Source organism: Miscanthus floridulus, chromosome 4 (genome assembly GCF_019320115.1).
Source record: "Miscanthus floridulus cultivar M001 chromosome 4, ASM1932011v1, whole genome shotgun sequence".
Lineage (NCBI taxonomy): Eukaryota > Viridiplantae > Streptophyta > Magnoliopsida > Poales > Poaceae > Miscanthus > Miscanthus floridulus.
The window spans coordinates 16,836,555-16,971,402 of NC_089583.1; the positions used below are offsets into that span (position 1 = coordinate 16,836,555).

Genomic DNA, 134,848 nt, shown 5'->3' on the forward strand with positions numbered 1-134,848 from the left:
ATCGTCACACTGCTTGCAACTTGAGAATTTTGCTAAGTCTTGATCGGATTCGCATCAAATTCGATTTCCAAGCTATTAAAACAGTTAGCTAGTGAATTCATTTTTAGACCGCAAGTATTTCATCGTCATCTACACAGTTTGTACTTCGAACTTTATTAAAGTTCCGTATATGCGTTTTATAGCATTTTCGCTCAATAAAAATTGGTTTTAAACCCTAATGATATTACGTGACATTGGATGTAACTTCCGTTTCGCGTTTCCGTTCATCGTTTCGAGTTACGAAAATCAATCTACACACTATATCACATGCATTATCACATAAACATGATGCTCATGACATGTTTTAGCAAAAGATTTTCAGTGTAACACCGAGGGTGTTACATAAGGGCAAAAGTCACAATCAAAAGCCCAACCAAACAGGGCCTTAGTATGCTCACAAATTGGTCATCGTTAAAGGCTATACATATATTTTGTTGGAAGACTGAAAATCTGGATTGACTAAACGTTGCAATAAAAGAATACCAGTCAAAGCTAAATTATCGACGAGTTTAATAAGTGATGTTTTTAGATTATGCCAATATTCAAAATGTAACTTATTTATGACTTGATTAGTTGAAAAAAATAATGTTAATTAACATATCTACAAATTGGTCGTTTTCAAATGTTGTAATAATTGTTGAAAACTTTGTTACCATCTGTTGACTACTCATATTAAAAGTCTACATCGAATTTGCAGCCTCATGTACGTGGTTGTCCGTATCCGTATTTTTCTTCTTTGTTTGACATGTTAACTGCTCCGTATGTATCAATTGCTTGGCCATTTTAAAAACGGGTGACTTTGTTCAAATATTTGCTATTATTTGGCATTTTGGCTCCATTTGAAATAGCTTATAGCTCCCACAATAATAATGAAACTAGCTCCACATTTGTGCAGATACATCTATAATATATCCTTGTTTATCCCTATCTGAAATTTATAGTTGCCTTATCGAACATTTAGCTAAACTGGCTACGTTGAGAAGTGTGGACGTTTTCCCCAACGATAATCAAAGTTGAGTCCTCTTCAACTCAAACTGAGATGCCTATTTTCTTTATGTTAACAAAAACGACTAGTTTTTATAAAGATTGGACCGCATTATTTTTTCTATTATTCGTGTGCCATCTAACCTAAATATGGATATGTGTCCACAAATTGGTCATTGCTAACCGTCGTAGCTTTTGGAAAACTTTGTTAAAATTTGTTTACTACTGTTGCAATAAAATAGTATTAAAACCTATATTTTGCAAACATGTCGATGTTTAGAATGTCACTTAAGGTTGTACTTTCTTTAAAGATTTTGTAGCGCTTACATTGTCCATTATATTTTTTAGGGCAAAATTGGCCCCTAGATACTGAAAGTGACCACGCTTTGCTGCTGTACATCCAAAATGGAGCAATTTGCTGGAGAACACTCTGGTTCTTGCCAATTTTGCTGGTGGACACTCCGCCCAATAATATATTAATTTCTGGCTTTTGAGGAGAGAGAAGGGCGGCGAAATGACATTTTTGCCCTGCCCCTTTCTTCTACCCTGGTCTGGCTATTTCTTTTCTTTCTCGTCCGCGGCGGTGCCTTCTTCCTCCCTAGACCAACCGCATTTGTGCACGCACGGCAGGTCAACTTCCACTCAGGCAGCCTGTGAGAGACCCTGGTAGCGGCGGCGGCGGCGGTAGTGGCTCCTCCCTCCACTAGGCGGCCACAGGGCCCTATGGCGTTCCTCCCCCAAACGGCGAGCAGGTGGCAGGTCGAGTTGGAGCAGGCGCCGCCGCCCTGCTCTCCCCACGCGTCGGCAGCCCTCCCCCACCCCTTGTAACAGAATCGCCCAATTTATACAAGATCAAGTACGGCTGTCCCCGCTAACACGTTGACACACACATACTTTCTCTCATATAAACCCGGTAGTCCGCCAAGTGTCCCGAAAGACCTCGGTAAATCAACATCACAACCAAGATCGCGTGATTAAGCAAATACACATCACATACACAGGGTTGCAGCGGAAATAATATTACAAATGGGTTCACAATTAAAAGTATAAGTTTGGGTTTCAAAATCGATTAGTGAAAACCACATAGCTTTCAAAAGATTACATTAATATATGTTCCAAATACATTGCTAGCATAAGTGACATCATCCGACAAAAGCATATAGATGAGAAGTAACTATAGAATCACCGAGCCCACCGGCGGTTAGCCACCATCATCAACAGGTCGAGAACTCCACCTGCAACATGGTGGGATAAACCCTGAGTACGAGAATGTACTCAGCTAGACTTACCCGTCAAAACCAGAAATAAAGGACACCAAGGGTCATGCAAGGCTTATAAGGTGGGCTAGCTTGACATAGTTGCATAAAAGAGCTTATGAATATAGTGACCAATTTAAACTTAGCATCAAGTTTATCATCATTTACCTATCCACTAGATTAGCACCTGTACTAGAGCACTCACTTATTAAGAGCAAACAATATTAACCATAGCAGGTATAATAAGGCTGTCATCATCATATCATCATTTCTGAACCATTATGTTATTTAGTGTATCTACTTTGGAGATAAGCCCGTCAAGTTCTCACTAACCGGGAGAGACGGCGACTTGAATCGAATTACAACTCAGCTGAGGGGGTATTCCTAACTCTCACCCTAGCATACTTTGCAAGGGTAGCCGTGGGTCACCTTTGGGACAACTCAGGAACCAAATTCGCAGGTTTGATCAGCGCCAGCACTCTTAGGGATTACCCTTCTGCAAGGACGATCAGGACTTTTAAATCACCTGCCCTTGGAATCATGCCTACGGCTCCCTTCTGAGGCGCACTTTATACTTATCGACTCCCGGCCTGAGGTGAGCTACTCGGCTTCGCGGTCGGTCTTCGGACACGGCCAACTAAGAGAGAGGCATGCGTTCAACATGAACAGGAAAGGCTCTAAGATTCAGTCCTTAAGCGACACAGACAGAGTCACTACAAACCAGCAAGCCTCCGCCCGGTCTTCATTTCAAATTAAGACAGGTTCTTTTCCACGATAGCAAATATAGCCAACTGTGCCATATGTATGTCCCTATATCTCGCAGGTGACAGGAAATCACCTGACTTCTACCGCGTTTAAGCAGGGCTAAGCACTACACGAACCTGAGCTACATAGGATTCAGGGTATCAATATCTGGACAAGGATTGGATAACCAATGTAGCAAGTGTTTGCATCCAACACCTAAACTTAATGCAACAATATATATGTAACAATAATACTTTAACTGCATTTTGGGAATTAGGAGGCTTAATATGCTCCGGGGCTTGCCTGGGATCCGACACAAGTCAGTTCAATTAGGTTACACCGTCCTGGTGACATCTCAGGTCCTAGCACTTGTTTAGTCCTTCCATCTTCGGGATAGATCCATCAAACGTTGTCTTCGGGTTTGGCTCCAACATCGCATCCTTCATGTGGTGCATCTAGCGTACCTAGATGAGATGCAATATGCAAGTGTATGAATACATGGAAGTGCAATAGACAATGCATCGCAGGCAGTAAGTAAGACAAGCACAAGGTTATATTAACATGCACAAGCACTTCGCATTGCCTACTTTAAATATCGCACAATTTATCATCCCACGATAGCAAAGAAGAGGACATCACCAAGCATGACACAAGTTTCCCAAGATCTCAGGTACTCTAACTCAACCATCACCAAAGGTATGAGCCACACTTAGCAATATACAAGCAAACAACTATAATTGGGATCTGTCAATTTCTGGACATGCAAACAGCAGCTACAAGATTTAGCTATAACTGGAGTTACACAAATCCAAATGACTTACAAGAAGACATTCTGGAAAGCTTATGGAATTTTCTACAACTTTGTTATTATCACCAAAAGCTCATTCAAATCATAACTAGATCAAACACTAGCATCTTTCAGATCTGCTCAGAATACAATTAAAACTTGACCAAATACTTAAAAGTCATGTAACTCCTACACTATCTGACCTATGACCTCACAATTTGAACACATGCAAGATCATGAAATTTGCTACAACTTTTGTATTCACTACAACCACAGCAAACATCATTTACATCACGAATATAATTGCACAAGCAAAACTGCAATTGCAACCCAATAGCAGTGGTACAGAAAACTGATAGGAACTTCAGAGAAGCATAACTGGAGTTCTAGACCTCCAACAAACATGAACCATAACTTTTTGAAAAGCTTAGGAAGTTACCTACAACTTTATTATTCTCATATTAAGATGATTCTACAGTTAGAAGGGTCAATTAATTCAATAATTGCATCTCTGTCCAAAACATAGACAGAAACTGACATGCCACTTTAAACAGCTATAACTGGAGTTATACATGTCCAATAAATATGGTTCTAGACTTTTTAGAAAGCTTATCAAGTTCTAAACAACTTTGTTGTAAACACCTAAAGCTAATTCTACTATTAAGAAGGCCCCATAATACCAACAATGTAACCCTGTCAGAGTTTGGGCAGAAACAGCCACTGATATTTAAGCAAGTATAACTCAAGATCTACTTAACCAAAAATCATGATATTTAGCTTTTTGAAAAGCTTAATAAAAGTAATACAACTCATGTATTATCATAAAGTCATGATTCATAACTTAACTAAGCCAATTAATTTAATCTTGCAGACCTATTCAGAATAGGGGTAAGGCAATACAGGTAATTTGTTATTTTTATAGATCTGAAACTATCAAGCCTAAAATACTGAAATTTTTACCAGACATCACTAATCACATCAGTAACACTCCATAAACATTTCACATTTATTTGAGTAAAATAAATGCAGTTATCAAAAAGACAAGACATGACTAGCATTAAGAACCTAACTGCCTAAATCTATTTTTACAGCTAAACCTTTAAACTAAAACATGTAATATTATAGATCTAGTGCACAGAGAATTTCATAAGGATTCCAAAAAGTCCTCATTTACTATTTTACGAGTTTTCTACAAATTACTACGAATTTTCAAAGTGTAGCATTCAAATCTGTAAAAACCAGAGAAAAGGAAATTGAAATCTTGCATCGGAGTCCCTACGGAAAATATAAATCAAACGTCAGCGAAGAGGTCCTCCTGAGCACTATTCATATGAGTCTATGGTTCACAGTTAGACCCTTCCCTTATGTCGAATTGCTGCGCGCGGTCCTTGACGAGGATTTGAACAGGGAGGTCGCGGGATCGCGCTTTCCGGCGGAGGGAGGTCACCGGCAGTGGTGGGGAAGAGCCGGGGAGCATCCCAGGAACCACGCTCACCCGTGGGGCTACTCAGTTGAGCCAAGGACGGCCCAAGGTGGCCCGGCCACGCACTGCCTGCGGCTGCTGAAACGGCCGCGCCGGTGGCAGGCGAACTGCAGTGGCGGAGTTGATGATATGAGGGACAGTAGGAGGTGCGGCGAGAGCTGAGGGATGTGGTGCTGCGCTTAGTTGAGATAGAGGAAGAGCAGCAGCAGCTGCAGCGGCAAGGAGCTCCGCCCGGCCATGGCGGCCATGGCAAGCACGGCCGTGCTCAGCGCGAGCAGGCTCCAGAAGGCAAGTGAGGAACTATGAATGGAGAGGTCAAGAACAGGGCTCGAGCTCGGCTACTAAAGCGACACGCGATGGCAAGGTGGCGAACGGACAGCGAGCTAGGACGCCACACTGGCATCAAGCTTCAGAACAATCGGCCATAGTACAAAACTGACGAACTGAATGAACTTGATCAAATACCACCACGGAAAGTACGACTGAAACTCTGAATTTCCCGTCCTATAACTCCCTGATCCGGTGGTCCTATGATCAAGGAACAAGAGGCAAAGTTGTACATCTATGTGAGGTGAACAATATTGCCTTAAGGATCAAGAGCTAAGTCGGCCTAGATTTGGAGATATGGATCTTCAAAGGACGGTACCTCAAAACCGAATTCTGCAGTTCAGTTACGGGCTGACTGAAACCGCATTCTTCTCCCTCTTCTACTCCCTAGTACATCCAGTTTCAGCAAAAACGTCAGTAATACAAGTTGTATATCTATGGGAGTACTACAACTTATATTAAAGGTTCATGAATTGGTTCGGCCTGGTTTGGGAGATACAGAGCACCAAATAAGCTAACCTGAAACTGAAATTCCCGTTCCCAGACTTAGAAAAATTTCAAGTGCTGAAAACAGCTGCTGATTCAAAGTTTGAGCCTCGGTTTGACTTGCTTACAAGCTGATCTAGCTCTTGGTCCAAAAATAAAGTTTGTTGTACATAATATGGACTCCAACGTTTATTTAGGTTCCACTACCATGCAAAGACTCCAAGCCACAGTTCAAACCAAGTCAAAGTAGCCTCACGGTAAAGCTTAAATCTGAGTTTTAGACCGATTGATGCATTTTCTTGATCTCTGCTCAACACGAACCCTTCATGACTTTTATTGTGGAGTTCAATTAGAATCATTTGGGCAAGGTTGCAAGGTTTGGTTGATGACCTACATTTCCATTCACTTCATAGTGCAATTCAAGCACTTAGTAAAGTCATTCCAATAAGGATATAACTTATCATTTCATGTGACTTTTTGATTCCAAACTTCATGAAACTTTTCCAGTGATCCATATAGATGGGTATTGATGTGAGACACATGAAGATATCTCAATCACACCACCCAAGCATATATCTTGAAAAGGGGTCTATAGGCGAGCAAAGGTGCAATATCCAAGTTTAGGTTGGGGCTCGTTTCTATAGGTTTGACCTTGACATCTTCATCATCACTTAATATGCCATGTTTGAGCTCAAACCCATTGCTTAACTGGTGACAAACACCTAGGGTGTTACAGCCCTCCCCCCTTAAAGGAATCGCGTCCCGAGATTCGATGCGAAAGACTTTTAAGGGAAGAGAAACTTGTCATCCAGTTTCCAGCATCAGTGATAGCATTAGGCTACTTAACTTTAGAGTATCAGAGAGACTAATTTGGTCACGACACTTTCTGATACTTGCTCTTCGTCATAAGATGTTGTCTGAAGAATTTCCTTCGTTGGCATCCATAAAGCATTGTTACATTGGAAGGAATCCAAGATAGCACTGTCCTACGTACTTCGTCCTCGATGTACGAAGAGTGATTCAATGTAGACTAAATACTTGTAACATTTACTTCCCTAGTGGATATAGCACAAAACTTATGGACTTTGCACTAGATCGTAGTCGGTTGATGGATATTCCTTGCAACGGTGTTATATTCGCTCCCAAGGTTTGAAAAGCAGTTCTCTACTAAAGTGGCTTGAGCACAACTTCTCATAAAGGATGTGATCATAGATGGGGTAAACATCCTTTGAGGGTATGAGAAGCTAGTTAACCAATATCCAAACTGGCTGTAGCGGTGCAATACTCAGATGTCAACTGATGGAAAGCTACATAATGTTCCTTGTGTGCAGTGCACTTTCTCTGATAACAACACTGTATTACCTAAGTCTGTTGAGTGAGCGGTGAATGTGATAGCTGACTCTATTGACTCAGCGTTTTCAACGACCATTATTTAAGGGAATTCTCGTATCCCAGCGGCAACAGTTATCTGAGTTGTATCTGAGGCAACCCCTTGGGTAAAACATATAGAAGACACCTTAGGCATGTCAGCATTAGAGAACCATTGATGCATAAGGATGTTAGTGAGGCTTGGAGGGCAACACAAGTTGTAAGTAATCATAAAACTAGGGACTAGTTCACTACCAAGCAGGTTAAGTACAATTTGCCTTCGTGGTGCAGTTGCACAGCAAGTTGGGTTGACTTGCATCGTAGCAAAACCAGCTTTCTTCAACTATATTTGACGTCGTGGCTTCCATTCTTAGGCCAATCAATACCTCAAAAACCATAATCCAAAAATCTATGGTTTGACACCTTTCCAATTACTTTCGAATTGCAAGGGCACAATTTGACTTCTAGAACACCTTGACTGCTCACGCATTGCTGATCTAAGAGGGCAAAAGCAAGGCACATAGGGGTGCAATTAGTCTCCTCAAGGGTATGGAGGGTTGCCTAACAACAATACACCTACAAGTTGTAATTTCTTGGCATTAATTACAAACACAACCATCTAATGCAAAGGATGATCGCAGTCACAGCGAAATTGCAGATTCTGTACCCTTTTGTTTTCTATGCATATCTCATAAACTACTGCTCCAATATGCACAAATTTTGGTGGGCATGTAGATCCATGGGTCTTCTAACTACTCACCAAAATTCAACTCAACCGGACACCGTTTGACCATCCAAACAATTCATCTACCAAAACTGCTCTTGTTCTGAAATAGCAGCAAACCAAGCCGACAAGATATCTCTCAAATCCAATATTTTACTCAACCAATACTCAAACTAACTTAAGACATTGAAGGGTCCTAAGCAAGGAATGAGATCACCAAGTTTGGAGTAAATCCAACTTCGTTCGAGTCACTAATCGCCGGCTTGAAGATAACCGGTTTAGTGCCACAAAATCTGGATAGATTTCGTGTTCTCCCTTTTCTTTGCTTCACACGTTGAGGTGTGTGTTTTGCACTCTCTAACCTTTCTCATAGCAGCAGCAGCCTTTCTCTAGCTAAGATGGAGGCTATAGTCTTCCTGACATGTTTCTTAGGTAACAATTTCCGCCGTTGATCTAGATACCAACTTGACGATGCACAAGCATTGGACTTGTGGGCTGTTTTCGCAGGGCACAAAGCATTATTCCACATGTAGGGCATTCCTATAGAGACAAGGAACTGTTTCTAAATGTTCTCTAGCACTTGGTCCAATAGAACCTTGAACAAATTCGTTTGTGGTACCTAGGGGCACAATGATGCTGATCAAAACTAGGCACATGCTTTAGCTAGCTCCTTACGTAGCCGATACAACGTCTTGTACTATCTACTGTGGTTGTCCAAGATGGAATTGATGTGATAGCACAGGTTTTGGAAAACAAAGCAGTAGTTGCATTGCTAAACGTCCTTGTTGTTTCTTTGCTTAACATCGTCCTATGAGACATAGCCTTCATAGCTACCAATAAGTCGCTACCTAGCTGGAGATTAACCTTACTATGGGTAACTAATTAGTTGGCTCTCAACACTAAAAAGGTCATAAATCTTCACTCTTGACAACAATAGTTGTGATTGACTCATAACAGATGGTCGCCATCGAAGTCAGCAGACAAGGGTTCACACTAGAGATTGTTGATCTCGACCGTGCGATCAACATGCACATAATAATCAAGACTTGGATAGCCTAGGTCATAATCATAATGTGATGTTCGATTCTTATCTAACTAACAACTTGTCCAACATTAAGTGTTGTGTGCCTTTCTGATCCAACAATGATGACATAAGTTGCTCACTAGGTGACGGACGTCAATACTGGGACAACTAAGTGGAGTCACTTGTCTACCACCTCTTGTAGTCTGTTAATGTTTATGTTAGTGACCAGTTCTTCAAGGGATATCCTTTTTGTGACTTCAAAAGGAAGCTCTACTACTTTCGGTCTGATATATGGATCTTTGATAAGATATAGAGAGATAACCAAGGAAGAGCTCATGTGAAAATAACACATCGGTGCAGTTCGGCAATGGATCATGACTAGAAACCTCGATACCAGCGCGCACCCAGCAGCACAACCATGCGTCGGCCGCCCACAAGGAGGCCCTAGGTTCCATCGCGGCACCGTAGATCGCTAATTGTGGCACCATTACTGAACATACAACCCACCAGAATTCTCACGTGGCACAAATTTGGTTGCATAGGAGCAAGCACAATGAGAAGGAGGGATAGCAAACAAAGGTAGCCACAAGGTTAGGACTCAACAAGGAGGCGATCAAAAGATCAAAACACAGCGCAAAAGAACATAGCCTAATTGCCGAAGGCAACTAAGCAGGAGACTCTTGCTTAATTTCCATTTATGCCTCGTGTCCACCAAAGTGATTACCAGATAAAGATTAACATGAGATTTGGTCTTGTCGAGCAGCAACATGAGATCAAGACTGATAAACATCCTAGAGACTTGAAAGAGTTGGAGACAAAATACACTGAGATTCGAGGGACAGAGCCATTGCACTGACTAGGGACTCAGTTGATAAAGCAATGACATGATCTGCAGGAAAATGTTCCAAAGCCAGGGCAGATAGCGATTAGCGTTGCACTAGCTCATCCGTAGGAGAAAGAGCAATAAGGTCCAACAAGGATTTTTGAGCAGGGTCCTCCCACATAGGAGCAGGGACAACCACGAAACATGCAAGCATTCTAGGGAACTAAGCTTGGACCTAAGGTCAAGCAAAGGCATAGATAAAGTCTTCGTAGCACAACGTTCAAGGCTAGCAACCACGTATACAGGCTTAGGTTCCTAAGAGAGAACTTAATTGGAGACGACAACCATGAGATTATCAAAACTTGGACTGCTGCTCTAGGATAGCGCTATTCAACACTCATATGCTTACCGAGGACAAAAGGGTGACAACTACTGCACTACCTAGATAATGAGCATCCACGCCTACATCATGGTCTTAAGCGAGCATTTCGAAACACTCAATCCAATTAGCTTAAGCGACTATTACTAAGCACAAAGCTCATACATAATAAGCAGTCACCTACAGTAACACCACTACACATAAACATGCGAACCTGGTGGTAAGGTACTGTTATCTTTTATTTCCTTTCTACTGAGTAGGTGGATATCTCTACAAAACAAGTTTTACTTACATTTAGCAATTTAGTTTTCGAAGGGGTGAGTTTTTGCCAATTAATAACTTGTCATCTATTTTCTTTGGAAGCAAACATACAAGACAAAACTAATCACACACTACCTTCAAGCATAGCTATTCAAGCAGCATGGGACAAGGCATTTTGTCTAGCTTCACACAGGGAAGATAGTAACCTCACATTGATCACAAGTTACTTAGTATTAGAACAAGGTGAGGGAAGCATATTTATGCACAAGCACAATCATGATGCATGCTCGTCCTATTCGTCCTCACGAAATTGCCAGCCTAAGGTGGCAATCACAGTTCTATGTCGGTGGCATAACACGTACTCTCTCGATATATAGCTAGTCGTCAGCTATATTCAATCTACTGCATTCGTGGTTAGCATACCTACAGGCAAATTCATTGTAGCCCATCCCCATAAGAGATAAATAAGCACACAATGAAAGCAGTAAACTAAGATACTCTCCATATATACATCTCCAGATGTATATACTTCGATATCCATAGCTACCCGATAAATATACCCGCTAATTAAGTACCTTCATATATACATGGGTGTAACATGTAAATATTCTAGTAACCACAGCTAACTCTCCCCTAGACCGAATAGTTGGACGGTCATGCTCTCACAACTCCCACTTACCTGGGCGTAGAGGCAATTGATCCATACATTACCATTCAAGTGAATGGTATCCATAAAATAGCACGCCGTATGGACAACGAAAGTAAAAACCCCCATGTTAGTACTTAGATAGCCACCTAATAGTCCTTAACTGGGCATAAAGGAGGATGTCATTAGCATAGTTTTGCAAATTAGTTTTGACAAATCTGCCTGTAGCTAAAGTTTTAGTCAAAATAGGCTTTTTAAAACCAAAACTTTGTTTTTTAAAATGACGTACATGACAGTATTATGCTTAATCTTGCTCTGATACCAGCTGTAACAGAACCGCCCAATTTATACAAGATCAAGTACGGCTGTCCCCGCTAACACGTTGACACACACATACTTTCTCTCATATAAACCCGGTAGTCCGCCGAGTGTCCCGAAAGACCTCGGTAAATCAACATCACAACCAAGATCGCGTGATTAAGCAAATACACATCACATACACAGGGTTGCAGCGGAAATAATATTACAAATGGGTTCACAATTAAAAGTATAAGTTTGGGTTTCAAAATCGATTAGTGAAAACCACATAGCTTTCAAAAGATTACATTAATATATGTTCCAAATACATTGCTAGCATAAGTGACATCATCCGACAAAAGCATATAGATGAGAAGTAACTATAGAATCACCGAGCCCACCGGCGGTTAGCCACCATCATCAACAGGTCGAGAACTCCACCTGCAACATGGTGGGATAAACCCTGAGTACGAGAATGTACTCAGCTAGACTTACCCGTCAAAACTAGAAATAAAGGACACCAAGGGTCATGCAAGGCTTATAAGGTGGGCTAGCTTGACACAGTTGCATAAAAGAGCTTATGAATATAGTGACCAATTTAAACTTAGCATCAAGTTTATCATCATTTACCTATCCACTAGATTAGCACCTGTACTAGAGCACTCACTTATTAAGAGCAAACAATATTAACCATAGCAGGTATAATAAGGTTGTCATCATCATATCATCATTTCTGAACTATTATGTTATTTAGTGTATCTACTTTGGAGATAAGCCCGTCAAGTTCTCACTAACCGGGAGAGACGGCGACTTGAATCGAATTACAACTCAGCTGAGGGGGTATTCCTAACTCTCACCCTAGCATACTTTGCAAGGGTAGCCGTGGGTCACCTTTGGGACAACTCAGGAACCAAATTCGCAGGGTTTGATCAACGCCAGCACTCTTAGGGATTACCCTTCTGCCAGGACGATCATGACTTTTAAATCACCTGCCCTTGGACTCACGCCTATGGCTCCCTTCCGAGGCGCACTTTATACTTATCGACTCCCGGCCTGAGGTGAGCTACTCGGCTTCGCGGTCGGTCTTCGGACACGGCCAACTAAGAGAGAGGCATGCGTTCAACATGAACAGGAAAGGCTCTAAGATTCAGTCCTTAAGCGACACAGACGGAGTCACTACAAACCAGCAAGCCTTCCGCCCGGTCTTCATTTCAAATTAAGACAGGTTCTTTTCCACTGATAGCAAATATAGCCAACCGTGCCATATGTATGTCCCTATATCTCGCAGGTGACAGGAAATCACCTGACTTCTACCGCGTTTAAGCAGGGCTAAGCACTACACGAACCTGAGCTACATAGGATTCAGGGTATCAATATCTGGACAAGGATTGGATAACCAATGCAGCAAGTGTTTGCATCCAACACCTAAACTTAATGCAACAATATATATATATGTAACAATAATACTTGAACTGCATTTCAGGAATTAGGAGGCTTAATATACTCCAGGGCTTGCCTGGGATCCGACACAAGTCAGTTCAATTAGGTTACACCATCCTGGTGACATCTCAGGTCCTAGCACTTGTTTAGTCCTTCCATCTTCGGGATAGATCCATCAAACGTTGTCTTCGGGTTTGGCTCCAACATCGCATCCTTCATGTGGTGCATCTAGCGTACCTAGATGAGATGCAATATGCAAGTGTATGAATACATGGAAGTGCAATAGACAATGCATCGCAGGCAGTAAGTAAGACAAGCACAAGGTTATATTAACATGCACAAGCACTTCGCATTGCCTACTTTAAATATCGCACAATTTATCATCCCACGATAGCAAAGAAGACGACATCACCAAGCATGACACAAGTTTCCCAAGATCTCAGGTACTCTAACTCAACCATCACCAAAGGTATGAGCCACACATAGCAATATACAAGCAAACAACTATAATTGGGATCTGTCAATTTCTGGACATGCAAACAGCAGCTACAAGATTTAGCTATAACTGGAGTTACACAAATCCAAATGACTTACAAGAAGACATTCTGGAAAGCTTATGGAATTTTCTACAACTTTGTTATTATCACCAAAAGCTCATTCAAATCATAACTAGATCAAACACTAGCATCTTTCAGATCTGCTCAGAATACAATTAAAACTTGACCAAATACTTAAAAGTCATGTAACTCCTACACTATCTGACCTATGACCTCACAATTTGAACACATGCAAGATCATGAAATTTGCTACAACTTTTGTATTCACTACAACCACAGCAAACATCATTTACATCACGAATATAATTGCACAAGCAAAACTGCAATTGCAACCCAACAGCAGTGGTACAGAAAACTGATAGGAACTTCAGAGAAGCATAACTGGAGTTCTAGACCTCCAACAAACATGAACCATAACTTTTTGAAAAGCTTAGGAAGTTACCTACAACTTTATTATTCTCATATTAAGATGATTCTACAGTTAGAAGGGTCAATTAATTCAATAATTGCATCTCTGTCCAAAACATAGACAGAAACTGACATGCCACTTTAAACAGCTATAACTGGAGTTATACATGTCCAATAAATGTGGTTCTAGACTTTTTAGAAAGCTTATCAAATTCTAAACAACTTTTTTGTAAACACCTAAAGCTAATTCTACTATTAATAAGGCCCCATAATACCAACAATGTAACCCTGTCAGAGTTTGGGCAGAAACAGCCACTGATATTTAAGCAAGTATAACTCAAGATCTACTTAACCAAAAATCATGATATTTAGCTTTTTGAAAAGCTTAATAAAAGTAATACAACTCATGTATTATCATAAAGTCATGATTCATAACTTAACTAAGCCAATTAATTTAATCTTGCAGACCTATTCAGAATAGGGGTAAGGCAATATAGGTAATTTGTTATTTTTATAGATCTGAAACTATCAAGCCTAAAATACTGAAATTTTTACCAGACATCACTAATCACATCAGTAACACTCCATAAAAATTTCACATTTATTTGAGTAAAATAAATGCAGTTATCAAAAAGACAATACATGACTAGCATTAAGAACCTAACTGCCTAAATCTATTTTTACAGCTAAACCTTTAAACTAAAAAATGTAATATTATAGATCTAGTGCATAGAGAATTTCATAAGGATTCCAAACAGTCCTCATTTACTATTTTACGAGTTTTCTACAAATTACTACGAATTTTCAAAGTGTAGCATTCAAATCTGTAAAAACCAGAGAAAAAGGAAATTGAAATCTTGCATCGGAGTCCCTACGGAAAATATAAATCAAACGTCAGCGAAGAGGTCCTCCTGAGCACTATTCATATGAGTCTATGGTTCACAGTTAGACTCTTCCCTTATGTCGAATTGCTGCGCGCGGTCCTTGACGAGGATTTGAACAGGGAGGTCGTCAGGGATCGCTGCTTTCCGACGGAGGGAGGTCACCGGCAGTGGTGGGGAAGAGCCGGGGAGCATCCCAGGAACCGCGCTCACCCAGTGGAGCTGCTCAGTTGAGCCAAGGACGGCCCAAGGTGGCCCGTCCACGCACGCCTGCGGCTGCTGAAACGGCCGCGCCAGTGGCGGCGAACTGCAGTGGCGGAGTTGATGATACGAGGGACAGTGGAGGTGCGGCGAGAGCTGAGGGATGTGGTGCTGCGCTTAGTTGAGACAGAGGAAGAGCGCAGCAGCTGCAGCGGCAAGGAGCTCCACCCGGCCATGGTGGCCATGGCAAGCACGGCCGTGCTCAGCGCGAGCAGGCTCCAGAAGGCAAGTGAGGGAACTATGAATGGAGAGGTCAGGAACAGGGCTCGAGCTCGGCTACTAAAGCGACACGCGATGGCAAGGTGGCGAACGGACAGCGAGCTAGGACACCACACGGCATCAAGCTTCAGAACAATCGACCACGTACAAAACTGACGAACTGAATGAACTTGATCAAATACCACCGCGAAAGTATGACTGAAACTCTGAATTTCCCGTCCTATAACTCCCGATCCGGTGGTCCTATGATCAAGGAACAAAGAGGCAAAGTTATACATCTATGTGAGGTGAACAACATTGCCTTAAGGATCAAGAGCTAAGTCGGCCTATATTTGGAGATATGGATCTTCAAAGGATGGTACCTCAAAACCGAATTCTGCAGTTCAGTTATGGGCTGACTGAAACCGCATTCTTCTCCCTCTTCTACTCCCTAGTACATCCAGTTTCAGCAAAAATGTCAGTAATACAAGGTGTATATCTATGGGAGTACTACAACTTATATTAAAGGTTCATGAATTGGTTCGGCCTGGTTTGGGAGATACAGAGCACCAAATAAGCTAACCTGAAACTGAAATTCCCGTTCCCAGACTTAGAAAAATTTCAAGTGCTGAAAATAGCTGCTGATTCAAAGTTTGAGCCTCGGTTTGACTTGCTTACAAGCTGATCTAGCTCTTGGTCCAAAAATAAAGTTTGTTGTACATAATATGGACTCCAACTTTTATATAGGTTCCACTACCATGCAAAGACTCCAAGCCACAGTTCAAACAAAGTCAAAGTAGCCTCACGGTAAAGCTTAAATCTGAGTTTTAGACCGATTGATGCATTTTCTTGATCTCTGCTCAACACGAACCCTTCATGACTTTTATTGTGGAGTTCAATTAGAGTCATTTGGGCAAGGTTGCAAGGTTTGGTTGATGCCCTACATTTCCATTCACTTAATAGTGCAATTCAAGCACTTAGTAAAGTCATTCCAATAAGGATATAACTTATCATTTCATGTGATTTTTTGATTCCAAACTGCATGAAACTTTTCCAGTGATCCATATAGATGGGTATTGATGTGAGACACATGAAGATATCTCAATCACACCACCCAAGCATATATCTTGAAAAGGGGTCTATAGGCGAGCAAAGGTGCAATATCCTAGTTTAGGTTGGGGCTCGTTTCTGTAGGTTTGACCTTGACATCTTCATCATCACTTAATATGCCATGTTTGAGCTCAAACCCATTGCTTAACTGGTGACAAACACCTAGGGTGTTACAGCCCTAGCTCCCCACCCCTGGATACATGGAGGAAGCCCATCCCCCACCCCAAGCTCCCACCTCTAGATCCATGGAGGCGGCCAATCCCCCACCCTAAGCTCCCCACCCCTTCCTTGACCCAGCAGGGAGGCGCGTAGGCTAGGCAGCTAGACCAGCCCGCTATGGTGTCCTAGCACGATCGGCCGAGAGCACCACGGCCTGCTCGCTCGACTAGTGTCGACCTTTGACGTCACGCGGCGGGAGCTCGCAGGTTGGCCTACAGCGTGATGCCACCATGGCCCAGGCTCCACGTGCGACGTGGCCAAGGCACACCTACTCTGCTGTGCCGACAAGGCCACCCTATGCGCCCGCTCTAAATGCGACGTGCACGCCGCCAACCTCCTCACCGGCAAGCTCAGATTCCTCCTCACCTGGTGCCTAGGTCAGCCTACAGTCCGACGCCGACGAGGCCTAGGACCCGCACCCACCCACTACTGCCCCTGCACGTGCCCACCACTAGTTCGCCGTCTCCGCAAGCCAGAGAGGACAGCCGCCCCACCCCGGCAGCAGCAGACCCCTGCCTGGCGCTTCCCCCTCTAGCAGTCGAGCTACTCGGTACTGAAGAGTGGCCAAAAAGAGGGTGAGGAAGAAGAAAGAGGTAAGGGCATAAAGGTCATTTTACCACTCTTCTCTCTCATCAGAAGCCAGAAATTAATATTTTTTTTGGCGGAGTGTCCACCAGCAAATTTGTCCAAAACCAGAGTGTCCTCAAGCAAATTGCTCCATTTAGGATGTCCAGCAGCAAAGCGTGGTCACTTTTAGTGTCCAGAGCCAATTTTGCCATTTTTTATTGTAATGTATGTGTAACCACTAGATCTATGTTGTATTTGTAGATTTTGCTGGTATTCATAATGTCACTTGTTTAATTATGACTTGATGAGCAAAATGCTATTATATCTACAAATTGGCCATTTTTCAGTGTTGTACTTATCTATAGTTGAATGACTTTAGTGAACATGTATTGACTCGAATGAAACGTCTACATCGAATTTGCAGCACAAGTGGTTCTCTATATTTTTGTTTGTTTGACATCTTGACTTTTTATATATTAACCCTATTAATGATCTTCACCGGAAAAGAAACTATATTGTAGATCTGTAAAAGTTTCATTTGAAAATGTGTCACTTAGTTTAATTATTTGCTAATTTGTAACCGCTCCAACAATGAAATCCATGGAGACAAATCTATGATCCTTACTGTGGAAACCATCATCTAGGCCGGCTCCTACCTCTCATTGGTAATGATTACAACTGTACTGTGGAAGAAGCATGGATGAGGCCAAGTGTCCGCACCGGATGAAATAGCCATCAAGGATAGTAGATTATCATTGTCAGATATACTTACAAGCGACAAGGATAAGCTATCCAAGGAGGACCTTGTTTCCTTGCGATAACGATATTAGCGCAGTTCAGCCAACATTAATAGCACATTGATAGGCAATAAAACTTGCTTATCCCAATTTCGGCTCTTGGACAAGGTAGAATATCCCATTTAATTTTCTTGCAAATGTTTGATTTAGGGACACCTATGCCCATTTGTTTGTTTAGACTAGGGCCGCCCGTGTGAATGGCCATGGTGAGGTCGGCATGGAGTAGGTCGATGGGGTGCAACTACTCTTGCTAGGCTCTTGTAGCACACTAGTAAAGATTCTAAGTGAATCTTAACCCTCTCCATCCTTCTCTCACTCTTTACCCATGTCCTCTATTCCTCACACTAAGCTAGATTCATACTTCGCCACTTCTCATCCCCCATGGATTCGATATGTTGGAATACTCCTAGGTGAAAGTAACATAGGTATCCGTACGCTTAGGACTTCATATGTTAGACTAAGTACTACCAACAAGCTTACTTGCATCGTTGTTGGGGAATGTTAGTTATTCTAGCATCGAATCGATTTCATCCATGATTACCACTTGGATCACACTCCTATCCGTTAGTTCTCAGCAACAAAAGATGGTAAAGTTAGTCTATTATTACCACCAGATGGCTCCTACTCTTATCTACTGAAGATGCTCAAGTTCATGAGAAGTAACAACTTCAACGTAGGAGTGAAAGGATCTAGCAAGTGGACTAGAGGAGGGTGAATAGGCCTTTTCTAAAATGTAATCAACTTCACAAAACTAGTTAGAACGCGGAACCTCTGGGCCTGAGCATGGAGGATTCGAGGCGCGGAGGTTCCTGGACTAAGCGTGGAACCTCTGGGGATCAGAGTATGAAATTGATCTATTATGGAATTTAGTGAATGAAAAATAGATCCAATGTGATACCAGTCTTCCTAGGAAGTTTGTTGAGCTATCCAATTGGTTGGTTGCACCTAGAAGATGAGGAACTTGTAGATCAGATGCAAACCCTAAAATCAATTCAAATCACAAGTAATAGCAACAACAATCACAATCACAAGAGACACGAGGATTTAGCCCGTGGTTCAACTCGCCACAAAGGCTTATCTACATCCACGTTGTTGAGGTTAGCCACAAAGGCCATGGAGTCTCTTTGAACTCACTCCTCGTCTCCAACATATAACCAAGGCAATAGATTAGAGGGTTCCACTAAGTCACAGAGGGTAACACAAGTGTCCCGGTGCTCAGCCACAAGATTGGGAGCTCCTGGGTGACCGCTTGCCGTCTAGGAGCCAGGCTCTAAGAGTAATGAACACACCAAGCGGATAGGGCTTCACCAAGTTCACAAGAACAGAGGAGAAGGATCTTCTCAAGCTTTCTCACACTCTCTAGAGCCAAATCCCTCAAGGAATCATGGAGATCTGGAGCAAGAGAGTTGGGAGCATTAAGCTTGGAGAGAGAGAGCTTTAGTTTGAGTCTGAGAGAGTGAGGTTGAAGATAACTATTGGGGTTAAAGGGGTGAGGTATAAATACCCCCCACGTCATCCACAAAATGGTCTGATCAGACTTACTCTGGAGCCTCTACATCGCGCCGTGGAGGTTCCACGCAGGCCAGAGCGGATAAGAATTCAGCTCGGCTGGCTGTTGTGGCTCGGATTATTTGAGTTGTAGATAGAGTTTTGAGCACTTGGTTCCACCCAGCACACCATTAGTATCCTCCTTGATTGGACAACTTGTCCTATAACTCAATTTCAAAATATAAAATGAAGTAAACTAGCTCTTTGAGCCTTTGCAAACCATCCATTTGAGTTGGGGGTCTCCTCCTTTGTTTCTTTGCACCCACGATTAATCATACACCGTCAAACACTTAGAGAAGCCATTAGTCCTTTAATTATGTCGTCAACATCACCAAAACCCACTTAGGGCTTGATAGCACTTACAATCTCTCCCTTTTGGGTAAATGTTGACAACACAATTAAAGCTTACATTTAATTTAAATATTGAGCTTATGATAGCATGAATATAAGGGCTCCCCCTTACTATATGCAAGGTTCATTTTTGTATTTAAGCAAATGTCACCTCAAGACATGCTTTGCATATATTAAGAGCAAATGTGAATGAAACATTGTATTCATGCCATCGTGGGGTGCAACAGATCTATGTCAAATAATAATTGTGATGCGTATGACAACTTATGCATAGAAAGAAAATACTCTAACTCTACAGACCACAGAGCCTCCGCACAGGAGTGTGGAACCTCCAGGCCACGGAGCCTCCATGTTCTGCACACTCAGAATATTTTCAACAGAAAGTAAGGCATCACAAAATCATAAACAATCACCACACAGATCTAAACATGCTAGTAATAGATAAATATGAGCAGTTCTAGCAACCTATTACAAGCATTCGAGGTTCACATCCATGTCCATGACCACACATCGCCACACAAAGGTGAATCAAAGTGTTATTACAGACCACTAAGATAAAAAAGAGTTCGAAAACGACATCGACTCATCAACTCTCACAACTCACAACTAAGCGTCTCAACTACTACCATGACTGACACAATGGCGAGGCAAAGGCAAAGCTATCCATCCATGAACAAGGTGAAGGCAAAGCTATCCATCCGTCAGTACAAAAGATCATCTCAATCTTGCCTCTCTCCCCCTTTGTCAATAAGTGCCCAATAGGGAAAAAGAACAAGAGAGGTAAGACACTAGCTCACTCACCCCTGCTCCAATCACTGCCACTGTCACTACCACTATCATCTGTAGGATCGGTCTACCTCTTGCCACTAGAAACTATCCTCTCACCAGACTCATCATCACTGTCACTCACAACAGCCCTACCAGCCCTGTGAGTAGTCGTTGTGTGCCTCTGTGGCCTAGACTGTCCTCTATCATGTCTGACGGTGCTCATCCTCTCTACAAGTGTCTCTCGATCATATGGAAGTTCCATCTATTCCTCATCTTCACTAGTGTCATCATAGGGTGGAAAGACTAGAGGTGGACAAATTTATCTAACCTCGAGTCTTAGCTGACTCTTCATGTCATTTATATCTTTTCTTCCCTCATAGGCAGCATCCACAGCATACTGACACATGCAAAACAAGTTCTTGAGCAACTCCTTGATCTTGCTCCCCCTTGACCTATGATGGGAAGAGTCTAAGGAAAATGGACCCTAGGCCCATTTACTTTGGATTTTGGTGTTTGATGACCAACACAACTAAATTGGACTAATGAATTTGCAAGTAGTTATTTTGTAGTTCAATAGGGTGCAAGACATGACTTGGACGAAGGTGACATGATGATCCAATGATCAACACCATAAGCAAGACCCTATAAGCACAACAGAAGACCCAAGATATCAAGTAAAGTCCAAGCACAAAGATGGAAACCAAGCCATATGCAAGGATCACGAAGAAACAAATGAAGAAGGGTCTCGACAGAGACGATCGGACGCTACCACGAAAGCTCCGAACACGTCCGATCATTGCCTGTGCAACCGTAGTGTTAGCACTCACTAGAATCTAAATGCATATACAATGAATTAGAACATCTAGTGGCACTTTGATAACCGCATTTCGATATGAGTTTGACCCCTCTTAATAGTACGGCTATCTATCCTAAATGTGATCAGACTCGCTAAGTGTCTTGATCACCAAAACAAAGAGCTCATATGGTTATCACCTTTGCCTTGAGCCTTTTGTTTTTCCCTTTCTTCTTTTCCAAGCCCAAGCACTTGATCACCATGGCCATCACCACCATCATGATCTTCACCATTAGCTCCACCACTAGTAATGTGCTACCCTATCTCATGATCACTTAGAGTAGTAGGGTTAGCACTTAGGGATTCATCAATTCACCAAAACCTAACTAGAGCTTTAAAAGGCCTACTGCTACTAGCTCTGTGTGTGGGTCTAGCCTCTGCTGCAGCTGATGTGCCTGCAGCCCCAACTAGTGCCTCCCATCCTATATGCTACCACTGAGTCAACTTGTACGGCTTATGCTCCACATCCTTCTTGAATCCAATGCCAGACATGATGTCAACAAGCTAGTGACATGATTACATATGTACTCGTTTGATATAAATGAATGAGAGTATGATTAATGTGCCCATTTGTATATGTCATTCAAAATCTGTACAATATAATTTTAATATTGTCTTGGTCCTGAATGTTTGGTCCAATTTACATAGTTAAATACATCTAGTTTAATTTTTTTACCTATTTAATTGAGCTTGATGGACTGTTAGTCGCTAAAAGTTCTTTATTGTGATGAACAGTCGGTCGCTAAAAGCTCTAACAAGTTGTCGGTCACTAAAAGTTGGATCGTCGAACTATCCGTTGCTCAAGATGAGGTTCGTCGCTATTTACATATAACGACAGCTTCATTAGCAACTGTAGGGATCCGTCGCTATAACCTTTAGCAACTGACTATCCATCGTTGCACTCCCCTTTCAGCAACTCCAAGTCAGTCGTTATTTAAAGGTTGTGGTGTAGTGCACCCTCTCAATGATATACATGATATAAGGAGCATATGGAAGGTCATTCCTAGCATCATCTAGAGAGTCACTCAACTTAGCCCAAATGAACCTACTAACAGAGAAAGCATAACTACCTGGAGCCATCCTTTCAAGCAAATTCTTTGCATATTTCCTCAGTGAAGTTGAGTCACCTCCCTTTTGATTGATAGTCTCTCTGAATAGATTGTTCATGGCATAGTAGAAAGACTTCAAACCCATTGTCTTCCCATCAGCTAGATTACTCCTCTCACATGCAAACACAATGTCCTCAGCCTTCATGACATTCTCTATCTGGATGGTGTCTGCATACCTATCACCACTCCCAAAACCAAGAAGGCGAGCAAATGTGGTGAAGTCCACCTTGTAGTGAACTCCTTCCATCATCCTAGTGGAAGGTTTCATTTGCCACTTCAAGAAAGAAAGTGGCATAAAATTGAGCCAATATCTCTTGATTCCAATCATATTAGAAACCCATGATGTCCTTCAGCCCATGCTTAGTCACAGTCTCTATCACTCTCCTGGAATCTAGAGTGTTCATGCTCTCAATGTGATCCCAATCTATGTATTTCATCTGCACAATCTTCTTCTCCTAGACAAGAATCATAGTCTTGTAGAAGTCAAACTGAAATAGGGACCAAAACCTATAGTCAATCCCTCTGTCATTCAGCCATGCCTAGGGATTTGCTACCCTAGATTTCTTAACCTACAATCCCAAGTTGTAGTAGTTATTGTGTTGCCTCTGGACAGCATGATCATAAATCACTGGCTCTCTCCTCACTTGGGCACCCTGATGCAGAACCATATAGGACTGATCAAACTCTAGGAACTGAGGGGGTGTGTCTGGCACACCAATAGCAGGAATGGTCTTCCCCTCTCTTCCTCTGTCATCAACAGGTCCTTCTCCATGTCCAGCAGCACCACAGCCAACACCTCCATGACCAGCACCACTGGCACTTCCTAGCCCACTACCTCTCGTAGGTGGAGCCTTGCGGCTACCTCTTCCTCTGCCTTGTTGCCCACTGCCTTGACTAGTATCCTCACTGCCACCAACAAGCTCTTGAATAACTATTCCTCTTATCTGGCGGTCAATAGGATCATTGGACCGCTTGGACCTCTTCTCACTTCTTCGGCCCGGATCGCCTTCCATCTAAAGAAAAACTGTGTAGGAATGGATAAGAAACCAATGCCAAACATAACAGCAAGCATTACACAAGATTTGAGTAGAGTTTTGATTCCATCCAAGGTTGTCGATCCTTCAAGACCACGGAGCCTCTACGCTCTGGCGCAGAACCTCCGGGGCTCGGAGTCTCCGCGTAGAGGCCCGGAGCCTCTGTGCTCTGGCGGATCACACCCTAATGTTTGATTCAACCTTCTACTCGAATCTTGATGCAATGTACTATTAGATCTAGCACTAGAAGGCTAAAACAAACTCATCTACATAGGAAATCGATGGAATAGATTACCCAAATTTGAATCCATGGTGGAATTAGAGTTTCACCTTGGATGAGAGAAATTGAAGAAGAAGAAGAAGACGATGACTGATCGTGGATGGCCTCAAGGAGTGCTCCTCAGCTACTGGTCGCAGCAAAGAGCCCAACGGTTTTGCCAACGGCGACAACTCCATTCAAAAGATGACGATGGTGGCTCCTTCTTCCTTCATTGCGGACTCCCCTGAATCCTAGCCTCCGGCACCACCACCACGACCACCCGCATGACACAGAGAAGCTGGGGCAACGGCGTGGCGGTGGCGGAGCTTGGGGCCTATGCGCTCGCCGGCAGATGGGGCTGCGCGGGGCAGACCATGGCAGCCAGAGTAGGGCACGCGCGGCGGCAGAGATGACGAAAGACTGTCGCGAATCGAGTCGGATAGGAGAAATGAAGAAATGAAAAACGAACCGGTATCTCATAATCAGTGGCAGGTGGGTACTAGGGAAAAGGTTGCTTTTGGGCAAAAGCACCTAAAACTTTTGGGCCCATTGGTTAAGCTTTTGGCTTTTAAGGGCAAAAGCCACAGCCAAAAGGCCAACCAAAGAGGGCTTTAGTATGCTCACAAATTGGTCATCGTTAAAGGCTATATTATCGACGAGTTTAATAAGTGATGTTTTTAGATTATGTCAATATTCAAAATGTAACTTATTTATGACTTGATGAGTCAAAAAAATTAATGTTAATTAACATATCTACAAATTGGTCGTTTTCAAATGTTGTAATAATTGTTGAAAACTTTGTTACCATCTGTTGACTACTCAGCCCTTGTTTAGTTCAGCGAAATTTGGAATTTGGGGCTACTGTAACACCTTCGTTTTTATTTGCCAAATAGTAGTCCAAACATTGACTAATTAGGCTTAAAACATTCGTCTCGCAATTTCCCACCAAACTGTGCAATTAGTTTTTCTTTTCGTCTACATTTAATGCTCCATGCACGGACCGCAAACATTCGATGTGACAAGGTACTGTAGCAACTTTTTGGACTTTAGGGGTCCAACTAAACAAGGGCTCATATTAAAAGTCTACATCGAATTTGCAGCCCCATGTACGTGGTTGTCCGTATCAGTATTTTTCTTCTTTGTTTGACATGTTAACTGCTCCGTATGTATCAATTGCTTGGCCATTTTAAAAACGGGTGACTTTGTTCAAATATTTGCTATTATTTGGCATTTTGGCTCCATTTGAAATAGCTTATAGCTCCCACAATAATAATGAAACTAGCTCCACATTTGTGCAGATACATCTATAATATATCCTTGTTTATCCCTATCTGAAATTTGTAGTTGCCTTATCGAACATTTAGCTAAACTGGCTACGTTGAGAAGTGTGGACGTTTTCCCCAACGATAATCAAAGTTGAGTCCTCTTCAACTCAAACTGAGATGTCTATTTTCTTTATGTTAACAAAAACGACTAGTTTTTATAAAGATTGGACCGCATTATTTTTTCTATTATTCGTGTGCCATCTAACCTAAATATGGATATGTGTCCACAAATTGGTCATTGCTAACCGTCGTAGTTTTTGGAAACTTTGTTAAAATTTGTTTACTACTGTTGCAATAAAATAGTATTAAAACCTATATTTTGCAAACATGTCGATGTTTAGAATGTCACTTAAGGTTGTACTTTCTTTAAAGATTTTGTAGCGCGTACATTGTCCATTATAGTTTTTAGGCAAAATTGGCTCCTAGACACCGGAAAGTGACCACGTTTTGCTACTCGACATCTAAAATAGAGCAATTTGCTAGAGAACACTCTGGTTCTTGCCAATTTTGCTGGTTGACATTCTGCCCAATAATATATTAATTTCTGGCTTTTGAGGAGAGAGAAGGACGGTGAAATGACCTTTTTGCCCTGGTCCGGCCGTTTCTTTTCTTTGTCATCCGCGGCGGTGCCTTCTTCCTCCCTGGTCCAACCTCATTTGGGCACGCACGGTAGGTCAACTTCCACTCGGCGGCCTGTGAGAGACCCTGGCAGCGGTGGCGGTGTTGGCTCCTCCCTCCACTCGGCGGCCGCGGGGCCCTGTGGCGTCCCTCCCCCAAACGGCGAGCAAGTGGCAGATTGAGTTTGAGCAGGCACAGCTGCCTGGCTCCCACGCGGCTCCAGTTGGAGCAGGCTCCCGCCGCCCCGCTCTCCTCACGCGCCGGCAGCCCTCCCCCACTCCGAGCTTCCCACCCCAGGATACATGGAGGCAGGCCCGTCACCCACCCCGAGCTCCAACCTCTAGATCCATGGAGGCAGGCCAATCCCCCACCCCTGAGCTCCCCACCCCTTCCTCGACCCAGCAGGGAGCCCGTCATGGTGTCCTAGCACGGTCGCCCGAGAGCACCACGGCCTGCTCGCTCGACCTGCGCCTGACCTTTGACGTCACGCGGCGGGAGCTCGTAGGTCGGCCTGCCGCGTGATGCCGCCGCGGCCCAGGCTCCACGTGCGACGCGGCCGAGGCACACCTAGTCTGCTGCGCCGACAAGGCCACCCTATGCGCCCGCTCTAAACGCGACGTGCACGCCGCCAACCGCCTCACCGGCAAACTCAGATTCCTCCTCACCGGTGCCTAGATCGGCCTGCAGTCCGACGCCGACGAGGCCCAGGACCCGCACCCGCCCACTACAGCCCCTGCACGTGCCCACCGCTGGTCCGCCGTCTCCACAAGCCAGAGAGGGTGGCCGCCCCACCCAGGCAGCAGCAGACCCCGCCTGACGCTTTGCCCTCTAGCGTCAGCTGCTCGGTACTGAAGAGTGGCCAAAAAGAGGGTGAGGAAGAAGGGGGTAAGGGCATAAAGGTCATTTTACCGCTCTTCTTAATATTTTATTGGGCGGAGTGTCCACCATCAAATATGTGTCCTCAAGCAAATCGCTCTATTTAGGATGTCCAGCGGCAAAGCGTGGTCATTTTCAAGTGTCCAGAGCCAATTTTGCCATTTTTTTTAATGTATGTGTAACCACTAGATCTATGTTGTATTTGTAGATTTTGCTGGTATTCGTAATGTCACTTGTTTAATTATGACTTGATGAGCAAAATCCTATTATATCTACAAATTGGCCATTTTTCGGTGTTGTACTTATCTATAGTTGAATGACTTTACTGAACATGTATTGACTGAAACGTCTGCATCGAATTTGCAGCACAAGTGGTTCTCTATATTTTTGTTTGTTTGACATCTTAACTTTTTATATATCAACCCTATTAATGATCTTCACCGGAAAAGAAACTATATATTGTAGATCTGCAAAAGTTTCATTTGAAAATGTGTCACTTAGTTTAATTATTTGCTAATTTGTAACCGCTTCAACAATGAAATCCATGGAGACAAATCTATGATCCTTACTGTGGAAACCATCATCTAGGCCGGCTCCTACCTCTCATTGGTACTGATTATAACTGTACTGTGGAAGAAGCATGGGTGAGGCCAAGTGTCCGCACTGGATGAAATAGCCATCAAGGATAGTAGATTATCATTGTCAGATATACTTACAAGCGACAAGGATAAGCTATCCAAGGAGGACCTTGTTTCCTTGCGATAGCGATATTAGCGCAGTTCAGCCAACATTAATAGCACATTGATAGGCAATAAAACTTGCTTATCCCAATTTCGGCTCTTGGACAAGGTAGAATATCCCATTTAATTTTCTTGCAAATGTTTGATTTAGGGACACCTATGCCCATTTGTTTGTTTGGACTAGGGCCGCCCGTGTGAATGGCCATGGTGAGGTCGGCATGGAGTAGGTTGATGGGGTGCAACTACTCTTGCTAGGCTCTTGTAGCACACTAGTAAAGATTCTAAGTGAATCTTAACCCTCTCCATCCTTCTCTCACTCTTTACCCATGTCCTCTATTCCTCACACTAAGCTAGATTCATAGTTCGCCACTTCTCATCCCCCATGGAATTCGATATGTTGGAATACTCCTGGGTGAAAGTAACATAGGTATCCGTACACTTAGGATTTCATATGTTAGACTAAGTACTACCAACAAGCTTACTTGCATCATTGTTGGGGAATGTTAGTTATTCTAGCATCGAATCGACTTCATCCATGATTACCACTTGGATCACACTCCTATCCATCAGTTGTCAGCAACAAAAGATGGTAAAGTTAGTCTATGATTACCACCAGATGGCTCCTACTCTTATCTACTAAAGATGCTCAAGTTCATGAGAAGTAACAACTTCAACGTAGGAGTGAAAGGATCTAGCAAGTGGCCTAGAGGAGGGTGAATAGGCCTTTTTCTAAATGTAATCAACTTCACGAAACCAGTCAGAACGCAGGAACCTCTAGGCCTGAGCATGGAGGTTTCGAGGGGCGGAGGTTCCTGGACTAAGCATGGAACCTCTGGGGATCAGAGTATGAAATTGATCTATTGCGGAATTTAGTGAATGAAAAATAGATCCAGTGAAATACCAGTCTTCCTTTGAAGTTTGTTGAGCTATCCAATCGGTCGGTTGCACCTAGAAGATGAGGAACTTGTAGATCGGATGCAAACCCTAAAATCAATTCAAATCACAAGTAATAGCAACAACAATCACAATCACAAGAGACACGAGGATTTAGCCCGTGGTTCAACTCGCCACAAAGGCTTGTCTATGTCCACGTTGTTGAGGTTAGCCACAAAGGCTATGGAGTCTCTTTGAACTCACTCCTCTTCTCCAACCCTATAACCAAGGCAATAGATTGGAGGGTTCCACTAAGTCACAGAGGGTAACAGAAATGTCCCGGTGCTCAGCCACAAAGGATTGGGAGCTCCCAGGGCGACCGCTAGCCATCTAGGAGCCAGGCTCTAAGAGTAACGAACACGCCAAGCGGATAGGGCTTCACCAAGTTCACAAGAACAGAGGAGAAGGATCTTCTCAAGCTTTCTCACACTCTCTAGAGCCAAATCCCTCAAGGAATCATGGAGATTTGGAGCAAGAGAGTTGGGAGCATTAAGCTTGGACAGAGAGAGCTTTAGTTTGAGTCTGAGAGAGTGAGGTTGAAGATAACTATTGGGGTTAAAGGGGTGAGGTATAAATACCCCCCACGTCACCCACAAAATGGTCTGATCAGACTGACTCCGGAGCCTCCGCATCGCGCCGTGGAGGTTCCACACAGGCCAGAGCAGGATAAGAATTCAGCTCGGCTGGCTTTTGTGGCTAGGATTATTTGAGTTGTAGATGGAGTTTTGAGCACTTGGTTCCACCCAGCACACCATTAGTATCCCCCTTATTGGATGACTTGTCCTATAACTCAAGTTCAAAATATAAAATGAAGTAAACTAGCTCTTTGAGCCTTTGCAAACCATCCATTTGAGTTGGGGGGTCTCCTCCTTTGTTTCTTTGCACCCATGATTAATCATACACCGCCAAACACTTAGAGAAGCCATTAGTCCTTTAATTATGTCGTCAACATCACCAAAACCCACTTAGGGCTTGATAGCACTTACAATCTCTCCCTTTTGGGTAAATGTTGACAACACAATTAAAGCTTACATTTAATTTAAATATTGAGCTTATGATAGCATGAATATAAGGGCTCCCCCTTACTATATGCAAGGTTCATTTTTGTATTTAAGCAAATGTCCCCTCAAGACATGCTTTGCATATATTAAGAGCAAATGTGAATGAAACATTGTATTCATGCCATCGTGGGGTGCAATAGATCTATGTCAAATAATAATTGTGATGCGTATGACAATTTATGCATAGAAAGATAATACTCTAACTCTACAGACCGTAGAGCCTCCGCACTAGGAGTGTGGAACCTCTGGGTCATGGAGCCTCCATGTTCTGCACACTCAGAATATTTTCAACAGAAAGTAAGGCATCACAAAATCATAAACAATCACCACACAGATCTAAACATGCTAGTAATAGATAAATATGAGTAGTTCTAGCAACCTATTACAAGCATTCGAGGTTCACATCCATGTCCATGACCACACATCGCCACACAAAGGTGAATCAAAGTGTTATTACACACCACTAAGATAAAAAAGAGTTCGAAAACGACATCGACTCATCAACTCTCACAACTCACAACTAAGCTGTCTCAACTACTACCACTGACTGACACAAGTGGCGAGGCAAAGGCAAAGCTATCCATCCATGTACAAGGCGAAGGCAAAGCTATCCATCCATCTATACAAAAGATCATCTCAATCTTGCCTCTCTCCCCCTTTGTCAATAAGTGCCAAATAGGGAAAAAGAACAAGAGAGGTAAGACACTAGCTCACTCACCCCTGCTCCAATCACTTCCAATGTCACTACCACTCTCATCTATAGGATCGGTCTACCTCTTGCCACTAGAAACTATCCCCTCACCAGACTCATCATCACTGTCACTCACAACAGCCCCACTAGCCCTGTGAGTAGTCGTTGTGTGCCTCTGTGGCCTAGACTGTCCTCTCTCATGTCTGACGGTGCTCATCCTCTCTCCAAGTGTCTCTCGGTCATATGGAAGTTCCATCTATTCCTCATCTTCACTAGTGTCATCATAGGGTGGAAAGACTGGAGGTGGACAAATTTCTCTAACCTCGAGTTTTAGCTGCCTCTTCATGTCATTTATATCTTTTCATTCCCTCATAGGCAGCATCCACAGCATACTGACACATGCAAAACAAGTTCTTGAGCAACTCCTTGATCTTGCTTCCCCTTGACCTATGATGGGAAGAGTCTAAGAAAAATGGACCCTAGGCCCATTTACTTTAGGATTTTGGTGTTTGATGACCAACACAACTAAATTGGACTAATGAATTTGCAAGTAGTTATTTTGTAGTTCAATAGGGTGCAAGACATGACTTGGACGAAGGCGACATGATGATCTGACGATCAACACCATAAGCAAGACCCTATAATCACAAGAGAAGACCCAAGATATCAAGCAAAGTCCAAGCACAAAGATGGAAACCAAGCCAGATCGCAAGGATCACGAAGAAACAAATGAAGAAGGGGCTCAACAGAGACGACCGGACGCTACCACGAAAGCTCCTGGACACTGTCCGATCATTGCCCGTGCAACCGTAGTGTTAGCACTCACTAGAATCTAAATGCATATACAATGAGTTAGAACTTCTAGTGGCACTTTGATAACCGCATTTCGATATGAGTTTGACCCCTCTTAATTGTACGGCTATCTATCCTAAATGTGATCTGACTAGCTAAGTGTCTTGATCACCAAAACAAAGAGCTCCTATGGTTATCACCTTTGCCTTGAGCCTTTTGTTTTTCCCTTTCTTCTTTTCCAAGCCCAAGCACTTGATCACCATGGCCATCACCACCATCATGATCTTCACCATTAGCTCCACCACTAGTAATGTGCTACCCTATCTCATGATCACTTAGAGCAGTAGGGTTAGCACTTAGGGATTCATCAATTCACCAAAACCTAACTAGAGCTTTAAAAGGCCTGCTGCTACTAGCTCTATGTGTGGGTCTAGCCTCTGCTGCAGCTGACGTGCCTGCTGCCCCAACTAGTGCCTCCCATCCTGTATGCTGCCACTGAGTCAACTTGTACGGCCTATGCTCCACATCCTTCTTGAATCCAATGCCAGACATGATGTCAACAAGCTAGTGACATGATTACATATGTACTCGTTTGATATAAATGAATGAGAGTATGATTAATGTGCCCATTTGTATATGTCATTCAAAATCTATACAATATAATTTTAATATTGTATTGGTCCTGAATGTTTAGGTCCAATTTACACAGTTAAATACATCTGGTTTAATTTTTTACCTATTTAATTGAGCTTGATGGACTGTTAGTCGCTAAAAGTTCTTTATTGCGATGAACAGTCGGTCGCTAAAAGCTCTAACAAGTTGTCGGTCGCTAAAAGTTGGATCGTTGAACTATCCAGTTGCTCAAGATGATGTCCGTCGCTATTTACATATAATGACAGCTTCATTAGCAACTATAGGGATCCGTCGCTATAACCTTTAGCAACTGACTATCCATCGTTGCACACCCCTTTCAACAACTCCAAGTCAGTCATTATTTAAAGGTTGTGGTGTAGTGCACCCTCTCAATGATATACATTGACTATAAGGAGCATATGGAAGGTCCTTCCTAGCATCATCTAGAGAGTCACTCAACTCAGCCCAAATGAACCTACTAACAGAGAAAGCATCACTACCTGGAGCCATCCTTTCAAGCAAATTCTTTGCACATTTCCTCAGTGAAGTTGAGTCACCTCCCTTTTGATTGATAGTCTCTCTGAACAGATTGTTCATGGCATAGTAGAAAGACTTCAAACCCATTGTCTTCCCATTAGCTAGATTACTCCTCTCACATGCAAACACAATGTCCTCAGCCTTCATGACATTCTCTATCTGGATGGTGTCTGCATACCTATCTCCACTCCCAAAACCAAGAAGGCGAGCAAATGTGGTGAAGTCCACCTTGTAGTGAACTCCTTCCATCATCTAGTGGAAGGATTCATTTGCCACTTCATGAAAGAAAGTGTCGTGAAACTGAGCCAATATCTCTCGATTCCAATCATATTAGAAACCCATGATGTCCTTCAGCCCATGCTTAGTCACAGTCTCTATCACTCTCCTAGAGTCTAGAGTGTTCATGCTCTCAATGTGATCCCAATCTATGTATTTCATCTGCACAATCTTCTTCTCCTAGACAAGAATCATAGTCTTGTAGAAGTCAAACTGAAATAGGGACCAAAACCTATAGTCAATCCCTCTGTCATTCAGCCATGCATAGGGATTTGCTGCCCTAGATTTGTTAACCTACACTCCCAAGTTGTAGTAGTTATTGTGTTGCCTCTAGGACAGCATGATCATAAATCACTAGCTCTCTCCTCACTTGGGCACCCTAATGTAGAACCATATAGGACTGATCAAACTCTAGGAACTGAGGGGGTGTGTCTGGCACACCAATAGCAGGAATGGTCTTCCCCTCTCTTCCTCTAGTCATCAATAGGTCCTTCTCCATGTCCAGCAGCACCACAGCCAACACCTCCATGACCAGCACCACTGGCACTTCCTAGCCCACTACCTCTCGTCGGTGGAGCCTTGCGGCTGCCTCTTCCTCTGCCTTGTTACCCACTGCCTTGACCTAGTATCCTCACTGCCACCAACAAGCTCTTGAATAACTATTCCTCTGATCTGGCGATCAACAGGATCATTGGACCGCTTGGACCTCTTCTCACTTCTCCGGCCCGGATCGCCTTCCATCTAAATAAAAACGTGTAGGAATGGATAAGAAACCAATGCCAAACATAACAGCAGCATTACACAAGATTTGAGTAGAGTTTTGATTCCATCCAAGGTTGTCGATCCTTCTATACCACGGAGCCCCTGTGTTCTGGCGCAGGAACCTCCGGGGCTCGGAGTCTCCGCGTAGAGGCCCGGAGCCTTTGTGCTCTGGCGGATCACACCCTAATCTTTGATTCAACCTTCTACTCGAATCTTGATGCAATGTACTATCAGATCTAGCACTAGAAGGCGAAAACAAACTCATCTACATAGGAAATCGATGGAATAGATTACCCAAATTTGAATCCATGGTGGAATTTGAGTTTCACCTTGGATGAGAGAAATTGAAGAAGAAGAAGACGATGATGATCGTGGATGGCCTCAAGGAGTGCTCCTCAGCTACGGTCGCAGCAAAGAGCCCAATGGTTTTGCCGACGGCGACAACTCCTTCAAAAGATGACGATGGTGGCTCCTTCTTCCTTCATTGCGTACTCCCCTGAGTCCTAGCCTCCGGCACCACCACCACGACCACCCACATGACACAGAGAAGCGGAGCAACGATGTGGCGGTGGTGGAGCTTGGGGCCGATGCGCTCGCCGGCAGATGGGGCTGCGCGGGGCAGGCCACGGTAGCCGGAGTAGGGCACACGCGGCGGCAGAGATGCCGAAAGACTGTCGTGAATCGAGTCAGGATAGGAGAAAAGAAGAAATGAAAAACGAACCGGTATCTCATAATCAGTGGCAGGTGGGTACTAGGGAAAAGGCTGCTTTTAGGCAAAGCACCTAAAACTTTTGGGCCCATTGGTTAAGCTTTTGGCTTTTAAGGGCAAAAGCCACAGCCAAAAACACCAACCAAACAGGGCCTTAGTATGCTCACAAATTGGTCATCGTTAAAGGCTATATTATCGACGAGTTTAATAAGTGATGCTTTCAGATTATGTCAATATTCAAAATGTAACTTATTTATGACTTGATGAGTCGATAAAAATTAATGTTAATTAACATATCTACAAATTGGTCGTTTTCAAATGTTGTAATAATTGTTGAAAACTTTGTTACCATCTGTTGACTAGTCATATTAAAAGTCTACATCGAATTTGCAGCCCCATGTACGTGGTTGTCCGTATCCGTATTTTTCTTCTTTGTTTGACATGTTAACTGCTCCGTATGTATCAATTGCTTGGCCATTTTAAAAACGGGTGACTTTGTTCAAATATTTGCTATTATTTGGCATTTTGGCTCCATTTGAAATAGCTTATAGCTCCCACAATAATAATGAAACTAGCTCCACATTTGTGCAGATACATCTATAATATATCCTTGTTTATCCCTATCTGAAATTTGTAGTTGCCTTATCGAACATTTAGCTAAACTGGCTACGTTGAGAAGTGTGGACGTTTTCCCCAACGATAATCAAAGTTGAGTCCTCTTCAACTCAAACTGAGATGTCTATTTTCTTTATGTTAACAAAAACGACTAGTTTTTATAAAGATTGGACCGCATTATTTTTTCTATTATTCGTGTGCCATCTAACCTAAATATGGATATGTGTCCACAAATTGGTCCATTGCTCCTAGACACCGAAAGTGACCACAGTTTTTAGGCAAAATTGGCTCCTAGACACCGAAAGTGACCACGTTTTGCTGCTCGACATCCAAAATAGAGCAATTTGCTAGAGAACACTCTGGTTCTTGCCAATTTTGCTTGGTGGACATTCCGCCCAATAATATATTAATTTCTGGCTTTTGAGGAGAGAGAAGGACGGTGAAATGAACCTTTTTGCCCTGGTTCGGTCCGTTTCTTTTCTTTGTCATCCAGCGGCGGTGCCTTCTTCCTCCCTGGTCCAACCTCATTTGGGCACGCACGGTAGGTCAACTTCCACTCGGCGGCCTGTGAGAGACCCTGGCAGCTGGCGGCAGTGGTGGCTCCTCCCTCCACTCGGCGGCCGCAGGGCCCTGTGGCGTCCCTCCCCCAAACGGCGAGCAGGTGGCAGATCGAGTTTGAGCAGGCGCAGCTGCCTGGCTCCCACGCGGCTCCAGTTGGAGCAGGCGCCGCCGCCCTGCTCTCCTCACACGCCGGCAGCCCTCCCCCACCCCGAGCTTCCCACCCCGAGCTCCAACCTCTAGATCCATGGAGGCGGCCAATCCCCCACCCCGAGCTCCCCACCCCTTCCTCGACCCAGCAGGGAGCCCGTCGTGGTTTCCTAGCACGGTCGCCCGAGAGCACCACGGCTTGCTCGCTCGACCAGCGCCGACCTTTGACGTCACGCGGCGGGAGCTCGCAGGTCGGCCTGCCGCGTGATGCCGCCGCGGCCCAAGCTCCACGTGCGACGCGGCCGAGGCACACCTAGTCTGCTGCGCTGACAAGGCCATCCTATGCGCCCGCTCTAAACGTGACGTGCACGCCGCCAACCGCCTCACCGGCAAGCTCAGATTCCTCCTCACCGGTGCCTAGATCGGTCTGCAGTCCGACGCCTGACGAGGCCCAGGACCCGCACCCGCCCACTACTGCCCCTGCACGTGCCCACCACTGGTCCGCCGTCTCCGCAAGCCAGAGAGGCCTGGCCGCCCCATCCCCGGCAGTAGCAGACCCCGTCGGGCGCTTCCCCCTCTAGCGTCGAGCTGCTCGGTACCGAAGAGTGGCCAAAAAGAGGGTGTAGGAAGGAGGTAAGGGCATAAAGGTCATTTTACCGCTCTTCTTAATATTTTATTGGGCGGAGTGTCCACCATCAAATATGTGTCCTCAAGCAAATCGTTCTATTTAGGATGTCCAGCAGCAAAGCGTGGTCATTTTCAGTGTCTAGAGCCAATTTTGCCATTTTTTTAATGTGTGTGTAACCACTTGATCTATGTTGTACTAGTACCAACTGCGCGCCATCGCGCGCGCCGGCGAGTAAGCACACTTAAATATACATTTAAGTTTTGTATGTCACATATGGTGCGCGTCATTGAGTGCGTGGGTGAGCAAATTGTGGGCAGTACAGATTGAGATTATGTAAGAACGATGCATACATATATTCATAGATATACGGTTTTTATTACATATATAGTACAATTGCTGCTTGAAGGATACCACAGGTAGATATACAGGTTTTTATTACATATATAGTACAATTGCTGCTTGAAGGATACCACAGGACGACGTAGGCAGTTGCATGACCAAGAACAAAATTAGGTAGTGTTTAACTATACTGGACGTAATTAGACAATACATAAACATCAAACCTACTAAATTAGAACAGTCTTCTTGTTTGTTGTCATGGCGTGGTCTGGACAGCGTTCAGAGCAAAAGCAACCGTAAACCTTTCCATCTTGCAAAAACATGAGCCGGCTATCCTGTTCTGCGTCCGTAAGATCTGAGAAAGAAGTCAGGGGCTTGACGATCCCAAGATGCAGGTATAAAAGGTATTTGTAGATCATGAAGTAAGGCATGGCAAGCAGCGTGAGCTGTTTTGGTGAGTGGTGTCTGATCAAGGTTAAATTCCGGTGGAGGTATCGACAGATGGAATGAAAAGAAGACTGTCAGTGTCTAATTATTTGTTGCAGATGAGCTAAATGTAGAAGCGCTAACAGACAGATACACACAAATAGAGGAGACTAAATCGACGTACCGAAACATGAACATGCCTGATGGTATTAGTGGTAGGCTGGTGCACCTGCTGAGCTGGCAGAAATATGTTTTTTTTAATAGAAAGAGGTATTGGTATAGAAGTCTGCTGATCAAACCTGGGTACATGGAGCTAACGAGGTATGTTGACGCCACATAGCAGAACGAATCTTCAGTTAGGCCAATGGCAAATGTGAACTTTTTATGAGATAGCAGCCTTGAGTGTTGGAGGGAAACCAGTCGGTTTTCCGAGTGGATTGATTAGCGCTTCACAATTTCGGCAAACAATCTGTCGAGCTATTTCATCATAACAGAAGAAGTTGGCTTGAGCTGTGTCATCTGCTGCAGTAGAAGGAAGCTTGTATCTACATATTGAGAAATAGGCACTAGGTAGCAGTGTCCATTGTTAATAATGATTATATAGTAGGCTGTGCATATCGATTCACAGACGGTGAGTGATACCTAGGCATAGTTCCTGTCTAGTTACATTTGGTGCACACGTATGGGCCGGAATTTTTTGCTTCGTTTTTTGTTGCACTTTTTTGCACAAAATATATCACTGCTTGTCATCTTGGGGAATCTGTTTAACTATGACAGTGCATTTACTGGCCTTCTTCCTGTAAAGAGTAGAAGACCAAATTTTGAACAACGTATCAATAGCATAGTTGTATATGTGGAACAAAAAGCTGCAGAATTTCATACTTTTTTAAACAAATGAAAAATAAAAAAAGGATATGGTAAGAAAACGTATGACATTGAATCTGAATATACGCGATTAAACTGACAACATTAGGTCAGTGTAGGTGGCTAAAGTGTCGATCGAAGTCGTTAAAGAGCAGCACGACAATATTGGGAACCTATATTGGGATTAGTATAAAAATATGCAATATGCAAGGACATTTCAGAGATGATGATCTTAACTCATGGTAGACCAGTGACAGGAGCTTGGGAGACTAATTAATGAGAAGGCAAAGAAGAATTTGTAAAAACGCTACCGAATTAGCTACTCATGTTGAGGGTGGTGTGGCAGGGAAAAAATGAATTCAAATTAGGGGACAAAACCAGCATATGAACATCTAATATAGTTGCAAAGAAGTAACTAAATATTGTTATAGATAGCAATGTTATGAAGCAGCAGTTTATTGCAACATTCTAGGAAGATGTGTCATCCAATAAAGATAAAATTAAAAAAGGGGATGAACTGGTGGAACTCTGTGTTTTGCGACAAGAGGAGGATCCAGTGCAGACTAGTTTCATTGTGCAGGCTGTGTTGTAATTCTCTTAAATTATCATGGACGAAGATCTAGGAAAACACAAAATGGAGGCAAAACAGTTAGTGCTACAGCAGGTAGACCTAAGCTTTTGTTTGAACAAATTTTGCATATTTCTAAGAATAATTTACAGTTTCATTGCTTAACCAGTCACGACCTATGGTTAGAAGGCAGTCAGTAAAATATTGAAGGGTCAAATTAGATGGAGACGGAGTAAAATGAATGGATAGATATTTAACCTGCCTTGATCATGAATCCATGGCAGGGCACATGGTAAAAATAGTTTGACAACTAACAAGCTGCCACCAAATAGAGAGCAGCCATGATTACAAGCTAAATTAACTACAAGGCAACTGGGAAAATTGATCTATATGAAAAAATAGTAAAATACATTAATAAAGCACTAATGCGATGAAGCATTGAACTGTCAATTAGAATGTGAAAAATAAAGGACAAGGACTGTGGATTATATTTTGCATTGTCCTTTCTATCCGAGGTAGGAGATGGTCAATACATTGTAAAAAATAGTATCATCAGGCGTAGGATATCTTCCAACAATATAGTGACTAAATTTAAGTATCACATGAGACTGGATTATCTGAACCTAGCAATTTGCACAGTATGCAGTGGAAAAATTGTTATCACAAATGAGGCACGAAGCAAGTTACGAACCTACAAATCAAGGACCTTGTGATAATTACTCCTCACTCAGTTTTCTCCTAGGCCATCAAACGGATTGTGTAGCTACGTGGAGAAGTGAAACCACATATAGGGATGTAGGAGAAAAGATCACCAGCCCACTACACATAGCAACAGTTCTGAAATCTGAGTCAAAAATAGCTGTCAAAGAAAAGAACAAATTAACCTCCCCATAAGGCAGTAACTTAATGGTAGCGAGAGAGACATGAAAAGGCAGCGCTGACTGAAGTAGGGAATTAAGAAAGCGAAACCAAACTGTTTGAATGCAAAATAGTAGATCTTATTATCCAAAGAAGAAAAAAGCTGACAGAGATGAAGAAATACAAACACGACAGCTTACTGCATCTGGCTTACTTTAATAGGAACAATGCAGGAAGCACATATGGGAAAATATAAAGGCATGTAGGTGTGTAAGCCAAAAAGAGTGGATCATGTGGAAGCTTTTTTGAAGAAGAGATAATTAAGCATATGGCAGGCCACATTGGCTCACGACAGGTTGTAGCAATTTAATGTAGGACGTTCCAACAAGGATCATGATATTAGAAACCAAAAGTAGCACATTAAAATGTGAAAAAGCAAGAATGAGAAAGCAGGCAGATCTTGTGGAGACGGGGAGGGCTCGCGCTGGATCCGGCTGCTCGCCACAGATCCACCTCCTCCATTGGCTACGCGAGGTGTACGGCGTGCTCCAGCCTTAGATCGGTCAGGTGGGAGGGGCTCCGCGAGTGGCCACTCCAGATCCACCGCCGAGGCTGCTGACGTGACCTCCCCATTGTCATGCACGGCCACCACGGAGGTTCCTCCGCCGCCAGAGGCCTCTGGAGCCTCAGGGCGTCCGCTGGCTGGCTGCAGCAAGCGTGGGAACGACCAGCGACGGAGGGGCAAACCCTAGGGCACGCGACCCACCGTGTTGCATCGCGAGGAGGAAGTGGTGTGGTGGTGGCGGTGGTGGTGGATGAGGAGGAGGAGAAGGAGGAGGGAGGCCGGCGCCGCGCGCAGGGTGGGCCACCGCCGAGGCCATCCCACTCCATCGCCTGAGGCGCGCTGCGAGTGGGGAGCAAGGGACGGAGAGAGAGAGAGAGAGAGAGAGAGCGTGGAGAGGAGGAGAGCGTGGGGGTCGGGGAGATCCGCCGAGGGTTTCGTAGCGGGCAGGGCGCGTACTGTACCGAGTGGCGGACCCAACACGGGCCGTGGATCGGAGAATCGGATGGCCAGCGGAAATTCAGGCAACGTGGCCACCCTAGCTGGCAGCCAAACCTCCCTGCTTTGATAAGAAGAAATTTGTAGATTTTGCTGGTATTCATAATGTCACTTGTTTAATTATGACTTGATGAGCAAAATCCTATTATATCTACAAATTGGCCATTTTTCGGTGTTGTACTTATCTATAGTTGAATGACTTTAGTGAACATGTATTGACTGAAACGTCTGCATCGAATTTTCAGCACAAGTGGTTCTCTATATTTTTGTTTGTTTGACATCTTAACTTTTTATATATTAACCCTATTAATGATCTTCACCGGAAAAGAAACTATATATTGTAGATCTGCAAAAGTTTCATTTGAAAATGTGTCACTTAGTTTAATTATTTGCTAATTTGTAACCGCTCCAACAATGAAATCCATGGAGACAAATCTATGATCCTTACTGTGGAAACCATCATCTACGCCGGCTCCTACCTCTCATTGGTACTGATTATAACTGTACTGTGGAAGAAGCATGGGTGAGGCCAAGTGTCCGCACTGGATGAAATAGCCATCAAGGATAGTAGATTATCATTGTCAGATATACTTACAAGCGACAAGGATAAGCTATCCAAGGAGGACCTTGTTTCCTTGCGATAGCGATATTAGCGCAGTTCAGCCAACATTAATAGCACATTGATAGGCAATAAAACTTGCTTATCCCAATTTCGGCTCTTGGACAAGGTAGAATATCCCATTTAATTTTCTTGCAAATGTTTGATTTAGGGACACCTATGCCCATTTGTTTGTTTGGACTAGGGCCGCCCGTGTGAATGGCCATGGTGAGGTCGGCATGGAGTAGGTTGATGGGGTGGAACTACTCTTGCTAGGCTCTTGTAGCACACTAGTAAAGATTCTAAGTGAATCTTAACCCTCACCATCCTTCTCTCACTCTTTACCCATGTCCTCTATTCCTCACACTAAGCTAGATTCATAGTTCGCCACTTCTCATCCCCCATGGATTCGATATGTTGGAATACTCCTGGGTGAAAGTAACATAGGTATTCATACGCTTAGGATTTCATATGTTAGACTAAGTACTACCAACAAGCTTACTTGCATCGTTGTTGGGGAATGTTAGTTACTCTAACATCGAATCGACTTCATCCATGATTACCACTTGGATCACACTCCTATCCATTAGTTCTTAGCAACAAAAGATGGTAAAGTTAGTCTATGATTACCACCAGATGGCTCCTACTCTTATCTACCGAAGATGCTCAAGTTCATGAGAAGTAACAACTTCAACGTAGGAGTGAAAGGATCTAGCAAGTGGCCTAGAGGAGGGTGAATAGGCCTTTTTTCTGAAATGTAATCAACTTCATGAAACCTAGTCAGAACGCAGAACCTCTAGGCCTGAGCATGGAGGTTTCGGGGCGTGGAGGTTCCTGGACTAATGCATGGAACCTCTAGGGATCAGATTATGAAATTGATCTATTGCGGAATTTAGTGAATGAAAAATAGATCGAATGTGATACCAGTCTTCCTAGAAGTTTGTTGAGCTATTCAATCGGTTGGTTGCACCTAGAAGATGAGGAACTTGTAGATCAGATGCAAACCCTAAAATCAATTCAAATCACAAGTAATAGCAACAACAATCACAATCAAAAGAGACACGAGGATTTAGCCCTGTGGTTCAACTCGCCACAAAGGCTTGTCTACGTCCACAGTTGTTGAGGTTAACCACAAAGGCTATGGAGTCTCTTTGAACTCACTCCTCTTCTCCAACCTATAACCAAGGCAATAGATTGGAGGGTTCGACTAAGTCACAGAGGGTAACACAAATGTCCTAGTGCTCAGCCACAAAGGATTGGGAGCTCTCGGGCGACCGCTAGCCATTTAGGAGCCAGGCTCTAAGAGTAACAAACACACCAAGCCGATAGGGCTTCACCAAGTTCACAAGAACAGAGGAGAAGGATCTTCTCAAGCTTTCTCACACTCTCTAGACCCAAATCCCTCAAGGAATCATGGAGATCTAGAGCAAGAGAGTTGGTAGCATTAAGCTTGGAAAGAGAGAGCTTTAGTTTGAGTCTGAGAGAGTGAGGTTGAAGATAACTATTGGGGTTAAAGGGGTGAGGTATAAATACCCCCCACGTCACCCACAAAACGGTCTGATCAGACTGACTCTAGAGCCTCCGCATCGCACCGTGGAGGTTCCACGCAGGCCAGAGTGGATAAGAATTCAGCTCGACATGGCTCTTGTGGCTAGGATTATTTGAGTTGTAGATGGAGTTTTGAGCACTTAGGTTCCACCCAGCACACCATTAGTATCCCCCTTGATTGGATGACTTGTCCTATAACTCAATTTCAAAATCTAAAATGAAGTAAACTAGCTCTTTGAGCCTTTGCAAACCATCCATTTGAGTTAGGGGGTCCCCTCCTTTGTTTCTTTGCACCCACGATTAATCATACACCGTCAAACACTTAGAGAAGCCATTAGTCCTTTAATTATGTCATCAACATCACCAAAACCCACTTACGGCTTGATAGCACTTACAATCTCTCCCTTTTGGGTAAATGTTGACAACACAACTAAAGCTTACATTTAATTTAAATATTGAGCTTATGATAGCATGAATATAAGGGCTCCCCCTTACTATATGCATGGTTCATTTTTGTATTTAAGCAAATGTCCCCTCAAGACATGCTTTGCATATATTAACAGCAAATGTGAATGAAACATTGTATTCATGCCATCGTGGGGTGCAACAGATCTATGTCAAATAATAATTGTGATGCGTATGACAATTTATGCATAGAAAGAAAATACTCTAACTCTATAGACCACGGAGCCTCCGCATAGGAATGTGGAACCTCCAGGCCATGGAGCCTCCATGTTCTACACACTCAGAATATTTTCAACAGAAAGTAAGGCATCACAAAATCATAAACAATCACCACACAGATCTAAACATGCTAGTAATAGATAAATATGAGCAGTTCTAGCAACCTATTACAAGCATTCGAGGTTCACATCCATGTCCATGACCACACATCGCCACACAAAGGTGAATCAAAGTGTTATTACACACCACTAAGATAAAAAAAGAGTTCGAAAACGACATCGACTCATCAACTCTCACAACTCACAACTAAGCGTCTCAACTACTACCACGATGACACAGTGGCAAGGCAAAGGCAAAGCTATCCCTCCATGTACAAGGCGAAGGCAAAGCTATCCATCCATCAGTACAAAAGATCATCTCAATCTTGCCTCTCTCCCCCTTTGTCAATAAGTGCCAAATAGGGAAAAAGAACAAGAGAGGTAAGACACTAGCTCACTCACCCCTGCTTCGATCACTGCCTAATGTCACTACCACTATCATCTGTAGGATCGGTCTACCTCTTGCCACTAGAAATTGTCCTCTCACTGGACTCATCATCACTGTCACTCACAATAGCCCTACCAGCCCTATGAGTAGTCGTTGTGTGCCTCTGTGGCCTAGACTGTCCTCTCTCATGTCTGACGGTGCTCATCCTCTCTCCAAGTGTCTCTCGGTCATATGGAAGTTCCATCTATTCCTCATCTTCACTAGTGTCACCCTAGGGTGGAAAGACTCGAGGTGGACGAATTTCTCTAACCTCGAGTCCTAGCTGCCTCTTCATGTCATTTATATCTTTTCTTCCCTCATAGGCAGCATCCACAGCTTACTGACACATGCAAAACAAGTTCTTGAGCAACTCCTTGATCTTGCTCCCCCTTGACCTATGATGGGAAAAGTCTAAGGAAAATGGACCCTAGGCCCATTTACTTTGGATTTTGGTGTTTGATGACCAACACAACTAAATTGGACTAATGAATTTGCAAATAGTTATTTTGTAGTTCAATAGGGTGCATGACATGACTTGGACGAAGGCGACATGATGATCCGACTGATCAACACCATAAGCAAGACCCTATAAGCACAAGAGAAGACCTAAGATATCAAGCAAAGTCCAAGCACAAAGATGGAAGCCAAGCCAGATGCAAGGATCACGAAGAAACAAATGAAGAAGGGGCTCAGCAGAGACGATCGGACGCTGCCACAAAAGCTCCTGAACACGTCCGATCATTGCCCGTGCAACCATAGTGACCGACGCAATGACCGAACACTGAGCAAAGCTATGACCAGGTGCATAGGTGACATTGTTCATCATCACGACAATGTTCTTAGCAGTGACCGGACACGATGGCAGGACTGATCGGACGCTCCAAGAAGTTGCGTCCAATCATGTCCAGAAAGGTTCCAGAGCGGTGCCAGCGTGACCAGACACGTTCGATCGAGTGAGACCGGACTCAGCCCAGAGTCCTGATCAACATGCGTGCTCCAACGGTTGGGAGGACTGGATGCATCCAATCAAGGCAGTGACCCACGTTCCGGTCACTAGCTGAAAGCTGGGTTTTTGCCCCCAATGGCTAGTTTTCGACTTGGAGCTTATAAATAGACCTCCCAACCGGCCATTTGAGGAGTGAATAGCTACGGAAACATACTATTGGGTATCAGTATCAAGGACACCCAAAAGAAGGAAGCTACTTGGCCACAAATAATAACTCCCTTGGATGGTCAAGAGTGTATCTTAGTCTTGCCCGATCCTGAGGGTATGGGCTCCTACCTCACCCGACCCCTCGGGCAGGAGCCCCATCACGACCGACTCCAAGGGCGTGGACTCTACCTCACCCGACCTCAAGAGCATGGGCCCCTGCCTCGCCCGACCCTCGAGGGCATGGGCTTTGCCTCGCTCGACCCTGAGGGCATGGGCTCTACCTTGCCCGACCTCAAGGGCATGGGCTTCGCCTCGCTCGACCCTAAGGGCACGGGCTCTGCCTTGCCCGACCCCGAGGGTGCGGGCTCCACCTCGCCCGATGGAGGTCCGTACCGCCCCCAACCACTATGGGTCTAAAAGTACGAGTCTAGGGTCAAACTTCTAATGCCAAAATGGGAGCATGCACATCTTGATGTGACCCACAACCACGATGGGCCACGTCTGAGGACACATGTCGCCCGCAGCATCGGGCGTGCCGGCGCTGTGCTACCTACTTCCCATACAGCCTCCAGCGGAGGCGTCAGCTAGCCATACCGTCCGTTGGGATGGGATGGAGTGCCATGACTAGCTAACGACGCCCACATACAGCACCAGTGATGAATAGGGCCATGATGTGGAGTAGTCCCCGTCATCATCTATAGGGCCAGTGGGACCTACGTAAAGGGGATGGAGGATGCCTCAACCCTAGAAGCATTCTTTTCTCCATCGCCCCTCTCTCTCTCTCTGATCTAACCTATGTCTTCCTCTTCATCTATGAAAGGGGAAGCAGGGGCACCCTATGGAGGGAGGTCGGCATTTTCTACACATCTTACACGCCTAAGCGGCATAAGGCTCAGGCGCTCAATGGGGAGAGAGCGAAACCAGGACTCACACTTTTCACCAGAGACTTGGGACCTTCTCCCTCTCTCACCTATTTGTAACCCCTACTACAAACCAAGTGCTGGTAACATGAGCAGGAGCAAACTAGACATAGGGGCATTCCATCCGAACTAGTATAAACCCTTGTATCCTCTGAGCACAGCCATCCAGATCAGACGCGCAAACTAGAAATTTACTAGCTAGTGATTTGAAACACCGACACATACCAAGGGTGTTGATACATCATTTTAGTGATCTCCTCTTCCATAGTGCTTAGTGATTCATTAGGTAATTAGCGTAGGTGCTTCGCGAAGTGCTTAGGTTGATTAGACCATCGCTTATGCACTTGCTCTAAGTTTAGGCCTAGTGTTTAGTGAGGTTTGCACACCTCTTATCACTCGTGCTTAAGCGCACCATTGTTGTACATTAGAGGGACTTGTAGTCTTTTGAGATCACACCAACCATATTTGTGGTGTGGCTACCACCTGTGTACCGAAGGGAACAAGGCCCACAGCTATTCGACCGGAAGCTTGATAGTGAAGATGGTGAGGAGCGGTCCGAGAGAGGCTTGCCGGAAGACACACTGGAGACCCACTTGCGCGTGGGGAAGGCCCAGGGCTATCCACGAAGTTACCCAACTGGGAGCTTGGCCCTTGCGACGGATTCCTTGTGAGGGGCTCCAACAAGGACTAGGGGAAAGCTTGAGCACTTCTCGATACCTCAGTAAAAATACCAGAGTCATCGATGGGAGTTTGCATCTCTAGCTCATCTTTACCTTCCATACTTACATTGTTACCTAGGTTGTGTGCTTTACTTTTCTAGCTTAGTTGATAGGCTAGTTGATAGGGTTGGAACCTAGGTTGCAAGACTCTTTTGCGGTAGAGATAGCAACAAATTAGCAAAACCGTTGTTGCACATTTAGATACATTACTTTTTTGCATAGGTTTTGCTATGGTGGAATTAGAGGTCATAGTTTAGAGTAGATTTTTAAGTTGCCTAATTCACCCCCCCCCTCAGGCCTCATGGTCCCTTATAAGTGGTATCAAAGCCGGTTGGCTCAATTTTGACCTTTGGCTTTACCGCCGTTGAACCAACACTATTTAGAGTGGTTGGGATAAATACCTTTAGGCCTCCGCACTTTGACAGCACTAACTTCCCCTACTATAAAGCTAGAATGGCTTGTCACCTTGAGGTAGTAGATTTGGGTGTTTGGAGAGTCACTCATGACAGGATGAAACCCATTAAGAATCCCTGATAAACCCACAAAGAGAAGAAAAAGAAATTTATTTCAATGCTAGAGCTAAAAATATCTTGTTTGAATCTTTTAGCATGGATGTGTTTAACCAAGTGTTCACTTTAAATATGGCACATGAAGTTTGGTTAAAATTACAAGAGCTCCATGATGGCACAAGTAATGTCCATGAGCAAAAACATTGCCTAGCTCAACAAAGTTATGATTCTTTTGAAATGAATGATGATGAGCTTGTTCGTGATATGTATTCTCGTTTGAATCTAATTATCAATGAGCTCAATTCTATAGGATTAACAAAGCTAGGTGATGCGAACATCATGAGGAAGATCATCTCCGTGCTACCATAAAAGAAATATGCAAGCATCATAACCATCCTTCACAACATGGAGGACTTGAGCACCATGACCCCGGCCATAGTCATTGGCAAGGTAGTGGAATTTAAGATGTCATGTAAGATGGGTCACGAAGAAGCATCTTCATCAAGCAAAGGCAAAGCTCTCGCTTGTAGTGAGCACAACAAGATGAAGGGCAGGCAAGTTGAGACAAGCTTAAGCCCAAGCTCCTCAAGTGAAGAAGAAGAAGATGATGATGAGGATGGTAATGATGAAGAATCAAGTGATGATGATCAATCTTCCTCCTCCATCTCTGACCTTGATGAAGAATCAATCAAACTTATCAACAAGGTGGAGAAGATGATCCAAATGCTCAATGTCATGGGTGTGCCCATCCAAATTCAAGATTTAATTTTCACCAATCAAAGAAATGAGCAAAGGAAGAAAGGATGCTATGGATGCAGAGAATTGGGGCACTTTAGTGGAAGTTTGTCCAAACAAGCCCACACTCAAGACAAAGAAGAAGGCATGCAAGGACAAAGCCCTCACATGAATAAGGTCATGGGATGATTCTTCAAGTGAAGAAGACCATAAGAGGCGAGGGTACAAGCACTCATCATCAAGCACTTCACGAGTGTGCCTTATGGCACGAGGTAACAAAAAGTCTATCCCTAGTGATAGTGACAATAATAGTGATAGTGATGATGAGCTACCTTCTTATGAGCAACTTGTGCAAGAAAATCTTAAATATGCTAAAAGTTACACTAGTCAACAAAAGAAGCTAAAAATATTGCAAGGAAAGCTAGATAGTTCACAAGAAGCATATAAAACCTTGCTTGAATAATATAAGATATTTGCTAATCTCAATATTGAACTATCTACTAAAATTGAGCAACTTGATGCTAGTGCAACAACAAATGCATTCATAATCAATAATGAGCAACTTGTAAAGAAAAATAAAAAATTAAAATAAAAGTTAGCTAGCTCACAAGATGCCTATAAAAGTTTGCTTGCTAAAATGGAAACCATGTGCAAACATTGTGATGAGCTAACTAATAAAGTTGCTAAGTTTGAAGCCATCCATACTACCCCCACTGAGGCACCTAAAAAGAAAATTTTAATTTTTGACATGACTAAAAAGGATGCCTCTACTTCTTGTAATTATTTATGTTTAGACTCACCCTTGTGCAACCAAGTTTGTGTTGAAAAAGTTGTTGTAGATACATATACACAAGAGGTCGCAATGGAGAATGAGCAACTCAAGCAAGAAGTGGCTCGCCTTACCAAGGACTTGACTCAAGTAAAAGGCAAAATAGAGTAAGCCCAACTTCATCAAGATTACACCATCAAGGGAGTGAAGAAGCTTGATGAAGGACAAACCGTGGTTTGCTATGTATGCCACAAGTCCTATGAGTGCAAGGTGAAGAACGGGGGAGGAGCTAAGAAGAAAGAGAAAAACAAAAATGAAACAAGCAAGCTCTCCAACACCTACACCAACAAGGTGGACAAAAAGGCCTCCACACCTTATCTCTTGAAGAAGAAGAAAAATGATAAGGTGGTGGCCATCAAGGTGAATAAGCAAGCCAACAATGGGGCCAAACGCATTTGGGTGCCAAAGGAGATCATTTCCAACATGAAGAGCACTAGGAAGGTTTGGATCCCGAAGGGTAAGTGAGAAGTCCAATGGACTTCTGGGAAATTTGAAGACTTGGCATAATTTGGGTGCATTTCATGGGGTGCATCATGATGGTCAAGGTAATTGCCAAGTGGGTTAGTGAATACTATGGATCCCAAATTCCCCTCCCCATATTAGGTAACTAGATTTAATTTCTTGCAATCTCAATTAGCATCTAGTTTCTTTTTGTGCCTAGGTTTGCATTTGCATGTTTAATCTTTTATCATGCATACACTAGGTATATCTTATGGTAGGCTTGCTCGGTATCACTCTTACCCTTGAAGCAAACCTACATCGTTTAAAATTGCTTAGGAGCATGGCACATAGCTTGTTTTATAATTGTTTATCTAATATGTGCCAAATTCCAAATTGTAGAGAATTTCCCCCTGATTATCACTTTTGAAAATGATTCTCACAATCATGTGATATCATCTTTCAAGTGGTATCTTTGATTCTAAAATCAATGTGCATGTCTCCTACAAGTATTCCATGCTTGTATGCATAAATTTAAGGGGAGATTACTCTACAAGTTGGATGCTTTTAGACTAACACTATTTCAAGCTTACCATGTGTGTAGTAGTCTCATTGTAAGAAAAATGGAGTCCCTAGAGATAAGCATCATACTTCAAATATCCATCACCTATTTCAAGTGGTGTCAATCAAATTGGTTTCTACATGTAGGTATTCCTAAACCAATATCATCATGTTGATTTCTTTTTGGCTCTTATATGCTTTCTCCATGCATTATATAGATAAAACTCCCTTGTGTATTAATTTGCCAATTATACATATACTTCGCCCTCCACCATATGTATGCATATATTTAAGAGGAGCTTAGTCTATGTAATGTGAGAGTCAAGTTTTGTGATATATTCCTCTCCACATATAAAGGATCACAAAATTTAACCCTCCCTTGTGCTACTAATATCTTCCTTTTCGGTGTTTGATTCCAAAGGGGGAGAATTTGTAGGACCAAAAGCAAGATCATAATAATTTACAAGTAGTAATGGTCTAAGAAAGGGAGGATAGTGGATTATGGAGTTAGAGGGAGGCTTAAATCCACAATGCCACATGGGTACATTTGCAAGGGCAAGATAAGTTTCCAAAGATGTTTACCTGTGGTATCTTTTAACATGATATAACCTTGCCCTTTGCATTGCATCCTAGCAAGTAGATAGTTTTTAAATTTCAAAATTTTATTATTTGTTTGCTTTGGTCGTGTTGTCATCAATCACCAAAAAGTGGGAGATTGTAAAGAAAATGGACCCTAGGCCCATTTACTTTGGATTTTGGTGTTTGATGACCAACATAACCAAATGGGACTAATGAATTTGCAAGTAGTTGTTTTGTAGTTCAATAGGGTGCAAGACATGACTTGAACGAAGGTGACATGATGATCCGACGATCAACACCATAAGCAAGATCCTAGAAGCACAAGAGAAGACCCAAGATATCAAGCAAAGTCCAAGCACGAAGATGGGAACCAAGCCGGACGCAAGGATCGTGAAGAAATGAATGAAGAAGGCGCTCGGCAAAGATGACCGGACGCTGCCACTGAAGGCACCGAACGTGTCTGATCGTTGCTCATGCAACCGTAGTGACCGATGCGTTGATCGAACGCTGAGCAAAGTAGTGACCGGATGCATAGGTGACATTGTTCATCGTCATGGCAATGTTCTTAGTGGGGCCAGACGCGACGGTAGGACAATCGAACCCACTAAGAAGTAACATCTGATCATGTCCAAAAAGGTTCCAGAGCAACGCCAGCGCAACTGGATGCATCCGATCGAGTGAGACCGAACTCGACCTAGAGTCCGATCAACGCGTGCGATCCAATGGTCGAGAGGTCCAGGACACGTTCGATCAAGGCATGACCCATGTCCGGATCGCTAGCTGAAAGCTAGGTTTTTGCCCCAAACAGCTAGTTTCGACTTGGAGCTTATAAATAGACCTCTCTACTGGCCATTTGAGGAGTGGAGAGCTGACAAAACATACCAAGGGTGTTGATACACCATTTTAGTGATCTCTACTTACATAGTGCTTAGTGATTCATTAGGTGATTAGCATAGGTGCTTTGCGAAGTGCCTAGGTTGATTAGACCATCGCTTATGCGCTTGCTCTAGGTTTAGGCCTAGTGTTTAGTGAGGTTTGCACACCTCTTATCACTCATGCTTGCCCACCATTGTTGTATATTGGAGGGGCTTGTAGTCTTGCCAGATCACACCAACCGCATTTGTGGTGTGGCCGCCACCATGTACCGAAGAGAATAAGGCCCTACGGCGGTTCGACCTAGAAGCTTGGTAGCGAAGACGGTGGGGAGCGGTCCGAGAGAGGCTTGCTAGAAGGCACACCAGACACCCACTTGCACGTGGGGAAGGCCTAGGCTATCCATGGAGTTACTCAACCGAGAGCTTAGCCCTTGCGATGGATTCCTTGTGAGGGGCTCCAATGAGGACTAGGGGGAAGCTTGAGCGCTTCTCGATACCTCGGTAAAAATACTAGAGTCATCGATAGGAGTTTGCATCTCTACATCATCTTTACCTTCCTCATTTACATTGTTTCCTAGGTTGTGTGCTTTACTTTTCTAGTTTAGTTGATAGGCTAGTTGATAGGGTTGGAACCTAGGTTGCAAGACTCTTTTGCGGTAGAGATAGCAACACATTAGCAAAACCGTAGTTGCACATTTAGATAGATTACTTTCTTGCATAGGTTTTGATAGGTGGAATTAAAGGCCATAGTTTAGAGTAGATTTTTAAGTTGCCTAATTCACCCCTCAGCTTAGGCGTCATGGTCCCTTACAAAGAGGAAGGCTAAAAGATCCTAATGTCCTAGAGGGGTGAATAGCCTACAAAAATTTCTGCAACACTTAAGCCAAGTGGTTAGACAATTATGAAGCGAAGCTGAGTGTTAGCACTAGCCTACTCAAAATGCAAGCCTCCTATCCATAATTCTAGTCACTATGATCTCTAAATCACACAAGGAAGCTAAGTCACTACAACTAAGTAGTGAGCTCTCAAAGACTAACTAAAGAGCCTCACTAACCACTAAACAAGACACAAGCTAGCTCTCAAAACTAATTACACTAAAGAGCTTAGCTACACTAGGAATAGTAAGTACAAGGATGAGGTAGCGAAGACATACTGACATGGCAAGCGATGATCAATAAATCACAATGAATACCAATAAAATCCTCAGGACAAGATGACACAATAATTTTTTACCAAGGTTCACTTGCTTGTCGTCAAGCTAGTCCCCGTTGTGGCGATTCACTCACTTGGAGGTTCATGCTCTAATAGGCATCACATGCCTAACCTACAATCAGGTGCCGCACAACCAACACAAGACGAGGATCCACAAGCCACAAGCAATCCACTAGAGTACCTTTTGGCTCTCCAACGGGGAAAGGTCAAGAACCCCTCACAATCACCATGATCAGATCTAGGTGACAAACACCTTCCTCCACTTGATGATCCTCACTACACCAAGCCATCTAGGCGGTGGCAACCACCAAGAGTAACAAGCGAATCCCATAGCGAAATATGAACACCAAGTACCTCTAGATGCAATCACTCAAGCAATGTGCTTGGATTCACTCCCAATCTCACAAAGATGATGAATCAAAGATGGAGATAAGTGGGAGGGCTTTGGCTTAGCTCACTAGGTTGCTATGTCAATGAAAATGGCTAAGAGAATGAGCTAGAGCCTAGCCATGGGGCTTAAATAGAAGCCCCTATGAAATAGAGCCATTGGGTCACATAAGTGACCGTTGGACTCACTGGTCTCAGGCCCATCAGACCATCTGATGCTCGGTCCGATGCCTTGCCACATCCACTCACGCACTGCCACGTGTCCCATTTGAATCAAAGTGACCATTGCCATGCAATGGCCACTGACACGCAGCTGATTTTCCATCGTTGAACTCACCGTCGGACCGACGGAAGCTCAAGGTCTGATGCCCTCCAAATTCATGCAGAGAGGGTCCAAAATGTGTTTTTCGATCGGACCTCGGTCCTGATGCCTCCATGTGTCAGGCCAACACGAGCCGCTCCACTTCCCGCAGTAGAGGAACAGTGCGCGTGTGCCAGTCTGACGGCACCACACTGCAGGGTCCAATGCCCCCATGCTCGAGCCCCTACACTAGGGTTACCTATTGGACCTAGCTAGAGGTCTGGTCCAATGCTCCAATGATCAGGGTCCGACACCCCTAGATCAACTCCAACTCAAGCATGACACTTCACCCTTGCTCCAATGTGCTAACCACCAAGTGTAACACCTTGTGCACGTGTGTTAGCATCTTTTCACAAACATTTTCAAGGGATGTTAGTACTCACTAGAATCTAAATGCATATGCAATGAGTTAGAACATCTAGTGGCACTTTGATAACCGCATTTCGATACGAGTTTCACCCCTCTTAATAGTACGAATATCTATCCTAAATATGATCACACTCGCTAAGTGTCTTGATCACCAAAACAAAGAGCTCCTATGGTTATCACCTTTGCCTTGAGCTTTTTTGTTTTTCTCTTTATTCTTTTCCAAGCCCGAGCACTTGATCACCATGGCCATCACCACCACCATGATCTTCACCATTAGCTCCACCACTTGGAATGTGCTATCCCTATCTCATGATCACTTAGAGTGGTAGGGTTAGCACTTAGAGTTTCATCAATTCACCAAAACCTAACTAGAGCTTTCAAAGGCCTGCTGCTACTAGCTCTATGTGTGGGTCTAGCCTCTGCTATAGCTGACGTGCCTACTGCCTCAACTAGTACCTCCCATCCTGTATGCCGCCACTGAGTCAACTTGTACGGCCTATGCTCCACATCCTTCTTAAAGTCAATGCCAGACATGATGTCAACAAGCTAGTGACATGATTACATATGTACCCGTTTGATATAAATGAATGCGAGTATGATTAATGTGCCCATTTGTATATGTCATTCAAAATCTATACAATATAATTTTAATATTGTATTGGTCCTGAATGTTTGGTCTAATTTACACAGTTAAATACATCTGGTTTAATTTTTTTACCTATTTAATTGAGCATGATGGACTGTTAGTCGCTAAAAGTTCTTTATTGCGATGAACAGTCGGTCACTAAAAGTTGGACCATCGAACTATCTGTTGCTCAAGATGATGTACATCGCTATTTACATACAATGACAACTTCATTAGCAACTGTAGGGGTCCATCGCTATAACCTTTAGCAACTAACTTTCCATCGCTATACACCCCTTTCAACAACTCCAAGTCAGTCGCTATTTAAAGGTTGTGGTGTAGTGCACCCTCTCAATGATATACATGATATAAGGAGCATATGGAAGGTCATTCCTAGCATCATCTAGAGAGTCACTCAACTCAGCCCAAATGAACCTACTAACAGAGAAAGCATCACTAGCTGGAGCCATCCTTGCAAGCAAGTTCTTTGCATATTTCCTCAGTGAAGTTGAGTCACCTCCCATTGGGTTGATAGTCTCTCTGAATAGATTGTTCATGGCATAGTAGAAAGACTTCAAACCCACTGTCTTCTCATCAGCTAGATTACTCCTCTCACATGCAAACACAATGTCCTTAGCCTTCATGACATTCTCTATCTAGATGGTGTTTGCATACCTATCTCCACTCCCAAAACCAAGAAGGTGAGCAAATGTGGTGAAGTCCACCTTGTAGTGAACTCCTTCCATCATCCTAGTGGAAGGTTTCACTTGCCACTTCATGAATGGAAGTGGCGTGAAACTGAGCCAATATCTCTCGGTTCCAATCATATTGAAAATACTGTGGTGTCCTTTAGCCCATGCTCAGTCACGGTCTCTATCACTCTACTAGAGTATGGATTGTTCATGCTCTCAATGTGATCCCAATCTATGTATTTCATTTGCACAATCTTCTTCTCCTTGGCAAGAATCACAGTCTTGTAGAAGTCAAACTAAAATAGGGACCAAAACCTATAGTCAATCCCTCTGATCTGGCGGTCAATAGGATCATTGGACCGCTTGTACTTCTTCTCACTTCTCTAGCCCTGGATCGCCTTCCATCTAAGGAAAAACACATAGAAATGGATAAGAAACCAATGCCAAACATAACAGCAGCATTACACAAGATTTGAGTAGAGCTTTTGAATCAAACCAAGGCTATCGATCCATCTAGACCAGTGGAGCCTCTGCGCTCCTGCGTAGAACCTCTGGGGTTCGGAGCCTCCACATAGAGGCTCAGAGGCTCTGTGCTCTAGCGGATCACACCCTAATGTTTGATTCAACCTTCTACTTGAATCTTGATGCAATGTACTATCAGATCTAGCACTAGAAGGTGAAAACAAACTCATCTACAGAGGAAATCGATGGAATAGATGACCCAAATTTGAATCCATGGTGTAATTAGGGTTTCACCTTGGATGAGAGAAATTGAAGAAGAAGAAGAAGACGATGATGATCATGGATGGCCTCAAGGAGTCCTCCTCAGCTACGGTCGCAACTAAGAGCCCAAGGGTTTTGCCGATGGCTGATAGCTCCTTAAAAATATGACGATGGTGGCTCCTTCTTCCTTCATTGCGGACTCCCCTAAGTCCTGGCCTCATGCACCACCACCACCACCACCCACATGACATAGAGAAGTGGGGCAATGGTGCAGCAATAGTGGAAACAGCGGCACAACAACGATGATGGTGAGGGTGAGCGTGCATGCAAGAGAGCAAGAGAGAGTGAGGCGTGGTGCGATCGAGTGGGCCCCCAGTAACTCAGGATAGTTACTGGGAGGGATAAAAAGGGAAAGATGAAAAATGTTTTGATTTTTACCCAAACCCTAACCATCTATTAGGGCGTGGAGCCTCCGTGCTAAGCCACGGAGCCTCTAGGCCATGGAACCTCCACGTGAAAACGCGAAGCCTCCGTGAATTGACACTGAGCTAAGACTAGGTCTATATTTCAAGGCATTTTTCTAAGTGTTTTGATTATGGTCATGGACTTCTTGTCTCTTGTAGCTAGCCAGCAAATCATCAATACATTACCATAGCCACTAGAGACAAGATTGGACATAAGAATCAACATTTTGAAACACTTATAAATATTTTGCAAACCTAACTAGTTTAAATACGAAATAACAATTAGAGGCATGCATAAATTCAAACCATGTTACAAGAGTCAAATATATTTAGTTCACTCCTCAAAGCACTAGAACCTTGACTCGTCAGAGAGGTTTTGTGAAGATATCGGCTAGTTGCTTTTCAGTGCTCACATGGTGAATTGCGATATCTCCTTTGGTTTCATGGTCTCTCAAGAAATAATGACAGATGTCTATGTGCTTAGTTCTTGAGTGGCTTACAAGATTGTTTGCAAGCTTTATGGCACTTTTATTGTCATACAAAAGTGGGTTTTGGTAAAGTGATATCCGTAATCATTGAGGGTTTGCTTCATACAAAGCAGTTGGGCACAGCATGCACCGGCTGCCACATACTCGGCTTTAGCAATGGAAAGGGCTACAGAGTTTTGCTTCTTAGAACTCCAAGACACTAGGGACCATCCAAGGAACTAACATGTCCCCGATATACTTTTTCTTTCTACTTTGCAACTGGCATAATCGGAATCTGAATACTCAAGTAGATTGAAATTGGAGCCCTTAAGATACCACAAGCCAAAATTAGGAGTATGTACTAAATATCTCAAGAATGTCTTAATAGCCATAAGATGGCATTTTTTTGGGTTAGCTTGAAATCTAGCACACATACACACGCTAAGCATAATATCTAGCCTAGATGCACATAAGTAAAGTAGGGAGCCAATCATGGAACGATATACCTTTTGGTCAACGGCTTTCCCATCTTTATCTAAGTCCAAGTGCCCATTTGTTGGCATAGGTGTCTTGATGGGTTTGGCATTTGTAATGTCAAACTTCTTGAGTATATCTCTGGTGTACTTTGTTTGACATATGAATGTCCCTTCCTTCAATTGCTTGATTTAAAACCCTGAGGAAGAACTGTCAATTCACCTATCGTAGACATCTCAAACCTCTTTGTCATAATCCTACTAAATTTTTCACAAAAAAATTATTAGTACTACCAAATATTATGTTATCAACATATATTTGGCACTACAAATATATCATTCTTAATCTTTCTTATGAAGAGAGTAGTGTCGGCTTTGCCTATTTTAAAACCTTGCTTTAGCAAGAAGTTCTTAAGGCATTCATACCATGCTCTTGGTGCTTGCTTAAGCCCATAGAGCAGCCTTATGGAGTTTGTAGACATGGTGAGGATACTTAGGATCCTCGAATCCTGGTGGTTGCTCCACATAGACTAGCTCAGGAGAGTGGGCCATTGAGAAAAGCACTACTGGCATCCATTTGATATAGCTTGAAATCATGATGGATAGCGAAGGCTAGAAGCATTCAGATGGCTTCAAGTCTTTCCACCGATGCAAATGTCTCTTCAAAGTCTAGCCCTTCAACTTGAGTGAAACCTTGAGCAACCAATCTTGCCTTGTTCCTTGTCACCACACCATGTTCATCTTGCTTAGTTTTGGAAGACCCACTTGGTGCCAATCACATTAGTCTTGGGTCTTTCTACCAACTCTCATACTTGGTTTCTCTCAAAGTTGTTCAACTACTCTTGCATAGCCATCACCCAATCTGGATCCTTAAGAACTTCATCTACCTTAAGAGGTTCTAAGGAGGAAACAAACGAGTAAAATTGGCAAAAAATTGATAGATGAGATTGAGTTGTTGCCCCCTTTCTTATGCTCCAAAGAATGTTATCAATAGGATGGTCCCAGTTGTACACTTTGATGTACTCTTGGATGAGATGGCCTACCTGAAGGTTGATGTATAGGTTGGTTGTTATCACTATCATTAGCTTGAGGCTCAATGTCATGAATTGATTCAACCTCTTGCTAATGGTTGTCCTAGTCCTTGAAACCTCCACGTCCTGGTGCGGAGCCACCGCATCCTATAAGTTCACATGTGCTGAGGCAGCAATTGGCCCTTGGAGTGGTGTTGAAGCTTGGAGTTGAGAATCATCTTCTTTAGTAGCTTCAACTGGTCTTACATCACCTATGGTCAATTGCTTGATTGCTTCACAAGGCAGCTCTTCTTTACCTACAACATTTAGATCAACTTGCTCCACTTGAGAGCTATTAGATTCATCAAACGTAACGTCTATCATGATTTTAGTTCTTCTAGTGGAATAATTGAAAACCCGATAGGCATGCTCATTTGGACCATAGCTAAGAAGAAAGCCTTCATCAATCTTAGGTGTAAACTTAGAGCTTCAGAGCTTCTTGTTAAGAATGAAATATTTGCACCCAAATACTCTAAAGTATGACACCTTGGGTTTGTTACCGGTTAGAAGCTCATATGAAGTCTTCCTATTGTACTTGTGAAGATAGAGGCGGTTGATACCATGGCAAGCGGTGTTGATTGCTTCAGTCCCAATAGTTGTCCTAGAGTCTTATATTCATCAAGCATTGTTCTTGCCATGTCAATGAGAGTCCTGATTCTTCCTTTCAACCACCCCATTTTGTTGAGGGGTATATGGAGCCAAGAACTCATGCTTGATGCCCTCATCATCAAGAAACTCTTCAATGTTGGGGTTGCAGAATTCGGAACCATTGTCACTTTGCACCTTCTTAATAGGTAGCCCAAATTCCCTTTGTGCTCTTCTAATGAAGGCCATCACCTTCCCTTGTACTTCACTCCTTGCCATACACAAAGAACACCCATGTGAAGCGAGAATAATCATCAACAATAACAAGACCATATTTGTTACCACCGATGCTAACGTAGGTGATCGGTCCAAAGAGATCCATATGAATAAGCTCCAATGGGCTTTGTTGTTGTGACAATGTTCTTTGGTGGGTGTGGTACGCCTACTTTTTTTTGGCTTGACATGCTTCCAACATCACTTTTACAACATGATGATCATCCAAGTCATCCCCACCCAAGCCTTCAATCTTGCCAACTATCACCATCAATCTATCAAACATCTCTTAAGGGCCTTCTCCATCCTTGATAACAAACCTATTGAGTTGAGCCATCAATCGGTCAATCTTGGACTTCTTTACCTTACTAACCCCTTCATGTGCAAGGTGAAGAGTGTCCCAAATCTCCTTAGCAATCTCCAAACCAATCACTTTGTTGTACTCTTCCAGGCTTAATGCACTTAGAAGAGCACTAGTAGCTTGAGCATTGTGATGTATCATACGAATCTCCCTTGGTGTAGGATTTTTGGGATCAACAAGATCTTCAAAACCTACACACACTATATTCCACATCTCCGGATGGAGTCCAATAAGATAAACCTTCATCATATGCTTCCACTTGGCAAAGTTAGTCCCATCAAATTGGGGTAACTTGCCCACGAGTATGTTGGTGTGAGTGTTAGTAGGCAAATTTATGGAATCTACACTCGAATATGATCTCTTGGTTTGGACTTGAGTATTCTTTTTAGTAGCCTTTAAGCATAGTACTCATCATCATCATCTCCATTCTCCGACTCGCTGCTTGGTTGTGGACTTGATTCCACTTTTTTTCTTGCTTTTGTTTCTTCTTCTCCTTGTCCTTATTCTTTTCCCTTTGCTTGTCTCCCTTGGAGGATCCCTTCCCACCAAGCTTGAGCTTTGGAAGTCGCTCAAGTGCTGCTATGGGATCATCCTCAGGAGCTTCTAGTTCTTCTCCACTTGGAACGTCTTCATAGCGTTCCTTTCAATCGTTCTCCAGTTCCCTTTCTCTAGGACTTGCCATTTCCTCACACGGTTAAGTGCTATCATGAGGAAACCTGCTCTGATACCAATTGAAAGGATCTAGCAAGTGGCCTAGAGGGGGGTAATAGACCTTTTTCTAAAATTTAATCAACTTTATGAAACTAATCAGAACGCGGAACCTCTAGGCTTGAGCATGGAGGTTCTGGGGCGCGAAGGTTCCTGGACTAAGCATGGAACCTCTAGGGATCAGAGTATGAAATTGATCTACTACAGAATTTAGTGAATGAAAAATAGATCGAATGTGATACCAGTCTTCCTAGGAAGTTTGTTGAGCTATCCAATCGATTGGTTGCACCTAGAAGATGAGAAACTTGTAGATCAGATGCAAACCCTAAAATCAATTCAAATCACAGGTAATAGCAACAACAATCACAAGAGACACGAGGATTAATCCTGTGGTTCAACTCGCCACAAAGGCTTGTCTACGTCCACGTTGTTGAGGCTAGCCACAAAGGCTATGGAGTCTCTTTCAACTCGCTCCTCTTCTCTAGCCTATCGCCAAGGCAATAGATTGGAGGGTTCCACTAAGTTTCCTCCTTTGTTTCTTTGCACCCGCGATTAATCATACACTGTCAAACACTTAGAGAAGCCATTAGTCCTTTAATTATGTCGTCAACATCACCAAAACCCATTTAAGGCTTGATTGCACTTACAAGGAGCAGTAATTTAGAACGCTACCAGAACCCACTCCTATCTAGTGAAAATGTTAAACATGGATCCTATTCCTATCTAGTGAAGATGCTAAACATGCTAGAAATTAATTCAAGTCTCATGGTTGGCACCACTATCACCCAGGACAGTCATGGTGTTGGATCACAAATCAAAAGAGGTGTGAGTCACTAATTCTCACTTCCAAATTTTCACATGTTCTACCGGTCGCCATGGTGTTGTGTCCACTATGGAGTTTCTCCACCGAGGGAAGGAGTATCCTCGTTCCCTACACACCAATACGGCATTGCTTCATATCATCCTTGAAGGGTCACTGCCAACTTGAGACCACTGTCTTCGTTCTCCGAAGGATCGCATGTGAGTTAGTCGTGTCACTGACCATGGACGCTTGGGAGGTAGGGACCCACCGGGGTAATTTACCTAAACCTAGTGTCTAATTTAAATAAATTAACATCTATGATCCTCGTGAGATGCCACCTACATCTCCACTACACCAATACCCATGATCCAGGTTGCATACATACACATATAGTCACCACAAATCAAGATTACATCTTAATAAAAGATAGCATAAATCAGTGAAAACATGTATTATAAATCTTGTCAAATTAACAAGTTGATTGTACAACATTAGTCAAGACACATAACCTAGCTGTAGTGAGAACCGAATGGCTATCCTACCATGTTTTGCCTATGTTGAGAGCCCTACACTATGAATTAAATCTAACTAATAACTAGTTGCCACCTTGGCCATGGGCATCACCACCATAGCATGGATGGTAAAAGGATCTAGATGACTAGAGAGGGGTGAATAGCCTATAAAATTTTTCTCTACAAACTCACAAACACTAGGGTAAAAATGGCATAGTGAAAGTAGTTAGTATAACAACAAAGCCTAATAGACTACTTTGCCTAACTCTATCTCACCCAATGCAAGCCTCTACACAATTACAGTAGCAATTATTGTATTATTCTACTACTAGAGGACTTCACCACACAAGGCTAGCAACTAACAAACTACACTAGAGAGCTAACTAGAGAAGTAACTAACACTAGTTACTCTACTACTAATAAAGCTACAACTACACTAGTGAGCTAATCTACCGACCACTACCACGCACAAACAATATCGTTGTCCCCAAGTTTAATTACCGCCACAAGCGCTCATCTTTTCACCGTACCATGTATTCGCCTGTGTTGATTGTAGGTGGTCCCCAAATTCCCCCTAGCTGGCAAGCAGGAAGTGAATGCCAAATGGGCATTCGACGGAAGGGGAGCAAAATGCCAAGCGACAAAATTAGGGTGACACTAGGAAGGCTTGCTATGAAGGGGGCATGGGCGAAAGGATAGGCCCCCTGGTGCGAAAGGTTAGTGATGACGTCGATGAGGGGCCTGACCCGGTGGCCCCCACGTGATGGGGTAGTTAGACACCAACTAGGGCTGGTGTAACTAGGACTGCCCTCATGCCCGGAGAACATGCTTCAGATTTGGGGCAGGTGCGAGGGCAATATGGACTCATGTAATGTCCATGGATGCTTATAAATAGAGCTCTCAGCAGATGTTGCAAAGGGATGATGAGTAGTGATTCTAGCAATACAAAAAGAGATTCGCTTTTCCCTCTTCGATCGGCTTTTTGCCACATTTCGTTGGTCTTGTTAGTCTAATGGTCCCCCTAGCTCGAAGACTTCGATCGAAAGCAACACTAGGGTTAGTGGCTATGCTAGTGTTGGATGCCTAGGTGAATGGTGCAGCTAGTGACTATGCGTGGAAGGGGAACTGATGGTTCGATTGTTTGGTCATAGGGGTCGTTTCATCCATTGTCTCTTTAATGTGTACATAGGCCAAACAAAAAATTAATGGATTGGACTACTGAAAGTCATGATAGTGTTATGGGGAACAAATGTTAAGATGGATTACAAATAAGGCATGATTAAACTTTTAGTGGCATGGAGGGAATTGAGCTACCTTGTGGTGTCATAGAGGGAATTCTCTCAAAATGAACAACATGACTGGACCGCTAAGGTGGTGAGCATATCAAAGGTCAAGATGTAAGGTTAGCATCGGTGGCCACCAATTGACCATGATGTTGTTGTTGTTGAGTATTTTGTTACTCCCTCTGTCCCATTATATGTGTCGCGCAAGTAGTGCTTTTGGTTGTCCAAGTTCACAGCATGTTGCATGTATCTAGACGCAAGGTATGTCTAGATTGAGGAAATCTAGCATGTAGCTGGTAGAAAGATAGGACGACATTTAAAGCGAGACAGAGGGAATAAAGACTCGGGAAGGCCTTTGACTAAGGCTAGAGACCACAACGTCATTGACTTCATTAAATTTGTGTCATGGACACGCAGCCATAGACTTGCCAATAGGGACACAGGCCCCGAGCCAAGAAAGAGATACCCCTCCACATGGCCTGCTTAACCCGTTACACCCCATGCAATCTGAACCATTGAGACATATCCAATGTCTGAGAAAAACAATTGTACACAATAAAACTATGTTGTAGCTGTCTCCCCAAACCCTAAATTCATTTCCCCTTCTTTCCATATGCAGTAGCGGCGGCGCAAACATGAGCGATACAAGCGACAGCGATTGGCGCGCATCACCACAAAGAGAAGGTAACACCATCAAAATCCCCTTATAGGGCCAAGCCTACACCTTCAGCTTGCACACGGCTCCATCGAGTGACTTCTTACAGTGCCGATTTGTCTCTTGCTTTAGTTTCACTAAGAAGTATAGGTCGTTGAGCGACATCAGCCATGGCTCCAGCAACCATGGAATTGAGCCGGTGCGAAGGAGCAGAAGGATGAGATCTGCGCGTGAGTGGCGGCATCTCCGATGAGCTAGGCCCAAAGGTTGCATGCCTATGTGGCATCCCTATTGCAGGTGATTTTCTTTTCTCAATTTTGCTTTTCAGATTTTTTGTTTAACGTGGACCCAGAAAAGTCAGGCATCAAATTGGGTTTTCCGAGGTTGAAGTTAGGTCTACACCTGCCAAGGCCACTATTCTAGTTATGGTAGAAGATCGAAGCAATGATGAGGAGTGGCTATGGCAGCCGATTAAGTGCATTAGGGCAGTCCCAATGGTGTATTGATGATGGTTTCTATCCTCATTAAATGACTTGCCATGTAGGCAAAACGCTGACATGGCAACGTAATTAATGAAGAAAGAGAGCAAAAATCCTAGAAATGGTTTCCTCATGAAGAAATCAGGTCTTCTCTTGACCCAATGCACCAAGAAACCATGAAATCGCCATTGGGGAGAAACCACCAGTTTCTAGGGGGCTCGTGCCGCACTCCCATTGGAGGAAGAAGATAGAGTTAGGAGAGAGAAAGAGAAAATAATTATTACTCATAGAAACTATGGGTTGGAAAATAGTACCTTTTTTTTGTACGGTATCCTATGTTATAGAAACTACTAGTTTCTTTCATTGAGACTGCCCTTATGTCACTATTATAGGAGAAGTGAGCGATTAAAATAGGGGGTTTATAAGAGTTGCACATGCGTGGACGGTGTGACCGCACTACGAACTTACAGAATCAAGGTAGAGTTATATAGAGAAGAATACCAAGTTTTCTTTGGAATGCAGAAATATAATAGAAATTATATAAAAACATTATAAAAATCATTTTATTTTCTTAAGAAAATACAAACAAATTCCACAATCCATAAAGGCCTACTCCAGTAGCAATGAATCTTGAAATTACGTGTCATAATACCATCCCCCGATTAAATAGTAGGCACTCGGTGTCTAAGGGCACGTACAATGGTGGTTTATTTGCTGTCTGTATTGTGCTCCGTTAGTGCTTCCGTCCTAATTTAATGAGGTGAGAGGGTGTTGCCTGTCGTCTAGTGAAGAGACTAGCCAGGGCTCGTGCTTCGAAGTGAAATTGTTTGTCAGTCACTCATTTTAATGATCCGTCGTGAGTCTTCGATGGTATCCTTTGATCTGTTGCGTACGGATGCCCTGCATTCCTGCCCCTACCTCAAATCAAATGATGAGATATAGGGAGAGACTTACGTGATTTATAAGATATATTATATTACGTTAGATATATTACATTATATATATAATATATATGATTTATTCTGAAGGATTTGTTTTGTATCAATTAGTAACATAATGGTACACAGTGATATATAGAAATGATATTCATGATTGATCATGGCTACATACAAGCATTAAACAATTTATAAATAGCTAAATAGACAACAACTATCTGTAGGTTATATGAGCTGTCTGTTTAGCCATATATGATATAACGTGCCCTAGGCCTTGTTTAGATTATGGTTAGGAATCAGTATTTGGCACTGTAGCACTTTTGTTTGTATTTAATAATTATTGTCCAATCATAACATAACTAGGCTCAAAAATTCATATCGTAATTTATAATCAAGCTGTCTAAACAAGGCTCCTCCGCTACGGCGTAAGTAGGGCCCTAGCCGACTAGCCGGCTACCCCCTATCCCGGCTATCCGTCGTCCACTCGTGCCGCCCCGTACAAAGCGCAATCAGCCTCCACTTCCAGATCCGTTTCGGACCATCCAGAACCAGAAGGCGAAGCGCCTCCTCTTTCCTTAGCCACCCAACCAATGGACACCATGCACCCTACGGTTCATCCAACGGCCGATCTCGCTCCCACCCTGCCGCTCAGTTTCACCTGCGCGCTCATTCACCGCGCGCCAGCCGTCAGCTAGATAGCTTTTACTGCTCCCACACTCCCATCAAAGCCGTGCACGAGAGAAGCGCGCGGCGAAGGGAGGCGGTAAAAAAAGCAGCAGCATCGCGAGTGAGCGGCGACCGCGAGCGCCTCCGCATTTCGAACCAAAGGGGGAAAGGAAAACAGACAGAGAGAGATCGAGAAAAATAAAAAAATCCAATCCACCACTGTCTTCTTGTGGTCTCCTCGCCAAACCCTAGCGCCCGTCCTCCGCCCCCACCTTCGCCGTCGCGGTCGCGCCCCCACATGGCGAAGTTGCGGCCGCCCAAGCGGATCCTCGAGTCCTATACCATCAAGGGCTCGGACAAAGTCATCAAGCGTGAGTGCCCCTTCCGCCCTGTCCGATCCAGAATTTACGGGGGGGTTTGGGGGGATTTTTGGTGGCCGGTGGCGTATTTCGGGATATGTATCCGGGGTCTCGGTTTCCGGTCCCTGGGATTCGGGGCGTCTTTACTTTGGGGTCGATTGATTTCGTCAGAAATGTTTTTGCAATTATTATCGGGCGCTCTGCTGTTGTTTTGGCTATTATGCCTTCAATACGGTTGAAATTTAAGTCGTTTATTGTTCACTGCTGCCAGCTCCGTGTCTAATTGGGGTTTGAATTCAGTTAGCACTGTGAAGGCGTAATATTCGAGGGGGTTAGCATCGCGGTGCTTATTACAGTACCATGCTATGCTCTGGTCACTTGAAACCTTTTTTTTTCTATACCAAGCTTTCGTTAACGTGAACTCGTTGGAATGTTCAGTCCTGTAGGTATTTGTGGATGTGTTTACATCGCATTGGCATCTGTGTATGAACGAGCTCGATTTATACAAAATAGAATAAAATAAAAAGCGCAATAAGCTATTTCATGACTGATGCGCCCTTGGATTAGATTATCCACAGTTCATTAGTATCTTGGCTCTGTTATATCGTTACAGCTTCAAATTTGGTACATGAATAGTATTTTTTTGATAGATAGAAGAGCTCAATCAAGTTTTTGTAATACAGTACTCGCTTCCTCCTTCCACTGTCGTTGGGCAAATTTTGGTATGAGGTCTTCAAAAAGATTGGACCTTTGTTTTTTCTTGCCAAAAAAATCAATTATCATAATAGAAGAACTCTGAATACCTCTGTAAAACAAATACACTGATAGCAGCATAAGGCGCCTTTCGGATTTGATTGATTCTTTAAATTGTTTCTTCCAGCTGGCGATTGTGTGCTTATGAGGGCCTCTGATGCATCAAAGCCACCTTATGTGGCAAGAGTTGAGGCAATTGAAGCAGCAGGATCTCGAGGCACCAATGTGAGAGTACGAGTGCGGTGGTATTATCGACCAGAGGAGTCCATAGGTGGCCGGCGGCCATTTCATGGTTCCAAGGAGGTTTTCCTCTCTGACCACTATGATCTACAAAGTGCTGACACCATTGAGGGGAAATGCAATGTCCACAGCTTCCGTAGCTATACAAAGCTTGATTCTGTTAATGCTGAGGATTTCTTCTGCCGCTTTGAGTATAAATCAGCTACTGGCAGCTTCGTACCAGATCGCATAGCAGTGTAAGAACACAATGAGACTTCTGCAATTTCATTATTTTGGATTGCATTTTTTGTTGCATTTACAATTTGTAGCAAGTTCCATCTAATCTGATCCTTTAACTTGTGCAATGTGTTAATCTCCTGCTACCTCTAATCCAACATAGATCAGATTATGCTTCTGGTGGTTAGCTTTGATTTTTGAAAGCAGCATTTTCCCCTACATGTGCTCCCTATTGGATTGCTTATTGGTAATGGAGTTAGAGAATTATAGAATTAATAGGAGTAAACCACCATGTCAAAAACCAATTGAATAACTTGTCTGGTGTGGAAAGCACTAAAATGTTAAGTACTCCCTCTGTCTCCAAATGTAAGGTCTATTTTTTCTTAGGATGAGACTTTGACTATAGATGGCCAACGGGCCGGCCCGGCCCGGCACGACACGGGCCCGTGCTAGGCACGGAAGGGCCCATCGGGCCACCGGGCCGTGCCCCACCAGTCCATCGTGCCTGGCCGACGGCCCAGGCATGGCCCGTCGGGCCAATTTCTGTGCCGGGCCGGCCTGATGAGCCCGACCTTTTTAGCAGGTCGGGCCGGCTCGAGGCCCACCAAATGCGACAGAGAGGAGGGGGAGGCGAGGAGTGGAGGTGGCGGCGACTGCCAGGCGAGCTTCCCTCGGGTCTGCTTGATGCTGGATCCGGTGAAGTAGCTGGCGGAGGAGGCGAGTCCGGCGAAGTAGTGGCCAGATCGAGGGCGTAGAAGGTCGGATCGAGGCCACTCCGCTCGAAGCAGCTACAGGGGGACACGGAGGAGGTGGCCAGACGCGCGGGGGGTCGTGGAGGAGGCGGCCGTTGCCGTGCACAACGCCAGCGCTGTGGTCGAGGGACAGGGAGGAGCCGAGGAGGAGCGGGGTTGGCGCCGCGGAGGGGATGGAGGCCGCTCCGCTCGAAGCTGTGTGGGGGGCGCGGAGGAGGCGGCCAGAGCCAGACGCGTGGGGGGCCGTGGAGGCAGTGGCCGCCGTCACGTGGTGGAGGTGGAGCTCTGGAGACGGCGGCATGGGGATGGGGGAGGCGGAGTGGAGTGGAGGTGGAGGCGGCAGCGTGGCCGGGGATGGAGCACGCGGTGCCGGCTGCCATGCGCCCACACCTGGCCGGCGAACGAAGAGAGGGAGCAAGGGAGAAGAGCGATGCCGCGAGTGGGGAGCGGGGAGGGAGAGGAGCTGGGCGCGTCGTGAATCGCAGAGGTGAGAGGAGTGAGCACTGCGGCGTGGGGAGGCCGGGAGGGGGATGCGCGGGGGGATGGGAAGGGTGTTGATTCATCCGGCCCAAGTGGGGTTGGCCGAGGCCCAATAAATTAAGGCTGCCCGGACCCCAACAGTTCTCAGGCACACCCACTCGGAGAAAGGCCCAATATCCCTAAAAGACTAGTCCAATAGGGGAAGGGTGGCTCTTCCTTTTAAGGTGGCTTCCTCCTCCCGAGCTAAGCAAGGTGGGATTATTCAGAGGCTCACACGGTCGCCGCCCGACTACAACTAGGCCACTTGGCCCCTTTGTTGCGTCTTTGCCAGCGGTTAATAGTGGAGGATGTCCTCATCATTCCCACCCCCTTAAACAAGGGCCCAGCTCTGATACCAAATGATGCATCCGGCCCAAGTGGGGTTGACCGAGGCCCAATAAATTAAGGCTGCCCGGACCCCAACAGTTCTCAGGCACACCCACTCGGAGAAAGGCCCAATATCCCTAAAAGACTAGTCCAATAGGGGAAGGGTGGCTCTTGCTTTTAAGGTGGCTTCCTCCTCCCGAGCTAAGCAAGGTGGGATTATTCAGAGGCTCACACGGTCGCCGCCCGACTACAACTAGGCCACTTGGCCCCTTTGTTGCGTCTTTGCCAGCGGTTAATAGTGGAGGATGTCCTCATCAGGTGTTAGGGTTCAGTGGGGGTGGGGGCGGGCCTGGCTACGGGAGCAGGCTGGCACTAACGGCCGGGGCTCTTAGCAGGCCGTCACCGGGCCGTGCGCTCTGTAGCAGGCTGTGCCGTGCCGGCCCACGTGCCTAGGGTAAGGCGAGCAGGCCGTGCCAGCCTAGGGCCCGCTAGCCTCCGGGCCGGGCCGTGCTTGGGCCGGGCCAAAAAAACGGGCCGACGGGCTCAGGCTGCATGGCCAACTATGACTTTGACTAACAATTACTCAATTAATATGACACATTTGTAATGCATAGTCATAGTCATAAGCAAGTACTTTTGAATATGATAATATATCAAGTTTGTGTCAGAAGGTCATATACTACTAGAGTAATTATTGTCGAAGGCAGAGGGAGTAACTTGGATTGCAGGGAGTAAGTAGATGATATCTGTCCTACTTTAGTATCATGCCACCTGTAGATAACTCTCAAAAGTTTTTTAAGGATCCCACCATAGTCACCGAAAAGAAGGGCGGGCCTGGTGCAAGCGGTAGAGTCTTACCTAGGACTTCCTGGTTCTCTGTTTACTATAGCAGGAGTATTCCAAACAATGCCTTTGCAGCAAGTTATTCCACCAATAGCACTCTTTGTTTGATTTCAAAGGCAGGCCATGGAGTTAGCATGTGTTTAGTTTGGGGATTAGGAGTGACTGGATGGATCCAACCCTGTTTTTTTAGGAGGGGTTCAACCCACTTCATGTTTAGTTTGGAGGTTGGGTTCATCCCATGACTTTTGTTTGGTTAGAGATATCAATTTCATGGGTTTGGAGGTTGGGTTCTTTGCTCCTTACTTTCTCCCCCGTCCATATAGCTGCTTGCTCAGACTCCACCACCGCCACTCTCCATCTAGCCCGCCACTGCCCAGCGATTCCCTGACTGCACCAGCTAAGCAACTCCCTGTCCGCCCACACCGCCATTCAGAATCTCTGCCCACTCGTTTTGTCGCTAGGCCTCCCAGCCATTCCCCATGCTGCCGGTGCGCCGTGCTCCCATCATGAGTTGTCCCATGATGCGATGCCTCCACCGAGGCTCCCATTTCTCAGCGTGCCGCCAGATGTGGTCATTGCCCGCCACGCTCCTTGCCATCGCCTCCTCACCGCTTGTTTGTGCCGCTGCCTTCAAGTGGGCTGCGCCGATGCTTTCTGCTGGTGTCCGATGCATCGCATGTGTGCGCAGACAATGCGTGAAGCGAAGTGGGTTGTGCCGATTTCTTTGTTTTGGAGGGATAGAACCAACCCACATCTCGGGAGAATGTTCCCTCTTGGGATGGACCCAACCCACTGGGACCTCAAACCAAACACTTCTAAATATGGGTCTGACCCATCCCAACTTACATGGACCCTTTAAGCAAACACACGGGTAGTTACTGGCAATTACAATAAGGTAAAGGACTAAAGGGGGGCAGATAGAGATTAGATTTTGGGAATATCTGTCGAAAGATAGGATATTTCTTGCTTGGTTTTGGAATAGATGCATGGCTTCCTTGTATAGTGGATGCAGACCCCCAACTTTTGATAACAGCATTTGGTTTCCAGATTCCTAGAACTACTATGAACCTGAACTGTCATCAACTCAGAACCTGTTGCTCGTAACCACACTGAAGTCCTCATGGACTCTTGCGATACACCTCAAGGTTCTTAAGGCATCGTCTAGTGCCTTGAGAGCCCACTCCTAGATTATTCTATTATTGTCCCAGGCCTTGAGACCTCACTCCTAGATTATTCTGTTATTGTCCCACCACATATTCTGTTTCAACCTTGCTGTCTGCTCTTATGGTTGGGTCTCGTGGGCCATGGCACAACATTGTCACCTTGGATGAAAACAGGGAATTATCATGGATGCTGACTTTGAACCTTTCCCAGAAGGACCAGACTTCCAAAATCCTAATTCTCCCTAGATTCTGTTCCTTAATTCACCCGAACAATTGTCTGCCTGAACTATTCTGGTCAGATACAACTTCAGCCCTACTTTCTAATGCTAGGCTGCTACTTGGCTTGTCTTTCCTTATTATATATATGCTGGCTCCCTGGCTCCACCTTACGCTTGAGCCTGTTACTACAACTTTTCTCACATTGTGATGTTTTTGAAAAGCCATAGATGGTTTTTTTACTTCCAATGTATTATAAACCAAGTCCTTGTTTGTTGTTAACCTTTAGCTGCCTTTACCGATTTGCAGGTTTGGTTTCTGTATAGTTCTTAAATCTGAATCACCATTTTTTAGTTCTCTCATCTCTTTTGTAAAACATGTGCCAGGTTTTGCAAGTGTGAGATGCCATACAATCCAGATGATCTTATGATCCAGTGTGAGGAATGTTCTGACTGGTGAGCATATAGATGAAGCATGCTGTCCTAAGAGTTTTTTTATACATCATGCTATACCTCTTTTCGTCTGGTGCATTGTTTAATTCAATTGATTGCTTTATTGGTCTATGAATGGGTGGATTTGTTGTAATTATTAGAGATTAGACATGAGATAGGGATACTGAACTGGCCAAAAACGAATTACTTTCCTTTGGTACCTTTGTACAGTTATGTAGTGTAAGTGTGTACATGATATTCACTGTGTACTTCTCCCACTGAGGACCAAAATAAAGCACTGTTTCTTAGCTTCTTTCATTTGCTAAAATAAAGTGTATTAACTGATGTTCACTTACAACGAGTTGTGTTCTCAAATTGTTAACCATGATTGGTTATGCAGGGTGGCATTTTAATTTTTTGGCCTTTCACAATTCACATACATGTTTCAGTAGGAAGTGTTGCCATTAAGATTTAAGGTCAATTTGGAACTTTATCTGAGCATTGATTGGTTCATAGCCTTGTGCGCACGTATTCAGTCACTTTGTGCCCTTTGAGGCTATATTGGTATACTTTCGATAATAACTTTCTCTTTTTCAGGTTTCACCCTGCTTGCATTGGGATGACAATCAAAGAAGCAAAGAAACTTGAACAGTGTTAGGGTTCAGTGGGGGTGGGGGCGGGCTGGCTACGGGAGCAGGCCGGCACTAACGGCCGGGGCTCTTAGCAGGCCGTCACCGGGCCGTGCGCTCTGTAGCAGGCTGTGCCGTGCCGGCCCACGTGCCTAGGGTAAGGCGAGCAGGCCGTGCCAGCCTAGGCCCGCTAGCCGCCGGGCCGGGCCGTGCTTGGGCCGGGCCAAAAAAACGGGCCTTGGGCCAGGCCGACGGGCTCAGGCTGCATGGCCAACTATGACTTTGACTAACAATTACTCAATTAATATGACACATTTGTAATGCATAGTCATAGTCATAAGCAAGTACTTTTGAATATGATAATATATCAAGTTTGTGTCAGAAGGTCATATACTACTAGAGTAATTATTGTCGAAGGCAGAGGGAGTAACTTGGATTGCAGGGAGTAAGTAGATGATATCTGTCCTACTTTAGTATCATGCCACCTGTAGATAACTCTCAAAAGTTTTTTAAGGATCCCACCATAGTCACCGAAAAGAAGGGCGGGCCTGGTGCAAGCGGTAGAGTCTTACCTAGGACTTCCTGGTTCTCTGTTTACTATAGCAGGAGTATTCCAAACAATGCCTTTGCAGCAAGTTATTCCACCAATAGCACTCTTTGTTTGATTTCAAAGGCATGCCATGGAGTTAGCATGTGTTTAGTTTGGGGATTAGGAGTGACTGGATGGATCCAACCCTGTTTTTTTAGGAGGGGTTCAACCCACTTCATGTTTAGTTTGGAGGTTGGGTTCATCCCATGACTTTTGTTTGGTTAGAGATATCAATTTCATGGGTTTGGAGGTTGGGTTCTTTGCTCCTTACTTTCTCCCCCGTCCATATAGCTGCTTGCTCAGACTCCACCACCGCCACTCTCCATCTAGCCCGCCACTGCCCAGCGATTCCCTGACTGCACCAGCTAAGCAACTCCCTGTCCGCCCACACCGCCATTCAGAATCTCTGCCCACTCGTTTTGTCGCTAGGCCTCCCAGCCATTCCCCATGCTGCCGGTGCGCCGTGCTCCCATCATGAGTTGTCCCATGATGCGATGCCTCCACCGAGGCTCCCATTTCTCAGCGTGCCGCCAGATGTGGTCATTGCCCGCCACGCTCCTTGCCATCGCCTCCTCACCGCTTGTTTGTGCCGCTGCCTTCAAGTGGGCTGCGCCGATGCTTTCTGCTGGTGTCCGATGCATCGCATGTGTGCGCAGACAATGCGTGAAGCGAAGTGGGTTGTGCCGATTTCTTTGTTTTGGAGGGATAGAACCAACCCACATCTCGGGAGAATGTTCCCTCTTGGGATGGACCCAACCCACTGGGACCTCAAACCAAACACTTCTAAATATGGGTCTGACCCATCCCAACTTACATGGACCCTTTAAGCAAACACACGGGTAGTTACTGGCAATTACAATAAGGTAAAGGACTAAAGGGGGGCAGATAGAGATTAGATTTTGGGAATATCTGTCGAAAGATAGGATATTTCTTGCTTGGTTTTGGAATAGATGCATGGCTTCCTTGTATAGTGGATGCAGACCCCCAACTTTTGATAACAGCATTTGGTTTCCAGATTCCTAGAACTACTATGAACCTGAACTGTCATCAACTCAGAACCTGTTGCTCGTAACCACACTGAAGTCCTCATGGACTCTTGCGATACACCTCAAGGTTCTTAAGGCATCGTCTAGTGCCTTGAGAGCCCACTCCTAGATTATTCTATTATTGTCCCAGGCCTTGAGACCTCACTCCTAGATTATTCTGTTATTGTCCCACCACATATTCTGTTTCAACCTTGCTGTCTGCTCTTATGGTTGGGTCTCGTGGGCCATGACACAACATTGTCACCTTGGATGAAAACAGGGAATTATCATGGATGCTGACTTTGAACCTTTCCCAGAAGGACCAGACTTCCAAAATCCTAATTCTCCCTAGATTCTGTTCCTTAATTCACCCGAACAATTGTCTGCCTGAACTATTCTGGTCAGATACAACTTCAGCCCTACTTTCTAATGCTAGGCTGCTACTTGGCTTGTCTTTCCTTATTATATATATGCTGGCTCCCTGGCTCCACCTTACGCTTGAGCCTGTTACTACAACTTTTCTCACATTGTGATGTTTTTGAAAAGCCATAGATGGTTTTTTTACTTCCAATGTATTATAAACCAAGTCCTTGTTTGTTGTTAACCTTTAGCTGCCTTTACCGATTTGCAGGTTTGGTTTCTGTATAGTTCTTAAATCTGAATCACCATTTTTTAGTTCTCTCATCTCTTTTGTAAAACATGTGCCAGGTTTTGCAAGTGTGAGATGCCATACAATCCAGATGATCTTATGATCCAGTGTGAGGAATGTTCTGACTGGTGAGCATATAGATGAAGCATGCTGTCCTAAGAGTTTTTTTATACATCATGCTATACCTCTTTTCGTCTGGTGCATTGTTTAATTCAATTGATTGCTTTATTGGTCTATGAATGGGTGGATTTGTTGTAATTATTAGAGATTAGACATGAGATAGGGATACTGAACTGGCCAAAAACGAATTACTTTCCTTTGGTACCTTTGTACAGTTATGTAGTGTAAGTGTGTACATGATATTCACTGTGTACTTCTCCCACTGAGGACCAAAATAAAGCACTGTTTCTTAGCTTCTTTCATTTGCTAAAATAAAGTGTATTAACTGATGTTCACTTACAACGAGTTGTGTTCTCAAATTGTTAACCATGATTGGTTATGCAGGGTGGCATTTTAATTTTTTGGCCTTTCACAATTCACATACATGTTTCAGTAGGAAGTGTTGCCATTAAGATTTAAGGTCAATTTGGAACTTTATCTGAGCATTGATTGGTTCATAGCCTTGTGCGCACGTATTCAGTCACTTTGTGCCCTTTGAGGCTATATTGGTATACTTTCGATAATAACTTTCTCTTTTTCAGGTTTCACCCTGCTTGCATTGGGATGACAATCAAAGAAGCAAAGAAACTTGAACATTTTTTCTGCCAGACCTGTACAGCTGAAAATGGGAAGATGGTTGAGAATTCACATGAAGCTACAGCGCAATCAGAAGAAAAGGTAAGCTGCGCGTGATGCTAGTGCTGCTTATCATTGATTCAAGTTTGCTTTGCTATTTAAAACTATAGTGCAAATCTGTCATTATGCTTCTAATGACATAACTTAAACCGATCTCTTCAGCCGGTGGAGTCAAAAAGGCGGCGAAGGTGATGGCCCTACTGATTAAATGTATGATGCTCGGTTGTACAAAACCTTCCCAAGTTGAGAACTGTAATTTTATTGTTCCTCGCAGTTTGTGGTTCAGGGGTCCCCTCTAATGTCAGGCACACAGTGTACATAGCTTGCAACCTGATCAGATTGTTGTATTAGAGCACACTAGGATTTGTGTGGTGGTAGCATCGGCAGTCGGACTATTGGAGTATGTGTAGAGTTGTATGGCATCGTAATGCCAGCACAGGTGATCAAGCTTCCTCTGGGCATTAGGACTCCTGCATATGATCGATCCAGCAATAATACTTCCATGCAGCTGCAGCTGGACCTGGCTAGTCAGTCACTAGTAAGTTGTCAGGAAAAACTTTGTATTGTCATGTGAACTTTTTTGAATTGAAATCCTCTATGTAATGCAAGCATCTTAGTGTGGTACTTGCAGAACTGTTGCATGAAATTGAACAATAATAAAGTTCAAAGTTTAAGGTCATTGAACTGGTCTGGCTCAACGAAACATACCCCCACTTTTTGAATTATATTTTGATGAGTTAATGTGATGTTTATAGAAATTGTGGGCTAATAAATTGGTTGCCGAAGCCGAACCAAACAGCCGATTGTAGAAAGAAACTCGGGTCCACGCTAGCGGTCCAAAACTGCGGCTGTCACAAACTGACTTTTTTTATTCGCGCTCAACGCCGGGTCCGCTTCCGTGCCACTGCCACGCCTCGCCGCGCGCTGGTCGCTCGGCCGCGCCGTACCTGCGCTCGCCCCAGCGGCTGCTGGCAGACACTCCGCCGCCGCACTGCACGGCCGCTGTCCCGACGCCATGGACGCTGCTCACCCGCCATGTGATTTCTCCTCACCGCAAGCTGCTCACGAACTGTAAAAAGTAGTTTTCGGGTTGGGACTGCAGTAGTGCAGTGCAGACTGCAGAGAGGCTTCCAAAAGTCAGAGCTGACGGCTGCAGCCGCCTTCTCCGAGAAGACTTCTCCTCCACGCGGATCTCTCCCCACTTCCTAGTTGCACAGGCTCGCAGCGTCTGCCTGCGTGCAGCAGCCGCTACATCCCCCGCCTTCTTCAACCGCCGTGGCTTCGGTGCTCCACTCCGCCTCCCTTGGACTTGGATGTAATTGGCTTGACCAACGTTTCAAACTTTCAACTTTCAAGTAACCCGAGCTGCAAGCTGCTGACTGCTGAGCAAAGGTATGTTTCCTCGCCGTCATTCTTGCTCCTGGATGCTATTGTGCAGTTTCTGCTTCGTTTTCTCTGCCATTATGGATGAAATCGACGTCAGATATGCTCAGTTTGTTGTCACGGACCCCCGCGTCGTCATCCGCGGCGACTCGGGGGGCGCTCAACCACCGCCGCCGAGGACATCTCCAGGACGCCCTTCCGGCCGCCGCCGCTGCTCCCCCGGCGAGCGGCGGTGGCGGCCAGCGGCGCTGCGCTCAAAAAGGCGGGGCTCCGCGGCTTCTTCTCCCTCTCCTGCTTCCTCTCTTCCCCTCCCCAGTCGCCCTCCCCAAGCTCCCCTCGGCCGGCGGCGGGGACCGCGTCGACGACGGATCTGGCTGCCTCAGCTCCTTCCGGCCCGGATCCCTCTGTTCGCCCTGACCCCGGATCCGCGCGGTGCCATCCGCGCCGCGGGGGCCACCGGTCACGGGGCCGGCGGCCGCCGGCGGGTGACGCGTTGGCACCGGATCCGGCTGCCTCTGCTCGCCTCGACCCCGGATCCGCGCCGTGCCGGCGTCCGCGCCGCGGGGGGCACCGGCCACGGGGCCGGCGGAAGTGGTGCCGTGTGCCATGTGGGGCTCTCGCCGCCGCAGCTCCAGCCCACAACGGCGGTCTCCTGGGAGCTTCAGCAGGCTGGCTGCTGTCCGTCCTGGCCAGCCCACGGCGGCCACTGCCAGGACCATGATGGCGGGCGGCGGCTGCACGGCCGGCCGGATCTGGGCGGGCCATGGCCGGCTTTGACCGGCCTGCTGCCAGCCCGACGTGGCTGCTCGGCACTCTGGGGGCCAGTGCGGCGGTGCTCATGGGCCTCATGGTGAAGCGGCGGCAGTTGCACGGCTTCTTTGCGAAAGCTCAGCCCGGTTTTTGCCGGGCGGACGACGGTGACGCCTCGGGCACCACAAACCTCCTTGGAGGCGTCGTTTCTGAACATCGTGCTTCTGCGCCAACATCGCCAGATTCCGAGCGAAAGCCCCGCCTTAGAAGCCTCTAAGGCCAGCGACGATGGCGTCTAGGGTCATACCCTTGGGCATCACCTCCTTCCTAAAGGCGTCGCTGAAGAATCTCCTACGGCCCGTCGCTTGTCCCATGTCCGTGGTTCCTGCCCTTGGCCACCGTTGGAGTTCCTTGCTGAGCCTGTGTGTGCCTTCATTCTACTCGCTTGGGTCTGTCCTACAGCTTTTGACCTTGCCGTCGTCGTCTGGCTACTGCTATCTTTATTTGACGGATGCTTTGCCGTCGTTGTCATTGGTCTCCTCTCGGGCAGATGCTTTGCTGCCGAGATTGTCATGGCCGCTCCTCTCTGCGAATACCTGCCGTAGGAGGGTGTCTTCTCTTCTTCCCCGGCGGATGCTTGGCCGTCGGCGGAATTCTTGGCGGATGCTTTGCCGTCGTTGACTCTTGGTCCCCTCTCTGGTAGATGCTTTGCTGCCGAGAGTGCGTGGACCCTCTCCTTAGCGGATACTTAACCGCCGTGGTCGCTTGGTCTTCGTTGGCGGATGCTTTGCCGCTGTTGCTGCTGGATGCTCCTATGCCTTATCAGGGTGGATGCTTTGCCACCACGGCTTTGTCTATCTTGTAGGCAACCCTTGCGTTTTATTTTATTGCAGGCTCAGTTGTAGGTTTTAGGTGTTGAGGGCCATCGCTCTTCTTTCTTCTTTTTTCTTGTTCCTATGTTTATTCCAGGTCACTCATCACTACCTTGGTGGTTTGTAATCTGTGCTATGAGAGTTCTCTCATAGCTGCGTCGTGTAATTCACTCCTCTTAATGAAAAACGGGCTATATTTCCCGATCGCGAAAAAAAAAAGAAATCGACGTCAGATCTTGACTCCTGAGGGTACCTTAGGTCCTGCACTGCTGCTAGTTACTCTGGAGCCTTTTGGATTGGGAGAATTTTTTTGTTTCTTTTGAAGAAATGGATTGGGAGATTTGGATCCGAATCCTTAGGATTTAGCTTAAATTTGAGTAACCCTCCAATGTTCTTAGAGCAATACCCTTCTGCCAAACACAGTAGAAAAATTGGGTTTTTATTGTCAGATGACTCAGCGATGTGATGTTTGTGTTGCCACTGCGAGTAAATTACATTGGACTTGATTTCAGTCGAGGCTAATCTACTGTTTCGATCTGCTTATCTGAACTTTGATTATGCATTCAAATCAATCCCAATCGGGGCTACTTGAATAGATTGAAGACAATATATCTTTGACAGGATAATGCAAAAGTTGACAGATCAAAGCTTAAACTATGAATTTTGCTACAAGAACAATGAGGCTGCTGTTTCCCTAGTGTCCACTGTCTGTCTGTTCAGCGATGTGATTCTTTCTTTCCATAACATTCATGCATGTAACTGGTTATTTCTCTGCCTGCAGGATTAAGCTCACAAGAAAGTACCTCACCAACGCTGAATCCTTAGGAACAGTTTCTGCAAGAAAAAACTAAAAATGGCAGAAGCTTTGATCATAGTAGTTCTTCAAAAGATTACCTCTGCGCTTGGAGAAGAGGGTTTGAAAATTATTGGTTTGAAGTTACAGAAGCAGGTACCTGACATGCAAGATGTAATCAACAGAATGAGGCTACTCCAAAGTGATTTGTCGATGATGCAAGCATTCATAAATCAAGTAGATGCTCACAGTTCCAGTGATAAGTTACTGGAGGCCTGGCTGGAACAGGTAAGACAAGCAGCACATGAAGCTGAGGACATTGTTGATGAGTACGTTTATCTTGTTGGCCAAATGGAAGGAACACACAGCTTCCTAAAGAGAGCATTGAACCAAGCAGCAGATGTTAAAAGATGGCGCAAGCTTGCAGCACATGCTAAATTCGTGGAGGATTGTCTTAAAAAGATCACTGAGACAAAAAACAGGTTTGATGTATCAGCAGCCGACAATAGGAGAGATAATGCATTGAGTTATTCTAGCAGACTCCAACATCTGTCTGAACACTCGTACCTGAATGATGATGATGATTTTGTGGGGAACAAGGAAGAGGTGAAGTGCTTAACAGAATGGCTATCTGATTTGAGGAAAGGCCGCACTGTTATCTCCATATGTGGAATGGGAGGATTAGGTAAGACAACAATGGCTAGTAGCATCTACAAGAAGGAAGAAACTAAAAGAATGTTTGTCTGCCGTGCATGGATCTCAGTATCTCAAAGTTACAGGGTTAAAGATCTCCTCCAAAAAATCCTACTGCAGCTTATGGCAAAAAGCGAGAATATTCCAGATGGGCTTGACACTATGGATTGCGTGAATCTAGTTGAACTACTTAGAAGATATCTTAAGGACAGGAGATACTTGATTGTGTTGGATGATGTATGGAGTAGGGACTCTTGGCCTTTACTAGATAGTGCATTTGTGAAGAATGACAACGGGAGCCGAATCATTATCACGACTCGAATCCAAGATGTGTCCTCCGTGGCTGATTCAAACCGTGAAATGAAGCTTAGTTTACTACCGAAGGAGGAAGCATGGACTCTTTTCTGTCAAAAGGCCTTCTCAAGATTAGATGATAGAAGTTGCCCCATCAGCCTTAAGACCTGTGCTGAAAGAATTGTAGGTAAGTGCCAAGGTTTGCCATTGGCTCTTGTTGCTTTAGGAAGTCTTCTATCCTACAAAGAAATGGATGAGCATGAGTGGGAATTGTTCTATAGACAACTTAGGTGGCAGCTGAGTAGCAACCCAGAGCTGAGCTGGGTTGCTAGCGTTCTGAATCTCAGTTACAACGATCTCCCTAGTTACTTGAAGAACTGTTTTCTTTACTGTGGTCTGTTCCCTGAAGACTATCAGATAAAACGGAAACAGCTAATCAGACTCTGGATAGCTGAAGGTTTTGTTGAGGATAGAGGACCTGCGGTGACACTGGCAGATGTAGCTGCATGTTACCTGAAGGAGCTAACTGATCGTTCATTGCTTCAAGTTGTCGACAGGAATGAATATGGAAGGCCAAAGAGGTTTCAGATGCATGACCTTGTGAGGGAGATATCTCTAACAATATCCAAGAAGGAAAAGTTTGCTACAACATGTGACTATCCTAACCCAGACTGCAATTCTGATGGATCTCGTCGAGTTTCCATACAGAAGGATGGTATTCTGATGCCAGTGAAAATTTCTGCACAGCTCAGGTCCATCATCGTGTTTGTGGAGGAAGTATCATTGTCTTGGTTTAGGGACTGTTATCCAAGTTTTAGATTGTTGAGGGTCTTGAGCCTGAGACACTGCCATATTCAAAAAATACCAGATAATGTGTCTAATTTGTTTAACTTGCATTACCTTGACTTGGGATATACATTACTCAAGGAGATACCGAGATCTATTGCGAAGCTTAGCAATCTGCAAACGCTGTATCTCAAGGGTTCTGTACTCGAGTTGCCAAGTGAAGTAACTATGTTAACAAAGCTTCAACACCTAATTATAGATGTTGGAAGGTTTGGAAGTTCAGCAAGTAACAAAATATGTCGGCAGGAACATCTGCAGACCCTGAAATACATAGAAGCCAACAGCTGCGTTGTTAGAAATCTTGGATGCTTGACTAGGATGAGAAGCCTTGGCATTAGGAAGGTGCTAGATTCCTACAACACAGATTTGTGGACTTCAGTAAGCAATATGAAAACTTTGGCTTCATTGTCTGTGATTACTGCTGATCGCGACAGAGATATTCTTGATCTGTCAGACTTGAAACCGTTACCATACCTGGAGAAGCTTATGTTAAGCGGCAGGCTAGATAAAGGAGCTATTCCTCCTCCATTTGGTCACTTCCCCAAACTGAAAAGCTTACGGCTTTGCTTTTCTGGGCTCCATGAAGACCCACTTGCTTTGCTTGCTGTCATGTTTCAGAATCTAGGCCACCTTAACCTGTACCGGTGCTATGACGGCACGAGGCTGACATTTCGTGCCAGGTGGTTCCCTATGCTCAAGCACCTCTACTTGAGCTCCATGGGTGAGTTGAAGGTGGTTGAGATTGAGGACGGCACCTTGAGAACCTTGCGTCGGCTAGAGCTCTGGGGCTTGAAAAGCTTGACGTCAGTACCAGAGGGCCTTGTACACCTGAAGTCACTCCAACAGCTGTGCATCGGCACGATGATGCCTGAAGAGTTCAAAACAAGGTTAGAAGGACGAGATCGATGGATTGTTGAACACATCCCCTACATTGGAGATCCGTGATCAAGAGGACAGTCACGTGTAAGCATCAATCGTGTGCCTTGTCCAGTATACTGCTCAACTATAATTTAGTATATCATTGAACGATGCAATGCATGATTCCCATAAAAGTTTGATCATTTGATCTTGTTATGTTTCATGAGAATTGTCGGTTTAATCTGTTGTATCCTCTCTAATGTATATGCATGCTGTTCATGCTTCAATAAGCTACCCAGTTTTTCTTAAAATAACAGTGCTATCACAAAGTAACACTTGATGCCCTTCGTTGACATGCATTCAGCGAAGTTCAGTTGAATGATGAAAACTATAGCATAATTTTGTCTCCTCCTTGGTAGACATACAGAATAACGTTTTTTGGAGAGCATATCGGCCTAAGATGGCACTAACAGCTTGATGAGCAAAGAAATCATGAGTTCTCTCAGGAAAATAATGGACCCAGCTGATGGTTTGTGGCACTGTGCAGGCATGAATGCTCAGGCAAGAACAATCAGAGGAAGCGATCAGTGCAGGCCTGAAGAAAATACCATATGTTGGCTGAATATTGTAGCTTCTGAAAACACGGCTGCGATTAGTTATGCAGATTTTTTTTTTTGAAACATAGTTATGCAGAAAATTTTGCGAAAGCCACAAGTAGTTTCTTCAACATGAGTGCAGAGAATCTCCATGATCTGCATTTGTTTCAATTCGTTGAAAGTAAGTTATTTGCAGAAACATGAGTACATGATTTACGAGAAGTTCACTAGATTTTGGCAATGCCAAAACGGCCGCGGTTTTAAAGCTCTTGCTTCTGAGTATTCTCCGTGCTGAAGTTCTCGCAAGTCTTTTATTTCTCGCATGGCAGCAGTCTGTCAGCTTGTCATTTCCATTCTTTGTACGTGGAACTATGGACGGATTAATCTCGCAACTTGTGTCTTCTCTTATCTGTGATGGCGTGACGTGAGATTCTGTTGCCTGATGCTGTCCTCGGGCCACGAGTGGGCTCGGGCCCGTGTTTGTTTGAAGGGTTTTCCACGGCCCAATCCGATGTACATGATCAGGCCTAAACTTTTCTTTTTTGAATGAAAGGGATCAGGGCCTGACTCTAGAGCAAAGCTGATCATACACGGGCTGGGCTGGCTTTAGATCGGGCTGTGAAAAAAACTGACAATACCCAAACCTGATCGGCTGATCGTGGCCTGACAGAAAACTCAAATTCTCCGCCAGTGGTCCGACTCGATGGCCCATGGGTCGACCCGGGCCAAAAATTGCAGCCCTTGTCCGCCCAACGTGCAGGCCCGATTAGTCCAGATCGGGTTTTCGGTCGCGTCTGATCGATTTATTCGGGTCGGGAAACTCGTACAAGGCACGTCATCATTATTTTTTCCCCGATAACCCTGCCACGTCATAGCATCAAGCTCATCTGCGGCTGCCTACTGCTCTCAGGCAGTTGGCACTGGCACTCCACTTTCCACCAGACGCAAGCGCCGCCCCCCTCCGCTCCGCTCCTTCCTCTCACCCAGAGCACGGCGCCAGCTCCGAGGCGAAGCCGGAGGAGGACGGCATGGCGCGGCGCGAGGCGGCGAGGCTTCTCCGCCGCCTGGGCCCGCTCGCGGTCGAGTCGCCGACGCGAGGTGAATTGCTGATTAAAAATTTGGGGGGCTTGGTGCGCCCTGTTCGCTGTTGGTCCGGGTGGTGCTCGTGCTCGTGCCCGACCGGGGAGCTGCTTGCTGTGGGGCCTAGGTTTTGTCCTGGCGACGGCCGTAGTGCGTCGAGCGGGATTTATCGGCGTTCGGGTGTGGGATTACTTCAGTGTTGGTGATCTGGCATGGTTCTGTTGCAATCGCGCGCTCGTTCTTCGTTGGTTCTAGCTTCAGGCCTGGTCCTAGTCATCGGGGACTCCTATCTGTTGGTGTTGGAGCACCAAGCTAAGCTGCAGATGCTTCATCACACTCGACTCTGTTAATAATTACTAAGTTACCAGAATGACAAGACATATGTTGCAGGTGTTTGCTTGATGTAGCCTGTGTTGCCATGGTGGTTAGTGATTCAGCTAGCGATGTAGCATCAGAATGCAGCTTCGAATAGAAATTGATTTTTTTTTTCATTTGGGGCAAGTTTGAGCAGCAGAGTATTAATTACTAGGCTGATTGAAGAGCTGGTAATGCATGGTGTACGCCAATCTTTGACTTAGTTACTTAAATATATTTGCATAAGTGCTTGTTTGGTTGGTTTATGACATGAAGAATATGTCAGGTTCACAAAATATTTCGGATTAGTTAAATAACCCAATAAAAATGCCACCAGCCGTGTTGTCTGTGGAGTAGTACCAATCTTTAGGGCTTGGGCATTACTAGAAGTAAAGAATGACAGCAGTAGTTTTTTTCTTTTCTTTCAGTGAGGATAGTGATAGCTTTAACAGTACAGAATCAACGATTAAAGTTTAGTGAGAATTTGAGCCTATGATAATCTTTACTGTTTTAATACAGACTGGTAACTAGATACCTTTGATGATCCCTGTAAAATTTAAGAAGTTTTGATTTTATGATAAATTATGCTTTTCAGGCATGCCTCATTGTCAACATGAATCCGCAAACCGTATTGTGAATTCTTGTAGAAGATTCCACTGGATTCCCAGTCTACAGCGCCCTCTGTGTGGACCTACAACTAGTGGGGGAATATATGAAGGCCAAAGCAGTGCTAAGAAGGCTTGTGAAGTTCAGAAGCGCACATTTGGTTCTGCTGCAACACACATTCAGAGGAATCCAGCCTATTCAGAGCTGAACTCTGATGATGTTTCTTACTTCAAGAGCATCTTGTGTGAAAATGGTGTAGTTCAGGATGAAGACAGAGTCGCAGTTGCAAATGTAGATTGGATGGGTAAATATAGCGGTGCAAGTCAGCTACTACTTTTACCAAAAAATACTACAGAGGTATTTCATCAGCCAATTTAATTTCTTGAATAGCAAAGTAGTTACCATCATTTAAAAATAGTTTACTATTGTTGTTCAGCCTTTGTGTACAATGTGTAATTTCCTCAATGATCATTAATTTTCTAAATTTCTGAAATCACCCTTTTGCATATACCAGGGTTTTATCAAATCCACGCAAATAACATATTTATGCTGGTTCTTTAAGTGGTTCACATTTTCTTTGTCATCGGCCTGTTCGTTTGGGCTTGTTTGGCTTATAAGCCATGGCTGAAAGTATTGTTGGCTGGTTTGGTGTGAGAGAAAAATACTGTTCGTTGGCTGATAAGCCATGGCTTATAAGCCAAATACGACCAAGCGAACAGGCTGACTCATGAAGATTTTTTTAATCACTGCTATTCTTGTTCAGACGCAAGAAAAGAATTAGTGTGCAAATTCTTTATTCAAACATTCTGTTTCCAGGTTTCTAAGATTCTTTCATATTGCAACACCAGACGATTGGCTGTAGTTCCACAGGGTGGCAACACAGGTCTTGTAGGTGGCAGTGTGCCTGTTTATGATGAGGTAAATGTATTTCTAAAACTTTTTAATCTGTGTCAGGAATGAAATGTTGGAATAATATTCATTTTTTGCTAGGATCCGTCCTATTATTTATGCAAATCATAACAACTTTTATTTGCTGTTAACTAGAAAAGGCTGAGCTATTTTGCTGCAAATATGTGGGCTATATGTTTACATGGACCGACCAGAACACCAAATAAATTGTGAAATATGGAAAAAAAAAAGATCGCATAGACCTTGTTTTTTTTTCGAACTACGCAGGAGAGCTGCGCGTCATTTCATTAAGGTAGAAATAAAATACACGAGTCTAAATAGACCCTACTCAAGTACAAAACACCACCAACACACACCCATTCACTTAACTAAAACAGGCGCGCCACAAACTAAATTCTTGTCGACCAGACAAAAACCGCCTGCCTTATACCCCCACGGCCGGCTCCCTGACCAAGAGTTCCTGGAGCTTTCTTGCTCCAGCCCTGCACCAAAGATTGCCCTCAGTGCTGACAGCCCTAAGAACCTCCTGGATGCTTGGCATGGCATTTTCAAACACACATGAGTTACGGTGCTTCCACACCTCCCAGGCTATCAAAATTATCAGGGAGTTGAGACCCTTCCGTTCCGCCTTGGGCACTGACGATATTGCCTTCCACCACCATTTAGAGAAACGAGATGCTGTAGGTTCTGGCGATAGAGAACTGAGACCCAAGTATTGGAAGATTCGAGCCCATAATTGACGAGTGAATACACAACCAACCAGGATATGATGAATAGTCTCCTCAGCTTGATCACACAAAGGGCAAGCCTCAGGATGGGGCAATCCCCTCTTCGCAAGGCGATCGGCCGTCCAACACCTATTGTGGAAAACCAACCAGATAAAAAATTTGCAACGAGGAGGCGCCCAGCTTTTCCAAATTCTTCTCCAAGGACCAAACCTGATGGCTCCCACAAAGAAGGCAGCATAAGCTGATTTACTTGTGTATAAACCAGATTGGGCTAGCTTCCAAGTAAATTGATCTGGAACCTGTTGCTGCAGAAAAATTCCATCCACCAAGTCCCAGAGCTGCAGATACTCGACGAGGACTGGTACAGTGCGAGCTCCCCTGATGTCATCTACCCATTTTCTGTTCTGGAGTGCCTGAGCAACAGTACGTCTCTTGGCTGTACGTTTGGGGACAGCATTAAACAGGTTGGGGGCCAACTCAGCCAAGGTGTGACTGTTTAACCATCTATCTGTCCAGAACCGAATTTTCTCACCATTCCCTACTATGGCATCTACTACAATATTGAAGATGGTCTGAGCCTTGTGGGGGACTTGTACTGGAAGACCAGCCCATGGTCTTGATGGATCAGTTTTCTCAGCCCACAGCCATCGAATCCTTAAAGCGCAGCCAAGGAGTTCTAAGTTATGGATCCCAAGGCCACCATATTCAAGAGGCCGCTGCATCCTTTCCCAAGCGACCAAACAATTACCACCATTAGCCTGCTCCTAGCCTTTCCAAAGGAAGCCTCTCCTTTTCTTATCAATAGCCTTCAGAAACCATTTTGGCAAGTCCATGGCGATCGAAAGGTAAATGGGAACAGCTGTTAAAACTACTCGAACCATTACCAATCTTCCCGCCCGATTCATTAATGAGGCTTTCCAGCCCGGCAAGTAATCTGCCACCATGTCAATTATTGGTAGCAAATCCTCCTTGGTGGGTTTCCCAATTGTGAGAGGGAGCCCAAGATAGGTGCATGGAAATTCCTTGATGGTACAGGATAAGATATCAGCTGTAGTGGCCACTTCATCAACAGAGCAATGAATGGGAGAAATCGAGCTTTTGGACAGATTGGTTCGGAGTCCGGAAGCATGTCCAAAACGGTCCAGCAGCTCTTTCATCAAATACAAGTCATCACTTCTCGGCCTTAGTAAAACAACTGCATCATCAGCATAAAAAGAAACCCGATGCTGGACCTGCTGCATAGACAATGGCTGCAACAATTGCTCCCGAGTAGCATACTCCAAGGAATTTAGGACATTCATGACAATAATGAAAAGCATGGGAGAGAGAGGATCTCCCTGCCTGAGACCTCGCCTATGAAAAATTGTCTCACCCGGCTCCCCATTCACCAAGACTTGAGTGGAGGAAGTTGACAGGAGCAGACATAAAAGATCCATCCACCGCTGTCCAAAACCCACATGGCCCAAGACTTCTAGCAAGAATGACCAAGAAACAGAATCAAAAGCCTTAGAAATATCAAGCTTGAGGAGAATATGAGCCTCTTTTTTCTTGTTCTTGTGCAGGCATTTAACCATCTGCTGGACAAACATAAAGTTATCATGTATTCGCCTACCCTTTACAAAAGCAGTCTGGTTTGGGGATACCAGATTTGGTAGGACAGGGGCCAACCGGTTCGCCATGATCTTAGTCACCAGTTTGGCAAAGCTGTGCACCAAACTTATAGGCCGAAAATCCTTTACTTGGAGAGCATCCTGCACCTTAGGCAATAACGTGATGAAGGCACTGTTCAGGAGTCTAAATTTGAACACATGGCCTCGATAGATAGCATCAAGAGCCATTAGCAGATCACCCTTGATAACATTCCAGCAGGATTTATAAAATCTACCAGTGAAACCATCTGGCCCTGGGGCCTTGTCCATGGGCATGTCTTTTATAGTTGCCCACACCTCTTCTTCCGAGAAAGGAACGTCCAAAAGAGAAAGTTCATGCTGCTGTATGCCTATCTCACCCAAGTCAATAGTGTAATCTCTATCTTCCGCTTTTCCTAGAAGATTTTCATAGAAATTAAAGACGGCAGCCTGTTTATCCTCCTGTGATACTGCTATCTCCTCACCAACCTTCAGTTTGGGGATAAAATTCTTCTTTTTCCTGAACCTTGCTTGCTGATGGAAAAAAGATGTATTGGCATCCCCTTCTTTGAGATATAAAATTCGAGATCGCAACCGAGCAATTGTTCTTTCTAGGGAAGCCAGACCAAGACAGTGGAGCTTTAGCTTTTTCCGCAACCACTCCTCGTTTCCAGTTAACTCCCTAGAATCTCGTTCAATTTCTAGGCGATGGAGGATTTCCTTGGCCATTTTTAGTTGGAGTTTGATGTTTCCCACCTTCCTCTGTCCCCATTTTTGTAGCCCTTTGCTAAGCCTTTGTAACTTCAGAAATAGGCGCTCAACTGCACAATTTGACTGCACAGGAGCCTCCCAGTTCTGTTTAACGGCTTCTTGAAAGCCAGGCACCTTGGTCCAGAAGCTTTCAAAATGAAACCGCCGTTTGCCACCAGTGTGTACTTTGAGGCCAAGGATGAGTGGACAATGATCAGATACTCCTGCTGTCGTACTTTGCAAAATAGATTTAGGAAAGATACCGTCCCATTCTACACAACAGAAAGCTCTGTCTAGCCTGACCAAGGTAGGTGATTGCCTCTCATTTGACCATGTATATTTTTGACCAAGCAGGGGAATCTCCTTTACCTCCATATCATCCAGAAAGCGCCTGAATCTGCCCATCATTGCTCTATCTAAGTTTGCATTGTTTTTGTCAGCGGCTTGATAAATGAGATTAAAGTCCCCAGCTACTAACCAAGGCCCATTGCAAAGAGCGCGAATATCCCTGAGCTCCTGCAGGAAGAGAACCTTCTCATCATCACCTTGAGGCCCATAAACCCCAGTAAACCACCAATTGCAACCTTCTTGCTTGGAAAACAGGACTGAAACTGAATAGGTGTCCACTCTGGTAGCAATGGCTTGGCAGGAGCACCCTTTCCAGGCAATTAAGACACCACCTCTAGTTCCATTGGCCGGAAGGGCAATATGATTATCGAAAGATGATCCAAACACCGAGAGAAAAAGACGCTGAGATAAGTCAGCAACCTTTGTTTCTTGGAGACATACAATATCTGCATTACTAGAAAGGATGGTGTCCCGGACTGAATTCCGACGAGCCTTCTGATTGAGGCCGCGTGCATTCCAAATTAGGATAGATGAAGGATTCATTGTGAAAACAAAGAAAATCGACCAATGATCATTCCCAGTTACAGCACAGCAACGGAACACACCCGCTCTCCTTCCCCAACTGACCAGCCGAAAATAGCAGCCATGGCAGAAATATGGGAGTCAGAGAGGAAGGGCTTGAAGAGCTTACTGTAACTATCCTGAGCTGATGGATCCATTACTTCTCGCTCCCCGAAGCCGAGATGCCGCATCACTCTCTGTTGTGCCTCTGTGATTACTGGTCCTGGCGAGCACGGCTTGGCGCCACCGACATGCCGGCTCCGCCGTGGCAGGGACCCAAGCGGGGGAGTCTTCCTCCTTCGCTTTTGGATCACCGGCTGGGGGAGCAGCTTGTCCACCGGCTTGCAAACCATGCTGATCTTCTGTATTGGAGTAGACAGACCGGACGCCCCTTGGGAAACGGCCACCGGTGGCGGAGAGGAAGCCCTCGTGCGGCGGCGATGCCGGTAGTAAACCCGGAGAGGAGCCTTTATCTGCTCCGCCCGGGCCGGCGCAACAGACCCACCAGCACCAGGATGGGCAGAAGGGTCGTCACGCAGGCCAGCGGAGTGGGCATGGAGGACGGAGTTCTCCCCGCTCGCCGCCGGAGGAGTGTCGTAGTGCAGGAAAGTCTCCAATAATGGCTCGAGAAGAATCAGCTCTGTCACCTCTGGGCCGGCCTCATCAGGAGAAAGGCCTATCTGAGGACTTGGGTCTTGCTCCACGATAGCTTGGGGCGGCTGTCGTTGATGTGGCCCAAGCGGGGTTGAAGAAGAATCAGGCCCACCTGTATGGGCAGCACCACAAAGGACCTCGGCCAGCACAGGAGAGCCAGGAGCCACCAGCGGCCCACGAGTGGGAGAAGGGCCTTGGCCTGACTCCAGAGTGGCCCTAGACAAACTGGCCGCCCCAGGGGGCGACATCGGCGGCTCGGCGCTCGTAAAGGACTCCTCAGGCACGCGGACGGCAGCCACCAGAGGGGGCGAGGCCACAGCAGTCTCCTCGGGTGAAAAACCAGCTGCCGGCTGGGAGGGAAAGGGCGAAATAACTTCCGCCGCAGCACAGTTAGTAGGCCGGATTGCATCGGGCACCCTCACAGCCGCTTGAGAGTCCGCCTGGGAAAACTCGGCCGCCACCGAGCGATCAATGCTGGGGGCCGCGGAAGCCGAGACGTCCTGCAACACGTGGCAGCCTTCAGATTGCTGCGGACCCAGTCTTTCATGGACCGACACCCGGGGCGCAGTCGACGTCGAAGCCGCTCCGCCCACCGCCCCCGGCGCCACCATCATCGTTGGGGTGATTCGCCTGCGTCTTCGTCTTGTACCTTGCATTGTAGACCTTGTTCAATTTCAGTGTTATGCTTAATGTTATCTTTAGTATTTTTTTTATTATTGTTTAACATCTCTCCCATATTTTGTATTCTTATGCTTGTTGATGTGCCAAATTAGTTTTGTTATCTATGCAGTGGTTCTGCATTTGTAGTTTTTTACTGTTCATAATGTTAAGGTCCAAGATCACTGATTAATGTTTTATGCCCTTGTCTGCAGGTGATTGTTGGCCTCTCCGGAATGGACAAAATCATTTCCTTTGATAATGTGAATACAATTTCTTGTACCTTGCATTTTGTTGTATTCTCATTAGTTGCTTCTTCAAATGCATCCAAGGGTCACGATAAATCCTTGAATAGTTTACAAAGGTGCCAACTTCTAAGTCTGCTGTGTGTTGCTAGGTAAATGGTATTCTTACTTGTGAAGCTGGTTGTGTGTTGGAGAATTTAAGTAACTTCGTGGAAAATGAAGGGTAAGGTTATATTTCGCAGTTTTTCCCTAGCTGTTTTGTTCTGATTTCTATTCCAAAGTCTTGTGCTGGTCTGCTGGATATGCTACTATGCTTTATTCACAGATAGTGTGTTAAGGTCTCATACTCATTTGTTCTTGCTTGTGGAATCGCTAATGATTGTGACAGGTTCCAGAATATTTTTCATTCCCTTTAGTTCAGTTTTTATAAGATCCTTTTTTGCGACCCAATAGGCCAACATAAAGTCTGTAACTTCCTATGGTGCATACATACTGAAAATATTTGACTAAATTTGTTTATCTTCGTTTTCTGAACAAAAGAATTTACAATCATGAGCTACCCTTTAGAGAACACCAGTTCTTTGGTTTCCATGCTAGTAACCTAATTGGTCTTGATCTACTTCTCAGGTTTATTATGCCACTTGACTTGGGAGCGAAAGGTAGTTGCCACATTGGTGGGAATGTTTCAACTAATGCCGGTGGCCTGCGTTTCATACGCTATGGTTCACTTCATGGAAGTGTACTCGGTAGGTACACGTATTGATCTTATAATTATAATTTTAACACAAAATACATGTATTTAAACTCTCAGGGATCTGTACTTCCCTTTTAAATTATGTTTGTTTGCATACAGGTCTTGTTTGGGACTTAAAGGCTTTGTTGTTGTTGTTGTTGTTGTTGTTGTTGTTGTTGTTGTTGTTGCATACAGGTCTTGAAGTTGTCCTGGCTGATGGGACTATCCTTGATATGCTTACTACTTTAAGGAAAGACAATACTGGGTATGATCTGAAGCACTTATTTATTGGTATGTACTGAACGTGATAACTACTCCATGACCACTGTGAAAGCAGTATTATTTTTGCAACACCGAACAGTTAGTGAATACACAACTTATCGTTCAGGAAGTGAAGGCTCACTAGGAGTAGTCACCAAAATATCAGTACTTACGCCTGCGAAGCTTCCATCAACTAATGTTGCATTTCTTTCCTGCAATGACTACAAAAGCTGCCAGGTTCATTTGCCTTGGCATTCTCTACTTTTTTTTTCAAAAGTTAATTTATTCAATCATTTCTATGCATGAGGTCTTCAATAGTGATTACTGCTTACTGATTGTGTTCCCAGAAATTACTGCTGGCAGCAAGGAGGAGCTTGGGTGAGATCTTGTCCGCATTTGAATTCATGGATCATCACTGTATTGATCTGGTACTTACATATGAAATTCTTTTTGAATTAAGTTGCATCATAGAGTGAACTAAGGCCCACAAATTTGTTATTTATCATCATTTTAATGTCTAAGCTAATAACTAAATTGGACCTTCCTCAACTTTGCCACACATTAGACCCAGCTTTATGCCACAGGCTGACATTTAGAACAGGGGATGAAATTGTGAATCCCTTGCTAGGTTGATCAGTTTGATGCAATAAAATATGCCTTTGATATTCTTATACATCAATAACCCTTGAAAAGAACTTGATTTTCTAAGGTGCTCCTGTATACATTATACAATGAAATATTTCATTATTTTGTCTGCTTTGCATATTTAGATTGTTTTTTTGATATATTGTTTATTCTGGAGGCTGTGCGACATTTGGAAGGAGTTCACAATCCGTTGCCTGCATCCCCATACAAATTTTATGTTTTAATTGAGATAACAGGAAGTGATGAATCATATGACAAGTAAGTTATTGTAGAAATAGAACATGATTCAACAATGATCATTTGTCAATGTTTATGACAGTAGAGGTTATTACTGTTGCCCTTTGATTCTGATTTATCTGTGACTATTGCTAATTAGAGAGAATGTAATACCTATTTTACTTTTTTTTATTCATGAGATTTATCAAATAGTAAAAAAGTTTCTGCTTGCAAGAAGCTTTCTATCTTTGTACGGATTTTCTATATTGACATTACTTTGGTGAAATATTATAGCACGAAAGAAATTTTTGTCCTTTATGGATATGGATTAGATGAATAGATGATGATTTTCTGTAGCATGTTTTCGTCTGAACATATTTATTCTGTGACCTGATAATTGACATTATTTTATCGGCATATGCTTGAGAGAAAATTGACAATTGCTCTGTGGAAGATCAATTATCATGCCAACTTGCAGTTACTGAGATTAGGCTGTTCATCTGTGTATCTTGTGCTTAAAACTTTTCTAGTTTCTCATCATGCCTTTTTTTCTGGCTTTCTTTTGTAGAACAAAACTGGAAGCATTTTTGTTGCGTTCAATGGAAGATGGTCTAGTAGCTGATGGTGTTATCGCGCAGGATATCAGCCAAGCATCAAACTTTTGGCGGATCCGTGAGGTTGTCATCCTATAATCAATACTCTGTTTACCTCTTATACGGTTATACCTTAATGTTGACCGATGGATGTTATGTCTGTGCTGAAACTTGTCAACCATCAGTATCAAACTGTTCATGTGCTTAGTGGTAGACTGGTAGTTCTGTACTAGCATGTAATAGCTAAATTAACACAGATGCTCATGATTTGAAATAAGATACAACAACAACAACAACAACAACAAAGCCTTTAAGTCCCAAACAAGTTGGGGTAGGCTAGAGTTGAAACCCAGCAGAAGCAATCAAGGTTCAGGCACGTGAATAGCTGTCTTCCAAGCACTCCTATCTAAGGCTCGGTCTTTGGTATATTCCATCCTTTCAAGTCTCCTTTTATTGCCTCTATCCAAGTCAACTTCGGTCTTCCTCTGCCTCTCTTCACGTTACTATCCTGACTTAGGATTCCACTACGCACCGGTGCCTCTGGAGGTCTCCATTGGACATGTCCAAACCATCTCAACCGGTGTTGGACAAGCTTTTCTTCAATTGATGCTACCCCTAATCTATCACGTATATCATCGTTCTGAACTCGACCCCTTCTTATATGACCGCAAATCTAACGCAACATACGTATTTCCGCGACACTTATCTGTTGAACATGTCGTCTTTTCGTAGGCCAACATTCTGCACCATACAACATAGCAGGTCTAATTGCCGTCCTATAAAACTTGCCTTTTAGCTTTCTGTGGTACCCTTTTGTCACATGGGACACCAGATGCTTGCCGTCACTTCATCCGCCCTGCTTTGATTCTATGGCTAACATCTTCATCAATATCCCCGTCTCTCTGTAGCATTGATCCTAAATATCGAAAGGTATCCTTCCTAGGCACTACTTGACCTTCCAAACTAATATCTTCCTCCTCCCAAATAGTAGTGCCGAAGTCACATCTCATATACTCAGTTTTAGTTCTACTGAGTCTAAAACCTTTGGACTCCAAAGTCTCCCGTCATAATTCCAGTTTCTGATTCACTCCTGTTCGGCTTTCATCAACTAGCACTACATCGTCCGCGAAAAGCATACACCAAGGGATGTCCCCTTGTATGTCCCTTGTGACCTCATCCATCACTAAGGCAAACAAATAAGGGCTCAAAGCTGACCCTTGATTTGAAATAAGATGAATTACATTTTTTTTCTTTGGAACATGTGGTTTGGTTTTTCCAGTTAAATCATTCAAACCTAAAGCTTCAAGTGCCAGACCAACTTTCAAATGCACAAAAATGGACCATGTAGCGATAAATCTTAAGATTTTGCTTCTGTTGTTGTTCTTGCAGGGTATATCAGAAGCATCTGTCAAAGTTGGTGCTGTGTATAAATATGACTTGTCCATACCTGTAGAGAAGCTCTATGATATTGTTGAAGAAATGCGCTGCCGTCTTGGTAATTGCGAGACTTGATCTACAAAAAATCTATGGGCTTCCAGTTAACTTAGTATGTTGGTTTTCTAGGTGATAGTGCAGAGGTATTGGGCTATGGCCACCTTGGAGATGGGAATCTGCATTTAAACATTGTATCAAGCAAATATGACGACAATGTATGTCTTTTATATCAATTTGGATATAACTTGGAAGTTGGATGTAGATTGTTTACTTATTTAATGCCTCATTGTCTTGAGATGGTTAATGGATAACCTTATCTTGTTTTTTCCAATCGAATTTTAGACTCTTGAACGAATTGAACCATTTGTCTATGAATGGACTTCAGCACAAAGAGGAAGCATCAGTGCAGAGCATGGTTTGGGGCTAATGAAAGCTGAGAAGATTCACTACAGTAAATCACCTGAAGCAGTAAGTTTTTCATTGTCCTACCACCACTTGCACGAAGCATGTACATGATGAGTTAGGAAATGACCAATCATACTGAGTTGTAGACTTCATCGATCGAATTGCTACTTGCTTGTGCATTCAAGCTACCTGTTTGCTTGGCAAAACTTATTAGATAGGTCATATGAATATCTGAACACGCCAAGGCTTGTGTGCACCACCTTTTTTTGCACTCTTTTGTACATTATTACAGAACAATAAAATGTGCTTTTATGGGAGTCGGTAGATGCTTAGGTCCTTCCTGCTTTGATTAGTCTATCGGTCCTCCCACATGTGGCTTAGTTCAGTAGTCAGAACTGTTTTTAACTGTCCCAGTAGCTAAATACAAGCAATGAGCTAATGCACGGTTTTACTTTAAGAACAATGCGCATATTTGTATCGATTGGTTAGTGTTTGTAGTACTAGTACATCGCTAGTAACTCTAGCTACGCAGGATAGTTCAAGTTGCCTTGCCCAACTAATGTTTCTGTTTTCATTAGGTGCAACTAATGGCCTCCATCAAGAAGTTGCTGGACCCCAATTCGATCCTGAACCCCTACAAGGTTCTGCCGCAGTCTGTACTGTAGCTGAAGGTACTCTGTTATCGGCAGTATGTACTATACCGTAAAGGTACTTCCTGTAGTTGCAAGGAATTATAGTTAGTTCCAAACTAATATTTTCTTCCCAAACTAATGAAACTAATTGGTTCATGTCAACCCCCGCTGCTTCCACCACCCGCAGCAGGTTAGGGGCCCTTTAACTCACTGATGAGCTTGTGTCTGACCAGACTAGCCGCCTGATGCTTGAGTGAGCTGAGCAAAGTGAATAATTGACAAGCTAGTGGTCGAGGACGCAAACGACAAACAATGCCATTTTTGAAGTGCGCCATCGTCGTGCCAGCCTTGCTTTCAAGACTCGAAGAAAAAGTATTACTCCCACCACCAGTCGGTGTTATTTGACGCCGACAGCTGAGTATAGCTAATAGCAAGTCAACATATGGCTGTCCGAAACGTCAAAGGATTTTTTTTTTTTTTGAAAGAACAAACACGAGTCGGTGCTCATTTCATTTCATTGATAGAGAAGGAAGATAGAAGGTCCGTTTTTAAGCACTTCATTGTTCCAGCTTGCTTAAGACTACTTTCATCAAAAAAGAATTTGACCCAGCCGACAAGTGGTTAAATGGATTAACATAAACAGTTAGCAAATAATACCATTTTTTTTTTGGAGCATCCATCGTGTCACATGGAGATTCATACTTAGATCCATCACCACCTAATATTATTAGCCCAATCACCCCTACTACAAAAATAATTTGTGAATACAGTCCTTTTTATTTACATAGACATAAAAAGTGCTCCAAAGCAAACAATATCTGTATATGTATTTTTAAAGGTGGTCCTCTTAACAAGGCTGCATCTAAAGCTTATTGGAGTAGTACCACCTCTAAAAATCTACTTGTGACTTACAACGCGTGATCATAGTGCCTAGCTAGGGCGGCTGGTTCCGGTACTTGAAAATGTTTTGCTGGTTTTCCTTTATTTTCTAAAAATTATTTATAGAGACGGATATCTTTAAGACATCCATTTTTATTAATTAGAGATTTAGTTAAAGCAGATGTTCAAGAGGATTTTTTTTATCAAAATCTCAATTCATATGAATATTAAAGGATATAAAAAGGACTCTTGGAGTTGCACTTATTATATACCTAGATATAGGATATATGTCTAGATACACTAAAAAACAAACGACCTATAATTTAGATCACAGATGGATATATGAATTATGATGTGCCCCCTGCAAAGACTACTCTTTACACCTAGACATCTAAACCAAGAGCAAGTACAGCAAACACCACGCCAAAAAAGAAAATTACTGCTACTGTGGTACAACTTTTTATGTTTCTCTACTATTTTAAGGTCTTGTTTAGATTCACATGTATTCATCTCGATCTATGCTGAAGTGCATTATGATGGAAATTAAACTAAATTGTATCACAATCCACTCCAACACATGTAGATTGAGGTGAATACATGTGCATCCCAACAAGGTCTAAAAATAGAAGTTGGTGTTATTGCATCACCGCCACCCCCGTCCCACCATCACTCTAGGGCCTGTTTGGATTTCCTCCTAGCAGAAAAAGAAAAGATACTCTCTTACCCTTACTGGAGCTACAGACGATCTAGTACAATCTAGTTAACAGGTTAAAGTCAAAGCCATATGACACTCGGGGTTGTACCGAACCTTCTGGGTTGTCGCTTCAGGATTAAATCCTTATGGAGAGGCACTAGAGTACTCAACCCCGTACTCTAGCCCCCTATCTGTTGCTACAAAGCTTCATGTTATCATATTGCATAATGTCTTTAGTCATGTTTAACTATTATTCTACGTTTAGTGCTGCAGCATCTATCCAAAATACATACCCAAACCATAGGTAACAAGAATATGCGGTACAAGAATTCATCTAGGTAAAGTCCTTAAAGGTATATCAAATTAAACGCATGCATGATTATGAATAGTAATTGTTCATAGGTACAAGGGGCCTTTGGTATACTTGCCTTAAATACCGATCCTTCGGTAAGCTTTAATCTTCAACGTCCTTCTTCTTCTAGATCACCACGTATATCTCACAGACTGGACGTAATCGTAGAACACCACACAAATATCCATACACATACATGCATAGCATACAACTGCATTTATATCAGATTAGTACACCAATCATAGAAAAATAAGTAAAAGAGATTGAAATATGATTCTACACATCACTATGAACATACAGTCGCGAGAGGCACGCTAATCGGAGCTACGGTTGAAAAGTTACAACTACCGAGAGATTTGCTTTATACATAGAAAAGAAAACTATAGGCTTCATTTATTTTAACTATATAAATCCATATAAGATATTTTATAAATAATATAGATTGAATCAAGTCAATTTTAGATTTGAATTATAAACTTAAAGTAAAACAAATCATATTTTATTTATGAAATCCAGTTGCATAATCATTAATCAAGATATGGTTTAAACCATGATTCTTCTAAAATAGTAACATAGTAAACACTACTACTATTGCGTAGATCTCGTCGCTATAAATCTAACGCAACTTGAACAAACTAATTTGGAGTTAAAATGAATAAGTTATGATTTAAACAAGTTTTTCTATAGTTAAATAATAAATTAAATCTACCCACGAATTTTAAATATTGAAAACATGCCTAACAGTAGTGTAAACACGTAGAAAACGTAAATACGGTCCTAACGCAATTCGAACGGGTCAAATCAAATTTAAAACGTAAAAGTTACACATAAAATAAGGTGCAATGGCATTTCTGTAAATAAACTAAAGTTATTTTTGAATTAAAACGATAAAAATATGAATTTATACGTTTATTGGACTGCGTGTACTATTTTTGGAAAACACAGGGACCTAAATGAATAAAAATAGGACTAATTTGTATTTATTTTGAATTAATCTAGACGGTAGGTTAATTACTTAAAAATCCGAGGGCTAAACTGCAAAACGTGCGTGGCTTTGACCAAGGGCTGACTGCGACTGCTGACTAGGCGCCACGCGTGTGGTGGACGCGCTGGCGCGGCACCGTAGGCCGGGTCTATGGATCCACGGTGGACCGGCCACTTAACCCCGAAGGGGTATCTAATCCTGACCGTTCATCGCGAATCGGGCGGCGTAGGCGTGCACGGGTCAACCTCCAACGGCAGCACGGTGGCTCCAGTGAGCCCGCCATGGCCGACGGCGAAGCAGCACGGCGGCGGACGTCAGGTTGGCGATTTCGGCCATGCCCTACCAAACCGAGGACACCTAGATGATCGACAGGACCTCACGATCACGATGCAAACACTACCGAGGCGAAGAACATGCCGGAGCATTGGTTCCACGGCGGTGTCGGAAGCTCGCTGATACGACGCTCTAGTGCACTAACCGCAACAGGAAGGGGACGAGGAGGTTCGGGAGCTCACCGCAAGTCGGATCGGGGTGGTTGCGGCGTCTGAGAAGGCTCCAACGGCGGTGGCGGCTGGAGAGAAAAACACGGCGCGGGTGAGGGGAAATCCGATCAAATCGAGACCAAAACACGAAATTGGAGTTACCTACGGGGCGTGTGGAACAAGGCGAAGCTCACGGGCGCGTCAGCGACGAAGTTTGAGGCGTGGATTGCGGCGACGACTGGTGAGCGTGAGTGCGAACAGAGGAAAGGGAGAAGGAGGGGGGCTCAGTTCGGATTTTGTAGGCGGGCGGGGCTGTGGTAAATGGAAGGGAAGCGGGAGATGGTGATTCTGGTCGCTTGCCATGTGGGTGCGGTGGACCGGCGGCCTGCCATACTTGCAGCGCCATCGTGGGGCGGCTAGGAAGGAAAGGAGCAGGGGAAAGAAAAGGAAGGGGGCGACGGGCGTGTGTGGCCATAGGCGCTGCGGTGAAGGGCCGAAACAGCTGCAGTAGTGGGCTGCCGAGCTGGGCCGGTGTAGAGCAGCAAGCGCACGTGGAACAGAGGGAGTGGAGCGACGGCGTGTGCGGGCCGCGAGCAAGCCACTAAAAGGTTCTTGTTTGGTTTTGGTAATTGAGTGACAACCTAGGTAGACTAATTGTGTTTATGTGAGATACACAGGTGATTAGTCCATAGGTACATGTGTGTGAGCAACATATGCCATGAAGGTAAAAATGGCTTGGAGATATTGCAAAGCTCACACATGTGATGATGAAGGAGCTTAAATGCACATGAGACATGACATTGAGTCATGTGATCAAGGTGGAGAAGATTAGGACAAGACTTGGCTTGATAGACCGGTTGCAAGCGTGAAGGGCAAGTCAAAGGCTTTGGAGTGATGGACCGCGTGGCGGTGAAGCTTGAGCAAGACTTGGCGCCGATGGACAATGGCAACGGTGAAGAGCAAGTAAAGTCAAGATCGATGAACCAATATGATCACGTGATGATATGAAGTGGATCATATCATTGTTGATCATGTTGGTGCATGTGTTGCATCAACATTGGAGAAGATGGAATGGAATGTGCAAGGCAAAGGTATAACCTAGGGCATTTCATTTCACTGGTCATAGGTGTGTAGAGAAGTTTATGACCGGGTTTATGATAGATGCTCGTACTATCAAGAGGGACAAACTTGTTTGCATATCGGTCATCTAGTGCCACTCGAGTGATCTAACTTTGCATCGTCGCTAGGATCGAGTAGCGTGGCAAGTTGAGTGGCTAACATCCTTTAGGAAATGATTGTGAAAAGCTAACACACATACACATGGTGGTGTACACTTGGTGGTATTGGCACATTTATAAAGGATTCGGCGCTTTCGGGAAAATAGAATGCCTATTTTCTATTGCGCCGGATGCAAATCCGTGTGGTTGGCACATTGGAGCAAGGGTGAAGAAGTTAGAAGTGAAAATGAGTTGATCGCGAAGACGCTGGCGTCGGTCAACTGACCGGACGCTGGGTCTGAAAGCACCGGACGCTGGCAGGGTGCGTCCGGTCAGGCTGACGTACGGTGACGTAGAAGCTGGAGTGTGATCGGACGCTGGGCTGCGTCCGATCAAGTGTGACCGGACGCGTCCAGTTGAGGTCGGTACCTTACTGGAAACGACCGGACGCTGGGGGTTCAGCGTCCAGTCAGTTGAAGCTGCTGCGTCCGGTCAGGTCATGTGACCATTGGAATCGGGACACGTGGCCGTCTACGGGCGACCAGACGCTGCGGTCCAGCGTCCGGTCAACACGACCGGAGTGTCCGATCGACCCGACAGTTGCCCAGTGAAGGGGTAACGGCTAGTTTAGCCCTTGGGGCTATAAATAGAAGTGGCCTTCAGCCATGGCTGGTGCTGAGCACCTTGGGGGACTTTGTATCCATGCTTGAGAGTGCTTAGGAGCCCTCCATCTTATACATACTTGATAGCGATCATCCGATTGTGTGAGTGAGCGATTCTAGTGCAATTGCATCGTAAGGTTGCATCGAGTGGCACTAGGTGATCGAGTTGCAAGCCGGTGGTACTTGTTACTCTTGGAGGTTGCCACCTCCTAGACGGCTTGGTGGTGGTCTCCGTCGAAGCCCGCAAGAAGCTTGTGCGGCGCTCCGGAGAAGAGCTTGTGAGGGGTATTGTGCTCGTCCCGTGGGAGTCGCAAAGAGCAACTTTTGTAAAGCATGTCATTGAGCTACCCTCACTATCGGGGTGGGTTCTTGCGGCGCCCGATGTGCGGGCTTGGCGGGTGATGCCAATTAGCCGCCGAACCACCAAGTGAGCGGTCGACACAACGGGGACTAGCGTGTTGGCAAACACGTGAACCTCGGGAGAAAAATTATCGTGTCAACCTTGTTCTTCCCATTGGTTTGCATCCCCGTTACACAAGCTTGCGTTTACTTTCATATACATTAAGTTTGTGTTGTTGCTTTTGTAATTAGTTAGCTTGTGTAGCTTGCTAGTTACCTTCATGCTTGTGTAGCATAGAAGTAGCTCCCTTGCGTGGCTAATTTGGTTTGTGTAACCTTGTTAGTCACATTGCTTAGTTTGTGTAGCTAAGTATTTGCGCTCTCTAATTAGGCATTGGTTGCCTTGTTATTGAGCATTGCTAGTGAGCTTAGTTAGCTTTGTGCTTTTGCTTACTAGCATGTGTAGGAGCTCCCTTATTACTTAAAGTACTAGTGGCATAGATTTGTGTAACCTTGCTCCTAGAATTGTTTAGGATAGCTCTACCTACCCCGGCACCTTAGTTGCATAATTAGTATATTTGCAAGGTGTTAGTGAACATATATAGGGGTGTAGTCTTGGCTAGACCGATTGTTTTAATTCCGCATTTATATCGGTTAGCCGACGCGATTATTTTTAGAAAAGACTATTCACCCCCCCTCTAGTCCGCCATCTCGACCCTTCAGCCACGTAGAGCGGGCCAAAGCAGGAGAAAGAGGAAGGGAGGGGCGGTGAGCCGCCAGTAGGCTGGCGCGACTGGGCTGCGCGCGAAGAAGGCTGGGCCAGTTTCGGGGCCGGGCTGAAAAAGAAAGAAAGGGAGTTTTTCAAATTCAAATTCTTTTCCAATTCTAGTTTTCAAATCCCAAGCCAAATTCCAATCAATTTCAAGTATGGTTTCACATATACTTCCCTACTTAAATAAAAATGGACAATTTTCTTAGGCTTTCCAAGATAAACTTTACAACTTTAAAAATACTTTTATTTTTCTAATTTTCTTTTCCTTTATTTCAAAGCCATTTTTCAAACTCAATTCAAAAGCATTTGAATTTTGATCAAAACCACACATCACAAAAAAAAATGCAACAGCATGTATGCTCAAACATGTTGTTAAACCTTATGATGGATTTTAATCTAATGAAAAATTTTATTTTCCTATATTTTATGAGCACAAAAATTCATAAATAAATCATTTTAGCTCTATTTTAAAAGTGGCAAATTTTAGGATGTTACAGGACGGTGGACGAGGGCCTGGAGCAGGCGACAGCAACGAAGGACAGCGGCAAACTGCTGCTGATGGAAGAGGAGTGGGCTGCTCAGAGAAACTCCAGGAAGGCAGCCTCCTCCAGCCGCGGTGGTGATGGCAAGCGTCGCGGCAACGTGTCTTCGGAGAAGAAGAAGCAGGTCGACCTCAATGCATGTCGGCGCTGCGGGAAGATGGGCCATTAGGCACAGGAGTGCCCAAACCGCAAGCAGGAAAAGAAGACTCAGGCTCATCTGGCGCAAGACGATGATGAGGATGAGGCCACTATCCTGATGGCGACGTTCTATGTACTGCACGATGTCAAGGCCGAGGAGAAGGAAGAGGCAACGACGGTGGAAGGGCCTAGCAAGGCCTTGAAGACTATCAACCTCGACGAACCACGAGCCCAAGTCCACCTCGAACGTGTGGGTGCCGACCAAGAGCAGCGGTGGTATCTGGACTCTGGTGCCAGCAACCACATGACGAGCTTGACGACGATGTTACAGGTACGGTGAAGTTTGGTGATGGCTTAATGAAAGGTCCTAATATGGCTAGAGGGGGAGTGAATAGCCTATTTAAAAAATCTACAAATCAACTAGAGCAATTTGATTAGTATGACAAATAGCGTAATGCAAACTTGCTCTAGCTCTACAAGGGTTGCAAGCCACCTATCCAACAATTCTAGTTGCAATGATTACTTAGGCACACAAACTTGCTTTGTAATTACTCACTAAGAGCTCTCAACCTTGCTACTCTAAAGAGCTCAACTAGATGAATATAAATAATAAAGCAAGCTCTCAATTCTAATTACACTAAAGAGCTTGTGTCAACTAGTTTGTAAGAATGTAATAAGTGAGTAGAGTGATTATACCGATGTGTAGGGGATGAACCAATCACAAGATGAATATATAGCCAATCACCGGGAGAATGCCAAAGACAAGAGACAATCGATTTTCTCTCGAGGTTCACGTGCTTGCCAACACGCTACGTCCCCGTTGTATCGACCAACACTTGGTGGTTCGGCGGCTAAGAGGTGTTTCACAAACCTCGTCCACACGATTGGACACTGCAAGAACCGACCCACAAGTGAGGTAACTCAATGATACGAGCAATTTACTAGAGTTACCTTTCGGCGCTCCACCGGGGAAGGTACAACTCCCCTCACAATCACCGAAGGCGGCCACAAACAATCACCAACTCGTGCCGATCCTTCACCGCTGCTCCAACCGTCTAGGTGGTGGCAACCACCAAGAGAAACAAGCGAAATCCGCAGCGCAACACGAATACCAAGTGCCACTAGATGAAATCACTCAAGCAATGCACTTGGATTCTCTCCCAATCTCACAAAGATGATGAATCAATGATGGAGATGAGTGGGAGGGCTTTGGCTAAGCTCACAAGGTTGTTATGTCAATGAAAATGAGCAAGAGTTGTCCCTTGAGCCGGCCATGGGGCTATAAATAGAGCCCCCATCAAATAGAGCCGTTGTACCCCTTCACTGGACAAAACACGCTCTGACTGGATGCTCCGGTCATACCGACCGGACGCTGGCCCTCAGCGTCCGGTCGCCCGATGGACGCCACCGTCACCTGCTTCAAACACTGTTCGTCAGATTTCAACGGCTACGAAGCTGACCGGACGCTCCGGTCAAAACTGACCGGACGCTGAAGCTCCAGCGTCCGGTCGTTTCCAGTAAGCTCCCCGAGGCATGTTTTTTCGACCGGACGCGTTCGGTCCACCTTGACCGGACGCAGACCAGCGTCCGGTGCTCAACCCTAGCGACTGTGCCGTCTGACAGCTCGACCGGACATAGCCTTTCAGCGTCCGGTCGCTGAGTGACCTAGCGTCCGGTCAGTAGACCGACGCAGGCATCATTTTGACCAACTCCATTTCAACTCTAACTTCTTCACCCTTGCTCAAGTGTGCCAACCACCAAGAATTTTGCATCCGGCGCAATAGAAAATAGACATTTCATTTTCCTGAAAGCGCCGAATCCCGCCGAGCAAGCTCGGCGGGAGGGAGAGAGGGATCCAAACCCATCTCAACCCTGCAAACACCTTGTGCACATGTGTTAGCATATTTTCACAAATATTTTCAAGGGTGTTAGCACTCCACTAGATCCTAAATGCATATGCAATGAGTTAGAGCATCTAGTGGCACTTTGATAACCGCATTCCGATATGAGTTTCACTCCTCTTAATAGTACGGCTATCTATCCTAAATGTGATCACACTCACTAAGTGTCTTGATCACTAAAACAAAATGGCTCCTACATTTTATACCTTTGCCTTGAGCCTTTTGTTTTTCTCTTTCTTCTTTTCCAAGTTCAAGCATTTGATCATCACCATGCCATCACTATTATCATGATCTTCGCCATTGCTTCATCACTTGGAGTAGTGCTACCTATCTCATAATCATCTTGATAAACTAGGTTAGCACTTAGGGTTTCATCAATTAACCAAAACCAAACTAGAGCTTTCACTTAAGGGTGGCTATCCAAGGGCGCGACACCATCATCTTTAGGTGCCAGAACGGGGAGCACCGCGCACTAACGGATGTATATTACATCATGTAGCTATGTTCCAGCGTCATCAGCATTGGTCAGCTAGATGAGCGCGGTAGCAAGGTACTGATCAAGGACGGAGTCCTTAGGATCAGGGACCGGGAGCAGCGACTTCTTGCCAAGGTGAAGAGGTCCCTAAACCGGTTGTATCTGCTCAACCTGAAGGTAGAGTAGCCGGTGTGCCTGGCGGCAAGGCACTCCGAGGAACCGTGGATGTGGCATGCCCGGTTTGGACATCTTAGCTTCGACGTGCTTGGTCGACTAGAGAAGATGGTCTGAGGTCTACCTCACATCAAGCACAAAGGCGAGCTGTGTGACAACTGCCTGGCCAGGAAGCAGAGCAGTCTACCATTCCCAAAGATGGCCAAGTATCGCGTGAAGGACGCTCTCGAGCTCATCCACGGTGACCTCTACGGGCCGATCACGCCAGCTACAAATGGTGGTCGACGGTACTTCCTCCTGTTCGTGGATGATTATAGTCGCTACATGTGGCTACAACTCCTGACGAGCAAGGACGAAGCGGTGGCGGCGATCAAGAAGTTAAAGATGCGCGCGGAGGCCGAGAGCGGCAAGAAGCTCCGCGTGCTGAGGACTTATGGTGGCGGTGAATTCACTTCGGTGGAGTTCGCTGCGTACTGTGTGGATCAGGATGTGGAGCGACACCACACCGCGCCGTACTAGCCGCAACAGAATGGCATGGTGGAGCGACAAAACCAGACGGTGGTTGGCATGGCCCGATCCATGATGAAGGCCAAAGGCATGCCAACAAAGTTCTAGGGGGAGGTGGTGACCACAGCGGTGTTCATCCTCAACCACGCTCTGACCAAGGCCCTAACAGGCAAGACGCCGTTCGAAGCTTGGTATGGGCGCAAGCCGAGCGTGTCCTTCCTCTGGACATTTGGCTGCATCGGCCACGTCAGGAAGACAAAGCCGAACCTCACCAAGCTGGAGGACAGGAGCACACCGATGGTGTTCTTGGGCTACGTAGAGGGTACCAAGGCATACTGGCTCTACGACCCAAGCACTGCAGGAGTTATGATGAACTGTCTAGAAGTAGTGCCGAGTACTGCAACCAGGGTGCCGAGCACTACAGGTGCTGTGCCGAGCACTCTGGCTGAACAGGGAACTCCATCGACGCCGATCGAGTTCGTCTCACCTCCTGGTGACATCACTGAGTTCGTGGATGCTTTCCACGAAGGTGAGGAGGTGCGGTTCTGTAGGCTGGACGACATCATCGGCGGCACAGAACCCTCAGGACTAGCTGGTCGACTGCTCAATGACATAGAGCTGCTGCTCGATAGTGCAGAGGAACCACCCACGTTCGCGCTGGCCGAGCGGGACGGAAACTGGCGACGGGCAATGCTAGAGGAGATGAAGGCGATCGAGGAAAATAAGACATGGCAGCTCAGTGATCCACCTCTAGGATGTCGTCCGATCAGCCTAAAGTGGGTGTATAAGGTCAAGCGGGACGAGCTCAGCACCATTGTCAAGCACAAGGCGCGCCTCATCACCCGAGGCTTTGTTCAGCGCGAGGGCATAGACTTCGAGGAGGTCTTTGCGCTAGTAGCGCGCATGGAGTCGGTTCGTTTGCTATTAGCGTTGGCAGCAGCAAAGGACTGGCGCGTCCATCACTTGAACGTTAAATCGGTCTTCCTCAACGACGAGCTGGCGAAGACGGTCTTCATAAGGCAACCTCCAGGTTTCGCCATCAAGGGAGAGGAGCACAGGGTGCTCAGACTGTGTAAGGTGCTCCGACTGTGTAAGGCGCTCTATGGGCTACTGTAGGCCCCACGAGCATGGAACACCAAGCTTGACGCCATGCTGGGCGAGCTTGGGTTTCAACGATGTGCAACCGAGCACGTGCTCTACACGCGGCGACGAGGGAAGGAGGATCTCATCGTCGGCGTGTATGTGGATGACTTGATCGTCACCGACGCACGCACGCAGGACATCAACAACTTCAAACGTGAGATGGCAGCTCATTTTCGAATGAGTGATCTCAGCGCACTCTCCTAGTACCTCGGCATCGAGGTGAGATAGGAGAAGGAGAAACTCACACTTGGTCAAAGCTCGTATGCCTCCAAGCTATTGGAGAGGAGCGGCATGGCGGAGTGCAAGCCATGCGTGACTTCGATGGAGGAGCAGCTAAAGCTGACGAAGGCCAGCACCACAACGAAGGTGGATGCAACACTCTACCGGAGCATCGTCGGCGGTCTGCGCTACCTAGTCCACACGAGACCAGACATTGTGTTTGCCGTGGGCTACGTCAGTCGCTTCATAGAGGATCCCAGAGAGGATCACTAGGCTGCGGTGAAGCGGCTACTGCGCTACATCAAGGGGACGGTGGATCGAGGGATCATCTTTCCCAAGACCGGCGGGAGTAGGCTGCAGCTCACTGTGTTCAGCGGTGCAGACATGGTAGGGGACATCGACGGATGACAGAGCACCTCTAGCGTGCTCGTCTTCCTCGGGTCGGCCCCAATTTTATGGTTGTCGCTGAAACAGAAGGTGGTGGTGCTATCTACGTACGAGGCAGAGTACGTAGCGGCGGCCACAGCGGTGTGCCAAGTTGTGTGGCTACGCCGGTTGCTAGGCGAGTTGACCGGCGTGGAAGCTCATCCACCAGCACTGATGGTGGACAACCAGTCCGCCATCGCCCTCACGAAGAATCCGGTTCTGCACGACCGGAGTAAACACATCGATGTGAAGTTCCACTTCCTCGGGGACTGTGTCGATGAAGGGCAGATCGTCATCGAATTCGCCGAAACTGGTCGGCAACTCGCGGACGTCCTCACCAAGCCGCTCGGACGTCTTCGACTCATGGAGCTGAAGAAGATGATTGGCATAGAGAGGGTACAAGGGATAGCAGTAGGTTTAGGGAAAAATTGTTAGAATAAACTACTACTTTCCTTGTGTGAACATAGCAAGGGAATGCAGCGCCGAAAAGGCTCCCTGCTATGATACTGCAGCCGCTGCAGGTGTAGACGCCGTACGGCTCACCTGCAGCACTAGCCAGCGCAGAGTCAACCTTGTATGTTATCTAGTTACTGTTATAGCATGTGCGTTGTACTGGAACTAGATGGATAGAGTTGTATAAATAGACTACAACGTCAACTCAGTAAAGAGAGTTCAGATTTGCCATCTTCCAGACAAAGCTTCGGCCAACGCTGGTGTCTTGTACTATGTGTACATGCTCTGCTCTCTCTTCTTCTTCAAGCTCTAGCCATAGCCCATAATGCGTGGGGACGGACAACGCTTGTTCGTGGTCGGCACGGCTAGTGGGTGCTCGACAATACTAACGGATGCTCAGCAAGATTGATGAGTGATTTCACCTGAGCCGATGATCCTGTGGACAAGGCCAGCAGCCGCCTCTCGGCTACGCGTGCGTCAGCGGCAACAGCTCCTGCGCCGACGTTACCGATGGCTATGTCCGCAAGTGCTTGAAGTACTATGAGGGAGTACTATGAGGGCAACCCTTACATCCTTGACGGATGTCAAGGTACGTGGTAACGTTTTTTTTACTCCAAGGAAATATATTGGTAAAATCTAATTTTCATCCTCCAACTTACATGACAATCCAATTTTCAAAAACATAGGGAGTGTTCGGCTGCACTTTAAGCCGGCTTGTTCAGCTTATTTTTCTAGCCAGAGCAGTGTTTTTTTCTCACAACATTCTAGTATAAATAGTGTTTTTCTAGCTTGAACAGTGTTTTTAATCCCAGCCGAACACTCCCTCCGACCGGGTATGTACTAAACGCCCTCCGACCGGAGAAACTGCCAAATTTGGTCATATATTGCTTACTTTTTGAGTAAATTCCCTTATTGCCACTATAAATTATAGGACTTCTCTGAATGTCAGTCAAATATTCAACTTCCCTTCAGTGCCATCGTATGAAATTTGTGTTTCCCTTACTGTCATTTCTGTACGGTGACACCAATGACAACAGGGACCCACAACTTCTCTGTTATACTATATATCTCTTCATCGAAAAAAACAGGAAACATCGGGCGACCGGGCAAAGCTTGCGGCAGCTTGCGCAAGGCTCGCGGTGCCGCGCATGCAGCCACCGTGGTGAGCTCGCGGCTGGCTAGGGATCTCGCAACCTCCTAGGTGTGCACGGCCTTCGGGGCTAGGGCGCCGGGCCCTTAGCTGCCGATGAGGCAAAAAACGTAGGTGCGCGGGGTCGTCCGCCGGTGAGGACCTGCAGCTTTCACGAGAGGGGTAAAACTGTAATTCTTGACAAAAATAGGTTAACGGCAATACGACAGAAATGCCAACTAAAGGAATGCAAATTTAATAGTGATAGTCAAGGAAAACAAGAAATTTGGATGGTATTCATGGAATCCACAAATTATAGTGGCAATGAGGGAATTCACTTGGTTTTAAAGGTGGTTTCTATTTTCTAAAAATAAAAAGTAGTTTAATCTCTAAAAAATCATTATAATATTTTAAATTAATATCATGGAACTAGTACCGAATTTTTTTATAAAAAAATATTATCTATCTGTTTATGATCTATTTAGAGTTATTTAGAACTTATTTATTTTTGTTCCTGGCTTTATTGTTCATAGCCATGCTCATTATTTAATTAAAACAAATAAGAACCAAATACTGCATGCACCAACAGATAGATAATAATTTTAGAAGAAAATTATTAGTGGTGGTTTCATTCTTATTATTTTAAATTATTCAGTTATGAATTATTAGAGATTAAACTAGATTTTTATTATTTTTAGAAAACAAAATTCACCTTTTAATCTAGCTAGAGGACCGAATTATTTGTCCGGTTTTGATAGTTGGACGGTGTGTGGTATCCGACTTCATACTTCAAGGTTAAAAATCAGACCGCCGTGGAAGTTGGAGGCTGAAAAAAAAATGGACTTTACCATTAATATAAACATATAAGCAACTCATGCTTGGGTTTCCATAACTGCTTCGTGTTTAATAACTTAACGTTTATTTTTGTGTCCAGACATCGATGAATGCAAGCGCCCTGATTTGTATCCTTGTGATGGGATATGCAAGGATAGAGTTTTAGGGTATGACTGTCCATGCAAACCTGGAATGAAAGGCGACGGGAAAAAAGGAACTTGTCAAGCGGTATTCCCCCTAGCAGCAAAGATGACTGTAGGTAAGCACTAAGCTAAGCATAGCTCAAGACTATCTAATTATAATCATTTTCTATACACACCTAGAATGCATTTTTTTTAGGTTTTCTTTGGTAGCATTATTGTAAGTTTCATCCGAGGAACTAAAGATACCTCCAAACAACTATGAGAAAAACTGCGTCTTATTTCCGGGAAAATACATAGGAACTAATCTACATTTCTATATCATGGATGCATGGTTTCGTGGTAGATCTCAGAATCTGACAAGTGGAATTACCATCACTACTGGTAGGCCCAAGATTGAGCATGGGTATTCAAAAGGGTAGCCTAGAAGGAGAGAATTTACTATTATGTTTGTTGACTTATTGACTAACCTAGCATAATCTATCGATCACTGACATTATTCCTGTGAATTATTGACTGCCAAACTAAAGGAACATGGGGGATGATGTTTAGGGGGTGTTTGGCAGGACTCCTCTGGAAGAGCCAGAGCCGTTTTCTCTAAAACGGCTCCGGCTCCACTGTTTTTCACTGAAAATGGCTCCTTCTTATGCTTTCTATAAAGCGAGACCAACGGTCTTTGGTCTAAAAATGGCTCCTTCTAAAAAAAACGTTTGACAGGGCTCCTCCGGAGGAGCCGGGGAGGAGCCCTTAATTGGATCGTTCGTGCATAGGAAAAAGGATATTTCTAGATTAGTAATGCCACTTGTCACATGCCGAAGGTGGTTTATATGAAAATTTGGTATAGAAATTTTGGTCAGCAGTCTCATTTCTGTTCTTTTTTGTGTGTAGTCTCATTTCTAATTAGGAGGAATGTTTTGTCATCACGAGGCCACCTTGTTGCACGAATCTCCTCATACTATTGGAACTCCATTGGTTGCAACCAATGCTATCTAAATTCTGAATCCCATCCTACGATATGACACAACACATTACGTTTTATTTCCATTATTAAATTTGACCGAGTGTACCCTGTATGAGCCAAATATCAGAGTTTGCTCATAATAGGAATATAAGAGTACTCTAAGAATAATACTGCTGAAGGATGAATACAATTCTTGCCTCTTAAAAAAAAGAGAACTATTTTCCATGGTTTTAGTTTATGTCTAGGATAACGTTCATAATATTTGTTTACTAACCCTTAGCATAATCCATCGCAAACAATATTCCTATAAATTATCAGCCTCAAAAGGAACATGTGCTTTAACTGTTATTATTGGTTCAGCAGAAACGGGTATATATAAAAGAGTTGAAGACACAAATCATGTTTCGACTTGCATATTGAAAACTTATTCTACAAACTGTTTGAGAAAAATTCTTGTATCATAAAAAAGGGCATACTCTTATGGTTCTTGCCATCATGTTTATCAAATCAAGAACTGACAGACAGATCCAAAGGAAAAGAAAAACTTCATGGACTTGTATTGAAAAATAACACAAGAACCACTTCTTGGTGCGCTGTTGGAGTTGTGGGGGCATGACTCTACCCACCAGTTTCAAATCATAGTGCTCACGTTTATAGTGTAGTGGTCTCCCTTGTGTCTTTCTATTGAAAAATAAGAACAAAATGAATCAGATTTATACCACTACCAAATAACAGCATAATTGCATTCTCAATAAACATGACTAGTTACACTTCCAATCCACACTGCCCTGTTTGAAGGGGTTCATATACGGAACGCCTAGAAATTATACTCAGAGCAGGAGATTCAATTAAGCGAGATTCTGAAGCGACAATTCGCCTCTCCCATCAATAGGTTTAGCGAGAGCATTTATAACACGACCCAAGTAAGCCTCGCTCACGGGTATCTGAGCAATTCTTCCTGTTGCTTTTACAAAACTTCCCTCTTGTATCATCAACCCATCGCCCATTAATACAATCCCAACATTTTTGGATTCCAAATTCAGAGCAATACCTCTCGTCCCTTCTGCAAATTCGACTAATTCACCTGACATTATTTCATCAAGTTGTTGGTGTTGTCATCAGCCGCTCATGGCAAGAGCTCCAACGCTAGCTTTAAAAAATATACAAAAACCATTATTTCTATTTTACTACCTCACACAACAATACTAAATTAGTTTTGTAACCGTGCAGGCGTGATAGGTGGTTTCTTTATCGTGGCGGCTCTGATATTCCTCATTCTTCTTCGCAAAGAGAAAAAGAAGATGAGAGAGTTCTACGAAAAGAATGGCGGGCCTATACCGGAGAAAGCAAAAATGATAAAGCTTTTTAAAAAGGAAGAGCTTAAGGGAATTTTAAAAGAGAGCAATTTAATTGGAAAAGGTTGCTTCGGTGAAGTTTACAAGGGCCTCCTTGATAATAAAATGGTTGCAGTAAAGAAGCCCGTCAGTGGTACTGTGCTAGAGAATGAACAATTCGCAAATGAAATCATCATCCAGTCTCAAGTCATTCACAAAAACATCGTTAGGCTGATAGGTTGTTGCCTAGAAGTTGATCGCCCGATGCTTGTTTATGAGTTCATCCCCAGAGGCAACCTTGAAGATATTCTTCACGGCAACAAGTCTGTGCCTCTCAGCATGGATGTGCGTTTGAGTATTGCTGCACAGTCAGCAGACGGTCTAGCTTATATGCACTCAAAGACCAATACTAAAATCCTACATGGTGATGTTAAGCCAGCAAACATACTCTTGGACGACAACTTCATGCCAAAGATCTCCGACTTTGGCATATCGAGATTGATTGCAAAAGATAAACAACAGACAGAAGAAATCATTGGTGACAAGAATTATATGGATCCAATATATAAGCTAACAGGACTCCTAACAGAAAAAAGTGATGTCTACAGTTTTGGAGTTGTGATCTTGGAACTTGTAAGTAGGAAAAAGGGTGTTAAGGACACGCACTCTGACAATAATACCTTAGTAAAGAATTTTCGTGAAGCTCACAAAGAGAAAAGGGTACCCGAGTTGTTCGACGATGAAATTGCAGTGGCAAACAATTTAGAGCTTCTTAATAGTCTAGCAAAGATCGCTTTAGAATGCCTTAACCCTGATGTGGATCAAAGACCATCAATGATACATGTGGCAGAGCAACTACTTCTATTAAGTCGGTCTCGTAACCTGTAAGTTGTTCGCTACAAGTTGATGCACAGTTGCACGTCAGTGTGAACCGTCGAATAAGAGAGAGGCAACTATCAGTGTGGCAACATGTATTTTATTTTAATTTATTGTCATGAGCAGAGTCCCTAAAGTTGGAGGCAGAGGTTGTCTTCTTTGATTCGAAAACATTTTTTTATCGTACCTTGGTAAATTTGTTATGAAATGTTATATTTGAAGTGATCGAACATCTGTACTAGTTAATCAAATTTCTCCATTATTTGGCATTTGAAGGAATTCTACCGTAGTGTTCAATTGTCTATCTAATTTTATTTCTACTAATCTACTAAGTGATTAAATGCATGCATTAATTAATCAAACTTCCTCCATTATTTGGCATTTGAGGTACAATTCATTTGTTTAAGTATAGTGTCTTTGTGACCCCATTCTAGTAGTCATCTCATTAGTGCAGCCACCCACACACACGGGCTGTTTTCTTGGTGGCCTAGCTGGCAACTTGCCCACAGCCCCAGGAATCGGATTTGGGCATTTGGGCAGCTTCCCAGCCAGCCCCAAACGTACAAAATCGGAGGCCTAGGAATACATGCTGAGCAAAGCTGCCTGGATATCAAGCAAACAGGCCTAGATTGCAATCAATGCCTAACTGGCTAGTCTCTTTTCTGAATTCCGTGGAAAGTAACTGTTTTCCCCGTGAATTCCCTATCAAGTACCGGTCTTCTCCCTGAATTCCTCATTCCGGCGTTCCCACACCACCCGTACCTACAGAGCAACATCACGCCCAAACTTTGGATACTAGCTAATTGGAGCTCGCAGATGTCATCCGGATGAGCAACGCTCAAACTTTGGATACTTGCTGTTGTGGACATCTTATATGCTATAGCAGACGCTATCCTGAATTATACTGCCATTATTCGAATTACGATGTCCTGCGAATTCTGGAAGTCTGTGTAACACGTGAAAATGAGGAGCGACATGCATATACACCAACCAAAAAGCGTATTTCGCACTTCAATACTGTAACTTCCAGCCACGTTCACAGTTTCTGCTAAGACGACTGGGTATCATCGCTTGTATGGTGAACACATCGTTCTCTTCTGTGTGCAATCCACCTTCAATGAATAATCAGTGGCACCCAATTAGATTTAACCGTGAACATGCCGCCATAATCTTTAAACGAATAACAACCCTTCAAATCAAAGAAAATTTAAAACATGGAATAAGCCACAGAATTGTTTCCAGGGCAATTCGCAACTACATTGGACCCAGCATAAACTTGATGTGTTGCATATTTATCTCTGGATCTGAAACGCAGAAGTTCAGTCAGAACTGATTACTTATCACCACGAGAAGCTGTAAGCCAGAAATCAAAGCAAACAAGCCAGATGCATCCGCTGATCTGCACCAGACATCGCAAGTAAATTTGAACAGAACGCATTCATCTGCAGTAGGAAAGTATCACAACAAACCATCACCTGCCTGCATTAACCACAGCTTTCTGAGCTTCACATTCTCATCATCTTACACCTTCCAGATTTTAGACCGGCAAACTCAATGGCATCAAGAGCTGAACAAAGTGCTGATTGCCCGGCAAATAAATATCAGAGCAAACACCCATTTCCACAGATGCCGCACAGCACATCTCAGCATTGTTGGTGCAAAGTTATGCAAAATGTGGCACAGCTGTCTCAGTAAGCAGAACAGGCTAATTCAAAGATCACATACTGCAATTAGTTCATTATTTAGTGCAAACTCCAAGTAATTACACAAACATGCCGAATGAACCAGGACCACACTGCCTACAGATTATGGTACCAACATACTAATAACTCGCATACTGAACCATTGTCTTTGGAGACTAATAAGACAAACTGCACTGCTGAATAACTAATTGAAGGATTAACCTGGCAAATATAAAATACTGATGCATAACTGAAAATACAGATATCTCTGTTCTGCTTCAAGGAAACATTCTTCAGTAACGATCATCATAAGCACGAGCTGCCCCTCCCCTGCTAGGACGGTCATATGGAGCAGGCCTATCTCGGTAACTCCCACCAAAGCGAGCAGGCCCACCACCGCCACCGCTGCCGCCGCCACGTGAACCACCTCTGCCATAGCCACCAGTGCCCCTCGGATCATCACGGTAGTAACCTCCATTGGACCTCCCTCCATCTCTCTCATAGCTCCTTTCTCTGGCAAAGCCACTGGACGCATAACGATCTGCACCACTGTACCTGTCACCAGAATAGCGGTCTGCTGCTGGCGCATAGCGATCACTAGCATAACGATCACGCCCAGCACCATAATAAGTATCCCTGCTGTCTACATAGCGGCCACCATCATATCGATCATCATCGTAGCGAGCCAAACGATCTGATCCTCCAAAGCGGTCACCACGCCCCCCAGTGCCACCACCATACCTTGAACCAGGAGAGTACCTTCCAGTTCTACCACTTCCATCTGAATAAGGGCATTCACGAGCCCAATGTCCAGGGCGGCCACATTTGAAACAATCATCACTTGCTGCTGGAACTACATCACCTCCACTACGATATCCACCTCTGGCACCAGACGAGTAACCACCACCACCACCATATCCATAGCCATCATCAGAGTTCCTAGGTTGAGCTTTGTTCACAGAAATATTACGGCCATCCAGTTCTCCATTATGCATTCCCCGAATGGCAGCATCCACAGCCCGAGGTTCTGAAAATGTGACAAATCCAAATCCCCTCGAGCGGCCTGTCTCCCTTTCCACTACAACCTATCAATACAATGAAAATGAACCAATGGGAAGACAGAAACTATATATAATAGTGAGCAACCAAAAATTCTATCAATAGGAACAACATGCAAACTAGGGTGATGTATGATATCAAACAGCTAATGAACATTGTGCAAAACCAGTGAAATCATCCCAACTGTACAAGAGTTAACAGTCGATCCTTATGCCACAGCTCAAATACTGTATGCAAATCAAAATCTGCTGTGACCATCCACTTGGTTAAGAACACTAATGATTACTACGGCCAAAGGTCAGAAGTCAGAACTGAAGAATCAAGCATGTGACCACAAACGACATTGATGAGTCTGAACACTTCCAGGTGAGGACCATGTGCTCCAAGAACCAGTATCCAATCCAGAAAACTGAACTGAGACCGATTACTTTTGGTCAGTTGTATAGGGACAAAACTAGAGGTGAACTATAACATGACCAGGTAGATTTTAGTTACCCTGCCATATCCTTCAGAATCAGAAAAACAAATCTGGAAGTCTAAATGCAATTTTTTTTTATTCCTGGCTTTTCTTTTGCATGAAGAACTAAGCATTTCCATTGCAATGGGAAATGCACAATGGACACGGGGAATAATGCTCTTTGAAGCAGATGTAGGCACAGATGAGCATACAACACTCCTCAGCATCACCATTTCTGCCTCACTACTGAAAGGAAAAATGGTTTCTCTGCCTTTCTTATCAAACTGATCCAGAAGAATGAAGCAACAAAATTTTGCCACAAGTGCAGTCCAGCGCTGGCAACCATGTTTACTTCTGTGGAGTTCATTAACCATGCTGGTGATGATTCTTTTCTGTGATCTAAACCATGCAGTTATCTTAAGTACTAACATGGCAAAAACAGGTCTCTGGTTCTGTCCACAAAACAGAGCACATCTAGCAAAACTGAATCTAACAGTGTATATGCCTCCAATTGATTTTTACTGAACCCATCACCACAAAAATGCTAAGCAGCGAGCTCAATTGATTAGTGAATTTCTTTTCCTGCAACTTTCCTAACTTCCTAACATATAGAAATGGAAGTGACTGCAGCCTCTGTGAATCAGCAGCTGCTATTAGATTGAAATTGTAAGACTAAAAGAGGGAGGAAAAACAAGCCCTAACATACACAAATAAGAAACATCACTTGTTCCAGTTTATTGATATATAAATTCTTTTGACCATTACTGTGTTTATCAAACAATTTCAACTTGCAACCATGAGGTTCAAATGTCCCTTGATACAAACAACAAAATAGAAATATGTGCCTTTACTGCAAGGGATTGCCATTATTTAACTTAGCATGCACATTATGTATAATAGTAATAATAACTTTACTAAAGGTCTAAAGTCATGAGACACATTTCAGTTACCTATAACTAGGAATGGTGGAAACATAATCAGAATGGTGACAACAGACAACTAGTAACAATTCAATAAAACTCTATGTTCTGGTAACCAAATTAAACATACCCAAGTTAAAACAGTTAACAAGCAGTTTAATCATCTGTTTCCCCCAGATCGAACAAAAAAAATATATTTTAAGTCTGTAGTATTTCTGTATCACAAAGAAAATTGTTTCATTTTCTACAGTATATATAAAAATTATATCTGCAGGTAGGATTCATTTTCTACGGTATATATAAAATTATATCTGCAGGTAGGATAAAAATTGATCCATATAACGGGGTGATCCCCGAAAACAACCTTATTCTATGACTCCCTTTGTTTGGGAGGAGCACATCCGTCAAACCACACCAAAACAGGGTACCCCCCAACTAAACTAACTACAATCCCCTCAAATCACAAGCATCACGGCAGGGCAGAGCCGTCGCCGTACCTGTGCCTCGATGACCTTGCCGTACTGGCCGAAGGTGCGCTCGAGCGTGCGCTCCGTGGTGTCCCACGACAGCCCGCCGACGAAGATCCGCCCCACCTTGTCCTCCGCCATCTTGGGGCCAAGTCAATCGGAACCACCTGCACGGCAAACCAGCAGGTAAATCCCATCAGGAAAACCGAGATTCCGCAGCGATCCGCGCAGCGCAGTAGCGCGAATCGCGTCCCGACAAGACGAGGCGGGGAGAGGTGGCGGCTGCGGCTCACCTCGCGCGGAGACCTAAGGTTGCTCGGATCGAGGCGCGAGGCGGCTAGGGTTTAGAGAGAAGAAGGGCGATGCGAAGAGCCGATTTGAGATGGGAAGCGAAGGGAGGTATCTGGAGCATCCTATATATCTGGGGGACGGGCCGCACGCTACAAGCACGTGTCGTCCGAATGGGAATTCTTTTTCTTGCCCCTTTTTTTCCCCTTTTGTTAGTTTTCATTTTCTAGCAAGTACTAGTACCTCAAGATATATAAATTCGGAAAAGGTACTACTCACTCCGATGTCATTATGACTTCTCGAGAAATCAAATATTTTTAATTTTAATTAAATATATATAAATAAATATTAAAATTTATAATACATAATTAGTATTATTAGGTAGATAGTTAAATATAATTTTATAATAAACTTATTTAAAGATATAAATATTACACGTATTTTTTATAAATCTAGTTAAAGTTGAAATATTTGATATGTATGTATTTCATAATGACCTCTATTTTAAGGCGGAGAGAGTACTCCGGTACGTGCCTAATTAATGTTCTTCTTTCTTTTCTTTTTCCTTGTACTAACGGTTTCATCTTTGATATTCTGGAGTCTTATCCGCACACACGTGCTACCATTCCGACAATATATATAAAATCATTAACAAAAAGAAAGAAATGCCAAAAGACATATATTCTGATATGTTTTCAGCCAATTTGAAATGGGATTTTAAAATAGGTGCTTTCAAGATTGCCACACGTGCAAGATACTAAATCAGTTCCAAATTATAAAATGTTTTGGCATTTTTAGATACATTGATTTTCCTATGTATCTAGACATAGTGTATATCTATGTGCACAACAAATACAACGTATCTAGTAAAGCCAAAATATCTTGTAATTTGAACGAAGGGAGTAGCATTTAATTGGCTATATAAATAGTCCTTTCTAATGTTTTTTTCCTTTTTTTTTTGTTTCAAACATCTTTGGAACACAAGATTCTAGAAATGCAGAAATAGAAAAAAGGAAATAATAGAATGTTAATCCTATGAATCGGGAAAACACAGAAAAACTACAAGACTGAACGTTTGGGTGGAGCGCAGAAAAATGCATAAGGAATTCGATGAGCGAAAGACACAAAAGGAATTTTTATGAGGTTCAATCTATTGGTAAAATTTCTACAAAATCCATTTACAGGAGCACAATCCATTGTTCCAAAGGGAGTTTATAGGATACTTTACTATACAGGATTTAACTGCTCTAGAATTCCTTCATTTGTTTTCTTTGTTTCAAAGGAGGCCTTCATACGCAAGATAAGATAGAGTGCATTTGCATTCGAAACTATGCCAAGTAGTTTCATCTATATGAAACTTCTTTCTTCTCTCTTTATCATTTCGTTACTTTGTCAAGTAAACACTAATATGGCAATAATGAAAACGAAATGTCCATTTTCGATCAAATAACGTGTCCTGTGCAATCTTAACCTCATCATAGGGATCATAGCAGTACATGTGATTGATTCAAATCGGCATATATTTCCGCTTATATTAGATAGAAAAGGTCTTATATTTTCCATAGTTTCAAATCTGAGGGACTAGAACTACGTCTAAACCCACAATAGCATTAGTACCAAAGACAATCTATTTTCGCTGCGTCTAGCATAAACCCTTTTAGTAAGATTAAATTATAAATATTTGTGGTCATTATACAATGTTGGCTATTGGATGGGCCAGTTTAATTTGAAAAAGTAAAAACGAATTGGATAAATAGGTCATGGGCTTTGTTTGTCGCTGGTGGAAAACTCGGGCCATTGATGGGCTGCGCCCAAGCAACGAGAGAAAGGGCAGAAGTTTAGAGTTGGGCCGGTCCAGGAAGGAGAATGGAGAGAGAAACCAATTTTAGATTTGATTTAATTAAGGATTTGGAACTGGAACTCATTTGAATCCCACTTAAACATGATATCTATAAATCATGGTAATTTCAAATTGGTCCCCAAGAAACTTGGATAGAATATTTTGGGGGACTTATCGTATCTTCATTAAGCACATTTTATTACATGCACAAGGAGAAGTTATATGCAATTGACTTTCAAAATAATTATTTAGAGAGTGAGTTTCATAAAGATTCTTGAAGATGCTCTAACCCCGAGATGTTTCTAACGATGGTTTCTACGAAAGACGTCATAGAGCAACAACATTTTACTCAGTTGTAGCACAGTGTCACCTAAGGGCATGATTGGTAGCCTTCCCTGTCCAACCTGTCTCGCATCCCAACTGGAGTAGTTTACTGCTCTGAATCCAACACAACACCTTCATTGCTGGTTCGTCAGCGCGGCTGACTCCTTGTACAGAGGAACATACGGGACAGGAAGCTCATCGCCGAGATCGCCGCCACCGGGACCGAGATCAGCGACAACACGCACCTCCCTGCGATCCATGTCGTAGGCCACCAGCTTGCGGTCCCAGTGCCGGACAAAGAACACCCAGCTCCCATCCGGATGAACAGCGACGACGCTGTACTCGACGCGGAACTGGCACGCGAACCTCCCCCCGAACAGCTCCGGGAACCCGACGGCGTGCCGGAGCACCCACTCCCCGGCGTCGTAGTCCTGGAGCACCCACACAAGCATCCTCAGCGGCGCCTCCTCCGACAGCCGCCCGTGCGGCGGGCGCACGCACATGACGTAGCGCAGCTGCCCCCCCTCCCCCCGCGAGCCGGACCCGCGTGCGACGAACACCGAGTGCCAGTCCTTCTCCACCACGTCCCGGCGCGGCAGCGGGATGGCTCTTCGCGTGCGGCCCTCCGCGTCCACGGCCACCAGGTTGTTGGGGCCCGACGTGCCGTCGGTGTCGACCACCAGGTGCAGCGCGCCGCGGGCCACGGCGGCGCCTGTCCCCGGCTGGATCAGCGCCATGCCCCGGCCCCAGTCCCGCCACCCGCCGTCGCGCCAGGCCCCCACCCTGTCGACCCACGCCCCCGTCGATGACGAGTAGGTGTGCACCGCCCGCACCGAGTCCATGTCGTCGAGCCGGAACTGGAGCAGGTGGAACTCGTGCGGCGAGGAGGAGGCGTCGAAGAGCAGGTACGTGAGCGCCGTCCGCTGCGAGGCGCTGGGGACCCAGCCGGAGCCCGGCACCGCCGCCCACCGCGCCGTGGCCGGGTTGCAGACGAGGTAGCACGCCGGCGGGTGGAGGTCGGGGGCCTCATGCCTCCGGGCGCGGGTGAGTAGGATAAGACCGTCGCGGGAGTCCAGGATCGCATCGCGGAACCCCTCAGCGTCGTCGGGGGGAGGCGGCAGGAAGGACAAGGAGGCGTCGGGGAGCGGCTCCGCCATCCCGGAGACGTTGACGAACCGCCGCCGCCGAGTGGTGGTCTTCTTCCGCTCCGGGACCGTGGCGTGCGAGCACGCGCGCCGCGAGCTCTCGGCGCCGCCGTGGCCGGCGACGCAGCAGCTCTCGCACGCGCTGGCGGCGGCGGCGGCGGCGACGTCGACGTCGGCGCAGAGGAACCCAGCGAGAGTCTGCGCGTACCGCTGGCGGTGGAGCGGGTCCGTGACGAGGCCGCACCAGGCCGTGGAGACGCACTTGAAGCGGTGGAGGGAGTTGGCCGGGAGGAGGCCGAACATCTCGACCAGCGCGTCGTCGGGGACGACGCAGGGGCCGGGCGCCGCCGCCGTCGCGCGCTGCTTGGGGTCCCCCGGGCCGCCCATGCCCTCCGCCTGGCGTGGCGAGACACGGATTGGAAGGGGGATCGGCTTAGCCGCCGCTGGTGCCCGCGGAGAGGGTGGGGATCGCCGCCGGTTGTCAGCGAGGAGGAGAAGCAACCAGAGGGGAAAAAGACAAAAAAATCAGTGAGAGCCAAGAGTGAGGAGGAGCCACGGCCACGCCTTTATTTTATTTTGCTTGTGCTGATGGTGCGGTGTTGACTGCGCTTTGGGGTGTTGCCGGCTGAGTTCGTTGCTGTCAGTCTCTGACACGTCTGCGTGATTCGGAGAGGAGGAGGCAGGACAAACTGAGCAAGGAGACGACGGCATCGTCACTTTCAGATTGACGCGGCAGATCCATGGAGTCCGACGATGGACGCATCATCCACGGAGTGCCATAGAGGTCGGTCACGCCCACGATCCCACGTACGTCAGGACTGTTATTGACGCAAATTGCCAAACTGAGCCATTCAGCCTGTTCGTTTGGCTGTGGCTTGTCGTAAACGATCGTAAATTTTCACACAAAACAGCCAGCAGTACTTCTTCACAAACCAGCAACGAAACGAACCAGCCAACCGAACAGGCTGATTGTTTGCTTCTAGCTCTATCCGTGGAAGAAGGGTACGCGTGTCAGTGCTTCACGGTTTGACCATATTTCTACTAAATGAGATTCACTTTTATAATTTTAAATTAATTTATTATAAAAATGTATTTCGTAATTAATCTAATTATGTTTATTTGATATTATAAATATTTATATTTTTTAACTATAATTGGTTAAACTTGAAGTATTAAACCGTGACACTGTTCTATAATTACATTCTTACCAAAGCAAGGACGCTGGTATGTTTGGCAGTTTGCACTTAATTTGTTTGATGAAATACCAGTTAGAACACTTTGTTTAGACATCTGTCTCATCCGAGCCGATGTGCCACGTCACTCTCTTTGGTGTGTTCGTCTCCTCGGTCCTCGCAGCCACGCAGCCCTGGTTTGCCACCCGCTCGTTGTCTTCGTCCCAGGCGCGGGCCTCGCTGGTGAAAGGTTCTAATATGGCTAGAGGGAGGGTGAATAGCCTATTTAAAAATCTACAAATCAATTAGAATAATTTGATTAGTATGATAAATAGCGTAATGCAAACTTGCTCTAGCTCTATAAGGGTTGTAAGTCACCTATCCAACAATTCTAAGTGCAATGATTACTTAGGCACACAAACTTGCTATGTAATTACTCACTAAGAGCTCTCAACCTTGCTACTCTAAAGAGCTCAACTAGATGAATATAAATAATAAAGCAAGCTCTCAATTCTAATTACACTAAAGAGCTTGTGTCAACTAGTTTGCAAGAATGTAAATAAGTGAGTAAGGTGATTATACCGACATGTAGGGGATGAACCAATCACAAGATGAATATATAGCCAATCACCGGGAGAATGCCAAAGACAAGAGACAATCGATTTTCTCCCGAGGTTCACGTGTTTGCCAACACGCTACGTCCCCGTTGTGTCGACCAACACTTGGTGGTTCGACGGCTAAGAGGTGTTTCACAAACCTCGTCCACACGATAGGACACCGCAAGAACCGACCCACAAGTGAGGTAACTCAATGACACGAGCAATTTACTAAAGTTACCTTTCGGCACTCCGCCGGGAAGGTACAACTCCCCTTACAATCATCGAAGGCGGCCACGAACAATCACCAACTCGTGTCGATCCTTCACCGCTGCTCCAACCGTCTAGGTGGTGGCAACCACCAAGAGAAACAAGCGAAATCCGCAGCGCAACACGAATACCAAGTGCCTCTAGATGCAATCACTCAAGCAATACACTTGGATTCTTTCCCAATCTCACAATGATGATGAATCAATGATAGAGATGAGTGGGAGGGCTTTGGCTAAGCTCACAAGGTTGCTATCTCAATGAAAATGTGCAAGAGTTGTCTCTTGAGCCGGCCATGGGGCTATAAATAGAGCCCCCATCAAATAGAGCCGTTGTACCCCTTCACTGGGCAAAACACGCTCTGACCGGACGCTCCGGTCATACCGACCGGATGCTGGCCCTCAGCGTCCGATCGCCCGATGGACGCCACGCGTCACCAGCTTCAAACGCTGTTCGTCAGATTTCAACGGCTACGAAGCTGACTGGACGCTCCGGTCAAAACTGACCGGACGCTGAAGCCCCAGCGTCCGGTCGTTTCCAGTAAGCTCCCCGAGGCATGTTTTTTCGACCGGACGCGTCCGGTCCACCTTGACCGGACGCGTCCGGTCCACCTTGACCGGACGCAGCCAGCGTCTGGTGCTCAACCCTAGCCACTGTGTCGTCTGACAGCTCGATCGGACGTAGCCTTTCAGCGTCCGGTCGCTGAGTGACCCAGCGTCCGGTCAGTAGACCGACGCCAGCATCATTTCGACCAACTCCATTTCAACTCTAACTTCTTCACCCTTGCTTAAATATGCCAACCACCAAGAATTTTGCATCCGGCGCAATAGAAAATAGACATTTCATTTTTCCAAAAGCGCCGAATTCATCTCAACCCTGCAAACACCTTGTGCACATGTGTTAGCATATTTTCACAAATATTTTCAAGGGTGTTAGCACTCCACTAGATCCTAAATGCATATGCAATGAGTTAGAGCATCTAGTGGCACTTTGATAACCGCATTCCGATACGAGTTTCACCCCTCTTAATAGTACGGCTATCTATCCTAAATGTGATCACACTCACTAAGTGTCTTGATCACCAAAACAAAATGGCTCCTTCATTTTATACCTTTGCCTTGAGCCCTTTGTTTTTCTCTTTCTTCTTTTCCAAGTTTAAGCATTTGACCATCACCATGCCATCACCATTGTCATGATCTTCGCCATTGCTTCATCACTTGGAGTAGTGCTACCTATCTCATAATCATCTTGATAAACTAGGTTAGCACTTAGGGTTTCATCAATTAACCAAAACCAAACTAGAGCTTTCAGCTGGCCCAGGCTACTTAGGGGTGGTCCCCTCCTAAATTTTAGTCGTCGTCCCATCAAATATTTGATACATACATAAAGTATTAAATATAGACTAATTACATAGTTTATGGCTAATTTATGAGACACATTTTTTGAGCCTAATTAGTTCATGATTCAACAATGTTTTACTACAGTAAACATGTGCTAATGACGGATTAATTAGGCTTAAAAAATTCATCTCGTGGAGTACTGACGGATTATGTAATTTATTTTTTAATTAGTATCCAAACACCCCATGCAACATCCTCTCAACGCATCTCCTAAATTTTAGTAGCGGGATCAAACACCCCGTTAGGGCACGCCCAACGCAGGCGGTCATGGGTATTAGCCTCACTAAAAGGTACTGAGCCATGTAAATCGAGGCAGCTAAGATTTTTTTATTCCTCAACATAGACACGGGGTGTTCGGCTGGTCAGGTTTTGGCTAGTTTGGGATGATTTTGGATGGTTGAATAGTATTCTGTGAGAGAGAATAAGCTGAAACAAGCGGAAACGAGCCGAGACCCTACCAGCCGAACGCTGTGTATAATTTCTATTGAACGTGGTCCTGCCAAGTGCAGGCTGCTTTTTTATTCCGGACTGAACTGGTCCTAAGACCGTCTTCAATAAGGAGACCTAAACCTAAAATAGATGGTGAGAAATTCAAAATCAGCCTCTAACAGAGTAACTATACGGGAAACCTATTTTGGGTTGCCTGAGAGACACAACTCAAATATGGGTATCCTCTCTCCTGAAAACCTATTTACAGAAAGGATTCTCTTTTGAGTCTTGTTGTTGGAGAAGATGTCGAATATGTATTGAACCTTTTGCCTGTAGCGCTACCCAAAGTACGAATGAGTCTTGTATTTTAGGTGGTGTTGTTGGAGATAACCTAAAAAGGTAATGTTAGAGTGGTGTGCCTCCTTGTCACAGTGCTAGCTCCATCCACTGCCTTCACCTTTTGTCAGCCGAGGAGAACGCAACTTCTGCAAGTATACCCGACACTCTGCGGAGCTATCAAACCCTGTGACTTAGAGGGCTAGATGGGACGTGGCATATGGGGCAGCACGCCCCCGTGGTGCATTGAGGACGACCCGGGCTTCCCAAACGCAACACCGTGGCGTGCTGCCTCAATGCCACCTCGGCAGCAAACTTCCATATCATAGGGAGTTATAGCTTCATACAGTCTCACGTTGTCTTACAGATCTGACAAAAGTTAGAAGCAACAACTAGGTAGCGTGTTGTGGTGGGAGCAGTGGCTCTAGACTGTTGGGACCACATCTGGCTCGTGCGTTTGGCTCCAAATTTTCTTTAGCTGGGACCGGGCAGTGTGCAGACATGGGGACCCCCGAAGAGACAAGACACATGCGGCTTGCATTGAGTGAGGCCTGGTTTAGTTCTCAAAAATTTTCACCCTAAACTATCATATCGAATCTTACGGCACATGCATGGAGTATTAAATATAGACGAAAAAACTAATTGCACAGTTTGGTTGGAAATCGCGAGACGAATATTTTAAGACTAATTAGTCCATGATTAGCCATAAGCGCTACAGTACTGACATGCGCTAATGCTGGATTAATTAGGTTTAATAAATTCGTCTCGCAGTTTCCAAGCGAGCTATGTAATTAGTTTTTTTTATTAGTATCCGAAAACCCCTTCTGACATCTCCGAAACATCCGATGCGACATCCAAAAATTTTCATTTCGCGAACTAAACACCCCTTGAACGATGGTCTTAGGAGGTGTTTGGTTTCTACAGGGGCGCCTAAAATTCCTGTCACATCGAATGTTTGGACACATGCATGGAGTATTAAATATAGACTAATTACGAAATTAATTACATAACTTGTGACTAATTTACGAGACGAATCTTTTAAGCCTAATTAATCCATGATTTGATAACGTGGCGCTACAGTAATATATGTGCTAATGACATATTAATTAGGCTTAAAAAATCGTCTCGCAAATTAGCCTCTATCTATATAATTGGTTTTATAATTAATCTATATTTAATGTTCTTTATTAGTATCTAAACATTCGATATGATATAAATTTTAGGAGCGACTAAAGAACCAAACACCCCCTTAATTTATCGGGCGTATGAGGAGGGTGTCCTTTTTCTAAGGCTAACACTGCTAGGTGCCCGCGTTGTTGCTGCCCTTAGGCAGCTCCAGTGTGCATGCAAAACGAACCGAGGGGAGAGAGAAACGTATGTAAAGTCGATGATTTTTTCTGTTCAGGAAAAAAATATATAATTATAGGATTCGTGTCAGTCAAAGTAAGTTAAGTTTGACTAAGTTTACAATAAATAATATTAGCATTTATGTCTTTAAATAAATATATTATAAAAATATATTCTATAACTAATTTAATAGTACTTATTTTGTATATGAATGTTAGTATTTTTTTTATATAAATTTAGTCAAAGTTTGAACTATTGACTTTTCAAAAAAACGAAAATTACATTCGAGTACTAGAACTACGCGAGAAAATTCCTCACCTCAGCGTTTGTTTTCGGTTCGACGCTTCATTCTAGAATATTAATTTCACGTACGGTCGTACGATGCCATGCACAGGAGAAAAGCAGATGAGCGCTGTGGTCTCCAATTTGTTTACTGTTTTTGTTGAAACAGATTGCAAGAATTAGTGGCCTATGGAATTCTAGAGCTACTAATAGGTGTGATGTTATTCCATTGCTAAATCAAATCCAGGAACTTAGTTGTCAATGCACATATTTTGCTTTTGCTCAGGTAAGCAGGGTGAAAGCTCTAGTTTGGTTTTAGATAATTGATGAAACCTAACACTAATATTTGTCATGAGTTGTGAAATGAGATAGGTTGGTGCAATCCAAGTGGTGGAGCATGGTGATAAAGTCCATAGAGATGGAGATGGACATATATTAAAGATAATCAAGCTCAACTTAGAAAAGAAGAAAGAGAAAAACAAAAACCGAGATGATCAAGGCGAAGGTATATGATAGGTTTTATCCAGTGACTTAGGATCAATAGCCGTACTATAAAGAGAGGAAATCTTTGGCTAAACGATTTATCGAGTGCCACTAGGTGACATGACTTTTGCATATGCATTTAGGAACCTAGTGTGCTAACCTTGACCCTTGTAAAATATTAAAAAATACTAACACACGTGCACACAAGTTTTACACTTTGCGGTTAGCAAGTTGGAAGCAAGGGTGAAGCGGTTGTGGACTTAGAAAAAAAGAGAAGAATGTCCATGACTGGACGCTGGCCATGGAGTGACGGAACTCACCCTAGGCACGTTCGGTCATTTATAAGCAGCACGGCATAGCTAGCCAAGAGGGCCGAGGAGCGACCGGACGCTGCCACCTGTGTGTCCGGTCACTTATTGAGGGCTGGCGATCGAGCGCGATCGGACACGCAGGCTCTGAGTCAGGTGCAGTGCATGGACCGAACGAACATGCGCATTAGGTCACCTCTAACCTGACACATCTGGTCAATAGAAAATGGCTCTAGAACCTGGAAATGATCTGACGCCGTGTAGTTCTGAGTTCGGTCGTTCGAGCTGCGAGTTCAGTCATCACTTAACTAATCACGCGCTCGAGATTTGCCATTGGAAATGAACGGTGCTCGTTTAAATGTGGGACACGTGACGCAGGATCCGTGACCGGACACTGGTGCGGGCGTGTCCAGTTAGTATGCAGGACGTCCCTCTTTGGCTCCAACGGTTCTTTTTGTTTGGGGACGTCTATAAATAGTGTTTGGCTGGTTTCAAGTTATTTCTCTTGGCACTTTGACATACTTGACATCCTTGTGAGCCTAAGCAAACACCTCACACTCATCTCTATCATTGATTCATCATCATAGTGAGATTGGGAGTGATTCCTAGTGCATTTGCTTGAGTGGTTGCATCTAGTGGCACTTGGGGATCGTTGTGGCTGCGGATTTCTTGTTTTTCTTGGTGGTTGCCTCCACCTAGACAGCTTGGAGCAGCGGAGGAGCTTCGGCTTGAGTTAGTGATTGTTCGTGGTCGGCTCCGGTGATTGTGAGGGGTCTTGCACCTTCCCCGGTGGAGAGCCGTAAGGTAGCTCTAGTAAATTGCTCGTGTCATTGAGTTAACTCACTTGAGGGTAGGTTCTTGCAGTGTCCAAGTGTGTGGACGAGGTTCGTGCAACACTTCTTAGCCGCCGAGCAACCAAGTGTTGATCGACACAATGGGGTCTAGCGTGTCGGCAAGGACGTGAACCTCGAGAGAAAAATTGGATGTTTCTTGCACCTTGGTATTCTCCCTATGATTGAATTGATATTCATCTTGTGATTGGTTCACTCCTCTACACGACGGTATAATCACCCTACTCGCTCTTTTACATTCTCGCAATTTAGTTGTAGCAAGCTCTTTAGTGTAGCTAGAATTGAGAGCTTGCCTTGTAGCTTAAGTTCATCTAGTGAAGCTCTTTAGTGTAGCAACTTTGAGAGCTTATTGATATTTTCTTAGCGTCACTACTAAGTACAGAGTTTGAAATCTGTCCCCAGCAACGACGCCAGAAATGCTTGTTGGTATTTATTAACTTGTCACTTGTTTTAAGTAGCCACCTATTGCTTACCTACATCTCCTAGCATTACTTTACTAGGTTGTCATCCTTAGTGATGATATCAGAGATGCTTGTTGGTATTACCTACCATTACTACTAGAATAATACTAAGCAGTTCTTTATTAATTTATGTGACTAGGAAGAATAAATATGAATATATATATATATATGAAAAAAATCTGCAGGCGCACAGATAATTATACCATTGTAGTACTTCACCCTAGAGTATTTCAGATATCCTTATTTATATTTTTACCATAGGAAAAGTCTAGCATGGACATGTATTGATAACTTATACTATTGATGGAGAAGTAAAGCATAACCAATATTCTACTCATAACAGGGGTAAGTCATATGATAAGTATTGATCAATGATAAAAAAAACTCAGAGTACTCCTTTCTATGGCATTAGCATGTTCAGGTATAATATTAGAAGAATAATTTCTAAGTTATTTTTAATTATAAGTCAAAGCATACATTGATTAGTGCAATTATAGCTAGTAGTCATTGCTAAGATCATCTTCATATCTACACATAAGGGATATTACTAAGGAAGATTAAAAACAGAGCTTGTTCTTCCTTCGTAACCGGCCCCTACGTGCGCCTATATTCGGGGAGTGGACCACAAAGGACTCAACGGGAGTATAACATACCCGATCTACCATATGACCCAGAATATAGAGTGTATCCGTAGGTAAACAACGTATAAGCACCACGCTTACACAATGTCGACCACTCAGTCATGGTACCTTAGAGTGAGCACTATACGAACTTATGCATGAACATGATAATAATCTAACTATACTAAGCATATAATCAAAGTAGACGATGAACATTATAACGAAGAACATGAATAAGATGAATACTAATATTGTCATAACAATTGTAACTAGCATATAAAAGTAATGGAGGTACAAAAGAGAGGGGGTACAAAGATTATACCAAACCACGCTCTTGACACGATCGAGAATCCAAGCGAAGCCTACTTGCCTCCCTCTAGACCTAGCCTAACTAGCTATGCCCTAAAATATGGTGGAGCTTTGATGATAATTAGGGTTTCTGTCTTTTCAAATGACTTGATGATCGGGGTTATGCCTGTGAGGGTGGTAGGAGCTGATATATATATAGACCGGAGCGTCTAATGTGAGCCCTTAAATCAAACCGACTTAAAGAACGGCGTAGATGCAACCTAGGAGGTGGTAGAGAACCAATATTCGAAGGAGGGGCTGACATGTGGGCATAGGGGGTCAGGCAGCGTGCAGGTGGCAGTCTCTGCCTCTCTGCCTCGACGCGGAGTCCCCTCGAGTTTTCTTGTGTTCGTTTCGCTGCGGATAAGCGTGATTAAATCTGATATTTAGGTCCACCTTGAAGGTTTTCTGAATAAACCATGTAGAAAATACAGATTCACTAAAACTCGTGAAATTTGTTAGTTTCAACCCCTAGACCTTTGTTGGTGGTTATATTTATGCCCCTATGCATGTTATATTGACGGTTTATAATGGTTGTTAACTACTGTCAACAGAGCTCTTAGTGAGTAGCGACGTAGTCAATTATGGGCCAAGTGATCGTAGTAATTAGAATTGTCGGAATGGTGGCTTGTAACCCCTGTGAAGCTAAAGCAAAATTACATCACGCTATCTGTCATACTAATCAAATTGCTCTAGTGATCTTATAGTTTTCTAAATAGGCTATTCACCTCCTCCGGCCATATTAGGACCTTTAAGAGGAAAGCAAACATGGCTGCGCACTATACAGTTAAGTTTGCTTTTGTCTCAAATTCTGAATGTATGTTGTTGCATGATATTCCAGACTTTTTATCTCTGCGTATTCAGCGGGACTCTCACGCTGAGAAATGAAGTAATAAAAATTTTCTTTGTTCTTAAATTTTTTTGTTTACTGTTTGATATGGGTCCTACGAAGAGAAAAAGGGGCCGCACACTAGAGCTGCGCTGCTTCCCTTGCAAACTATTTCAAAGGCTGCATGCGTGGCCTGACAAATGCAGTTTGGTTCGCCATCACGCTAGAGCTGCTCTAATTGAAAGTCAGCCACATATTACGAGCATCAAGCCTGCCTTCTAATTGGTCGGCTTTCTCTGCTTACTCTACATGGTTATCCATGCCTCCACTAGCACGTGCCTAAGGCATCTGTGCTTAAAAACGCGTGCAAGCCTCTACGCGATGCTATTTTGTGACGACCTCTCGAAGAAGAAAAAGAAATCAAATGAGATTGCGATTATTAAGATAACCCCCTGTCATTCATCATAGTTTGTTGCGTTAGCGAGCTCGAGCTTGCTTGTGTAGCGCGTGAGGTACTTAAAAAAAATAGGACATATATGTTTATAATATTTATACTACATTAAATCTAGAAAGTCACGCTCACTATTATGCAACTATACATGATTGATACACATCAAGTTAATCAAAAGTATCAACCATGCAACATAGTTAGTTCATCCATAATCCATACAGTTCCGATATACTTACTAATTGCTTGTCACCACATACTTAGGAAAGTCTATAAATTCAATATGAGCATCATCATCTTCTTTCTAGAAAATAATCCTTAAATCAACATTTAAGTACCACAATAATTATAAAATCAAAATTCATATGAAACAACTGAAAATAAAGATTACATACCAATAGAATAGGTTGACATTTCTAGGTCAGTATCATCATCTTTTGGATTCATGGTCGTGAGCTGATAGGCCTCAGCTCGTTTCAACTCGTGAGTGGCTCGAGCTGGCTCATTAAAACAACGAGCTAGATTTCTAGCTTAGCTCGTAAAAAAAGTTAAAACGAGCCGAGCTGAACCGGCCACGAGTCAAAATGAGTTAGCGAGCCATGAGTATTTTATCCAGATCTAAGTGCTGGGCACAGCAATATCTACCGAATGAAAGATCTACCGCAGTGAAGGAGTTTATCTCTTCAGCATATAATTTTTATTTTGTCGTGCGTTCCTATACCTCCCGGCCGATACTATCTGGTGCCATCACCCCTAAGGCTCCGTGGCTGTCCAATCCCTGCACCCCAAACTTCCACCGTGGCTCTCCAATCTTCTCAGTCCTTCACCTCTAAGGCTCTAAGGCTCGTCCATGAGCTCCACGCTTACTCTCTCTCTCTCCTACAATATATTAAAATATTTCTTGCTCTTACGTAAATGAAAAGTGCACTTTACTGTTTTATGTATTTATAGTCTACTAGGTAGCGTGCCCATGCGTTGCTACGGTACAACTAAACTTTTGTACTAAAAATACACGGATCACACGATAAAATAACAATACTGTAAAATTAAATACGCACGTTAATCCAAAAGACAGTTCATGAAATTAACAGTCACGCACAGCACGGCGTCGTAGACTCACAAACTGTATAGACCTTTCCACACGACATGGGGGCTATTGGCGTTCACATTGCCTCAGTCATTGCGTTGCGGGTCAGCTCCGCCGCGCGCGTGTCGCCGTCTCCGTCACCTCCATGACACATCAACTAGCGCCGCCAGCCGCCGCGCCTCAACCATGCGCGCCGCACGCCGCCTTCTTTGCCCGCTGCGTAGGCCACACCTCGCCTAGCTACGGGATGCCACAATGTCGACACCCTAGCCTCGCGCACGGGTTAGGACCACGCCGGTAGCGATGGCGGCCCTGCACTTCTTGCTTTACGGTGAGACATGGATTTCCTTCCTCAGTTATAGCCTCTTCCATGTTAGGATTCTATGGAACTTCTTCGGATTCAATAGGACTAACACAACCAGATTCTTCACCTAACAGGAACTTCGCTCAGTCATTCATATAGGAAGAACATATGTATGATAAAGAGATAAAATACACATGCTGAAGATTGTACTTGTTATGGGTCTCAAGTACATCTCTTTGTGCTTCAGAATTGTCAAGGCTATAATTGTATATTCAAATCCAGATTAGTGAAGTCTATCATACTGAACACACACATGCATTCTACAATGCTTATGAAATCTGATAGCATGTAAATCTGGTTGAGCTGTGGCAAAATAAAGAAAATGAACTAATATTACTTGTTCAGTTGTACATCTAGCAAGCAAATTGAAGAATTTTATTGTGCCCATTTAACGGTCCATAACCGCTTAAGTTCAGTTAGCTGATATGGTCTTCCTAAAATGCAGGCTCATCCATCTCCATGGACCATGGTTAATGTTATTACAATCACAGTAAAATCTCTTTCTATAAAGTAGTAAAGGATATTAGCATGGACATATCTTGTTCCAAATATCTTGTGGATCTAACTGTACATCTGATGGATGCACTCGTAAAATGACCAAGGTCAGCAACATTGCTTCACTTCCTGAAAAGTGGAAAGTAGACCTGGTGATTAAATCCTAAATGGCAAACATTTTATAAAAAAAAACAGGAAGGGAAAGGTAAACATGATACATCACTCCAATGTCATAGAAAGAAGGATCCCTCCTAAAGCAATCCATCCATCTTTACCTGTCTTTTTAAAGAACTTAACCATATAATATGGAGGCAAAGCTTGATATATATTTGGGTTCCAATGAAGAATGTTGTACAAACCAATTCCTCCAATGGAAAGCAACCAGATGATTACAATTGGTGCAAACATGAATGCAGTTCTTAGTACCCTGGTGTTTGCAAGGCAAATAGACCAACCAACACAATGCACGAAAGGAGAACTACAGAACCTGGATAGGACACAAATTGCATATGAAGCACAACAGGATCAACTTGTGAAGTAAATAAATTGGTTGGTGATTGTAAAAAGTATGCCAGAGAATCTCTAAATGATAAAAGGTAATCTTCATAAAAGACACAGAAATACAGAAAAAAAAATCATGGTCAAATGACAGAAGGTGGATGTATCCAGAAGCAAAAAAAGGAAAAAAAAAAACAGGGATCCAGAAGCGAAATTGCACTATAAAAGCAACAAGTGAGTCAAGACAGAAACAAGGGGTGCATGCAATAGAGCCAACAAGAATATGATATAATCCACGGATAGCAAGCACAATACTTTTAAAAATAATGAGTACTGTGAGATAGTAATGTCCAATTTCTTAGTACAACAATCAAAATCATCAATATTTATTCAAAGCACTGGAAGAAATTCCAAACAAAGAGCATAAACCCCAAGTGAACCCTTCTTTTCCAAAAGGGAATATCAAATGTATGCTAAAAGTGGCTTATAGACCTGCAATGTCTAGCAACTTGAATTACACACCTTCACAATCGTTCACATGGGATTCACACATTCTTTGATCCATAAAAAATATTTAACTTCATATATGTTGTATGAGAGATGGAACCATCCTAAATAGGAAGTACAGTACTTGAGTGTCGTAGACATACCTGTCAAAAAGACCAAGTCTGATGATAACATCCACAAGATTCGAATTAGCCTTCCCCACAAGTTGAAAGAGTTTTTTTTTCTTTGCATGGTGAAGTTGCCAGTTTTTTCCATGACACCATTAATTTCAGTGAATTCCTCAACCATATCATCAACCTATCAAATTAGTATTTTTGGAGTTCAGAACTTCTAGACAAAGCTTTGATGATACTGTCACAACACATAAGTTCATTAACTTCGCAGAATTTTAGTACCTGTCGAATATAATGATCAAGGGCGATACTTTGACCAAGAACGCTTGAAATTATGCAAATCCCATCCGTGTCCAAACTTTTAAGAACTATATAATCAAGACCTCCTTTCATCCATGTTGTCAAGGATGGTTTCTCAACCACTGCATAATCTGTTCATGCAAAATAGATGGCACTGCATCTTTACAAAGAGTCAAACAACGAAATTCCAAGGGGCATATGCCAAAGCATCACAGTGACCAAAAAGCAGTGGCAACTTATTTCTGCTAAACAAAAATGCACACAACGCACAGCTTAGGCATGCAATGATTCTCTTTAAGTTGAGTTCTATCACAGTTACCAAATAGGATCTTGAATATAAAAGAAGGCAATTATACTGTTTTATGTCCATGCAAATGTTATCAAGGAACACAAAAATGGAGGCAAGTAAAAAGCAGTAGCAGTGAGCAAACTGGGCATACCATCTTTTCTCGTCTCTGGAAGCCATCCTGAAGCATGCTTCCTAATTATATCAAGATAGTACTCAGCTTCATGATCAGCAATGCTGAAAAGCACAGCAGAACCATACTGGAAAATAATCTCAGGTGGGAACTCGGAGTACCGAAGCGTAATGTAGTTAAGCGAACAGGTCGGTGGAGGTACAATAACATTCCCGTGCTCCCCTTGCATGCTCTTCAGATCAATGCTGCCATGGCGAGGA

General features: G+C 44.3%; 6 protein-coding genes and 1 pseudogene across 14 annotated transcripts; 4 read left to right on the forward strand and 3 right to left on the reverse strand.

Annotated features, from left to right (window-relative positions):
* Window positions 1-64,847: 64,847 nt before the first annotated feature.
* LOC136549479 (chromatin remodeling protein EBS-like) lies at window positions 64,848-74,899 on the forward strand. The gene is made up of 5 exons (XM_066540773.1): window positions 64,848-65,153; window positions 66,022-66,370; window positions 70,557-70,625; window positions 74,195-74,330; window positions 74,451-74,899. Exons 1-5 carry the CDS (start codon window positions 65,081-65,083, stop codon window positions 74,478-74,480), a joined length of 657 nt encoding a protein of 218 aa, XP_066396870.1. The 5' UTR covers window positions 64,848-65,080; the 3' UTR covers window positions 74,481-74,899.
* Window positions 74,900-75,207: 308 nt separating this feature from the next.
* LOC136549480 (disease resistance protein RPM1-like) lies at window positions 75,208-81,503 on the forward strand. Of its 2 annotated transcripts, XM_066540774.1 has the most exons (3): window positions 75,208-75,680; window positions 78,075-80,882; window positions 81,325-81,503. In XM_066540774.1, exon 2 carries the CDS (start codon window positions 78,147-78,149, stop codon window positions 80,862-80,864), a length of 2,718 nt encoding a protein of 905 aa, XP_066396871.1. In that variant the 5' UTR covers window positions 75,208-75,680; window positions 78,075-78,146; the 3' UTR covers window positions 80,865-80,882; window positions 81,325-81,503. The 2 variants fall into 2 exon arrangements, with proteins under 2 accessions (XP_066396871.1, XP_066396872.1); XM_066540775.1 differs by lacking the exon at window positions 81,325-81,503 and having other exon boundaries at window positions 75,772-81,142.
* Window positions 81,504-82,269: 766 nt separating this feature from the next.
* Window positions 82,270-95,452, forward strand: LOC136549482 (probable D-2-hydroxyglutarate dehydrogenase, mitochondrial). Of its 8 annotated transcripts, none has more exons than XM_066540782.1 (16): window positions 82,270-82,471; window positions 83,403-83,770; window positions 84,230-84,331; window positions 89,864-89,911; window positions 90,046-90,116; window positions 90,521-90,639; window positions 90,822-90,917; window positions 91,015-91,124; window positions 91,235-91,315; window positions 91,690-91,790; window positions 92,317-92,425; window positions 93,731-93,836; window positions 93,905-93,990; window positions 94,118-94,243; window positions 94,759-94,851; window positions 95,000-95,452. In XM_066540782.1, the coding sequence occupies exons 1-15, from the start codon at window positions 82,402-82,404 to the stop codon at window positions 94,843-94,845; spliced, it is 1,680 nt and encodes a 559-aa protein (XP_066396879.1). In that variant the 5' UTR covers window positions 82,270-82,401; the 3' UTR covers window positions 94,846-94,851; window positions 95,000-95,452. The 8 variants fall into 8 exon arrangements, with proteins under 8 accessions (XP_066396879.1, XP_066396880.1, XP_066396873.1 ...); XM_066540783.1 differs by having other exon boundaries at window positions 95,003-95,452; XM_066540776.1 differs by having other exon boundaries at window positions 94,759-94,888; window positions 95,000-95,451.
* A 12,157-nt stretch (window positions 95,453-107,609) lies between these two features.
* Window positions 107,610-112,620, forward strand: LOC136548128 (wall-associated receptor kinase 1-like; annotated as a pseudogene).
* A 1,532-nt stretch (window positions 112,621-114,152) lies between these two features.
* LOC136549483 (glycine-rich RNA-binding protein RZ1C-like) lies at window positions 114,153-117,445 on the reverse strand. Its single transcript, XM_066540785.1, has 3 exons — window positions 117,325-117,445; window positions 117,062-117,198; window positions 114,153-115,213 (listed from the first exon to the last, which is right to left on the reverse strand). Exons 2-3 carry the CDS (start codon window positions 117,170-117,172, stop codon window positions 114,422-114,424), a joined length of 903 nt encoding a protein of 300 aa, XP_066396882.1. The 5' UTR covers window positions 117,173-117,198; window positions 117,325-117,445; the 3' UTR covers window positions 114,153-114,421.
* A 1,884-nt stretch (window positions 117,446-119,329) lies between these two features.
* On the reverse strand, window positions 119,330-121,181 carry LOC136551042 (uncharacterized). The gene has a single exon (XM_066542640.1). It carries the CDS (start codon window positions 121,013-121,015, stop codon window positions 119,618-119,620), a length of 1,398 nt encoding a protein of 465 aa, XP_066398737.1. The 5' UTR covers window positions 121,016-121,181; the 3' UTR covers window positions 119,330-119,617.
* A 10,675-nt stretch (window positions 121,182-131,856) lies between these two features.
* LOC136551043 (protein RETARDED ROOT GROWTH, mitochondrial-like) lies at window positions 131,857-134,842 on the reverse strand. The gene is made up of 5 exons (XM_066542641.1): window positions 134,750-134,842; window positions 134,610-134,650; window positions 134,152-134,300; window positions 133,900-134,053; window positions 131,857-133,238 (listed from the first exon to the last, which is right to left on the reverse strand). Exons 1-5 carry the CDS (start codon window positions 134,815-134,817, stop codon window positions 133,171-133,173), a joined length of 480 nt encoding a protein of 159 aa, XP_066398738.1. The 5' UTR covers window positions 134,818-134,842; the 3' UTR covers window positions 131,857-133,170.
* Between the last annotated feature and the right edge of the window lie 6 nt (window positions 134,843-134,848).

Bases quoted from the DNA above. Each gene is read 5' to 3' on its own strand.
- LOC136549482 (XM_066540782.1), top strand. From the start codon at position 82,402: ATGGCGCGGCGCGAGGCGGCGAGGCTTCTCCGCCGCCTGGGCCCGCTC. The intron at 90,918-91,014 runs GTATGTACTGAA...CTTATCGTTCAG, and splicing joins TCTGAAGCACTTATTTATTG to GAAGTGAAGGCTCACTAGGA. The intron at 94,244-94,758 runs GTAAGTTTTTCA...TGTTTTCATTAG, and splicing joins ACAGTAAATCACCTGAAGCA to GTGCAACTAATGGCCTCCAT.
- LOC136549479 (XM_066540773.1), top strand. From the start codon at position 65,081: ATGGCGAAGTTGCGGCCGCCCAAGCGGATCCTCGAGTCCTATACCATC. The intron at 65,154-66,021 runs GTGAGTGCCCCT...TGTTTCTTCCAG, and splicing joins CTCGGACAAAGTCATCAAGC to CTGGCGATTGTGTGCTTATG. The intron at 70,626-74,194 runs GTGAGCATATAG...TCTCTTTTTCAG, and splicing joins TGTGAGGAATGTTCTGACTG to GTTTCACCCTGCTTGCATTG.
- LOC136551043 (XM_066542641.1), bottom strand. From the start codon at position 134,817: ATGCAAGGGGAGCACGGGAATGTTATTGTACCTCCACCGACCTGTTCG. The intron at 134,301-134,609 runs GTATGCCCAGTT...TTGCATGAACAG, and splicing joins TCCAGAGACGAGAAAAGATG to ATTATGCAGTGGTTGAGAAA. The intron at 134,054-134,151 runs GTACTAAAATTC...CTAATTTGATAG, and splicing joins TTGATCATTATATTCGACAG to GTTGATGATATGGTTGAGGA.
- LOC136551042 (XM_066542640.1), bottom strand. From the start codon at position 121,015: ATGGGCGGCCCGGGGGACCCCAAGCAGCGCGCGACGGCGGCGGCGCCC.
- LOC136549480 (XM_066540774.1), top strand. From the start codon at position 78,147: ATGGCAGAAGCTTTGATCATAGTAGTTCTTCAAAAGATTACCTCTGCG.
- LOC136549483 (XM_066540785.1), bottom strand. From the start codon at position 117,172: ATGGCGGAGGACAAGGTGGGGCGGATCTTCGTCGGCGGGCTGTCGTGG. The intron at 115,214-117,061 runs GTACGGCGACGG...TTGTATTGATAG, and splicing joins GCAAGGTCATCGAGGCACAG to GTTGTAGTGGAAAGGGAGAC.